The 144,179-nt window shown below is 43.1% G+C and overlaps 3 protein-coding genes, 2 long non-coding RNA genes and 1 other non-coding gene across 22 annotated transcripts in view; 2 read left to right on the top strand and 4 right to left on the bottom strand.

The window, feature by feature from the left end:
• Window positions 1-22,446, bottom strand: part of PHLDB1 (pleckstrin homology like domain family B member 1) — a 44,538-nt gene extending 22,092 nt beyond the window's left edge. Inside the window, exons 1-11 of one of the 11 annotated variants that reach the window (XR_002778159.1) lie at window positions 22,215-22,445; window positions 21,757-21,883; window positions 21,256-21,346; window positions 16,191-16,271; window positions 15,412-15,535; window positions 14,222-14,392; window positions 6,875-7,000; window positions 3,812-5,157; window positions 1,180-1,461; window positions 638-778; window positions 386-523 (exon numbers count right to left, since the gene is read on the bottom strand). Coding sequence is in view for 9 of the 11 variants with exons in the window: in XM_023525859.1 (XP_023381627.1) it covers window positions 386-523; window positions 638-778; window positions 1,180-1,461; window positions 3,812-5,157; window positions 6,875-7,000; window positions 14,222-14,392; window positions 15,412-15,535; window positions 16,191-16,250 (2,388 nt within the window). In the remaining 2 variants the exon portion in view is untranslated. Of the gene's footprint in view, window positions 1-385; window positions 524-637; window positions 779-1,179; window positions 1,462-3,811; window positions 5,158-6,874; window positions 7,001-7,111; window positions 9,558-9,664; window positions 9,865-14,221; window positions 14,393-15,411; window positions 15,536-16,190; window positions 16,272-21,255; window positions 21,347-21,756; window positions 21,884-22,214 lie in introns of those variants that run through there. The other 10 variants (XR_002778158.1, XM_023525859.1, XM_023525853.1 and 7 more) reach the window with 10 other exon arrangements.
• Window positions 22,447-27,157: 4,711 nt separating this feature from the next.
• ARCN1 (archain 1) lies at window positions 27,158-45,028 on the bottom strand. The gene is made up of 10 exons (XM_011384854.2): window positions 44,873-45,028; window positions 37,106-37,369; window positions 36,439-36,618; window positions 36,101-36,306; window positions 35,260-35,424; window positions 33,535-33,700; window positions 32,048-32,195; window positions 31,646-31,754; window positions 28,954-29,158; window positions 27,158-27,500 (listed from the first exon to the last, which is right to left on the bottom strand). The coding sequence occupies exons 1-10, from the start codon at window positions 44,873-44,875 to the stop codon at window positions 27,411-27,413; spliced, it is 1,536 nt and encodes a 511-aa protein (XP_011383156.1). The 5' UTR covers window positions 44,876-45,028; the 3' UTR covers window positions 27,158-27,410.
• Window positions 45,029-47,746: 2,718 nt separating this feature from the next.
• On the bottom strand, window positions 47,747-49,061 carry LOC111733756. Its single transcript, XR_002778156.1, has 3 exons — window positions 48,843-49,061; window positions 48,519-48,612; window positions 47,747-48,203 (listed from the first exon to the last, which is right to left on the bottom strand). It is a non-coding gene; the product is annotated as an uncharacterized LOC111733756 (long non-coding RNA).
• LOC105308876 lies at window positions 48,199-67,381 on the top strand. Of its 7 annotated transcripts, none has more exons than XR_002778149.1 (8): window positions 48,199-48,412; window positions 49,141-49,237; window positions 55,744-55,818; window positions 55,956-56,049; window positions 56,480-56,608; window positions 58,506-58,627; window positions 63,595-63,655; window positions 64,508-67,381. It is a non-coding gene; the product is annotated as an uncharacterized LOC105308876 (transcript). The 7 variants fall into 7 exon arrangements; XR_002778154.1 differs by having other exon boundaries at window positions 63,547-63,655; XR_002778153.1 differs by lacking the exon at window positions 55,956-56,049.
• Window positions 67,382-68,578: 1,197 nt separating this feature from the next.
• On the top strand, window positions 68,579-71,420 carry LOC111733757. The gene is made up of 2 exons (XR_002778157.1): window positions 68,579-68,635; window positions 71,262-71,420. It is a non-coding gene; the product is annotated as an uncharacterized LOC111733757 (long non-coding RNA).
• Window positions 71,421-84,088: 12,668 nt separating this feature from the next.
• TTC36 (tetratricopeptide repeat domain 36) lies at window positions 84,089-87,862 on the bottom strand. The gene is made up of 3 exons (XM_011384853.2): window positions 87,736-87,862; window positions 86,542-86,730; window positions 84,089-84,386 (listed from the first exon to the last, which is right to left on the bottom strand). Exons 1-3 carry the CDS (start codon window positions 87,851-87,853, stop codon window positions 84,124-84,126), a joined length of 570 nt encoding a protein of 189 aa, XP_011383155.1. The 5' UTR covers window positions 87,854-87,862; the 3' UTR covers window positions 84,089-84,123.
• Between the last annotated feature and the right edge of the window lie 56,317 nt (window positions 87,863-144,179).

Here is a 144,179-nt window from a genome sequence, read left to right as displayed (position 1 = left end):
ACCTGAGGCATGCTTGCTTGGAGGGAAATGTTCTCCAGATGGAGGGACACAAACCTAAATCATTCCCCAACACCAGTCCTTCAGGCTGTGCTCACTGCCCAAGAAAGAGCTTTGGTACTTCCTAGAAGAGCCATGAAGGGCCCAGAATGGCAGGCACCCAGGCACCCAGACGCAGCACAGAGACCCCAGACACCAGCCCAGCCCGCAGTGCCTTCCAAGCTGGACCATCCACAGAGGACAAGGCCCCTGTCCCTGAGGGGCACAGAGACCACCCGATCTGCAGGAAGGATGATGAGGAAAGGGGTGAGAGGCCCCAGAGAAAGCATTTCTCCTTCTCTCCCAGGACACTGGCCCCTAGAACTGAGCCAGGCCAGGTATCGGTTACCTTGTCCCTCTCCTTTTGGATGCCTGTCTCCAAAGTCACCAGCTTCTCCTGCAGCTGGTCCACTGCTTTCTGCTCCTTCTGCAACAGTGCCCGCTCTGCCTCCCTCTCCCCCTGCAGCAGCGCCCGCTCCATTTCAGCCTGGGGACAACACCAGGGTCAACATCAAGGCCAGTCAAGGCAGCTGGACTCAGGCCACACTGGGGGCCTTCACTCTGCCTGAGGAAGAGTCCAGCCAGGGCCCTCATGGCTCACCTCTCGAGCTGACTCCTGCAGCTGCTGCTCCAGCTCCTTCACATGGACCTTGAGCTGCTCCACTCGCCCTAGCACCTGAGCCCGTTCATCTTCCAGGGCCAACACTTCTCCCTGGAGCTTGGTGTTAGGTGCATCTTCGTGCTGGAGAGGAGAGAAGCCATCAGCTGGAGAAGCATAGAGCCTTCCAAGATGATGCTAAGAGAATGGATCCCCATTCCTCAGGGTACTTGGAAAGGGCAGCTGAACTGAGCAATGCAGGTTCATTCGAATGGAATAAAGATTTACCACTGAGTGTCAGGCCTGGGTGGAGCCCCAAGGAAACATAAGTCATAAAGCATATTTATAGCTTGGTAAACTCATCAACACCTCCCTCTCTTCCTTGCCTCGTTTCTACACCTCTCATCCCTGATCTCTTCTCAAACTCAATCCTTTAATTACTTCTCCATCACTAGGCCTTGGCATCCACCACATATGCCTGCCTCCCTGCCTCTTAGCAGGTCTGACCCTGGCCCCCTCATCCCACCCAGCCCCCTATATCCCACCTCCTGCTGGGTGCTCTCAGTGCTACTGCACTCCTCCTTGAGATTTTCCTCATCTGAGCGTTCTACACTCTCCCACAGGCGTTGGGTGGCACTTCCAGGCTCCTCATTGTTCCGCCCAGAGGCCCCAGTGGTCCCTGAAAGGCCTCGTGAGGGCCTCCGGCCTGCCAGTGCCAATGCTGCAGTGGCCTCCCCAATGCTGAGCAGCTCTCCGGCCTCAGGTCCCCCATCAGCCCGGCTGTACTCGGCACACAGATTCAGGATGGTCTCCAGGCGCTGGCGTTCCTGGGAAGGGTAGACAGAGCAGGGCATGAGTGGGAGGAGGCAAGGTCCTGGTGGGGCTAAAGCTAGGCACAGTGTCATCAGGAGAGAGAACTAGGATACTTGGGGCTCAAGACTCAGAAGCGAGTCAGGAGAGCCCCAACCCCAAGGTCTGAGGAGGCAGAGAGAAGGAGGATGCCCCAGAAGTAAGCAGGAGGAACCAGGTTGTTGTGCCACCTGCCCATGTGGCTAACCCCTCCCGTCTTCCTGTTTCCTTTCCCTTCTCATTCTATCCTAGGGTGGGCTTCCTTGTGGACACACAAGGACACACTCAGACATACATAAGAACACACACTGGTAAAGAGACTAAAGACCAGATGAGACAAAGATCAACACTCAGGTGTTCATGCTGACACAGATACATGAAAATCCATGACACAAAGGCACACAGAGAGACCCCCACATACCAGCACTGACACACAAGGATACAACCTGTGCCCTGGACTTACATTAACAGACAGGTGCACACAAAGACACCAGCCCTGACATGTACAAAGGCACACTGACACACTCACAAAGATAAACACTGTCTAGCATACAGACAGGTAGGGACTGACACACAGGGCTAGAAAACAGACCCACGGATCCATAGGGACCTGAGGGGCACAGTTTGCACAAAGGTGTGCTCAGCATGTATACAGCCTGCCAGACAGACATGGGCCATAATCCTCCTCATCTTCACCTCAACTCCAATTCACTTTCAGGCAGCCCTCGGCTCCTGGCTCCTTCCTGACAGAGTAAGTGGTCACATGCCCTTAAAAGACCAGGCCCATGAGTATTCCACGGCCCTTCCACTTAATCTGCTCCATCCCCACACACAGCACACCCAGATATTGCCCAGGGGCCTAGGAGGGAAAGTACAATCGTGCTCCAGGTCTGTGTCCCCCTCTCCCATTCATAACGCCCATGACTCTCTGGGGTCCCTCTACCTCAGATGTTTTTCACAATGTACAGTTTGGCCATGAGCCCCCATACACTTACCCAGCTTCCCTCCTGTTGCTTGCCCAGTTCCATGGCAAAAAGAACAAAACAGGAACAGAGCCTCAGCAGCCAGGAGGCTGGGCCAGTGCCCCCGCCCTTACGCCAGGACCCAGATAAGTAGCCTGGGTGAGGTGGGAGGGGCAGGGCAGGCAGCCTCCAAGATTTAAAGTGGCAGGTGGGACAGGTCAGGGCTGGTGGTAAGGTGTGTGCTTATGTGCAAGGGTGAGGAGTCTGAATGGAGGAGTTGGGGGAGGCTAGACCCACTACTCTGCCAGGCTCACTGCCCCCTCTCCAAGATGAGCCCCTAGGGTGGACCAAGCTTTCTCATCTAGACAGTGAAGGGAAGATACAGTAACAGAAGACTGGAGATCCTGCCTCATCTCTCTCTCACCCAACATAAACACTTTCCGACACCCTCACCTTATTCAAAGCTGTCCCTACCTCTTCTGAAAGGGTGTCCAGACAAACCTCAATTCTGATTCTCCTCAAAACAATCCCAGGGTCCCTGGTTCCCCTAGGAACCTGGTTCTTCTGCTCACAAGAAAGAAAGGGCAAAATCCATTCTCCTGTACATATGCTCGAGTGTGTACACACCAGAGTCCCTTGAGCTCCCTGTGCTATCTGGTGAATCCCAGCCCCCATCCAGCTCAGATGCTATCTCTAGGACAGCTGCCCAGAGCCACACCCAGCCCCCAATGCACAACAGTACACACAATCACAATTACACTGGCTGGCCCAGGTCAAGCCAGGGGCTGCCTATCCTATTCTATTCCTCTTCTCTGTTGCCCAAATTCTCAGATGACCCCACCCATTAATAGATGCCAAAGTGAAGCAAGAAAGAAGGACCAGGGGCTTTTCTAAAGAACAAGACTTGGAAAGACAGGAGACTTGGAGTCTAATTCTACCTCTGCCAGAATTTGTTGTGTGACCTTGGACAAACCCATTCTTCTCTCTTGGCCTCAGCCTTCTCATCATTAAGACCTGCTTCTCAAACTGAGAGATGCAAAACCTCAACCATAAATGTGGTATGTTTTCCTAGAGCTTCCCTGAATTCAGGTAAATAATGTGAAACTTAATTTATACATTAAAACCAAAGCTATATTATAGAATAAATGCAAAATTAGCAGGAATTTAAAGCCTTAGAGACTTCAAAAAAAGTTCTTCAGGGCACCAGAACCTTGAGATACTGGTCCCTACTATGTATCTTGGAAGTGGGAAAGCTTGAGAAGCACAGGCCCTGCACATGGGCCCCTCCCACTCTGCCAGCTGGCCTGCCCACACCCTGGCAGAGGCCCTGCCGTGGATGTCCACAGACTCCCCGGCATCTGCTCACCAGCCTCTCCATCTCCTGCTCCCGAAGCCGTTCTTGGCGCTGCCGCCGGTGGTACTCCAGGAGGTCATCCTCATTGTCGCTGATCTCCGTGATGCTATTTTTCCTCTCTCGAGTGACAGGCACCCGTAAGTCCCCGCTGGAGAGTTTCCTCTGGGCACGGGGGCTCTGACGGGGCGAAGCCCCAGTCAAAGAGCCCAAACTGTAAGCTGGGCTCAGCCTGCCACTGAAGCTGCCCTTGCTGGGTGCCAGGGACTCCCCGAGTGTGGGTGAGGGGCTCCGTGTCCTCCGGCCCCGCGACCCCAGTGTCAGGGAGAAGTCCTCTGGTGAAGTCCCATGGGCTGCCCAGCGCCGCGGCCGGGGACTCTCTGCCACTTCCCTAGTTAGTTTGGGATCTGGAGTATTCCGGGAGGGCATGGGGGAGAGAGCTCGTCTGGACAGAGACGGGCTCAAGGGAGGGAGTTCTCGCATACTGTCCAGGCCCCGTCGGCCCAGGCAGGGGCTTTCAGGAGGCTGCAGGGTGCGGGTAGCTGAACCATCTGAAAATGTTCGGCCCACCAGCTGGCGTGAGGGGCTGGTTGTCAATACCCGCTCAGCGCCTGGAAGCTCACGGAAAGGGCTGGGAGGGCGGTCCTGAAGTGTGCCAATCTTGTTTCGGGGAGCAGGGACTGGAGACTGGAACTTGGGGCTGCCAGGAATGCTGGTGGGTTGACTGTGGGCACCGGAAGCCGAGTATTCACTCAGATTGATAGCCACCAGAGGCAGCTGCCCACATAGCCGGGGGCTCTCAGTGGTTCTGCGGGCCTCCGCCAAGACAGTAGATGCAGGGCTGTCTGTCAGCAGACCCCGGAGGCCAGGGCTGGGAGGCCTCTCATGAACCCCTTTCCTGCCCAGCCGGGGGCTCTCAGAGGAGCGGGCACCACTAGGTCGGGACTGTGGGGGCTGCAGGGCCAGATGGTAGCTAGAGGAACGGGCAGGCACTAGTGGGGGTGTGGAAGATGCTGGCTCCTGCCCACTGGGTGAGTGGCTGGCACAGCTTCCACTGCTGGCTGGTGAGGAGAGTGGAGAGAAGGCTGGAGAGGTGTTCTCATAGCTGGAACCCACAGACATGGCACCAGGGCTGGTTGCGGGGGACAGCAGGTAACGACCACCATTAGTCATCGGCGACAGTGGGGAAGTTGTGGCAGGCTTCTTGCCAGCAGCTCCAGGTTCCTCTAGCACCAGTGAATCCATGATTTCTTGCAGGTCCTTCTCAATTGAGCTCACCAGGGAACTGTGGCTGGCACAGGCAGAGGGTCCCCGAGTTGCAGGCTGTGGGGTATGGTTCCCATTCACCAGGCTTTCTGATTCTGCTCAAGGGAAATGCAAAGATGCCTCAGGCCCTGGTCTTCGATTCTGGGGAGCTGCATATGCATAAGAGCATAAGCACTACCCCACCTCCTTCCAGCAAAGTTGGGCTGCAAAGACTTCAGAGAAGAAGCCAGGAGATCTGGGTTCTGGTGCTAGCTCTACCATTGACCTGCTGTGCAACTTTACCCAAGTCACTTTGTCCTCAGTTTCCCCTTCTGTAAAGGAAGAGGATGGGCAAATATCTTCTGCCTCTAACATTTTATAATTTAGTACAGAGTTGGCAATAATGCCAGGTACTTCTAGGCCTAGTTGTTACTGACTCATCCCAAGACTAGGTTCCTCTCTGCCTTAGTTTCTCCAACCTCCTATACCTCTCCTTTAGGAAGAACAAGTAAAGATTCTGCAAAAGGGATGGGGGCAGCTATGAAGCTGGCCAAAAGTTCCAGGGTGGGTTCCAGTCTAATAGGAAATAGGGCCTCCCAACACAGCAACCAAGACCAGGAAAAAACACACACAAAGCCTCCAAGGATGGGCAAGGGGTATATGCTGCACCAGTTTGTACAATCGGAGGCAAAGGAGGGAACTGATAGTTCCTGGAAGCCAGGCGACTAGCACTTAGGTGCAGCTCAGTGCCTCCAATTAGCCTATTAAGCCACACCAGCAAGAGCCAGCCTTTGCCCTGCCCTAGTCCTGGTCAACCAACCAGGAGTCCCTGGAACCACTGCCCTAAAAAACTGAGGGAGTAGCATGGCAAGGCTAGGATGGAGGCAGGATAAAGCTAACCAGGGAGTGGACAGGGAGCCCAGGCTTCTGAGCTCCCAAGAGGCTAGAAAAGACTGAGGGGTGGAGGAGGAGAAGGGAAAGGCTTTGCAAGACTGAGTTTGGGTCCAAAGTTATGGGGACTGTAGAGGACCTCATTCGAAGGGGTTACCATGGATATTGGTGTTTCCAGTGACCACCCATCTTTCCTCAGATCCCTAGACTATTCACTTAAGCCACCAATGCCACTCTGTTAGGTGTACCTGACATGTATGTCCACCTGTCCCAATACTATGTTGACACCTGTCATCCCACAGCCATCCGAATGCCCATGCAAAGTCTCAGAGAGGAAGCTCACTGGCAGCCTCCTGGTCTACAACTGACCCCCTAAGCACTTGGGCTGAGGGAAGCTGTGCCAGTTCCCTGAGACAATCACCAGCTCTCCTCTGGGGATCAATAATTCACACATAAACTGCAGCTGCTCCACTGAGTCATCAGCTGGCATGGCCTGGTATGGCATGGCCTGGGGGTGGGGCAGGGCCCAAGGACAAGATCACCAGCAGGTGGGACCCACCAGAGCTTATAAAGGTTCAGCCTAATGCTTCCTTCTGCCCCTTGGGGTGAGGCTCCCTGGCTGTAACACAAGAGGGTCAGGGTCCCAGGTGCTGAGGTTGTATCTTCCAGAGCAACGGGACACAGGCTGCCAGAGCCCTCCATTTCTCAGGCACATTTCCCAATTTCCCAATTTCCCAATTTCAGCCAAGCAGCACTTCTTGGCTCTCTCATAGTAGCCAGACTGCCTGGCATTCTCCACCACTGGCCCATGGCAGATGGTAGCAAGCCCAGATCATGGGTATTGTCCTGCCCTGACACTACAAGAGTGGCTAGAGTGAGTGAAGAGGAAGAATGTCCAGGGGTTACCACCAACCCAATCTCCTGCCCCAACTGGGTACATACCTGGGCCAGGACTGTACGGAGACCCAGGAGTACGGCCCCCGGCAGGAATCATGCTTTTCATCCACTTGGCTTCAGCCGGGTGGTTAAAGCGGAGGAAGGTAGATTGACCCAGGCACAACATACAGCCTTCAGGGAAAGAAAATGCTTAGAAGGGGAGGCAGGGGTAAGGCAACCCTCACCCCACAGCACTAGCAGGCTCACCCCAGGCTCCAAAGAGCCATCTCCACCTGCACTTACAGTATCCACAAGGTCCACGCCTGACCTCGCCTGTGCTGGAGACAGGCACTGGCAGGGCTCAATAGCACAGGGCAGAGTCCCAAGATCCAAGTACTAGTCCTAAGTCTTCTTCTTACCAGCTCAGAGATCTTCAGGTGAAGTTACTTCACCTCCCTGAGTGTAGTTTTTTCATCAGAAACATGAGGACGATACCACTGACTTCGCAGAGTTAATAAGACAGTGCATGTGAAAATGTTCTGTAAATGGAGAAGCTTCTTCAGAGAACATGGACATGCTCATCTCTTCAACCCAGCCTGCACCCATGACTATCTATCGGTCCCTTGGGTGGAAGGGTAAGTTAGAAAGGTAACAAATTCCAGGATCACAGCAAAGCTCTAGGATGGGGGACAGGGAAAAACCACAGATCACTCAGATGTCCCCACAGGGATCAGAAATTGCTTCCTGGCTCCAACGGTAGGAGTGGCCACCACTCTCTTTCTGACAACACACCCTCTGGCCTGACATCCTTCAACGTCTCCCCATGGAATGTAGCCAAGCCTAGGCCAGTGGGTCTAGGCTCAGCCAAGCACATTCCCAGGCAGCAGACACAAGTCCAGTCCTGTCCTGGAAGTGTGAGTGCATGGAAGGAGGAGGATACGCGGAAGCCGGAAAATGTAGCCAGGGGCACTGGGAGTGTGCACAGCAGCAGGTGTGCCAAAGGCACCTAGGCCTGGCTGGCAGAACTCCTCCTCCTGGCCACACCAGGTGCTAGAGGGCTCCTGAAAAAGATGCTATGTTGGAAGAAACCAGAACCCTCATACTCCCTATATTCCACCCAATATTCCAATTTGTTCACATCCCTGGCCCTTGCCCCCAGCCTCTGGTCTACCCAGTCTGGTGCCATTTGGCACCCCAAACTTCATGCCAATATGAGCTAAGACTGGCAGGGAAGTCTACATTCCTGGACGCTGAGACAGTTCAGCTCAAGCAGGCCACAAGGACATGGGGCATCCCAGGCCACGTGGGTACCTTAGCAGGCCCCACACTGAAAAGCCTGTTGCTGGAACGCAAGGCATTGCTGTTGGCAGGGCAGGCCTAGCAGACTGAGAAGTCCATAGCAGATAACTATAGTGGACAAAGCCACCTACTTCTTTGGCCCATCTCTGGGCCCTCCCAGGCAGGCACCAACAGTTCTAAAGGCTGATGGGTGGTTAGGAGAGGGGGAAGCTTTCCCTGCCAAGTCACCAATCAGAGAAGCTGATCCCAGGGTAATCATAATGGAAATAAATAATAGCCAACCACCAGTCCACCTAATTACAACCACAGCTGTTTCAGAAAAAGCCCCAACGGCCCCTCCTCCTCCTTTCAGCCATTTAATGTGCTAATTAATGATGAGTTCACAGGGTCTAGACAGACCCACTCAATCCTAGGTTGATGCGGGGGAGGGGGATCAGGAGCCTGACCACACAGTCTAGGCTGGGAAAGAGGTGGGGAGTCTGGGTGGATTCCAGCCCATCAGTGCAAGGCCCACTCAAGGAGGCTGTGGGCACCTAGAGACCCTTAGCGTTGCCACTACAGCTATGAGTTCCCTGCCCCCTTCTCTGCTCCTCACACTCCAAACAGGGGGGTGTGGCTATGCTGCCTCTAGGCTATAAATAGGTGATGCTAGGCAGCAAAGTTGGATCTGTATTAATAGAGCAGGCAAGAGGGCAGCAGGACTGAGAGCAGCCCAACTCTTGCCCAAATTAACTTTCTATTTGCACTCAGGGGGCCCCAACTCTGGTCCCATGCCTGCAGGGGCCTGGCCAGCCTATTTCTGGGAAGAAACCTCTCTACCTGCTCCTGCCCCACACCTCCAAAAGTCAGTCCACTCTGGAAACCAAAGAACCCCTTCTCATCCAAGCAAAGTTGTGGTCCGAGCCCCGCCCCCACCTCAATCCCCAAATGGGCTCAGGGCCAAGCAGTGTGCAGGTGGGTGGAGGAGAGGAGCTGCACATCTGGAGGGAAAAAAAAACGGGGGTGGGGATCCATTCTATCTCTGAGAGACAGGGGGGAAACACCACACACACACACACACACACACACACAGAAATATACAGACACAGGCATACGTGCTCACTTACTCACAGAGCACAGTCACTGCCCTCTTGGCCACACAAATAGAATGGACTGGCCAAAGAGAGACTAAGATGAAGGGAAGGCGGAAGTAAGGGCCTTGGCCCTTTCTATCAGAGACACCTCTTAGCCGTAACACAGGGTCCCCTCATCCTAACTAGGACGTTTCATTCAACCCTATCCGGAGGCGGGTCCTATGGAAGAGATTGTCTAGCGTTAGAGAAGATGAAGTTTGCCCCACTGAGGAGTGGCCCCAAGCCCAGGCCTCCCACTCAAAATGTTCAAGGATCACACAATCAAGGCTCACACAATCTAGTCTCACAGCCTCAAGCTCCCAAAGACGAGCCAGAGAACCACCACCCCTGCTCGCGCCCGCCCCCGCCTCAGTCCCCGCCCAGCCAGCGCTTTTCCACGCCTAGCTGCTTGGGGGCTGCGGCAGGCCCCCGGCTGAGGACTCACCGCAGAACCGGGACCTTCGGGCCGCTCGCCCCCACTAGCTCGGACCCTCCATCCAGGTCCCGGCCCGCCCCAGGCCTTTGAGGGGGCGGGCCGACCTCCCGCGCGCCCACTCCAGGTTCCGAGCAGCTAGCAGCGCGGTAGCTAGCAGCCTCCAAAGCCCTGGGAGGGGCGGACCGGCCACCAGCGGCGGGGGAAGGGAGCCAGGGGGAGGGACAAAGGAGAGGAGGAGGGGAAGAGGAAGTGATGGAGGAGCGGTGAGGGGAGCGGGATGGAGAGGGCGGGGCGCGAGGATACGGGGAGGGAGCAGGTTTGGGATTCTGGTGCAAGGGGCCGGAGGAGAAGTCGGGCAGGGTGGAAAGGTTCAAGGGAGATGACAGAAATAAAGGTGAAAGGTAAATATAGAGACCAGAGGGTAAAGAGTCAGGAGGAGAGAGCCAGAAGACAGGAGTGAGGAGAAGCAGGGTCTCACTGAGAGTCCTCTGTGGTAGGAAGTAACCGGAGGTTTGGGATGGGGCCAGCCCAGCCTTGACTGGCTGGTCACCTTGGGCTAGTCATACCCTCTGGCATTATCTACAGAAAGAAGAGGTTAGCTTCAAATATAGCAGGGGTTAAAATCTGACATTCCATGGCTCCATATATCAGAGAGAAGAACGGAACTCGCAGATAGGTCACTAGGTCCAGCTCTCAGTCTGCCACTGTGACAAGGTCCCTCCTGGGCTGCGAGTTCAGGTCAAGGCAGTGCTCTGTGCAGTGTGAGCAACACTGAGCCCAGCTCCTGTCTTCATCCTAAACACCTCCTCTTCTCAGCCCCTTTTCCCCTCTCCGCACTCCCAGCAATGCACTTCACCCTACTACCCAGGCTAGACCAAGGCACTGCTCCTTCTGAGTCAGCCCATTTCCCTGGGGCTCCAGATGCCAACCCTACCTCCTTCCAACCCAATCACCAGTTGTACTAACCCCAGCAAAGAGCTCTCCCGCCTCACTGAGGTATGCTTTCCATCTGGGAAACACAATGCCACCTGCCTCTGAAGCTCCCAGGGGAAGGATGAGGTTCTGGGCCAGGCAAGAACCTACCACCCAGCCTGGGCCCCAGAGAGTTCCTCCTGTTCCAGGGACCTGGTCTCTCAACACCAGAACCTTAAGGAACACACTGTGTTCTCAGACACGTTCAATATGACCAGCACTCACAGCCATCTACATTTTCTCTCAGATACACACCAATACTTGCTCAGTCACACAAACACCTCTGGCTATGCACACTCTGAGTCACACAAACATCTCAGTTAAACATGCCATCTCTCACACACACAACCCCACAGGCACCAACCCACTTCTTAGTTACACACTTACTCAGACATAGATATCCTTTCACTCAGTCCCTGGAGAAACTCTGAAATCAAAAGTCAGGAATAATCAAGTCAGGAATAATCAAGATTTTTCCACCCTTGCTGAACACCTACCCATGCTACCATACTACTCACACACACTCACACACTCACACACTCACACGTGTACATGCATCTTATTTGCCTTCTGAAGGAAAAGGAAGAAATGCAAAATAGGGGGAGCCTTTAAACATTTTTTTCTCGGGAAGAGTGATTCATCCGTCTGGAAACTGCGATGGCCAGCTGGACAGACCCAGACAGAGAGGATACCTGCCAGTGAGAAATTGGGCAGGAGGCAGGCACAAGAATTGGGGAGCTAGGATAGGAGCCTTTGCTTTTTCTCTCCTTCCTTTGAACTTTATTAGTCAAGATATTTATCAGCTTTATAACAAAAGACAGTTGGAAGGCTTCACTCCCATTTTACAGGAGGAATAACTGATAATTGGGTGGGAAAGAAAGGGCTCAGCATCTTGGATCTCAGAGGGAGGCAACTGGATAACCCAGGAACCCTGGCTCCCAGCCATGTCCCAGGGAGCTTCCCCTGCTGGCCCTCACACAAGCCCCTATCCACCAATGAGGGACTTAGGGAGTGGAGGAGACATGGATAAAAGGGCTGACAGCAAATGCTGGGAGTGGATGGGGACCTACATCTAGACAGTGTGGGCCCTGAGTGTGTGGCTTTCTGGGCCCTCCCCTCCTATCCTCTCCCAGATCTTTCATGTGGTCTGGCAACGTGGTCCCAGGGTGGGGCAGCCTAAACCCAGACTAAGATTATTCCTCATTTCCTTGGTCCTATTCCCAGTTCCACCTCTTGCTCTGTAAAGAAGAAGGCAGCAAGGGATGTACCAAGATACCTTGATATGAATCAAGATCTTCCTGGCTCCCTCACTTCAGGTTCCCATGTCCATAGCTCTAATTAAAGGTTGGCATCTGCTTTCTGCCCACCTCCCCCTATCCATGGCCCAGGCATATTCCTGCTAGAAGAGCCTGTCACTGCCATCTCTGTCAGTCATGTTGTGTGCCTCTCCAAGTTGCCTATGGCTGAGCACAGTGCCCAGAATGATGCATCTAAGGCCTGGCCCAGCCAGAGCAGTCTCTTTGTTGTTTCTAGGGTAGCCCTCTGTTTTTCAAAGAGGAATGTCCCCTCTACAAGGTTGGATCAGGGGAACAAGACAGGAAAAATGATCCTCTTGCATGTATGCCCACAGATAGGCATGTGGCCAATGAGTTCTCATAGACACATAGGAGTACCATCAGTCCTGAGTTTACTCCTGCCCCCCACTTGAACACTCTGATCCATAAACACAAGGAAAGACACAAACACAAGAGATACACAAGCCCAGAGTCACAAACACATCCGGAGATACATAAACACACTCCAGACACACAGAGATAGCACATGCACCCTGCCCCACCCCCAGCCACCCAGTTTCCAGGGAAACGCACTCCCAAGAATGTCCGGAGTGGGGCCAGGCAGGGCTGGGCTTGGTGCCTTGCTCCAGAGATGAGACAAGGAAACCCTCAGCTCCTGGAGCCTAGGGGAGGGGGAGCGCTGGGAGAAGAACACCCATTCCTTTGTGCCTCTGCCTACCCCTTGCCAGGCTGCCAAGCTTCTTGGACAGGCAAGTCTAGACAAGAAGGTTATAGGGATGGGAGGGAGAAAAAGGGAAGGGGCTTTAGGGTCAGAAGAGAGTAGGAGGGTACATACTTGGCAGGGTAGACTTTTGGCCAGGGAAGAATTGGGGGTCACTGGGGCCACAGGAAATGCCTAAGAATTCCGTGTTGGCCCAGGCCCTCCCTCTTCTCAGGGAGCTAAGTGATGCACTGGGAAAAGTGGGCAGGAGAGGACTACAGAGCATCGGTTCCTCTATCCTGCTCACAACATAGGGGAATGATGTTCTTGCCCATGAATGTGAGGGATTTGGGGCCAGCGTAGGAAGGGATGGGCTCTTTCTCTAGCCTTCTTTGAACTCTGCCCCAACCTCTCCTTGCTGCTTTCACTTCCATGTGCCCAAATCTTGGGAAAGATACTCTCTTGGAGACTGAAGAGGACTATCAGGAACCAGATGGCATCACAGCCAAAGTCCCAATATATGGGGATTCCTCTTCTCATCCAGGAATCAGAGACTTAGAAGCCCTGGAGGAAACAAGGGCCTGCCTGCTGCTGGTGGTGGGCCTGCCTCCTTGAAGTCAGTTGTCCACCTGACACTCCCAAGGGGAGAAGGAAAGGAGTAGGGCAAGGTTGGGCCTACTGGGTCAGCTGTGAAGGAAGTAGCATTTAAAGAGACTCCAAGGGGTGTGAACAGAAGGAGGGAGGGGAAACAGTGAACCGAGTGGAATTTCTACTGCAAAGGAGCTTCCAACCAGTAAGAGGTAATAGTACCCAGAAAACGATGCCAGGATATCAGTCCTCTGGCTCAGAGCCAGGCTCAGCCCCAAACTCCCATCCTCATGTTAACCCTACCTGTACTCCAGCCCAATTCTCATTCCCCTAATATGATGATTAACCATAGAAATTGATGCCCAGAACAAATTTGACACATTTGTTCTGTCAAAGTGCCACATGGGTCAAAACCTTACCTGCCTGGTCACCATAGTAACTAGAAGCCCAGTTTTTAGAGTTACCTTACACAATAGAATGGCCTTTTGCTTTGGGAAACAGAGTGGTAACCATATTCATGACCCAAAATCTACTGTCAACAGCTTTTTAACAGGAGTTGGCATGTCCTCAGATTTTGCAATCATGTTTTGCCCTTGCCCAATCCCCTTCAGGGGGTTTTGTCCTCCTCTCCCTGACCTGTACAGCTTTTCAGACCACAGCTCCCCATTGTTCTCCTTATTGCTGTTCCAATTGCTCTCCCTTAACAACTGCTAATAACCACTGCACCACTCCCCATGCCTTTTGATAGCAGAAATTGGAACCTCTTCTCTCTCCAGTGGTGTAGGGAAGAAAGATGGGGGTGACCAGAAAGGAAAAGCAGGCTGAAGACAAGTCCGGATGACAAAGGGGTTTGGGGTATTGTTTAGGCACATCAGATGCGCCTGAACACCCCATCCCCAATATGGCCACTCAGGCATTTACCATGGCAACAAACACAGCAGGCTTCCCCTGCACCTATTATGCACAAGCTTTTAAACAGAAGTCCCCTATTTTTGGGGTATCAAACTTTACCCTGAGTGAGCCGGGTGGGCTGTCGAACAGGGAGTCCATCAATAGCACAGGCATTACCACAAGGGTAGAGGGTGAGGGTGCCCCGCAGGTTCTCGATGTAGCAGTGCTCTGGAGCCAGGCCCGGACCCTGCAGTGAGATGTCCTTGGCTGCAGAGCCAATCACTGTCCTCCCTGAAAATAGGAGGCAAACTGAGTCAGAGGGTTGCCAGGCTATGAAGGCAGGAACAGGGCAAGGAGAGCCACAGTAGAAATATATTTCCACCTCTTACTCTAGGGAGAATCACTGCCAACACTGGCCACCCCTTTTGGGCCTCTGAGCCTGGTTCTGACAATAAGTGGTAGAAGTTCTTCTCAGGCAGAGAAAATGCTAGACCAGAAATGGGAAGCCCAAGACCACAATAGTATTCGGACTCCACAGATAGAATAGAGAAGGGGGGTTTCTTTTCTGCAGACCTTTCCTTAGTCCTTCCAACTCTCCCTCCCTAGGTCTTTTGTCTTCTTCATCATACCCGCCCCCTCCACCCCCGCCCCCACTGCTTTTCCTCTAAATCTCCTTCTCTCTCTCTTTATTCTCTCCCTCCCTTCTGCCACCTTCAACCTTTGCCCTCCCTTACTCCCTCTCTTTTTAGTGCAACCCTACCCTCACTGCTTCTGCGTGAACAGACCCTCCCCTGGCAGAGCCCCTGGGACTGGTATTTAGAGAATGTAGGGAATGTAGTATCACCGAGGCAACAAGAGTAACCAGGAGAGAAGAGTAAGGGCAGAAGCTGCAAAGTGAAAGGGCTATGCCAGGGCCTTATTTTGAAAGGTCTGCCCCTACTACTCCCTTCTCTCCATTCTCTACCAGTACCTTCTCTCATGCCAAGCATTGCCCTGAAGTAAGGCCCCCTCTCTTCTTGGCCATACTAGTTGCTAAAAGCAATGTGCTATCCTGTGTCAGTGCTCTCCTCCTTGTTTTTAAACTGATCTTTAATCCTTGTTATGAGCCAGATTATCTACCAAAGAGGGCACGCAGTCTGTGGAGGCAGAGACAAGGGAAGCAAACTGGTGGGGTAGAGTGGCACAGCCTCCCATATAGGGGAGGTTAACACTGTCAACAGATAGCAGAAGGGCCCTAACACATGCCTGGGCCCTAGGACAGGAATGTCTGTAAGAATGGAAGGGTGGCAGAAGGGCACCCCTCAACTTACCTTCTTCCAGCGGCAGAAAGGTGATAGCTGTGCTGAGTCGCCCACTGCCCAGGCTCACCAGATGGGGTTTGTCTGTTTGTACTTTCAGCCCTTTGCCTGTCTCAATCAGGTCCAAGGGTCCTTTCTGCAGGAGTAGGGATGGGGGCTGAGCATCATTAGAGACTCCAGGCTAGTAATTTACCACCCTAGTCCCAGTCACACCAGTACTCTCTCCAGCACTTGCCCTTTCCAAAGGGCTCTGAGGATGTCAAAAGTCTTAACACAAAATCTTGCACAGAGCATTATTCCACTAAATTGTAATTAGATCTGAATTTAGGCCACTAACTCGTCCCACCAGATTTATCTCGAGTCTTGGCTTAACTGACCCTTTTGTCTATTAAGACAGAAACAAGGAGAAAGTAAGGGGAGCAGGGAGGTACTGGATAAGAGGAGAGGGTATTGTAAAGGAGAGCCAATCAAGACTTGTCCTGTAGACTTATCTGTAGCAATCCACTTGGCCAATGCTTGCCCCGGTTAAACTAAATCACAAGAGAGGGCAGGGGCATGAAATACAGCTCAGGGTCAATCTGTAAACTGCTTCTGGACTTTCAAAGGATATTTTCTGGGTAAACCAATTAACTTGATTCAAATAAAGACTTAGCTGTTAATAAGCTTGGGACCTGAGGAAGGGCAGAGAGGAACTGCAGCTGTCATCCATGGGCAGGGACCACAGGTGGATAGAGGAGCCAAACCCATTCTCACCAACAGCCCTCTTACCCAATGGCCCCGACCCCACTCACCTGCACCATTACTTGGGTCTTGCATCCAGGGCCTACCTGGTTCCTATTGAAATTGTCCATGGTCCTGGGTCTCTAGAGCTCCTAGGGAACGGCAAAAAGCTGGTGAGGTGGGGAGGCCAGAGCAGAAAAGAGAAAGGAGTAGGCAGGGCTCTCGGCAGGGGTACCACCAGGCACTGTCATTTCCAGCACATTTATGCCAAAGGAAAAGTGGAGGCAGCTCAGGAGCCTTCTGGGGGAAGGCAGTGCTACATCTTCAGCCACAGCATGGATACCACACCACACGTTAGTCCTGACCCTTAGGCCACTGTAAGCACAGAAAGCCATATAAGGCCCAACCTATATTTCTGTGCTTTCTTGCCTCTGACACCCAAGACTCAGGTCTTGGCAGCTGAGGACCCTCAGACATCTGGAGCTGTAAGCAGGGTGGGGAAAATCTACTTTAGTGGGAGAAGCTGAATCCAAGGAACCCCCTCCAAGGACACTGGTAGCCAGAGGGCCCCCAGGTGGGTGGCAGGACTGAGCTCCCTCCAGTGACTTTTCCCTTTCTTCTCCCTTTGTTTCTTTTACCAGGGGTTTTAATAGGATGTTTTCTTAAAGGAGACATAAGAAAAACTCAGCCATTCTTGCCATTTCTATATTTCTATATGCCTGCACCCTCTTTTCCCCAGAAAGTAATCTCACTCCCACACTACTGGAAACAACGACAACAACTTGGTGGTGACTAATATTGGAAATACAGGGCTCTTGGGGTCTTAACCTGTTTGGTGTTGTAAAGGGTAAATTAGATTTGAGCCAGAACTTGAATTCTTCCAAACCCATCTCTTTCTCCCTGGCTTACATTTTTGGTACCTGAGAAACAGGAGGAAGAACCTTTGTGTGCCTACATGCCCATCCCCTCATTAACTTGCTAAGAACTCATTTGCTGCTGAACCGTTACTGGGGAAAGCTGAGAAGAATGTTGCTGAAAGTAGGGAAGGAGACCCAGAAAGGCAGGATCTCCACCCCCCCACCCCCACTTTCTCTTCTAGTCATCTACAAGGTAACTTGGAGAGGAAGTGGGGGAGAAGCTAGCATTCCAAGAAGTGCCTGACTCTGGCAGTTGGGCCTAAGGGCCTCAGCTATAGAGTTACTAATTTTACCCTCCCAGCTTCCACCCTTCCGGGCTTGGACTGCATCATCTGTTACCATTTCCACCCAAGCTGGCGGAAGAGAGGCGGGAATGGGGCCTGGGGCCCACCCCAAATCTGCCTGGGAAGAGGGAGAGCAAAGACCATTTAACCTATACCAAGGCCCAAGCTGGCCTGGCACTTTCCCTGGAGATCTGGCCACAGGAAAAAGTTTCCAGAGACATAGACTGCTGTATACTGCTTCTTCCGATTCAGGGAAACCCCTCAGCATTCTTTGAGGGAGGAGAGGCAAGCAAGAGACAGTGGGTTGCAAATAGGGAGTTTATATACAAGAGGGAGTGAGAAAAAACAATAAATATTGGTGAAGGTAAGGCAGTATCATTTATTGTCTAACAATACAATTATTATTTACTAGCTGTGAGATCTCGGACAAGTTACTTATCTCTGAGTGTCAGGTCATTAAAAAAAATCATTAGTGCTTGCCTGGAATGAGGAGTGACTAATAAATGGGCACAAGATTTCTTTTTGGCCTGATAGAAATGTTCTAAAACTAAATTGTGATGATAACTGCACAGTTCTGTAAATATACTAAAAATTGAATGTACACTTAAGTGAATTTTATGGTATATACATTATACCTCAATAAAACTTAGCTTGTTTGTGACTGTAGATTCAGGTTTTATATTAAATGATCCTTTATGAAGTATGCCAATTATTAGTTTGAGCTTCATGAACAGTCACCTCACCTTTGTGGGCTTCGGTTTCTTTGCCTGTCAAACGTCACTATCACCCTGTGAGGCAGCTGTGGGTGTGAACATTTATTTACACCAAAGAATTTCAAGTGAAGATAAAAATTGTAAAGGGACTAAGGTTTGGGAAGGGAGTGATTAGAAGAGAGAAGGGAATAAGGAGATGACAGGAGAGGGAGAGATAAGGAGAGAGGTATGGGGAAAGACGGAGAAAACAAAAAACGATGTAGAGATTGGGAGGTGCGAGGCTGTGGCTCCAGGTCAGAAACCTAATCCAGGTGCAGTGGAAAGATACAGCCTAACCAACGCATCTCAGTACTCAAGCTGTGCTTTCACAAAGGGGCTGCGCCGTGGCTCAGAGCCGCCAGCTGGGGGCGCCCTGTCCTCGGACCCCTGGCCTGGATAGTGCAGCCGCTCTACTGCCCGGGCGCGCGCCACAGGCAGACCCGCTTTGGTGGGACCTGGCTGCCCACTACCCGGGACTGTATTTACCTACCCGGCCCGCCCCGCCATGCCGCCTCGGCCTTTCTGGGAAACCCCGCCCCGCTGCCAAAGAAAGCCTCCTGCGGTTGGAGTCCGGCACTCCAGCTAGCGGGCGGGAGGGAAGCGCCGCGGTCAGCGCAGGCTTTCAGTAGCCCTCCGGCACCGCGAGCACAGAAGTCCAAGCACCTCCTTGGCATAGCGTGGCAGAGGCCTGGGTGTCTGGAGTTGACGTACAACCGAGAGGGCCCCGTGTGGGGCGAGGCCGAGGCGCGGGTGACCTCGCTCCCGGCGGGCCCCTCGGCCCCCTCGCCCCGCGGGATCAGCAGCCCCACCCGGTCCCCAGCCCTCTCCGCTGAGTGGGGCGTCCAGAGTCACCGCTCGGGATTCTCGGCACCCCAACGAGGGTGGAGGGAGGCTGGGGAAGGGCCGAAAGGGTGTGGAACCAACAGGTACTGGAGGAGGTCCAGGCTCCAAACCAAGCCGCAGACGAAAGGTCCAAGGCTAGCCCCAGAGAGGAAGGAAGCCTGACCCTCCGCGGAGCCCCTGCTTCGGCGCTCGCCGGAGTCCCGGCGGGGCCGCTCCAGCCCGCGCTTGTGGCCTAGAGGGCGTCGCACGGCTGTGGCCCGAGGCCTGCGCGGCCGAGTGGGGATCCTCTCGGCCCGTCGCCGCCTTTGCCTTCCCGGCGCACATTCGTCTTTGAGGAAGGGCTGCCAACCGAGGAAGGAGTCGGGAGGGAAACTGAGGCTGGGAACCCAGCGGGCTGGTCGCCAGAGCAGGGCGGGGGCCGGGAAGAGGTGTGGAAAGGCCCGGGGCCGAGAGAACAAGTAGACGAGGAATATGAGGGGTCCGCGGAGGAATGAGGCGGGGAAGGGGAGACGAAGGGATCTGGAGAGACAAATGGAGGAGGGAGACCGGGGGATGAAGAAAAATGAGAGCGGGGAAGGGAAGGCGTGGGCAGAGAAGCGGAGAGGAGAGGAAGAAGATATGAAAACAGGATGGTCCGAGAATGTAGAGGCGAAGGGACATAGGGACAGAGGTAGACGAACAGGGAGACCAAGATGGAGATGGAGGAAACTGAAGACAGCGGGGTCTTCGAGGACCGGGGAAGCAATACAAGGTACCAAGGGCAGTGGAGAGGAAACCACGGGGCGGGGAGACGGGGAGTTGAAGGAAGAGGGGGAGACAGGGCAGACGGGGGGCCCTGGAGTGGGGGGAGAGAGCCGGCGGTCCAGGAAGAGAGGACACGAAGCCGGGGAGAGAGGCGTGAGCGTAGCTAGGGTTCGCTTTTTATTTGTGTGTAGGGTGGAGGTGGGGTGTCCGCCAGGTGGGACAAGGCCGCAGTGTTGGGCTGCCAGCCCGGCCGCCCCGCCCGCCGCTGACGCCGGACAAGCAGCCTTTCTTTGGCGGAGCGGGGAGAAGGAGCCGCTTGTTTGCGCGGCTGGTGGAACCCGCAGTCCCACAGACACCAAGTGCTCCGCGCGGGGCAGCTGCTGGAAGGGGAACTGCGTGTGTAGCGGCAGTGTGTGAGAATGGTGCGTGCATGAGCGGGAACTGCGTGAGCGTGGGTGCTACAGGTGTGAATGTGGTTTCATGTGAGGGCTGCGCTGGTGTGCAGGGTGTGTGGAGTGTGTGGAGTTCTGGGTATGTGTAAGGGTTCCGCGCGTTTCAGGCGATGAGAGACTGGAGTGCTGCTTATGTGTGCGTGGGCGATGCAGGCTGGAGCTCTGTGTCTGCCGCGCGGGACATCCGACGTGGTGGGGAGCTGTGTTTGTGTGTGACCGCTGCGATGAGTCAGCCTCCGGGAGCCTCTGGGACGGCTGAGCTAACGGGCCCAGAATGCAGCCCCGCCCCGGCGCCCTGGGTCTCCACAGTGCGGCGCGGTCTCTGGTCCAAACCCCCGCTTGAGCCCGCCTCCGCGGAAGAGCGCGTCGGGCAGCCCTTCCCAGGCCTCCGGTCTCTGCCCACCCCACTGCGCCCCCCGCCCCTCGCCCACCCGCACTTCCCCTTCCCGGAGGAGCCCGGATGACTTAAGCTAAGCTCGCGTTCCGGGGAACTCCGCAAGGGATTCGAATGCGGACCGGGCGTGTCAAAGGCCTGGGGACTCACTGTCCAGGGTGCCCCGATAGACGCGGGGCCTCAGAGGAGGGCCCAGGAAGTCCCAGAGGTGCCTTCCGTCTCCTAAACATACTCCTGCCTCCGAGCCTAACTCCGCACCCCTCATTGTCGGTCGAGGCGGCACGGCAGGGGACAGGAGTGGAGATGCCCCAGGGGCTCCCCCCTCCCGGTGCAGGGCTCTCAGTCCTGCTGTGGGCGGGACAGGGGGAGCTGTGGAGTGCAGGCGATTGTCCGAGGATTTGTCTGGGTGCCGGCAGGGGAGTCTTGATGGGGCTAGGATCAGCGTCCCTCGCGGGCGGGGAAGCGTGCGGGGAGAGCGTGAGGGCCCCCTCTGGTGGCGGTGCGGGCAGCGGCTCGGGAGGGCAAAAAGCAAGGTACTCGCTGGAGAGCAGCGAAGCCAACTCCCCACAAAGCCCCTTTCGTCCCCATGCTCTTACCTGGGGCACTCCCTCCTCCCCCACTAGTTTCTTTCGAGCTCCCTAGCCCAGAACTGATCTGAGCGCTCTTGTCAGGCCCCGGGAGTTCCGCTTATTCAGTTCCAGCCGCACAGCGAACGGGACCCGAAGGCGTAGAGGGAGGGAGGAGTCTTACCTGGAGGGTGAGGGGTACCCCGGTCCCTTCGCCTGGCTCGGCCGCCGCGGCCTTAGGCTGGGGAGGACACTGGCTTTTCCCTGGGAGCCCGCTGAGGAGGAGGAAAATGAGCGGGTCCCGCCCCTCTCCCTGCTAGTCCCCGCCCCCGTCCCCCGTCCGGTCCTCTGGCCAGCGGGAGAAGACGCCCTTGTGGCGCTGGAGCCCAAGGTCCCCCCACCCTTTCCCTTAGCAGCACCCCCCCCCACCCCCGCCTGCACAGCGCCTGCTTTGTTCTCTGCAGCTGGGCTCTCCACACACATACCCCTTCTCCCTCACTCTCCCCTTCGGACTACCCTCTGCCACCCTCCGCCCCTAGGCTTTAAGGCTCTTCTGAGAGGGCGCTTTTGACAGTTACTCTCGCTCTCTTTCCCCTCACCACCCTTTTTAAATCTTAGGTGCCTGAATCCTCCATCGGCTCCCAGTGAACCTCCTATTCACAGCCCTACAACATACTCAACATACCCGGAACATTTGCCGAGGGTACTCAGGTCGGTCCCCGTCACCCCTTCTCCTCACCCTCTTCCAAGCCCCGCCATGAAGAGCTGAAAATGGGGTTAATAACCTTGCACCTCAGGCTTCACAGATTTTTCTAAGGATAAGTATAAGAAGACATGTTAAAGTCCCATGCAAACTGTAAAGGGCAGGGAAGCTGAATGGAATTATTATCTTGCCCCCAAATAACTCTACCCCCCACCCCCACCTGCTGGATTACAATAGGGAGGCAAGCTGTAGATACACATTTGAGTACACCGTCCTATGGCAGTCTGGGTCTCTGTAGGAGTAGGAAGTTAATAAGGAAAAAAAAAGGCAGGGGGAGGCGGGTACTAAAAACCTAAGAGGAGACTAGAAACTGAGCCTGGTTGAAATCATTCTTTATCTCAACCCCCACCTGAAATCAAATGCTGACAGTGGATCCTTACCTTGCAAAGCCAGCTCTTACCCCAGGAGACAGACTGCGGAGGCCCTAGGGAGCTGACCTTAGCTAGACTGAACCTCTTTAACCTGCATTAGAGGGGCTTCTGAGACTCTTCCTCACTGGAGGAGGGAGCAGAAAGCCCCCAAGGCTGGCATAAATTCCAGCTAGGGTGGATAGCAGAAAATAACTTGCCCTCTTTGGGATGGGCAAATCTTGTTCTGATTCAGTGGTTTTAACTTGTGCCTTCTCTCTCTAACTCAGGAACAGCAGGAGGCTGAACTGCAGAAATCTTTGGTCACTCATTGACAGGGCCAGCATAGAAGCCCCCAGGGCTGGAGGCTGGAACTGACTGGAGCCAGGAAATGGACACTAAGGGGGAGGGGAAGGACACTATAGCAGCTACCTGCTATAAGTAACAGGTTGAACAATCAGGCTCCAGTATGTGCTGTACCAAGAAGTTCCAGGATTTGGGGGTGGGGACTCTTATTCTTCCTTTCTTCATACTGTTTGAGGCTCATGAAAGTATTTTGACTCTGACCACCTTGCACGAGGTAGATCACAACAGTAATTTTCAGGCTATTCTGGTAAAAGAAAAACAAAACCAAAACTGTAGTGTCCTGTGTGCCTAAACCTAGCATTTGAGGGAAGGGGCTCAGATTGGGGTACCTCAGAGACTTGTCACTTAAAACCGTTGCACAGCTCCCTGCTCTTCTTTACCATCTTGGTCAAGAGGAATTTCAGGGAATAATCAAGCCAGCCATGGAGGCAGCTGATGCTGAGGCGGGAGCGGGGGTGGGGTGGGGTGGGGTGGGGGAAACAGCATTCAACTTCTGTCCTCCCAGGCCAGGGATCAGCTGACCACATGCTAAAGGCTCTGTGCAATGTGTCCTCACTCCAGCAGTGTCAAGTCCCCATGTTCCCACAGTTAGAGTACTCAGGGACTACAGACCTACCGCCCCCACTATCCACATTCCTCCCCCCCCCCCCCCGCCCCAGCTCCACATCTGGAGCACATCAAAAATCTCAGTGCTCTCAGTTACGCAAGAGGTCGAGCAGCTGGAAGCTCAGGAAAGGGGGAGGAAGAGAAGAAAGCAGAAAACAGCTTTCCAAGCATGCTTCAGACTTTCCGAAGTGGAAGCAGGGGGAGGGCAAAGGCTGGGTGTGGAAGAAGGGTGGATTTTTTTAGGTCCTCTGCACTGGCTATGTCAGCTTTTGTCTAGGCACATTTCCCACCTCTGTCCCTCCTCTCAAATGGTAGCCTCTCCAGCTCCAGAGAGGTGATTATTGCTCATTACAGCAAGTAATTCCTATAGATCCACACCCTATCCCAGAAAACTATTCTGGCCTCTTCGGATCCTGATCTCTGGCATCATTAGTGTAGGTGTGGTGGCAGCAATGTTGCCAAGTAACTCCTTACTGCATCCAACTTGTGGAAAAAGTTCAAACCTTTCTTCAGCAGCTGCAAAGCAGCAGAAACTCTTCTCAGCTTGTCTTTGAAATTGCCCAATCCACACTTCCAAAGTTAAGCTAAATCCAAACTGAGTGGAAATTTGAGTAAGACAGAAGACTGATCTTGTCAACCTCCATGGTTCAGGCCTTCCTATAAGCTGAAATGAACAAGCATTCATTTGGGAAAAAGAATGGGAAACAAGACCTATTTCCAGTTCTGTCTTGAATTTGTAATGCCTTTTTCACATAGCCCCTCTGTTAATCAACCTGATCATACAGTGTAAATGTGGAAACTCTCCAGAATTGAATCAAGCCCTAAATAACCACTTAGCCCCTATGAACAGCAAGGCAAAAACCTATTTTTGATGGGGGTTGGGGGTAGTAAGAAGTGACTCAAGCTTGTAAAAACTGTTTGCTTGACCTCTTGTATTTGAAAGGGGCAACAGCTTCACTTAGAAAGGTAGTCTAATATCATTTTCCTAAAGGCTTACCTGCACATCAATTACTAACTCCCCAGGGTAAAATGAGACTGACACTTGTAGAGATGCCATCTGCCATTGGGTGAGAGCAATGCATAGCAACCAACTTTCTTATGGATCTTCTATTCTTGGAGACTCAAAGCAGCTCTACGGCTGCAATTGTTTACTAAAGCAGGCAAGAAGAGGGAATGGAGGGAGAGAATAGTTGCAACGAGATGCAAAGGGGTCGATTCTGAGGTTTTGATTTTGAGATTCCTTTAAAGCTTACAAGACAGAAGCCACATCTTTACTGAGACCCATGTTATCACTAGTTGTTAACACTTCTCTAACTTTCAAAAAGAGGCTTTGTAAGACGGTACAGCCATTGCTTCTGGTTAGACTTTATAATCTTTTTGATGGGGACTTTTTCTATTTTTCTCCTATCTTTCTCCAATGAGCCCTACCAGATGTTAACTTTTAAGAAAGGTAATCATGGAAATCTCTCAGGTATTACCCAGTGTGAACAATTTTAAATTAATTGGAGGACAAAGTTTCCCGTCAGAGATGCATAGGTAATTTTGGGTTTGAAACAACAGATTTTTTAAAAAAAAGAACTCCTGACCACAGAGGTGTGCTCACTGCCTCCTCTATGTGGAATTAAACCATAGCAGGAACCACAGAATACTTTGTCAGATCTTATTGTTAGTCTCCTTCACAAAAGGCCAACGAAAAGTCCACTCGATGCTATGGAAGGATTAGCTGCCAGAGTGTGTGGCATGGTTTTGGTGTGCATTTCATTGGATTAAGGTTACAGTTTCAGAGAGCCAAGTCACAGTTCAGCAACATTACACCAGCTACTTTCTATTTCTCTTAAGAAAAAAACCCTCAAACACTTGGCTTTCACCATTAAAATACTTAATTCCCAGATGCTTATTCATTAGATTTGCCTTCTAATTTGTTGATGCTCAATAGTTTTCAAGTTAAATAAAAAGTGAGGAAGAAGCCTTTTCTGAGGGAATTAACAACTCCCAAGGTATTCATCACTCATCCCTAGATAGCTTACCACTGTTTATCTAATGGGGAAGCAAATGCTCTAATGTATCACAAACCATTGTTATTTGAAGATGAAGCCTCAGTTTTCTAATTCTACAACTGCCCCTGACAAATTAAGTAGCATTAAATTCAAAAGCTGTCATAAACACGTGTATGTGTATGTTTGAATGTAGAAAAATACAGAAGGAAGCACAATACATGTAATAGGGGAAATGGCAATGAGTACTCGAGATTATTTTCTCTTAAAAAATACATATCATTAATTTTTGAACTGAGATCCCGTTACATTATCCTGAATCAGCAAGGAGACAACAAAGTATGAGACAGTCAAGAGTCTAATAAGCATTCATTTTATAATACTCTTTATTTGATTAAAGAATTTGACTTCTTTGTGTACAGTGGAATGTTATATTCCCTATGTATTTTACAGGGTTACAAAACGTCTCTCATTTTAAATATTACCCCAAAAGTAATTTCAGAAAAAAAAGTTTTTGTGAAACTAGACTTGACTTTTAAAAAATCATATGGACAAGCAACTCTCAAACAAAACTGAATTAATAAGATTTCTTGCCTATTTAACTACATGACAGATTTCTTGTCCCAGTTCCCTTCCTCAAAAAACCTCATGTGGAAACCAAGCTAGAGAGAGATAAAGGTTTTTCCCTGATGCAGTTAAGGGAAAAGGAAAGGCCAGAAATTTCTTTGGCAAACAATTCTATCCATGGCCATTTGTGTGTGACTGCTTTGCTTCAAGTACAGCACACTCTTCATGGGGAAGGCCAATGTTGTTCAGAGTGGGAGTGGTACTCGCACTGAAGTGCAGAATTCATCTACAGTCATCCACCTCTTCCTCCTGCTTTGTGGCTGCAGCCTGGCAGCAACTCCGCCTACCTCACCGAGGCAATACTGGGTTAAAAGCCAATGCTGGGCTGGCTGATATATTCTTCTCCACTGAAAAAGTAACGGAGATGGGGCTAAGAAACAATCACTACACGATGACACTCAATAGAAAAGCCTTAGGGGAGGAAAAGGAAGGATTTCAGAAACAGAGATAGACAGGCTGGTGAAAAAATGCTAGGCAGGCTAGAAAGAAATGGGAGTACATAGCAGCAATCTAACACATCCCAATGTAATTATCTGCCTCTTGAAATGCTAAAAACTTGGTGGTGGAAATGGAGTCTCTCTAATAGCATAGGGCCAATAGGATTGGCACAACAACTCACTGAACCTATAGCCTCCAAAATCATAACCTCGTCTCTGCTAGGAAAAAAAAAAAAAAAGACTGGTGACATAAACAATAGCCAGAAAGAAGGAGGTGGTGAATCAGAGGAACGTGAATGGATTACAGACTGTGAGCTATTATGTTTTAGCTGAAGTACCCCAAATGTGAAGAACTAGAAGCCTGGTAGCACCAGCAGCAGACATGATTACTTGTGAATGAGAAATCCCTAACTGGACATAATCATTCTCCTTCCAGATATCTTTAAGTGAGGGCTGTGCCATTTGAAAGCTATTTCTCAGCTGTCTTTGATATTGACACAAGTGGGATTCATAGTATTGTTCAAAAATGGAGGAGCAGGCCTGAAAGAAAAACAACCTGGCAAAGGACGGAAGAGATGAATGGATATAGGAAAAGGACATGAGACATCCTTATCTTTCAACTCCTAGACCCAATAGAACTTAAGCAGTTCACCTGTATAGTCCAAAAAAGAAAATCAAGAATGGATTAGATCAATTTGTTCTAGAATACCAAACAAATACACCGCTTATATAGAGATGATCCCAGTGCTTGATTAAATGTAAAGAAAGAAAAAAAACTAAAGGTAAAGAAAAGTAGTACGAAAGATTAATATCTTCTGCAGAGAAAACTTTAAAAAAACAAAGTATAAAATATAACTATATTTAGGGATTAAAATAAAGGAACACCGTAGGTGAAGCCAGAGAAGGTGTTTAACTGGGGGCATCATTCTCTAGAGAGCTTGCTTTCCTGCTGGCCAGTAAAATCTGCCAAAGAAATCAGGAACCTTTCCCTTTATGTTTGTGTCATTTCTTTGCCAAAGAATGTCTCTGTGACACTGAAACACTGAGGGTGAGTTGAGGGTCCTTGAGCGCCGAGAATCGTGCATTATATCAGAAATAAAAGGTCTCCAATGGCTTGTAGATTTGGAAAACTCTTCAGCCACTGTGGCTTCTTCTTTATTAATTTGGAAGTTTTCCTTTTCGGTTCCCTGGTCTTGGTATTACAGGATTTCATACTTATCCACTAGGAAAGTGGTCTCTGTGGAAAACCTTACAGGGCTGTTCCCATCTACTTGGGTCACTTTGGTTACCTAGGAAAACAAACAAAGAGTAAGGTAAAGCAAAACGAATCTCTGAGGTGTTGACTAAATTTTCAGTGCATGACAGATCAAAATTCCTAAAAGCAGTATTAAAAAACTCAGAAATGCTAAAAAAAAGTTCAATTCATTATTATAGCTTACAGCATCACTCTTCCCCATGATTAACCAGCTTTCTACATAGAAAAGAAAACTGTTGGGATGAGATGTAGAGTGGTATTAAGTAAAAAGTCCAAATGAGTGGCCACTGCCCAGGCCCTGCCCTATAAAACCGATGAAGTTCACGGACATTCTACCAGGAAAATCAATTAACATTTTGACCCAAAATGCAATATTTTAACTTATCAACGTTATTTGTTTGATTTGCAATCAAAGTCTAAATAAGCTGCTCTATCATACTTATTTTCTAGATATGGCTGGGTCCTTCTAATGAGATCTTATCTTTTTAATAATAAAAAAGTCTAATGAATTACCTGTAACAATGGTACCTGTAATGGTACCAACACCAATACTTGAACCATTAATTCATATTTTCTAATGAGGTTTTGATAGAGCAATTATACTGTCCTACTCCTTGAATAGTCTCAAACAGGAAAATGTACTCATTTCTATCCCATGTCTTGGGTTCAACAATGTGCTCTCAATACTGATGGGGTTATGCCAATAACTGAGAGGGGAGGGAGGGGGAAATCGGATACAAGAACACACTGCTCTTTGGAATCATCCAACTGAGGAAATTATAACTTCCCAAGTGCTTACAGGAGAGACAGAAACCATCTGGGAGGATAAGACAGTGCCAGAGTAATAAGCAAATCAATGAGTCAGAGAAGAAGACAACAATATAAACTGGGTCCTTGTAATGCAATTTCACAAAGTGGAGAAAGAATAAGTTAAAATAATGACCTTAAAGAACAGTTCACAAATTTCTATTGCTTTACGATAGATTTGTCTCATGATTATCTGTATTAATGAAGGGGAGCTGTGACATAAATAATCCCCAAATGGTATCCATCTGTATTAGAATCAGTTTTTTGGGATAGTAATTTTATCTTTCAAATAAAACACTTCCTTTCATTCCTTAGGTTCAAACCAAGTGACATTACAAAAGGCATTACAAAACCATGTGTTCAGTGTTTTGGCATATGGATTTAAAAATATATGAGATTATTAAAAAAACAGGCTACTAAGAGATATAAATCTTGCACAATCTTTAAGTACTTTTATACAAATTCATACTCAATGTCTTTACTTTGTCTGATCTAAAGATGAAAACTAAGGTAAAGAAGGTAAGAAATTTGACCAAGATCATACAACAAGTAGGCAATGCAAATGGGAGGGGGCACTACCTTTTGTTTTTTTTTTTTTGTTCTGACCATGAAGCCATGCTGCCTATCTGGCATCTGTCTTAATGCTTTCCCCATATAGGCTCTCTATTAAAATGAAGTACCTGTATGTTACAGTAATTTTTTTTGGAGATGAAGGAGACTTGAACAGGAAAGAAATCATTGGGCTGCCCAGCAATGCTGAACTCGAGGCTGCCACTCTTATTTTTGGCATCAATCACTGGCAGGCACCACTCCAAAGTATTTCGCCGACTGTCATGTCGATACTCGCCATCGATCTCACCAATCACTGGTGCTCCAACACCAGATCTGTCATGAGAAATATCCATGTCAAGTTAGTTGTACAGAACTGGAAGAACTCTGCCAAGGAAAACCAGCCCCAAGTATGATTATGCTCCTCAAGTTCTGCCCACTTTTATACAGTCTAAGAAAAAATTAGGCTCCCTAATAACTTTAAGGATCAAAATCCTAGCACCTTGGCTAAAGGTCTTATTCATTTCCTTTGTAAACACAGATATATAAACAACCATATGTTAACTGGCAGAAATGCCCATGGGCTGCTCCAACATGTGGACTAGATCTGGAGCTAGGAGGGGACTGAGACTGACAAATGTGTGAAGTGGGATATATTTCTAAAAATCCTGCACCACTGGTTTGTTGCTATGTCAAGAAGGAATTTTAATATAATGTAGCTCTCTCTTTATAGGTGACAGTGGGGGAAAAAGCAAGTTGATAATAGTGTGTGTGTGTGGGAGGGGGGAAACTTTAAACACCATTATGTGGTTATTCAGACTGGAGTAAATTTAGGCCTTTGAGAGGATGTTTTCAAAAGATTTAAGAATGTTTCAAAACTTACTGTAGTTGATGCCAGTGGATTTGACTAACAATCCAGGAAGTGGACTTATGTTTGATAAGTGAAAGCACAATTACTCCCTGACAAAATGTGAACACGATGGAAGAAAGACACACAGACACAGTTGTCCGTAATCTGCTAAAGAACTAGTTAGAATGTACTTTGCGTCCCCACACATGGCTGACAGGCAGTGTTACCTACTCCTACATATTCTAAATTTATCATTGTTTAACTTGCCAGTGACATTCAATGCTTATATTAGGGGCAGGGTAAATAATGGAGACAAAGAAAACTTTTAAGGGTGTTATAACGCAACTAACTCTTCCCTATCAATTTTATGGTCCTAGTGTATATATGTTCTTCTCTTTGCTCTGTTCCAATTCTGATTCTGATTACTAATATGATCAGTTCTAGACAATAGGGTAAAATGTTGCCGAAGGGTCTCTTCTGGAGACTACTGCAAAATTGAACTAAGACACAGGAAGCCACCAAAACCACAATTATAGGGTAGATGGAAAGGCCTAAAAATTGTGGCATACTAAAAATAGTCTAAAAAAATAAATCTTGACAAAATAAAACCTATACCTGTTATCAATGCCCAAGACCTACAACGGTTCAAAGCAGTCATCTACTGTTCTGAAACAATAACCGAGCTGTGAAGAATAAACTGGTTACCCCATTAAAGGAGATACTGGTAATAAAGTATATTTTTAAAAACGGAAATGACTAAAACCAGATCTGCCCATGTGAAGGCCTGAATAATCAAAAAGGGAACAAAACTATAAATTAGTACCATTTTCTCTGCAACAATAACTAAGCAATATAATAATAAAGATATACTAAGAATACACTTAACTAGGTGTTCATGAGTTGGGGTGGGGTGCTGAGAGGCAGAAGAGAGGAGCTGGGATTCACTGGTAAAGTAATAATAGTACACACTCACTGGAAATGCTAGTGAGGAGATAACCTTAAGGTAGAGCATTTCCAGAGGATCTGAGAAAGTAGGCCATTTAACACACAACAAAAAGTTATTTGACCTAAACTTCTGGGGGTGATGGACATTTTTGTTATCTTAACTGTGGTTATGGTTTCAGAGGTATATACATGTCAAAGCAAACTGTACAATTTAAAGGCGAGGCAACCCTTGGTTGACCTCACAGATTGTAAGGACCTTGTCAGCTTACGATCCTTTATTTTTTTATTTTTTATACCTATAGCACCTGGTCTTTCTAGGTGGTCTCCCATCCAAACTGTACAATTTAAATACGTGTAGTGTATTGCATGTTAATCATACCTCAATACATTTACTGAAAGTAATGTAGATATCGTGTTTCAGCAAGAATCCATAGTTCCCTTGAAAACATACTCTCATCTTTAGCTGAAAGTTTTGATAGCAAAATGAAAAAGAAACTCCAGTCTGACAGAATCAATTTCTTTAACAGATGCAAAACAAAACAGAAAGTTTGAGAAGTGGCTCCTCCTTCTGGAAATCTTCATTACTACATGAACAAACTAAGGACCAACATCTGAAAATCGCTCTAGAACTACAACTGGCTGGTTCGGTTTTAAAGTCAGTAAACTTCACTCCTTTTAAAGTGTACAGCTCAATGCATTTTGACAAATGTATGCAATCATGTAAGTACTGTCACAATCAAAGTCACAGAACATTTCCGTTTTCCCCAAAAGTTCCCTTGTGTCCTTCTATAGTCAAATGTCTTCTTCCAGATTTTTGTTCTAAAAGTGTTACCTTTTCAGAATGTCATACAAGTGGAATCACATAGTAATTTAGCCTTTTGTATCTGGCTTCTTTCACAAATGGCCTTTAAAGATGCGAATATCTTAGAATAGATAACCAGCTAAGTGCTGCTTCCAAAACAAGTTCCAAAAGACTAATTCTATAAACCCAATACAGAAAAAATGATTATGTGGGGAACACCACTTACGGGAGTGGGATGGTAATAACCACATCATTCAGTTCTAAATTATCTTCTTGTAGCTCGTATTCTATGTTGACATCACAGCCATTTCCACTCTCTGAGGGCCAGCAATTAACTGAGGAGAAAAGCAAAGCAAGCATACTAGAAAATTAGAAAAAGAGTAAAGTTAAGATGGCAAATCAAAGCTGACAGCTGTGGGCCTTAAACATACTAATGTAAACTATTAAAAACAACAGTTTCAACATTAAAGCTATTAAAAATTAAAACTAATGATTAAAATACACAAAATGCAGTAGGAGCTCATTTTGTCAAGAAGAATTTTGCTATGACAATGAAGAGGGTTTAAGCCAGGTCTATTTCTAGTTCTCAATGCCGACTAGCTTAGTGGGACAGGCCAGAGCCACTTACTTGTCAGTGGAATAAAAGATTCCTCTGTGGTTTGTAGTCTCCACTTTAGCACCCCTACGTCACTGTTGACTGGAAATGACTTCTCTGGATTCTTCAGGCCAATTAGAGATTCTGCAGTGAAAAGTTTTTTATCCACATTTGGATGGGTCTGAAATGAAAGAGAAAGAAAACTTCTAAGGCTGACATGACAAGACAGGAAATAAATTCCCTCTAGTCTTCTAAGGCCCATAATCAAAACATCTCAATCAAGGTACCTACAAAATTCCAATTCTTTTTTATTTTGAAGAAAGATTTCCCTTCTTTAAAGACTTTTAATACTCAAGACATTTAAAAAATAGTAAAAAAAAAAAAGTGATTTCAACTCTAAGCCATTTTGTTCATAACTGAATGAGTTAATTTTGTAATTGAAGAAGTTAAAGACCTTTAACCAAGTTCTTTCCAAAAATACTTCACAGGGAGCAGCAGCATTATGGTCGGGGACAAGCTTGCCAAGCAGAAGACTAGGGTCAGATGGTAGTCCTGGTCTTACACTGAAGAGGCAGGAGGGAAAAGCTCTGTGGAAAGTTTAGTTGCAATTCTGCCCAGAGTGCTAAAGTTGTTCAAACTCAGGCCAAGTAAAATGGACTAATCTCTTAAAAAGAAGTTACATATTAGGAGGAAAAAAGGAAAAGATGTAACTTTTGGATAGTAACATACATACACTTTAAGAGTTAGCAAAGCTGCTGTCAAATAATATAAGCACTGCTTCCTAAGGACAACTTTGTACTGATTATGGGGGGAAAGTTGGAGTAAACAAAAACACAATTTTCCTTGAAAGGGCTTTGTTCTTGTGACGAGAGATATAAAATCAATCATCGAAATAAAATGTAACAAGAACTGTAATAATATAAAGAACCTCTCATACATATCCAGGCAGGTGGGACATACACATTTATTTTGTAAGTATTTTATGCATTTTTCAAATATACCATTAGATATTGCCCTTCAGCTAACAAAACAAGCACTGATAGCTTATACAGTAGCAGAATGAGTAAATTTGGTATCATAACCTGTTTTAATAAAATATCTCCCTATTAAGTTTAAAAACTGTTTTGTAAAAACTGTATTTCAAGCAATATTCTAAATGAGTTATTTTACTCTTTGCATTAACAGTAACAGATAAGCATCTCTTTGCACCTTTGTTAGTGAGTATGGAATAATTTATTAGATTTCCAAATGATCTTTCCTTCAATTCCAATATTAAAAGACCATTTTAACATAGCTGCTATCAATTACTCTCAATTGGGGAAAGAGACTTATCACCTCAAGACATCCACTGTATCCATGTAATAAATTAACTTCTTTCCTATGCATCTAGATTAGCACTAGATATACAACTTTAATAATTTTCTGTGTTCTGTGGTTCACATAAGGAAGTATAGTTGGGAAAGACTATGCTAGGTAGACAAACAAGTCTTAATACTCCCTTATCAAAAGTTTTTACACACCTGTAGCTGCACCCCTTTCTTATCTTCATTTTCAACATGAAGACGAATTCGGCCAAATTTATCATCTGAGATCCTAAGCATGATCATTCCATGCAACTCCATATTCTGTAAACCACCATCTCGTCCACAGGTTAGTGTGATTTTTTCCTCAATCTTCATGTGCACACTGTAGAGAAAAAGTAATAAATTTGTTCAGAAAGGTAGAAACCAGAACTCCCCTTCTTTAAGGTTTAATAGCGACTAGCCATCCACAACTTATTTTAAGGTGCTCCTGCTATATGCATCGAATTTAAAGCATTATACCATCCTTTGATTCTGCAATTCCTTTCATCCTATAGATAAATTCTCACCCATGCAAACAATGTAGTAAGTTATTCACTGAAGAACTGTTTGTAATAGCAAAATTGGATAGCAACTAGGGGAGTGCTTAAACACATAAACGTGCATTTGCTCTTGTGAACTCTTGCTTCACAAGAGTTTTTTTTAGAAAAGAGTCTCAAAATGGAAGCAACCGAAGTGTCCTATGATAGATGATTGGATAAAGAAGCTGTGGTACAAACATACAACGTGGTACATATACAACACATAAGAAGAGATGAAATACTGCCATTTGCAACAACATGGATGGACCTCAAGATAATCATGCTAAGCGAAATAAGCTAGACAGAAAAAGTTGAAAATCACATGATACCACTTATATGGGGGATATAAACCTAAAAGCAAAAAAAATGAACAGGACAAATAGACTAGTGGTGATCAGAGGGAAGGGGGAAGGTAGACAGGGTGAAGGGGGTCAAATATGTGGTGACAAAGAAATCTAACTACGGGAGGTGAACACACAGTGTAAATATATATATGCCTTACTGTTAAAGTGTACAGCTGAAACTTACTGGATTTCATTAACCAAAGTCACCAAAAACAAATTAATTAAAAAAATAAAATTGATCAATAAATTAAAAAAAAAAGAGTCTCAAGCTCTCTCTAATGTGATGGTCTCTAGTATTTTTAAAAAATAGTGTCAAGCCTCTGTTTCAGTCAAAGTCAACCATTAGGAATAGCACAAGAGCTTTAGTCATCTAAGAAATTTATCCCAATGTAACCTTGTTCACTCATACAGAACAGAACATAAAAAATACTCCTTTTATGTACACTTGATAGAGGTATCCTCTTAGATCCATCTTTCATTTGCCCTCAAAACCATCAGCAACAGAAGAAGATAGGGGCTTCAAGACAAGAAATGTGAATCAAGAATATGTGAACTTGATAACTACCACTTAAAAATGTTACCAATTAGCATCACAGTCCTGAGATCAGAGACGAATCAGAATATTCTATACTGGGTTCAAATACTTAAAAGGCAAAAGATAATATGTCAATTTTCTGTTAAAGACTAGTTCTCCTTAAAAGTTTAACTAGAAAAAGACATGCCAGCTCTAGCTCTCTAATTCGAGTCCATTTTAAGAGTCAAGGCACACAATAGACATAAAGACAAGTTATTTTAAATTTAGTCAGCAGAGCTGATAAAAGGTTAAGTTTTAAATCTCATTGAAAATAGATGGCTGAGAACGCCTAATCATAGTTAAAGTAAAAAAGGACTTCATGTTAATAGCCTAGAATATACTCTGTCTTTTAAATCTGGAAAAATTAAAAGACATAAAAAGGATTTATGGTGCAGTGAAATAACATTATGTGTCGTCTCTTCTTACTGAAAAGGTCACTACTTACCTTTCCATGTTAATGAGTGGAGCATGCACTTTGGTTGCTTCAGAAGTACGCTTGCCCATATTGGAGGACATGATAGTTTCACCTTCAGATTTCAATTTGTCCACAAAGTTATCGACTTCCTTTCCTTTGGCTCCAAGTTTCAAAGCTTTGCTTGGGCCTGAAGGCCTAAGCAGAATACACAGTAAGAAAAAATGTACACATGATTAAAAAAGAACCCCACACATTAATTAATAACCCCACATTACTGAAGCTTTCTCTGAAGCTGTTCTTTAAGAGGATTGTGAAGACCTCAAGGGAAAAACCCAAGTGCCTTAGCATTTGGTGGACGACTAGACTATTCCTTGCTCAAACTGGCAGCTGGGTCACTATTAACATGTAAGCTTCAAGTACCCAAAGACCAAAGGTATACTTTTATAAGCATGAGTGATCTGATGACAACTTTGTATCTTCCATCTGGATAAATATACCTGTCTACAAACATTTACATATAATTTCAGGTAGTCATAAATTCTCCCTGAAATTCATTCATGAACACCAAGATTAAAAATCCATGTTCCTTGAACAGTTAAACATCCTCTTCACACCTAAAATAAGGTAACTCTCATAGGAAGTTGAGGTCATGGTATAATTTATAAAAGAACTCTTTTACACACACACAAAAATACCACATTCAGATTTCTCTTTTATCCCCATATTAAGGAGCCAAATTCAATATTACATTTTACTTCATCAAGTAATTCATTATCTACAACTTGCCTAAAAATCAGTTATCACTCCAAAGATATACACATACAGCCTTCATCTGCCATTCTAGGGCTACTGGTGATATGCTGAATTATACCTGGTTGGTGCAGGTGCCACTTTGGGTTTATCAGTTTCAATGATGGTCTCTGTGATCATGGCAGCTGTGCTGCCCCCAGAGACTGTGGAACTTCCAAATCCCCCAAATCCTGGTGCTTTTTTGCCCTGTCTCTCTGCATCTCTTCGGGCTTGTTGTAATTCCTTTGCTTTACGCCGCATCTCAGCCTTGGCTTCGCGTTCTTGAGTCTATTAAAAAAAAACATATATGAATGTGGCTTTGAGTATAGTCTATACCAGAAAAAAAAAACAGGAAAATCAGACAGTGAAAACTAAAAGAAAGACATACAAATTCGCAGTCCCAGAGAGGAAATTATTTACCTCTCTTACTGCTCTGAACACCTTCTCCTCATGAGAATCCATTTCTGTGAAGGTTCTGATCTGTGCCAGATTAACATTCTCCCGGTATCCCAGAGCGACAATTTCATCAAAAGCGAAAATCAAATCAAAACAGTGCTCAGATATTTCATTCTCCTCTAAGGCTCGGCAATATTCAGGGATCTAATCATGAACAGCAATGGAAAAAAAAGATTTATCAGCAGTTAATGTTTTTCAAGTCTTATCCTTTAAAGAACACAAATTTCTATAAACCCAAATTCCTTTCTTAGCTCCTTCTACACTATTTTAAGCAAGACTTTACCTTGTGTGTATGTCTATATCAATAAGTCTTATCTAAAGTGTATTATATAATAATTCAGCCAAACAAGTGTCAGAACCACAAAAGCAGATTAATGTAACTGCTTAAGAACTAGGAAACAAAAAGGCAGTTCCAATATTCTCTTCTGAGATACTTACGACCTAAGAGGACATCCAGTAAATGTTTGCTGAATGAATAAAGAGCTGTGGCAATAAACTGCTGGGGTGGGGATGGCGGTGGGGAGAACATGGAACATGCAAACTGATAAGCATCAGCTGCTTTAAGTAAAAATAGTTTCACACAGAAATTTTAAAGCAAACAAACTTTAACCTATTACAGAAGGAGTCTTACCACTCTTGAGAAGAGCCTTAGGGTCTCTAGATCTTCTAAGATGTTGCTGTTTTTGGTAGTGATCAGTACCATGTACAGTTTCTCCATAGGCTGGTAGACGTATCTTACACTCTCTGTTTCAACAAATGTATGTTGCTTTCCAGTATTCATGAGCTTTGGAAAAGCTGCTAACAAACCCTCAATCCGAGTTCGGGTCATCTCCACAAACTGTCGAGAAACAATAGCCTTTCCTGCTTTTGTGCAGACCGCTGCTGCCAACAGCACCTACCAGGAACATATGTATAAATAAGTACTAATCAATTATTTCTTCACATCTGTTTTCTCAACATTCTCAGATCTTCCACTGAATGACATACTCAGTTATTCAGTGACATGACTATTAGAATGACTTTTAAACTCTACTTCATTTTTCTTTTATAGTATGTAATTCATAAGATAAAACTAGAGGAAAATGAAGGCATTTATTCCTATTTTTCAATAAATTATCTAAAGAAAAAGTTAGTAAATAGATGTTTTTTCCAAGTCTACATATATATTATTGATGTATCTCAGAACTAGGTTGCTCTCTGCATTGACAGGCTGATAAAGAATAAACTTTTTCGAAAAACAGAAATTTCTACAGCTAAAACAGAGGTCTTATCAGAAGATTAAAGGTTTGTAAGAAGACCCTGACTTTTGCTTTCATATTTACCTAGAACATGGAACCAATCTAGTGAGTTTAAATGTATCTCCTGTTCTTTGATTAACTTTCCCATCCCACACTATCCAGATATGTAAACAATTTGTAAAATGAAAAACTAATGACTCAGTGTTTCACAAAGGTTTTGACACTGGGCAACGATCAAGACCAACGGCTTTTTTTCAGAGTCTGGCATTTCATTTATGAGAAGACCACAAATGCCATTAGTAGGGGAGTAAGAAAATTATGTACAGTCTTAACAATCTTTTCAGAGAAGGAACCCAAGAATTCACAAATATAAGTAACAAAAACACTATGCCTTTTAGATGAAGCCTCAATGCTAGGATACAACCACTGAAATATTCTACTGGTCAGGCTTCTCAGCTTTACAGAAATCTGTCCTACACAAATAAGCAGCCTGAAGAAAAACTAGTTAGTTAATTCAGATATTCTTATAGTTTCAATATATCAATATAGTTTTATAATAATCAAAGGAGAACACAATGTTCTTGTCCGTCAAGAATTAGAGTAATTAGGGTATTTGGGAGATAATTACCATCATGTTTATTTCCAAACAGCTAGGTAAAAACAACTTACATTGGAAAAGTGTTTGATCTGTATCTTGCACAAATAATTTCCCTCTGCTGAACAGATTTTCATTTTACCCACTGATTTACCTCCAGTGAACACGGGACAGATTTTCTCATGTGAACTCTTAAGAGATAATGCTATCAATTGCTCTACTTCCCAAGCAACAACTGCAAGCTGAGAAAGAAGTAGATTTAAGGGAGCAATACAATTCTGTTTGTGTTTCTGATTCTATCCACTCTACATTGAAACTTACTTTAATTATCCCAGCTTAGAATTATTTATGTTGTACAGAATTAAAAACAGCTAAAAATAGAATAGTCCTAAAACATAAGTAAATACGCTTAGGGAGAATTTAGTTTTGTAAATTAGTTCCTTTAAAAAAGATCAGAAAGTATTTTAGACATACAGAGAAGTATAAAGCATAAAAGTTACCAGTTGATTAAGAATGGCAAGTAAGCTAGCTTAAAAGTCCAAAAAGTCACTTTCCCCCAAATATTTATAATCTTTAAAAACTAGTTTTATACTTAAGATATGTATCTTTACCATCACCAACTACTTGGGAGGTTTTTGTCATCACCTAGGTATGAGGCAAGCAAGATTTACTGAGGGTAGTAAAAGATCCCGGAAAAAGAAAAATGCAAAATAGTTATGATCCTTATCTCTCAAAAGATATCCTTCATTCCATGTCTTTAACTTTTTTTTTGTTAGCTATAGAATTTTATTTCTTTAATTCAGTTCTATTAAGGTATAACTGACATAAAATTCTAAGACATTTAAAGTGTACATTGCGATGATTCCATGTTTTTAACTTTAAATTAATGGTGTGAGGAAAAAAAAAAAAGATTTCTTCAAATAAGGACAAGGTAATACCTAATCCCTAAAGAGAAGAAACTGACCCAAAATTATCACCAGGCAAGAGTATCTGTTTAGAAAACTAAAACCAAATGTACTTAAGAAATTTGATTTCACATTAATTTTTATTATGTAAGGGGTTCACATTTCAACCATGTACATATTTCTGGCCAAAAAAAAAAAAAAAAAAGACAAAGAAAAATGTAGTTGCTGTTTCAGCTTACCAATGACAAGCAGCTAAGTCTCTGTACTGGTTCACTAAAGGTTTATATGCCACATATGATAATTTTTTTTGCCCCCAAATTAGCCCTCAGAAAGCTCTGCCACATAAAAACTTGCACATGAATGTTCATAGCAGCCTTATTCATAATAGCTAATAAGTGAAAACCCAAATGTCCATCAACTGATTAATAGATAAAGAAAATGTGATATAGCCTTAAAATGGAATATTATTCAGCCATAAAAAGTAAAGGACATGCTACAACATGAAAGTTGAAAATATTATGCTAAGTGAAAGAAACCTTACATCTTATATGACTCTATTTGTATGAAATATCCAGAATAGGCACATTCACAGAGACAGAAGGCAGAGAGGGGAAGAAGGGAGTGGTTACTAACGAGTATGGGGTTTCTTTTGGGGTTATGAAAATGTTCTAAGTCTAGATAGTGGTAATGGTTGCACAACTTTGTGAATATACTAAAAAAGTTACTAAATTGTATATTTTAAAAGGCTAAATTTTATGGCTAAATTTTAAAAAAGGAATGGAGGGGGCAAGCCCATAGATTAAGAGATAATATAATGTCAACCAATTACAATGTATAATCGTACTTGAATTCTGATTCAAACAATTATAAAAAACATTTTAAGACAGCTGGGAAAATCTGAACAGTGAATAGTTAATGATATTAAGGAATTATTGATTATTTTTAAAGTGTGATATAATATCGATTAAAAATATTTTTTAAATAAGGAATACTTACCTTAGAAAGAGTTGTACAGATTCAAATCCTGCTAGGTCTTGCATATTAAAGGCGATCTCTCAATTTCTTTATGTTGAATATCTAAATGAGTTGTGTGGAGTAGACACTATCCTCAATGTCAAACTGTGCTACTTTTGCATGTAATAATAAAGGGTCATTCAATATATTAATTATCCCAAGGATCAAAAGTCACGTTTCATGTGCTGAATGTCAGTTATATATATCTTTTTTAAAATCAACCATCCTAATGTTATACAAATGACTTTTATGACTTGAGACAAAATTTCGAAAAGTATTAATATTATATATGGATTCGAAAAGTGTTAAACAACAAAAAACTAAATTTTTAATTGAAAAATTGCTTTCCATTCTTATATTCATGAAACAACATCCAAATTCTTATCATCATCACTAGGTTCACTAGTTTTCTAGAACTTTCATATAAAACATATATATATATATAACTAAATCTTATAATTTATTATCATTTTCCTATATATATATTGAATCATTATATTGTACACCTGAAACTAATATTATGTGTCAGTTATACCTCAGTGAAAAAAAAAAAGCCTAATAGGGGTAAGACACAAACATAAATAACTATAATACTAGGTAAGTGTTAAGTAATGTGCTATGGGAATTCAGAGAAGAGATTACTCGTAGCTGGTAAGATCAGGGATGACTTGATGGAAGAAACAGTATTTAAATTGAGCTGTGATGGATCCAGGGATGCAAATATGTAAAGATGAAGAAACAGTAGGTCCCAAGCAGGAAAACTCAGACTCTAATAATTCATTCCATTACCCAGATACAAGCAAAACAAGGCTTTAATTCGGTAGTACCAAAGCGCCCCACACTAAGTATGACTTTTAAGGTTTGAAACACCCAAGACACCACACAACACAATCATTGGGTCTGCGAAGGTAACACAGGTTTCAATTCACTGTGTTATTCATGTTAATGAACACACAGTTATTAACATGGCTGGCATGTATGGTTACCTCTAAACAAGATAAATTTAATCTATTCTAAATAATATTCATTTTCTTCAATGCTTTAAAGAATAAAACTTTTCACATCAATGTTTACTGATGTTAAACAATTATTAAAATATAGTACACACTATAAAAATATACATAGTACACACTAAAAGTTCATTTTTCCTCCTGTAATTTGATCTGATTTTCTTTGGGGAAGACTAAATGCGTATGATTCTCATGAAGTTGTTTTATTTATTTATTGTTTATATTTTTAGAAAAGAACATTTACACTTATAAGGAACTTTCAGGAGCCTTTGATTGTTTTACCGATATAACCACCTAGGGCCCAGGAGTTAGATGATCTCCCCAGGACTGTTTAAAAAAGAAAGAAAGAAAGAAAGAAAAATCCATTAAGTTAAGCTTTGTCAAACAACTTTTCTTCGCTAATAGGACTTACAATGATTTGAGTATACTGTTCTTTGTTTTTGAATTAAATAACGACTCTCTCCTACCCAGATTTAACTACATGGATCAGAAAGTTCCACAAGTAAAAGAAACCTGAAGATTAGGTTTCTGTTCTTCCTCTGCCACTAATTATATAACCCTGAATAAGTCACTTAACTGCTTCTTAATATATCCAGAAATTAGAGGTTAGTTTATATGAAATCTAAAGTGCCTTTGCATCTTTAAGATTCTATAAGTCTAAGCATTTGAAAACTTTACAGCACCTGAAAATGTATACTACCTCCATTTTACACCCACCGCTCCAGTAGTAACTATTTTGGAACTACATTTTACATTAATATTAAGCTGCTAGAAGGTGAAATGCCTAACCAAAACAAATCATGTGTGTAAATTAAAATATGTGTGTGAGATAGAGAGCTGCCTATCATCCTTTCATTCCCACCCATGATAGAGGTCCAAGAATAACATATTCAGTATAAATATGTACAATTTCCTCAAGAAAAAAGTCAAGGGCATCCTCCAACCCCTAAGTGCTTCAGTATTTCTCACTTCCAGGATTAAGTAATCACTTTCTCCTTTATAATTCATGATATTAAGCTAGTTTCTACACCTGGCATAGAAGACCATTTTGTCTTTCTTGTTTGCATGAATTACAGATAAAATCAGAAGGAAGATTAAAATAAAATCCAGACTATATACAAAACCTAAAACTTGAAGTTACTCAGTGAGAGTTTTAAGCTCATCACAAGTTCCTGCTCTAAGACAAAAGCTTGTACAGAATAAAACTAAAAGGACATCAGTCTCAGTTTCTGCAGTCAACTTCCTATTTGGAGAATAGATGGCAAATCAATGGAAACTCAAGAAAATAATTTTCATTCTTTGCTATCCTCTCGAACAACAATCAAAAAGATATATCAAGCTTATTCAAATGGAAGTTAAGAAAAAAACTGACTATAATACTTGACTGTTAAGAAACAAAGTCATCATAAGCCATTTGTTCATTTATTTCCCTACTAGGACTTCGAAGAGTAGGTTTTTTTGTACTAACTTCAGTAACAAAAGCCACGGGAAATTTATTTTTCATAAATCAACATTTATGGACTGATATCTGCAACTTACTCTGAAGTGCATTAAAAAAAGATGTATAGAGGAATGGATGAATGATTAAACATGTGATAAAACAAATATAGTGAAAAGTTAATTATAGAATCTAGCTGGCGGTTATATGGGTGTTCTTTCAACTTTTCTAGATGTTTGAAATTTTAAAATAAAATGTTGAGAAAAAAATCAACTTTCAGAAGTTTTGAAACAACTTTTAGATCCAAAAATCTTACAAAATGTCACCCTATTTGGACATTTTTAATGTCCAGGGATATCTTTGTAAAAGAATAGGACCCAAACGCATTACACAGAATACTTAATGTCTTAAACATGAGAGCAGAATGTATTTAACGGGTTCTCCAGAATACACAAATCTGTATCTGGATCATGCCAAGTCCCAAGTAATTCAGAAATATTTGCATATTTAAACATGACACAACTGTATGTTTATACGTGTCCAAATAACATGCAAAAATTTGTATTTTATGTTTATCACTCAACACCTGGAACTTTACCAACCCTTGGTTATCAATGAATTAAAAATATATCAAGTCCTCAATAACATCGTTTCACCCAAGATCATGTCACTATAAGGTTGATGAGATACCATGAGAACCGTTGTTTACATCAATTAATTAGCTTAGGTAAAACTGGTTTCTTTATGTCACTTTGCTTTAAGTCACAGACCCTATTGATGGCATTGAGGACTTACTGTACTAAGCTCCAAGACTTTTCACATCTTTTTGTAAAGATTATCTATATTTGAGTTATATAATTTTGCTATTAAAATTATAATATGTTCTAAAATGCACTAAAAATACAACCAGGATGTAAAAGTGAAAGAAGTTTAAAAATCACTATCCAAATACTAAAACTCCTAGTAAAACTGAAAAAAAGTGGTTTTTGGAAATTTTCTCTCCAACATTAAAGTTTTATGAGACAAACCTGCTTGATACAGTTTATATACCTGAAGCTGGGGGAGGGGGCGGGGCGGCGGGGAACCTTTCGGTGTTTAAAAAGCCCAAGCATAAATCTCCCACTATGCAAGTTCTCATGTAAAAGTTTTGTCAACAGAACTTAATATGATCAACACCAGATTACACTGTCATCTCTCAAGAGTGTAGGAAGATGCTTTAAATCAAATAATTAATCTACTAACAAAAAGTGGATAAAAAAAGAGAAAAAAAACTTCCTTCAAAAGACTGAAAAGCAAAGTGCACTAAAAAATAAATTATTTGCTCGTTTAGAACCAAAGAATTTCTCCTACTTCACAAATATCCACAAACGGTGGTGATAAAGCAAGATGTAGTGGAGTAAGCACTGTTTTGTCCCATCCTAATCTACATTAATTTTTCCCAAATCTACAACAGATGAGAATACAAATAGATCTAAAAGCAAGTTAACAGGTCCCAGAGGATAATCCCTTCTTATTATCATACGCCACATACATATTTTACTTCACCGGAACCGTAAGTTTCTCGAAGACAGAAAGCCTGTGTTCTTTACAACTCATTTTCTCAATGCTCTATACACTGCGTATACTCAAAGAGACACAAGTAAGTTCAGGGACACTAGGGCCTACAAATTAGTGTTAGAAGTTACTCCTTCCTGTTCTATACTTCCTTTAAAACAAACAAAAGAAGTCCTGAACGCCAATGGATTTGGATATCGAACATTAATGGCCTACCGAACTGGGGATGGGAAGCAAGCTGATAACAGAGAGGTAAGAACCCTAGGAGAGAAGTCCAGCCTGCTGAGCCTAGGCGCCCATAAACAAGCTGGACTTCTGCGTCGAGGACATCAGCGTGGGGTCCAAGTGACACCACTACGAGGTTCTTTCAGAGCAAAAACACGACCCGTTCCGGGGCCTGGGTCTCAGCAGAGGAGGGTGCCCGTTGGGGGATAAGGGGAAAGGGTGTGGGCGCGACGACAGAGGAACTGGAGTCAGGCCCCTTGGATCTCCCGAGAGGTCGGGCACAGGATGTTCTCCCAGCCCCGAGGGAAGCGCCGGGCTCCAGGCCCTCGGGGAGGTATTTCTCTGGCCCCAACACCAGGCCCACCGGCCGGGAGAACGGACCAGCGAAGCCGAACCCGGGAGTTCGGCTCGGATCTTACCATGGCGAGGGCAGTAGTGGGGCGCACCCGCGCTCGGCTCCACTGGGGCTAGGGTGGGGTCAGGGAAAGGGAAGTACCAGGAGCTCTGGACCTGCTGCCCCCCTGACAGGAGCCGCTGCCGCTTTGCCTCTGGCCAAGATGGCGGCCCTGAGCCACGTCTCCAACCGGAAACTACGCGGGTCAAAGGGCGGAGGGCGGGGCCCCGTGGAGTGGTGAAATTGTGCATGCAAGGATTGGAAGGAGGCTTGGATCAGCAGGCATGCGGCTTCCCTCTAGCTGCGGAATTCCGTGCTCTGTCCCTTCACATTTTGTCAGCGCCCTCCTTTAATTTGTGACACCTCTTGCAGTTTATAAAGCTCCCACAGCCACTATATCATTTAATATACGAAATAATCCTGTGTGCATAAGGAACTAATATCCAGAATATATAAAGAAGTCTTACGACTCAATAATAGACAATCCAATTTTAAAATGAGCAAAATAGACGTTTCTCCAGAGAATATACAAATGACTAACAATATACAAATGACTAATAAGATGCTCAACATCCTTAGTCTTTAGAGAAATGTAAATCAAAATCACTAGATACCACTTCACACCCACTAGGATGGCTGTAGTAGCAATGTTGGTAAGAATGTAGGGAAATTAGAACCCTCATACACTGCTGGTAGGAATGTAAAATAGTGCAGCTACTTAGGAAAATAACTTGGGAAAATAGTTTGGTAATTCCTCAATAAGTTAAAGTTGCCTATGATCCAACAATTCCACTCACTGGTATATACCCAGGAAAATTAAAAACATGTTCACACAAAAAAGTGTACACTAATGTTCATAAAAGCATTATTTTAATAGCCAAAAAGTAGAAACAATCTGAATGTCTGTAATAACTGAATGGATGACAAAATGTGGTGCATCTATACAATGGAGTATTACTCAGTTATAAAAAAGAAAAAGGATAAAGTCCTGATACATTATCATGGATGAACCTTGAAAATATTATGTTAAGTGAAAGAGGCTAGTCACAAAAGACCACATCTTACATGATTCCATTCATACAAAATGCCTAAAATATGCAAATCCATACAGATAGATTATAGGGCTGTAAGGAGGTGGGAGAGGAGAGGAATGGGAAGTGATGTTTGTTTTTCAGAGTGATGAAAATATTCTGGAATCATATAGACGTGGTGGCTACATAACTCTATGAACAAACTTAAAAACTGCTGAATTGTTCGCTTTGAACAGGTGAATTTTTATGGCTTGCGAATTATGTCTTTTTAAAAATGTGTACAGGAATTGGGGCAGTTGCTGTGTTTGTGTTTATTTTGTAGGTGAAGAAAATTATGACAAGTTTAAAAAATTTACCCAAAGTTCTAGGCCAGTATATAATGGAAACAAGAATCAAATCCAGTCTTGTAATTCTATAGGTATTTCTTCCATGCCAAATGTCAGACTTAGGGCATACATGAATCAGCAGTTCTTCCCTATATCATTTTATCTCATTCATGGGCTTAACTATAAGTATTCTTCCACTGCTGCAATAATGGATAAACAGCAAACTTTTAGTGAGTGATTATTTTATGACAGGCACTTTACACGTTATCTTTAATCCCTTACTACAATCCAGATAGGAACGTTGAGGATCAAAGAAGTTAAGTACTTGCCCAGATTCACACAGCCAGTAAGGGATAGAGCCAGGATTCGAACCCAGCTTTTCTCATTATGATACACCTGCCTGCCTATATTTCTTGTGTATTCTTTAATGTTCCTCACAAGAATTCTCTGAGATAGGAACCATTATCATCTTTACTTTACTGGTGGGGAAACCAAAGTACAAAGAGGAAAACTTTCTACCTCAGGTCTCAAGGCTAGAAAGTAGCAAAGCTAGGATTAGAACAAAGGCTGCTCAACTTCAGAACCTGCACCCATAAGCACTGCTCTATAGAATTCTCACTCCTACTCACTTCAAATCTATTTCCAGTGGCTTTTTAGTAGAATCATTACAAAGCTTCCATATTTTAAAACTTTGCATGTCTGGAAGGATATATGTCAAGCTGTATTTTTTTTTTTGTTATAAAAACTACATGTATTTTTAAAAAGATGAACAAATTCCTAATTGAAAAAATATAAAAATCATGCCTGGAATTACTGCTTTATTGTGGCAGCTTCCAGGGGCCTTCAGTGTGGACCACCAAAGTTCTCAAAGACTAGCTGATGCTGATTCTTTGGAAACATGGCATTAGCTGAATTAAATTGCATTAAAAAAGTACCCCTACAAGCATGCTTTTTGATGACTGCCTTAGAGGCAGTATGTCATAATGGTTAAAAGCAGAGACTTGGGATTTAGACTGACCTACGTTTGACTCCAATATTCAGCACTTACAAGCTGAGTGACTTCAGGCAAGTTACTGTAATTCTCCTAAGCCTCAATTATCTTATCGGTAAATTGCCAGTAACACCTATCTCCTAAGGTTGTGGTGGTAGATGATACAGTAAACTATATAACCTAAGTGCTCCTGCATAAGTAAGTACTCAACAATACATATCCATTGTTATTAGCAATAACAGATGGCTAAAGTTTCTTTTTTAATGTTGTGGAATTCCATTTTTAACCAAGAGTCTCAGAAGAGGTATCTCTCATTTTCCTTTTTGAAGCCACTTTCCCGCTTTCCTCAGGCAGGTGTTCAAGGTCAAATTTCCAAAATTCTTTTATTTGTTTCTTTCTCTCTGACTCCCCAAATTAACTATGTCTATAGTTTTGAAATATTTGTTCCTTTCATTTGCTCATTCATCTACCCAAATGAGCATTTTTAAAGCACTTAATTTATGCAACGCACTGACGCTATGAAGATCTTAAAAATTAATTAGACAAAGATCTTGGCCTAAAGAAGCTAAGTTTTTTTTTTTTCCAGGTAAAAATAAGACAGCAGGTTACATTGGAATCTCACATAAATAACGAATAATTCTTAGTATACTTAAGTCCCCTGAAATGGGACATCGGGGAGGGGAGGGATTATAATGCAGTATAAATGCTAAAAAAGACATACAAAGTGTTGTAGGACTATTCATTAGAGATATTGCCTAATTATATTGATTAGACTGGTTTAGGAAGAACTGCATGATAATGGTACTTGTTCTACAGGGCAAAATACACACAGAATTTCCAGAAAGAATGGCTAACTATACGAATCAAAATTCATCAGCCGGCTTTGCCTCCCGTGGCCGCTGGATGCCGCCATAGACGCATTTGCTGAAACCATAGACAAAGTGGCGTCCTGATCGCCTAGACAGGCTTTTCCCCCCGAGCCGCTCTTGCTCCTCTTTGGATCATCCCCTGGAAGAGACGTAACGCGCGAATGAGTGGAGAAAGTCTCACGAGAATGAAAGGAAGTCTCGCGATTTTAAAATCTTATTTATTTTTACCTAGCAACTGAAAACAGGTTGGTTACTCCAAGAAGAATCTCTAACTGAGATTGGAGTGAGACCCCAGCCCTAGGCTGGGGTTTATTCCATACAGAAGAGACGGATTCAGAGGGGCTACGGGTAATTCGTACTCACCCTAGCGGAAAGAGAACTTCCTTTCTGCCTCCCGAGAGGAATTTAAGAGGACTCCCCTTCCCTCCTTTCCATCCCTCCAATCTCTTCTTACCTCTCTAACAACTGTTTCTTCTCCCCTTCCTTCACGCTTCCACTTGCTTTTCTTTTCTTTTTTTACTCCCCAAGAGACTTAAGGGGGATCTGACCTGCAAGACAGGGGTGGAGGTGGAGATAGGGGTGATACTTTCGGGATTATTGGATTTGACTGAGACGAGTTTACCCTCTCTTCCATAAACGTGGTAACCCCAGAGATAGAACTCTTTCTAGAACCTTTACGTCTCCCCTGAGAAACTCCGACAGCCTTGGGAAAACCGATGGAACCTAAGGAGAGAGACGCCATCTACAGACGAATACTGTTCTGCCGGCGCGCGTGTACCTTAACAGCTTTGGGGAGTTGGTTCAGAAGTTGGCTGTTGTTTACCTCCACGATTCCCTTCCCTCCTTCCTCAGCCAGCCTGTCAGCAATTCCTAAATGAGAGCTGCAGCAGAATGACTCGACTGCTTGACCTCGGGCCAAGAAGCCTTAAAGGGAAATTTGAATGGGGAGAAGTTTTTGTGTAACACTGGTGTCTTGGGTGAGGAAGAGGACCAATGCTGGTTTGGAATCGCACCTCTCCATAGAGTGCTTAATGTTTTATGATATGAGCTATGTAATGTTATGTCCTTTTGCTTAGACCAAGATTATTGAAAACCAGACATACGATGAGCGTCTAGAGGTTAACGATCCCGAAGAAATTGCAAGTATTTATACTCCAACCCCAAGACACAGAGGTAAGAGAGAAATGAAGAGGAAAGCCGAAAAATGGTTCTTAGAAAAAAGATCAGGATGGATTCATGATTGTAATAGCAAATGTTCACAGTCTTCCAGGGGTTCATGTTTTTGTTTTTTGTTTTTTGTTTTTTTTTAACTTATCAAAACTGTTCTGCTCAGTTTTGAAAATGCTTTTGAATGCACACTATGTGTCAGCCTTATGCTTGGCACTATGTGTACAATATTAAAAGAGATATTGATCCTGCCATCATGATGCTTGTAATCATGAGAGACAGATAACAGATGAATAAACAGACATAATTACAAATGCGGTAAGTGCATTGATAGAGGTCAAGAGTTTGATGCTATGGAGAATGATGGTGAGAGTGGGGTCTTCTTTTGGTAGGGTGGTCAGGAGGTGACATCTGAGATTGAAAGATGAGAAGGATCCAGACATAGAGGAAAAGTAGGCCAGAAAAAGGGAATAGCAAGTGAAATGTGGAGGGGCCCTAAAGCCAGAAAGAAGTTGAGTTAATTTGAGGACTTGAAAGAGATTAGTATATGATATGGAGTGGTATTGGAGTAAGTAGGCAGGAGGTAGGCAGGCAGAGGTAAGCAGGCAGAGGTAAGCAGGAGGCATAACAAGCAGAGCTTTAAAGGCTGTGCTGCTATATGTGGAATGAATTGAAAGATCCAAAGGTGAAAGTAGGAAACCAGTTGCAAGGACTTGCAGTGGCTGAGCTGAGGTAATAGTGGCTTGGATATGGTGAGGAAGTTGAGGCTAGAGAGAAGAATCACTAAGACTTGCTAATGAGTTGGATATGGCTATTGAGTTAGGAATCAAGGATAATGTCCAGATTTGTTTGTTGTGGTAGATATATTTAACAAACAATTTACTTTTTAAGTGTACAATTCAGTGGCATTAAATAAAGTCATATTGTTGTGTAACTATCTCTACTATTTCCAGAACTTTTTCATCCTCCTGAACAGAAATTGCACCCATTAAATAACTCCTCATTCCCCTCAAACCCCAGCCCATATTCTATTCTATTTCATTCTATTCTAGTCTATTATGTTGTATTGTGTTCTGTTCTGTTCTATTCTATTCTATTCTATTCTATTCTATTCTATTCTATTCTATTCTATTCTATTCTATTCTATTCTATTCTATTCTACTTTGTCTCTGTGAATTTACCTATTCTAGGTATTGTATAAGTGGAATCATACAATATTTGCTGTTTTGTATCTGGCCTATTTTACTTAGTATAATGTTTTCAAGGTTCATTCTTCCTTTTCATGGCTGAATAATATTCCACTGTATATATAACCACATTTTATTTATCCATTCGTCTGTTGATAGATACTTCAGAATTTCTACCTTTGGCTGTTGTGAATATGCTGCTATGAACAAGTATCTGACTGACTCTCAATATTTTGGAGGTGTGTGTGTGTGTGTGTGTGTGTGTGTGTGTGTTATGTCTAGACACCCAGGTTTTTGACTCAGCATGTTTTTAATCTTGCCAGCTATGGACATGATAATTTGTTTTCAGTTTGGGCAATTTAGTAGGCTGAAAAATGGGGTTTAATTGGCATTTATTTGATTTAGAAATCATGCCAGTTAATATCTTACCCCTGGTTATGCTTTTGGAATACTTCTGGTTAATTGTTCAGAATATTTTTATTGCTCTTATCTTACGGGCACTGATTCAGACATATATATGGGACTATAATTTGCCAGGAGCTGGGTCAGTTACTTCCAGCTAAGGTTTTTTCATTTGATCCTTACAACAGTCCTGAGTGAGAAATACTACTGAACTCATTTAGAGGTGGGAATACTGAGACTCAGAGAGGTTAAGTCATTATGTCCAAGAGGTACAGTTGTTTTTCAAACTCAGCCTTCTGACTATAAATCCAGCACTCTTTTTCACTTTACTAATTACTAACCTCATTTTACCATAGCATAAACTAAGGGAAGATTTTATGCTATTTATGTAATGGCAGATAATCAATTAATATAATGTCCAAACTAATACCTTAGGTATAGTAATGCTTAGTAAATATATGTTGTATTGAATTGACAGAGCCATGATATTCACATAAACCCTGTTCCATAAAACATAAAACATAAGCTAAAAATATTTGTCTTTAAGAATCATTTTAACAATAACCCAAAGGGAAAACTTTTCTTCTAAGGACTTATTCATTCTGCCCATCCTCCTAACAAGACTATGCTGATAACAGCAATGATGAGTATGAAGAGGAAAATAATAAGGTGTAGTATAACCCACAGCTTCTTGTGGAATTTTTGCTTTGATTTTTTAGTAGTTATTTTGAGATGATACCAGTTTAGTAGTAAACAGTTCTTAAATATTCACCTCTAGTGGTTGGGTACCTTTGAGCTTATGGAGGACAATCAGGAAGAAAGAGCCTTAAGATTTTGACTCTTCCTTCAGGAATAAAGCCTACTATTACAGCCAACTTTTTGGTGAGGAATTTTATACAATGTAGGCCAGTGTTTTGCAAATTTTACTGGTCATAAGAATCAACTGGGGGTCCTTAATTTTGAAAATTGAAGATTCCTAGTCCCCACCCAGAACTACTGAATCAGAGTTTTGGAAGTAAAAGCCTGGAAATTTATATTTTTGGCAAGCACTCAAAGTAAGTCTCATAATAAAGCAAGTCTGGGATTGTTTAGGCATTTGTTCATTGTCAATACTTGTGGTACTGCCAACATTTTGTGAAAGGGACTTTAATTTTGAAGTCTGAAGACCCAGATGTCATTTTGTTGTTATTTTATGAACCTAGAGAATCACCCTGTTTCAGAAAGAAAGGTGGAAAGATGCCTACAGCTCTAGTCAGACAGGAACTTGAAGTTGCACATGTGCTCTGCTTAGCAGCCATTATGTTCAGCCGTAGCACATTGTCCAGTGGTTACATTTTAGTTATCCTTCACTAACAAGTTTTGAAAACTCAGGTGAAGAAGAATATTTGAAGTAATGCAGAAAGCTGTAGTGATACAGGCTGTCATAAAAAGCATAAAAGGTAATGTTTCAAGGTAGCCCCACTTTATGACTACTGTACTGTTTTAACATCTTATGCACAAACTAAATTTTTAGGCATTTGTCTGTGGTATATAAAGTCCTCTGCCTTTAGATCAGGGATTTTGCAAAGCACAACTTTGAAGAAGCAGACAAAAGAAAAGTAAACAATTTTCCTAAATCGAGCTCCTGATTTTGTATATTTACCCTAAATTTTTCTAGACTTCATCATCTTGTGGTAAATATTCAAGGCTCATTTATGTTTCCAATTTAGTATGCAACCAGAATCAGCAGATAGAATCCATTTTTGAATAATCTTTAAATTGACAATCAATATTCTTAAAAACCTCCCTTTGTCAAACTGCTTCCCTGTGAACAAGGGTAATTTTGGCAAGTTTTGAATTTGGAAAGAACACTATAGAAGGTTTTTATCAATTATATACCAGTAAGGCTTAGTTACTGAGTAAATTCTGCAACTGTATGTCATATGTCACATATATTACAGATTAGTTAAAATACATTTTTTACTATGTATATATAATAAATTTGTGTTATGCATAGAGGAAAATGTGACTGAAAGCAGTTTTTGATATCCTGCAATGTGTCACAGTTTTATGTGCCAATAGCTGCTTTACTGTAAAAGAAACATTAAATAATTTTAAAAACTAGAATCAACTATCTGTTAACCTCAATCTAAGCCATATAGCATATGGAAGCCAAGCTTTCAAAACCTACCTTTAAAGGGGGCCAATTGGTCATCCTTCAGGTCCTAAGCGAGGGCATGCCACAGGCTCTAGGCCACAGAGGCAAAGACATGGACCCTGTCCCAACTGCCCCTGCAAGCCCCAAGCATCACCAGACTCCTTCTCATGGACTTGAGAGAATGGAATAGTACATAGAGAATCAGAATCTCAGAAAGGTAGGTTGTAATGCCAATAATAGAAGACTCTCTCATCTTGAGATACAATGTATACTCACTGCATTTAAAAACCTATGGAGGAGGGGAAATATGGATTGGTCAGATACTCACTGAAAAGAATGGAAATAGAAAACCCATAGTTTCTATTTCTATTCTTTTCAGTGAGTATCTGACCAATCCATATTTCCCCTCCTCCATAGGTGGTTAGAATTCAGGTATGGAGCTGATTATGAACTTTCTTCCTTTGCTAGTACAAGTAGCTTACTCTGGGCAGTCTTGCAAATTAGAAACTAAATTTCTTCCGTGTGACCTTTGTGAGTATTAAGATCCCTTAAAGCTTGTCTTCCCTACTTCATCTTCCTGTATTTCCTCCCAAAATAACTATTTAGAGTTGCCTTTCTCCAAAAGTCCCTCCGTTTTAGAGTTGAAGCTGACTGGATAGTTTATGCAGAGTTCTCAGGATCTCCTAAGTAATAGGTAAAATAGATATATATTGAATAAAATTTATATCCGGATTTCAAGTTGAGAAATAGAATATTGTTATAGAAAGTGGGGACCCAGTTTGTAGCTAATCAGGAGCAGAAAAAGGTTCTCAAGGCCCTTCAGGGGAGTGCTACCTTCTCTTTCTAGTGATGTGGTGCCAGGTGGGAGAGTATTGGTTAGAGCACTAGGAGAGTACTGGGCATAGGTATACTAAATTTCTCTTTATATGGGCCTTTCTGTGCCTACCTTGCTCTATCGCAGGAGAAGAAGACCTCACAGGTGACACCTCAACAGGGCTTTAGTGAAAATGATGATGATGATGATGATGATGACTCATCTGAAACTGATTTCGATGAAGATTATGATGAAGCACATGGAACCCCTCTGGAAGGGTGAGAAAAGCCCCCCTGACAAGAAGGAAAGCACCTTCAAAACACTGGACAGGGAAGAGAGCTGTTAAAAGTGAAATCCCAGCATCTCTTTTGATCACCTCTATTTAGGATTTTCAGATGTCTCAGAAACCCAACATAGTGAGTTTTCATTCTTTTCTCGTTCCACTGCCTCATTGAATCCTATGATGTCACTTGCACTACCTGGAACATTTGTGGGCTCAGGGATTTCACAAGGATTTTCTGAGTAAATCTAAAAGATGGCCCCCGACTTCAGGGAGTTCACATTCTGAGAAAAAGAAAATAAATTTATATACATACCAAAGAATTTTTATTTAGCAAGGAAAACATACATGCACAGGAGCATTTCTATTTTAAGCTCAGATCCTTTTTGCACAAGCAGAGAAAAGGCACTTCAGGAGCCCCACATTGAGACAAAATGTTCCTGAATGATGCTTAAGTAAAAATTCTCCTCACCCTGTTCTGGGCCCTGGTATTAGATTAATCATGTCCCACCCCTATAGGTTTTAAACAAAGTAGATTCTAAGGTGCCATTTAAAATACAATTACTGGTTAAATAAATGATGGTGTAACCAATCAGAATTCTATCTAGCCATTGAAAAGAATGAGGCAGCACTGAGCACTGGTAAAGAACAACCTCCAAGAGATAATCGTTAAATTTTTAAAAGGTATGAAAGAGTTTATGCTTTGCTCCCATGGGTATAAAGCAAATATTTCATAGACCATCTCTAGGATGCACTAGAAAATAATAATAGTGATTACTTTTGGGAGGGGAACTTGGTGGCAAGGGGACGGGTGGACGGGAGACAGGACTTTTCAGTGTATACATTTTGTACCTTTTATTTTGTATCTCTACGTTCCTCATTTATTAAATAAACTAATAAAAATAAAAATAGTCACCTTTGGATTATCTCCCTGCTGGTAGACACTAAGTAAATTAGGCAAATGTTGAATACCAGACTGACTTTTCATGCTTCCCTATTTACTTCATGATCATATCATGCTTCCATAAATTATAATCAGGGGAAATATAAACTTTCAGTCATCAATCTGTTTCATTCTTTGTTAAACAACTCTCCCTAGAACAACCTTATTAATAATTTTCCAAGTCACTTATACACTTTGCCAATGTTCATTACATTTTACTTAATTATAATTAATGTGCCTTTTTTACTGTAGGCATTTCATGTATCAGCACAAGTATTTTTTTACTAACTATGCAATATTCAACTCAACATACCTGACCATCACTCAGATGTTGGATATTTTGTTTCTAACTTTTTACTTTTGTAAATAACAGCAAAAAACATCGTTGTGAAAATTCCTGTTTTCCTTGAGGCAGACTGTTTTCATGCCATAAATTAAAACCTCATTCCATCTTTTCTTTTTATCCCTTTCATTCAAAAAAAGGGAAAACAATTTCTGCTATATTCTAAAAACTTAAAAATTATGTTTCGATTTTCTGCAGTGCTGTTCTTTATTGTCAGAGATAACTGAGAGCAAATTATAATTTTAAAGTTACCTTGCAAACCACCCAGGAAAGGCAGATGTGGGTGGAGCAGAAGCTAGGTAACAGAGTCACATGCCCTGTGGTCAGAGTAACACACAGGCTGAAGCAGGGCTCAGTGACAGCCACTCTTCTCTTGTCACCCGGAGTCACATTTTTCTTTGCCCAGGGCCTATGATCCTGCAGATTATGAGCATTTGCCAGTTTCTGCCGAGATTAAGGAACTCTTCCAGTATATCAGCCGGTAAGTGTTAGGACTTCCCACCATAAGCCTGAGACCCTACCTTGCCCTTTCCTACCTCTAGTCCAAAACAGGGCCATTCTCCTTAGATTTTAAAGTAAATTTCTCTGTCTCCACCTTCCCTTGGCAATATCTCCTAGGTATACACCTCAGGTGATTGACCTGGACCACAAACTGAAACCTTTTATTCCTGATTTTATCCCAGCTGTTGGGGATATTGATGCATTCTTAAAGGTACAGTCAGAATATCCTAAAAATGACTCCTTAGGTGTTTTCTTCTGACTCCTCTGTTACTCAAGCAGTTCCAATCATTACCTTGACTAGCATTGGCTAACTTGATATATATTCTTCATTTCATTAGAGTCCTTAACCTTGGTCTCTACTCCATATTATATTCATTGCTATTAGATAATACTTGATTATCTCATTATAGGTTAAAAATTTGTCATATATGTGCCTCCTAATTATCCATAACTTCAGCTTTATATTTAAGGTCCCATAGATCATGTATGTTTTTCTAAATAGGATTTTAGTACAATATTAATACTAGTAATAATGATGAACCAGAAGAGTTCTTCCTCTTCAGCTCATTGGAAATAAGATATGTGGCCTTTTTATGTCCCTGTCATTTTTTTCTCTGTTTTCTTACTTTTCTCGTAACCAGGTCCCACGTCCTGATGGAAAGGCTGACAGCCTTGGCCTGTTGGTATTGGACGAACCCTCTACCAAGCAGTGAGATCCTACAGTGCTTTCATTCTGGTTAACAGAGAATTCCAAACAGCACAGCATCACAGTAAGACACTAGCCTTGTATAAGGCCCCAGCTAGAGAGGGCCAGAGCAGGGGTCTTGCTGGTATTTGCACAGTTGACTTACTGTCTATTAAAAGGGGTGGCTTTGGTTTCAGGACAGCCTGATCTTTTAAATAATCATTTTATTAAGATATAATTTACCTACCATAAAAGTTGCTGTTTAACTGTGGCAAGTAGCTTTCTGCTGTAGACTTAAGAGGTGAATACCCTGTAAACCCCATCCTGTGCTCTTGTTCTGTGGTTTTGGTCTCTGTTAAATTGCACACAAGTAATACTACTGGGTAACCAGGTGTGAATGTGTTGAGATTTTTACTGTTTAGTGTGAAAGGAAAATTGTGAAAGAACGTATATAAAAGATACAGTGGCATAAAAGAAATGCAGAGTTGAAAGCTGAATTTCAAGGGCTGTTAGACTTGGCATGTTGTGAGTGTGTTTGATAAGCTTCTCATCCCTGCATAGATGCAGTGTTTTTAGCCTTAGTGTAAAACCTTGGTTTATTAGTTTCAGCCTAGTGTGGCAAATAGATCTTACAGGACAAAGCAGTATGTTGGTAGCTGGTAATGGAACAGTGCTAGTCTACCTTTGTCTTTATAAATAAGAGAAATGGGCTTAGCCATGGAGGTTAAAACTATCTTGTTATTCCTATATTAACGCGAGCTGGTACTTGGATACACATGGTTTTATTTGATATTTAATGATCTCCCAGACTTTCCAGTCCAGGAACTTTTTGACAAACCTTTGTCCTTGTTTGACGGGTTTTGCTTTTGGGTTTTCATGTTTGTTTTTGTGGGTATTTGCCTCATTCCATTCCTGAGCTTTGCAGGTAGACGGATATGGTTCAAAACTATGTTCTAAGGTGTTTCTTGTAGTGGAGTCATTGGTTTGCAGTAATAAGTCACTTTTTCCCACTAAAGTGTGACTAAAGTGAGACACGTTATTAGAAGAATTTTTTAATTGGACGTTTTAGCTTTGCATTTCATTGCTCTATTTCCTGAAAATAACTTGGAGTTGCTCCTAAGTTGTCCATCTACTGCTTTGATTCCTTAGATCTCACCCATTCTTTCACTTTAAGAGAAAACAAGAAACAAGTAATTGTTACAGAGCTCTCTCTATTTTGCAGCTACTTTTTTTTTAAGAAGCATTTTTCCGAAATAAAACAATAAAAAAACCTAAATTTTACAATTCAGTGATTTTTTAGTATATTCACAGAGTTGTGCAACCATCACCATCTAAGAACATTTTCATCATTCCAAAAAGAAACTCCATACCCATTAGTAGTCATTCCTCATTCTCCTCGCTCCTAGACCCTGTTAACTACTTCACTTCTTTTTTGTAGGTGAATAATATTCCACTGTATGGATACACCACATTTTGTTTATCCATTCACCATTTGTTTCTGCTTTTATTAGTTATGTTGCCATGAACATGTACAAATTTTTGCATGGACATATATTGTTATTTCTCTTGGATATATATGTAGGAATGGAATTGCTGAGCTATGTGGTAACAGTTTAACATTTTGAGGAACTGCCAAACTGTTTTCTCAAGTGGCTGAACCATTTACAGTCCCACTGGTAAATGAATGAGAGTTTCAATTTCCCCAAATCCTCATCAGCCCTTATTATTGTCTTTTTAATTCTAGCCATCCTAGTAGGTATGAAATGGTATCTCATTGTGGTCAGTTCTATATTGTTGATCTGCCCCTTTCCCATGGCTCTGGAAAATTATATCAGGATTTCCTATAATCTTCATGTGGCTGCTGTCAAGCTTCCCTTTTTGTCAACTACCTTGTATATGAAATAGCAGCATATGATGAGTCTCTGTAGAAATAAGAGAGCTACTTCAGTACTATCAGCCAGGCTTTCCCCTTGTTTTTCTAGCAACATCTGAAAGTAAAGAGCCTGGAAGATGCAGAAAAGAATCCAAAAGCCATTGACACATGGATTGAGAGCATCTCTGAGTTACATCGTTCTAAGCCTCCTGCGACTGTGCACTATACCAGGTAAGATATACCACATTCTTCACCACAGTAACCCATGGTAACCTTCACGACCTGTGAACCCATTGCTTCTGAGGGCCCAAAGGCTGGAGACATACTTGATCAACCTGAGGTCCTGTGGATCCCAGCAGCTACTGGCTAAGATTGCAGACATAAAGATTGTACTTTATCTGCTATTACTTAGCCAGACCCTGGATAAGTTTGGGCTGCCGTCTGTGTTCTTCTGAAATCCTCATGTGTCAGACTGAGATCCTTCCTTCATCCCAAATATCCTGATCCAGAGGTTGCTGATGTTACTTGCCCATGTTTTTTGTTTATATTTACTTCTATATTTTTATGCCCATGCCTGATATTGACACACTGATGCAGGAATGGTCCCCTGAGTTTGAAGAGGTTTTGGGCAAGGTGAGTGGAAGGTAGTAGGAGCTAAATAAGTATGGCTTTTGCTCTAAGGCCCAGTGTTTTCTCTTTTCCTATATTATTATCATTATTAACTTATTAATTGAAGTATAAAACACAATCATAAATGTATACATGTTGATTAATTTTCACTAGCTGTTTAAGTCAACACATTAGATCAGAAAACAACATTGCTGACATCCAAGAAGCCCCCTCAAGCTCTCACCTCCCAACATAACTTCTATCCTGGTTTCTAACATCATAGGTTAGGTTTGCCTATTTTGTATTTTATCGAAATGTAATTGTACTCTCTTTTGTCTTCTTTCTTTTGCTCATCTATATTGTTCATCCATATGGATATTTATCCATATTGTTTCGTATATTGTGGTTGTATGTTTGTTCTCATTACTATATGGTGTTCCATTGTTTGAATATGTGACTATTTATCCATTCTATGGTGGCCATTTGGGTTCCAGTTTGGCGTTAATACAAATTACTACGTATTATTACTATAATATTTCTATGAACATTTTAACACATGACTTTGGTGAACATGTGTACTTCCTATATTACTTTAGACTCCACCTTTTCCACCAAGATATTTATGCTAGTCTGAGAAGCTGATGTCCTATTCATAATTACTGCAAATTAAAAAAAAAAAGAATAAGTTTAATAGGGAATTGGTAAGATATTTTTGTAAAACAAATTATAAATCTTTAATGAAGGGGAAACACAAGATCTGAATGAATGAGGAGTCAAGCCATGTTTCTAGGTGGGAACATTCAATCTCATAGCACTGTTAGTCCTCTTCAATTTACTGTGTAAGTGTAATGCCATTTTAATTAGGATTTTAACTGCATTTTTTTTTCGAATTTGAAAATTTGGTAATAAAGTTTATCTGAATCAACTTTTAAGACTAATCATGAAAATTTTCAGGGAAAATAATGGCGGCTATACCCTCTCAGATATAAGAAACACATTATAAAGCAATAGTAAATAAAAAAATAATACATTGGCATAGGAATAGAAATAGAAATAGATCAGCAGCACATAACAATACAAAAATGAACCCATATATACGTGGGATTTGATGTATAAGAAAGGTACTATTTTAAATGATTGAATTGTGATGAGATGATTGACTAGCCATTTGAAAAAATTTAAATTAAGTCTATGCCTCAACTATATGCATTTGTAAATTTCAAATGAATTAAAGAGTTAACGTAAAAATAAACCTATATAGTTCTATTTGGAGTTCCATTCAAGATGGTGGAGTACGTTAATGTACTTGCCTCCTCTCACGACCACATCGGAATTACGTCTAAACAACAGAACAACCATCATTGGGAGTCTCCTGAAGTCTAGCTGAACAGAACTCCTACAACTGGGGACATACAGAAGAGACCACCTTGAGACTGGTAGGAGGGACAGATGTGTAATGGGCTGGTGCTCATACCCGCCCATGGCAGTTGAGAATTGGGGGAGATATCTCAGCTGCGGAGGTCTCCCTGGAGGAGTGAGGGGTCTTGGTCTCACACTGGGTTCCCAAGTACCAGGAAGAGAAGTTGCCACAATTTCTGGCCGTGGAAACTAGTGGAGATTGTAGTTGAGTAAGATGGAGGGCAGCTGAAGTTGCAGACATTCCTCTTAAGGGGCCTGTGCACAAACTTACTTGCTGATGGACTCACTTGCTCTGAGCTCTAGTGCTTGGGCAGCTGCTCAAAGAGTGCCAGGGATATACAAGGAGGAACTGAATTGTCTGGCTTCAGGGTGAGGACTGGAGGGACAGCTTTCTCCCAGACAGAAGTGCTGGCAGAATCCATTCTTTGCTTTGTTGAGCCCTCCCCCATCCCAGAGTGCAGATGCAGGTGTCACCATATCTGAGTGTCCGTCAACCTGGCTTACACTGGTTGCCCTGCCCTGGTGATTCCCTGAGATCTTGCCTCACCCACCTTGCAGGGCTCACTCAAGCTGCCTCCAGTGGCTTCTCCATACAAATGGCCTGTCTTGGCTCATGCCGCGGACTTTGCTAAAATCTCTCAAAGGTTCACAAAACTCAAACAAGCAACATCTGGCTTCAGTATGCCCTGTACCTCTTGCTGGGCAGCCCCATGCCTGGCACTACTGACAGCTGGCCTCAGTTTGCAGCTTGGCTTCTCAAGGCACCTCTAAGCCCAGCACCTGGTGGCCATCTGTGGATTGCTTGCTGACTCTTTCCAGGTGGCCTCAGGCAGGACACAGGCTGCCACTGAACCTGACCCTGGCCCTGGCCCTGGGGCCGGTATACCTAGTAGCCAGCTTCTGACCAAGCTGGGGCTGCTTCTGAGGACAACATACCTAAAGGGCAGACTGGGCAGGCACCAGAGCCCAGCTAAGTGAATCTTGTTCTATAGGGTAAGCTCTTTACTGGCCAGTCCTCACACCCATTAGACCAAGGGTAGTCCCTCCCATTGATGTGCACATAGCAATCAAGTCTCAACTACAGTAGGAGGGCACACACAGCACAACCAGGGACAGACCTGGAGCACTCCGCTTAAGTGACCAGGGATGACTGCACCACTAGGCCCCATAGGATACCTACATAAGGCCACTCTCCTAAGACTGGGAGACATAGCAGCCCTACCTAATACATAGAAATAAACATAAGGAGGCAGCCAAAATGGGACAAAGAAACATGTCCCAAATGAAAGAATAGAGCAGAGCTCCAGAAAAAGAACTAAACAAAATGGAGACAAGCAATCTACCAGATGCAGAGTTCAAAACACTGGCTATAAGGATGCTCAATGAATTTAGGAGAAGAGTAGATGAACTCATTACTTCAACAGAGGAAACATAAAATGGAGATAGAAAACATAAAAAAAGAATGAGTCAGAAATGAAGAATACAATACTGGCCAGTCCTCACACCCATTAGACCAAGGCCAGTCCTCACACCCATTAGACCAAGGGTAGAAAGAATCAAGAGTAGATTAGATGAAACAGAGGATTGAATCAGCGATTTAATAGATAAGGTCACAGAAAACACCCAATCAGAACGGCAACAAGAAAAAAGAATTTAAAAAGTGAGCATAGTTTAAGAGGCCTGTGGGACAACATCAAGTGAACCACCATTCTGTTATAGGGGTACCAGAAGGAGAAGAAAGAGTGTAAGGAATTGAAAACCTATATCAAGAAATAATGATGGAAAACTTTCCTAACTTGGTAAAGAAAGTAGACATACAAGCCCAGGAAGTGCAGAAAGTCCCAAACAGGATGAACCCAAAGAAGCCCACACCAAGACACATCCTAATTAAAATGCCAAAGGTTAAAGACAAAGAATCTTAAAAGCACCAAGAGAAAAAGCAATTAGTTACCTTCAAGGGAACTCTCATAAGACTGTTAGCTGATTTCTCAACAGAGACTTTCAGGCCAGAAGGGATTGGCAGAAAATAGTCAAAGTGGTGAAGAGCAAGGACCTACAACTAAGATTACTCTTCACTGCAAAGCTACCATTTAGGATCAAAGGACAGATAAAGATCTTCTCAGACAAGAAAAAGCTAATGGAGTTTGTCACCACCAAACCAGTATTATAGGAAATGTTAGAGGGGCTTCTTTAAGAAAAAAGAAAAAGAAAACAAAGATGAAAAAATATGAATAATAAAATGGCAATAACATATTTATCAACAGTCACTTCAAATGAAAAAGGATTAAGTGCTCCAATCAAAAGATATAGGGTGGCTGAATGGATAAGAAAACAAGACTCTTACATATGCTACTTACAAGAGACTCACTTCAGATCAAAAGACACATACAGACTGAAAGTAAAGGAATAGAAAAAGATAGTTCATGAAAGTGGAAATGAAAAGTAAATATCTGGAGGAGCAATACTTATACCAGACAAAACAGATTTTAAAACAAAGGCTATAACAGGAGACAATGAAGGACTTAGTAATTTCACTTCTGGGTATTTGAAGAAACTCAAGGTACTACTTTGAAGGGACATGTGCATCTATATGGCCATTGCTGCATTATTTATAATAGCCAAGCTACAGTGGCAACCTAGGTGTCCATGAATGGATGAATGGATAAAGAAAAGGTGGTACATATATGCAATAGAATATTACTCAGCCATAAACAAAGAATGACATCTTGCCATCTGCAACAACATGAACCTAGAGGGTGTTGTGCTGAGTGGAGTTAAGTCAGATGGAGAAAGACACTTCTGGAAACTAGAATTCTGAGATCAAGTTGTTAGCAGAGTTGATTTTTTCTAGAACCGCTCTTCTTGGCTGTCTTCTTGTGTCTTCACATGGTCTTCCCTATGTATGTGTCTGTGTCTGTGTCTTAATTTCCTCTTTTTATAAGGATACCAGTCATACTAGATTAGGGTCCACCCTAATGACTTCATTTTAACTTAATTATCTCCTTTAAGACCTTATCTCCAAATACACATTCTGAGGGTTAGAACTTCAACATATGGATTTTGACGGAACACCACTTAGCAGATAGTACATATGTGTTATACTGAGAGCTCTTTTTCTTCAGAGAGAGAGTTCAGCCTTTTGACCTTGGTCCATCCCATGCCCCTCCTAGATGAGCCTGCCTACGGCAGAGATTGATTGCAGCCTGGCAGAGTATATTGACATGATCTGCGGTAAGCTCTTCCACCCCTTTTTTTCCCTGTCTCTTAATAAACACACTGTGGGCTTTTGAAAAGTCTTGTTTACCCTGGGTAGCATCTTGAGTTACAGGCTACACTTTAAGCCAGTTGTACTGCTGACAACAGTCAAGGGTGGTGTTTGGGCTTATGTGACTACTTGCCAGGTATTTAATCCTCAAAGCCATGGTAACACATCCCATCTAGGAGGGGATTGGCTCTCCTAAGCAGAAAAGCCCATGAGTTCTGGATTTTTGTTTGGTTTTGCTTATGGGAATTCTTGATTTCAGCCATCCTAGACATCCCTATCTACAAAAATCAGATTCAGTCCCTCTACCTGCTCTTTTCCCTCTACTTGTAATTCAAGAACTCACAAGTAAGTATAGCATTAGAGATTGACTTAAGTTGTAGTGAGAATTGCTGCAGTCTCCACTGCGGTCGGCTGTGATTGTGTCCCATGACGATGAAGGATGTCTCTGCTGGGAGTTACCATTACCCTTCTCCATAATAAGAGAGCTGCAAAACAGTTAGGGGTGGGGCTTTTAAAGGAAGGGGAAGTAGAGGAGATGTGAGCCTTAGATGAGGTTAGGTAAGGATCTACAGAGGACACTAATTCTGTAGGAGAACCAAGTGGCCTAAGGAATGGAAGCAGGAAGAAAGAGGGGGTTCATTTTTGAAGGAGGTAGGGTAAATTTCTAGCTGTTTCTCAAGACAACACTAAGGAATTGTTTTGGAAGTAGGATTGGGAGAAAACTGGAACTTAAGGATTGTAAAGAGGTTAGTTCTTGCTGAAATGTAGCAACAAGCATATCCCAAATACTCCATGTTCCCTCTCCTCTTTCCTCACAGCATTTTAAAGCTCTAGCTGAAAGCAAGAAAGCATTCACCCCTCCATCCAACTCCACCTCCCAAGCTGGAGATGCAGAGACATTAACCTTCAGCTGAGACACCCCCCAGGTCACTCTCTTTGAAGGCTGAGCTGGCCTCTCTACCCAGCTGAGAAGGAGAGATGGTTATCAGCCACCTGACATCCTTGCCTTGACTCAGCGACAGTGCATATCCTATCCTCTCTGCCAGAAAGTACTTCACATGTTCATTAAATGGTTTCTGCTTGGCTCATATTTCCCTCCCATGGGAATTATGCATTCTACCCAATGGAGATTTGAGGTAGAAGAATTGGAATTTTTGGGATCCCAGGATGCTTGAGTTAGGAGGAAAGTTTAGAAGATGGTCTTTTTGAGCTAGCAATGGAATTGTTTTCATTCATTCTTAAAGTTACTTGGCAAAGATTTTAAATAAAATGCTCTTATCTTTCAGGTTATCCTGCTGTTCTATAACATGAAAGAGGAAAAAGCAGACTGAGCATAAGGCAGAGAGAAGGAACTTGGCCTAAGAATAGATCTTAAGTGATTAGCAGTTTAAACAAATCAACTTTTTGAAATAAAATCAAACACCAGTCCTCCAAGTTTGGCAGTAGAGGGAATCATTTTTCACCTGGAACTTATTTTTTCTGGAGGTCTCTCACCAACCAATGCTTCCTGCCATACAGGCTACCTGCCTTTCTAGCTTTAGGCCTTCCTGGTTGTGGCCAGGGAGTCTAGCTATTGCAGTAATCCAGGTGAGAGATAATTGTGCCTTGGATTAGGGTGGGAGTGGTGGTAGTAGTAGACATGGGCAGATTTGGGAAATATTTTGTAGGTTATATAAGCCAAGCTCTAGTCAGGAAATCAGAAACCAGGTTAGTTACTTGTAACAAAAGGAGTTAATGGGAAATTGGTTATAAAAGAGTTGGAAGGGCTGAAGAAATGAAAGGGAGAGTGGAGGGTGCTGAAGGAATGGAGGGTTAAAGGCGTGGTATCCACTGCGGGTGCGGGAAGCAGAAGAGGTACTACGGTGGTCTTGCATGGCCGAGGAGGTGCCACACAGGCTCTATGCAGACCCTCACCCCCACTACTACAGCACTGAGAGCCATGGCCGCTGCTTCCTTTCACCCACCTTCTCATATCTTGCTGGTGCCTCCCATCGGCAGAAATTAACAGCTGACAAGAGAATCTGGAAAATCCAGTAGGATAACACAGTTTATAGAAGGGAGGGTGTGGGGCTGAGAGACCACAGATAAGTAACCACTACAGGTAGAACCAACAAAACTTGGTGATAGATTGGACGTTGGGGTTAGAAAGAAAAAGATCAAGGATTACTCCCAGGTTTTTAGCTTGAAGGACTGAATGGATAATGGAGCTAAGTACTGATATGGAGTGAAAGTGGGGCAAGAATTGATTGGAGGGAAACATTACATTAAAATGCTATACTGTCAGTCTAATATATACATGATAAACACATACATGAGAAGGGAATCATTTCTTACAGACTCTTAAACCAACTATAATGTTCATATTATGCTTGAACTTGAGGAACAGGAACATTTGAGCCTTACTCTGACATCATATTGGGACTAGATGCTCTACTCTCAAATGGATTCCATTAATGCTCCCATTTAACTCACAGGGGAAAAAGAGGCCAAATGTGATACAAACTCAAATTCTCCATTAGGTTTCCAGGGAACAGTCAGACTGACTTCTATGGCTAGAGCTGAGACTCAGCACTAATAAATACAGTAGATTCTGGTTACTCATAGTAGTTATGTTCTATAAAGTCAGCATGAACACTGAATTAGCAAATCCTGAACCACTGCTCCTAGGGGAAATACAAGGTTAGGTTCTTATGTGCCTCTGGTCATAACATTTTAATCAATCAGCCATTGGTTCATTGAACTCACAGCCACCGGCACTATACATCATTCCACAGTGAGGCTTATCTAACGCACTTTCTGAATAAGGGACATCATAGCCATTACACTTAGGAACACTAGGCAGCACCTCAGCACTATGCTTGGGAGCCATTTTATACAGTGAAAGCACCACCAACAAGCAAAACCCATGACATTAAATAGATCCTGAAAAGGGCAGTTGTTTACAGTGTGAGAACTGAAGCCAGAGGCAGAATGTCACCTTATTCAGCCTCGGTTGGGTAGCTGTTCGGTAACTCTAATTTTCATTGCTCTGAGTTTGTTTGCAAATGATTATGAAAGCATTAAAATAAATTTTAGTAAGTGAATTCACAATTAGGGAATCTTCAAATAATGAGGATCAGCTGCATTTCCTGTCTAAGTTATTGGTCAATGCGTGGGCCTTTTAGCTTTTCCCTCTACTTAAGCACGTCTACCATAGCTCTCCAGTGATCGTCTTCAGACACTGTTTTCATTATGGGCTTCTCTCTCCAATAATCTGTAGTTATTCTCTTTTGGCTACTTGTTCTGTGGCCCTAGAAAAAATCAGTTACCTTCTACACTTCAGTTAATCTAGCTATGAATCTGTTATAATAAACAGTAACTTAACTCTTAGGCTTGTCCTGTGGGTAAAAAATATGTGAAACCATTAAGTGCCACAAAATGTAAGATATAATAATTATATTATTAAATATAAATGTTCAACTTTGGGTTTTAGACTTTCCATTTGGCTACTTTCTCTCTACCCCAAAGTCCTCATTTTCCATAATTCCCCACTGTAAACTGCAGAAACAATCTGCTTGCCATGCTGTACATGACTCATGGGTTCCTTCTGCTAACTAAACCTTTATGCAGTCTCTTTCCCTTGCCCGAAGTGTCCCTCACCTCACCTGATACTACGTTCTCAACACTTCTAAATAAACAAATATTAAACACAAGTATGTACATCTTCATTCCTTCCTTTAACCTTATTTACTAAAGTGATAGTATAGGAATAAAAAAATGATATAGACCAGCAAGGACAGATAGTAAGAAAGCCAATGACTGTAGACTAGATAGCAGTAGAACTTTGGAAGATGGCCAAGTAGCAACTGATTCAGTCAGGGGAAGTGGGGAAAAGCCTGCAATTTGACTGCTCGTGGAGGCGAGGAATAGAGAAACTGAAAAGAAGTAAGCCATTTGACACTGCAGAACCATGGAAAGGATGAGGAATTAAAAGTGCCAGATATTTCTAATGGCATGTGTGCAGGGTGGGGCTAAAAACAGGCAGATTGGTTGACAGTTTGTAGAAAGATTGAAACTTCTCTACTTGCGCTGCCCACCTCCTTACTCCAACAGAAGAGAGTCACCTTTGAATCAAGGAGGCTCTGGACATGAGAACATCAAGCAGCTATGAGGACAGGAATAAGGGGCCATATTTAAAATAGGATGAAATAAAGGAATGAGCAGTGAGATCCTCAGCCCTCTTATAGGCTTATACCTCTGAAACAGAATAGTGGAAGAGCCTTCTCTTGGAGAACTGATCCACCAGAGAAAAGACTTAACGGATACTGACAACCTTTAAGCAAATATCCAGCTTCCTTCTTGTGTGTGTGCGTGCACACATGTTTGCAACTCTCATTCTTTGGTATGAATGTATAGTCAAGAGATCAGCAGAAATTTGAAGAAAGCCCGAAAAATAGAGACTAAAACCAATAGGACAAAAGAAATCAGAGAAATAAAACAGTAATTACGATTTAACTATTTTATATTATATTATATTGTATTATAGAAATATAATACAATATAATATAATATTTACATGTAACAATATAATAATGTTATATAATTATTAAATATGTAATATAAACACATTTACATTATAGTATAACTATAATATTCATTGACCAGCAGTTGTCACACTTGTTTGTACATTAGAATCAACTGGGGATTTTATAATTCCCATCCTGGCCACACCGTCCACTTTGGTAACAACCATCACCTGGTTCTCTATATCTATGGGTCTTTTTCTGTTTTGATTTATTTTGTTGTTGTTGTCTTTTTTTTTTTTTTAATTCCACATATAACTGCTGTCGTACAGTATTTATCTTTCTCTGACTTATTTCACTTATAATACTTTCTAGGTACATCCATGTTGTCACAAGTGGCAAGATTTCATTTCTCTTTTATGGCTGAGTAATATTCCATTGTAGGTATGTACCATCTCTTCTTTATCCATTTATCTGTTGATAGGCATCTAGGTTCCTTCCATAGCTTGGCTATTACTAGTAATGCTGCAGTGAACATGGGAGTGCAGATATCTTTTTGAATTAGTGTTTTTGTTTTCTTTGGATAAATACCCAGAAGTGTAATTGTGGGATCACATGGCAGCTCTATTGTTAATTTTTGAGGGGAATCTCCATACTGTTTTCCATAGTGGCTACACTAATTTACAGTCCCATTAACAGTGTATAAGTTCCCTTTTCTCCACATCAGCACTTGTTTGTTGATTTATTGATGGTAGCCATTCTGACAGCTGTGTGGTGACATCTCATTGTGGTTTTAATTTGCATTTTCCTGATTAGTGATGTTGAGTACCTTTTTCTGTCTGTTGGCCATCAGTATGTCCTCTATGGAGAAATGTCTATTCAGGTCCTCTGCCCATTTTTTAATTGAATTGTTTGGGGGTTTTTTTTTGGTATTAAGTTGTATTAGTTCTTTATGTATTTTGGATAGTAACCCTTTTTTCAGATGTATCCTGTGCAAAGATCTTCTCCCATTCAGTAGGTTATCTTTTCATTTTGATGATGATTCAACTGATTAATTAATTAAATTACAATTTCTGGAGGTAGGATACAGGAAGTTGTAATTTTTAAAACTCTTCGGATTATTTCAATATATAGACAAATTTGTTACAGAGAGATAAGATTCCACATTCAGGATATAAGATTAGGAAACTTACAAAAAGAACATGAAATATAGCAAGAAGATATAACAATTATAAACATTTACACACCTAATAACAGACCTTCACAAAATACGAAGCAAAAGTTGACAGAATTGAAGGGAGAAATAGACACAGTTCTACAATAAGAGCTGGACACTTCAGTACCCCACTCTCAATAATGGATAGAACAACCAGACACAAGTAAGGAAATAGAGGACTTGAACAACACAATAAACAACTACATCTAACGACATATACAAAACACTCCACCCAACAACAGTAGGATACACATTCTTCTCAAGTGTACGTAGGACATTTTACAGGATAAAACACCTTAGGTTGCAAATTGTCTCTGTAGATTTAAATAGATATTATACAAAGTATCTTCTCAGACCACAATGAATGAAGTTAGAAATTAACAGAAGAAAAACTTAAAAATCCACAAATTTGTGGAAATTAAACAATACACTCTTAATTAATGGGTCAAAGAAGAAATCACAAGAGAAATTAGAAAATATTTAGATATAAATAAAAACAAAACCACAACATACCAAAACTTATGGGATGCAGCAAAAGCAGTGCTCAGAGGGAAATTTATAGCTATAAATGGTTACATTAAGAAAAATAATTCTCAAACAATCTAACTTTACAATCCTAAGACCTAGAACAGGAAGAATAAACTAAATCCAAAGCTAGCAGAAAAATGGAAATAATAAAGCTTAAGACAGATGTAAATAAAATAGGTGACAGAAAAACAATAGAGAAAATTGACAAAATCAAAAGTTGGTTCTTCAAAAAGATGAACAAAATTGAAAAGCCTTTAGCCAAATTGTCTAAGAAATAAAGAGAAGACTCAGATAACTAAAATCAGAAATAAAAGTGGGGATATTACTATCAATTCTACAGAAATAAAAAGAATTAGGGAGTACTATGAATAACTGTAGACAACTTGGATAATGTAGATGAAAAGGACCTACCACAACTGATGAAGTAGAACATTTAAAAGACCTGTAACTAGTAAGAAGATGAAATCAGTAATCAAAATTTAAAAATCAGAGTAAAATATACATAAAATTACATTCACCATTTAACCACTTTTAACATACACTTCAGTGGCGTTAAGTCCACTCACATGATTGTGCAAGCATCACCACCATCACCACTATTTAGCTTCAGAACGAACCTTTTCGTCATCCCAAACTGAAACTGTACCCATTAAACAATAACTCCTGCCTCTCCCTCCCCCTCCACCCAGCTTCTAGTAACTTCTGTCTCCTGTCTATGAATTTGCCCATTCCAGGTACCATGTAAGTGGAATCAAACAGAATTTGTCCTTTTGTATTTGGCCTATTTTTCCTAGCATGTTTTCAGAGGGCATCCATGTTGTAGTGTGTGACAGAATTTCCTTCCCTTTTAAAAGGCTGAGTAATATTCCAGTGTATACATGTACTATATTATCTTTATCCATACATCTTTTAATGGACATTTGGGTTATTTCTACCTTATGGCTATTGCAAATAATGCTGCTATTAATATTGATGTACAAATAACTGTTTGAGTCCCTGTTTTCAGTTCTTTTGGGAATTGCTGGATCATTAGCTTTAACTTTTGGAGAAGCTGCAATACTGTATTCCACAGTGGCTGCACATACCCACCAGCAATGCGCTAAGCTGAACATTAATATTTACAAGTTCATATTAAAGTCTGTTGTGTCTGGAGGAATTCGGTAAAACATAGTCTAGGAGGGAAAATACAACTAGAGCTATGTCTACCCAAATGTCGGACAGCTGTACATCCCAGCTCAAGGTAACAAGCAACCTGCCTTTCATCAGAGGATAAAGATTAAAGATTTACTAAACTGAAGTATATTAAAAATTGGTGTTCTTTCCCAGGAAAAAGAGAACTGTCGTGTCAGGAGCATTAGTAGTGCTGAAAATTCCACGATCCTCAGAAAGACCAAAAAGCTTTCAGAATATCAGAGGAACTAGATCAGGGATCCCTTCTCAATACTTTACTATGAAAATTGTCAAATAAAAAGATTTTGGAAGAAATGTACAATGAATCCTTACATACCCACCACCTAAATCCTACAGTTAACATTCTGCTACATTTGCTTTATCTCCTATCCACACCTCTGTCTATTCATCAATCCATTTTGGTTTTTGATACATTTCAAAATAAGTTGCAGAGATCAGTGTACTTTACCCCTAAATACTAGAATGCATATAATTAACTAGAATTCAGTATTTATTTATGATTCTTTTGTCAAGTGAAATTCATACATAGTGAAATGTACAAATCAAATTATCATTTGAATTTTTAAACTAAAACTTTGAGATAGAATTCACGTCATAAAGTTCACCCTTGCAAAATGTACAATTCAGTGGTTTTTGGTCTATTTGCAAAGCTGAGCATTGTTCATCATTAATTCTAGAACATTTTCATCACCCCCAATAGAAACCCCATCTTCGTTAGAAGTCACTCTATTCTGCCTTCCCTCCAGTCCCTGGAAATCACTAATCCACTGTTTCTGGATGTTCCTATTCTGGGTATTTCATATAAATGGAGTCACAGAATATGCGGTCTTTAGGATTTGGTTTCTTTCATTTAGTATAGTGTTTTCAAGGTTCATCGTGTTGTAATTTGATGGGCTTCGACCTGCATAATCAAGTTTTTTTAATCTGCATTTTTCCAGGAGAAAAAGTTAACTTTTGTCAAATTCTCCAATGAGTTTGTGACTCAATAAAGGTAAAAGGAATCTCTGATCTAAGGGACATATATGGAGACTTGGGACACTAATTAAAAGTCCACTCCTAACCAAACATTAGCAAGGATGGGAGATTTGCCAGAAGAGCAAACCTTTCTGCTAAAGTAAGACCTTCAGTGCAGCTAAGAGGAAAGCACACAAGGCTCCTAGCCAAAGAACCATCAAGGAAGCGGCTCTAGGGCTTCCCAAAGGGAGCAGTGGATGAGAAGGTCAACAGAATTGACAGCAGGGCACCCTGGTTCTTAAAGGTTCTGGCGCCATGAAGGAGCTTACAAGCAAAATCAGTAGAGGCTGGAACGACATTCCTCTCAGGAGGCTGGGGCAGCCTTAGCCACTCTCATGGAGGAAAATACTGAAGAGGAGAGGCAGGGGAAAGTTGTGGCTGGAAAACCCACAGCTAAGCAAGCTAAGCCAAGCTGTCACTAAAAAAGGTATAATTATGCCTTTGTGATCCCCTAGAAAAATTTTTTCTTGAAAATCGCAGCCATCTGTACTCCCAGTCAGGGCAAAGAGGGCTCAGTGTGGCTCCCAGTCAGGGCAAAGGGGCTCAGTGTGGCTTCACCACAGTCTGGAATGGGGAGAGTCTGCCAAGTGACATTGACCAAGGTAGACTCAGTAGCTAGTTATATCTATGATTGCCACCAGGCACTCCCAAAGTAGAAAACACCATCCCTGCCACTGGGAGGAGTATAATTAAATAATTTTATTTATTTTTAAAGCTAAAAGATCTGAAGCAAAATGTTGACTCAACATGTTGAGTGGTGGGTGTTTGCTGTATTTTCTCTACTGTGTGATCTAAAAATTTCATTAAGAAATGTATTTGAAAGACTGAAACACATGTAACATTCACTCAGTCAAGTTTATTGAACTTACTGTGTGCTCAGCACTGCCCTAGGCAGTAATATGAGAAAAATCACAAAACAAGATAACAAGAGAAAAATATACTCCACACTCTTACTAATTTGCAGTCATTTTCATGTTGCTTTGTTAAGTGTTCTTAGGTCTTTGGGGGTATGTGGTCTTCCCCTTTCCCCATGCCCCCTAAAGCTTCTGGCACTGTTGAATTATGTGCCAATATGACCATCCTCTGAGGAACAGAGCGTGGGACAGGAAGAGTGGCTTCCTGTTGATGATGCAGTCAAGGGTTGGCCAGGGCTAGGGTGCCATGGCAGGGGAGACATGCTGAAGAGGAACCCATCACCCTGGAGGGCTCAGGTCACTCAGTTAATCCCAGGAAGGCCAGACTTGGGGAAGCCACAGAGAGGGCCTTAGAGGATGTGCTCAAAGCATTAACACTAAGAAAATGAAGCACAGCTACATGCGCTCCTGGATACCACCAGACTTCTCACCTCCCTCTTTTCTTCCTGATCTTTGCTAACACCAGGCACTAGCACCACCAGCGGCCAGGCCAAGGGGAAATCTGGTGCCCAGTGAAGAAGTGGAGAAGGTCCAGCATATAACCCATGATGCCCAAAAGAAGGCAGGACAGAGGCAGCAGAGAAAGGGCAGAGGTATGCAGCAGAAGGGGCTACTTTGTGCTTAGTCAAAGACCCTGGGACAGGGGTTGGTTTCTGTGCAAAGGGTAGTTTGGTTCTATACAGCTAGCAGGGTCCCCCAGGGAATGAAGCTGCACAGCATGGGAAGGAAATCCAAGCCATGCAGGGACCGCCTTGGCCCCATACCAGGCATGCCCCCAGGCTTACTGTGCCACATGCTGTGGAGTACTGGCATGGGGCACAGAGCAGGCCCAAGCCAACAGGGCTGTGACACGCTTAGATGCCAGATGAACTCTGAACACACTGGGCAAAGAGCTCTTTCTGTCTGGATATGGGCATTACATACAGGCCTCCAACCTGAGTTAGAATAAGCGCTTAGGTCCAGCTGGCAGCCTTGCCAAGGACATTTGTGCCCCTGAGGGTCAGATCCCAATGAAACCATCATGGGGATGACAGAAAGGGCACCTCAGCTAGGGGGAAAGCAAAAATGGCAGTGCTATGGCCTCTTCTCACTGGCAACATGGCCAGGTAAAAGAAAGAAGCCTTGGAGGAGTAGGAGGGTGCCCAGTGGCCACAGCACCCTCTGTCTCACCCTCAGCTCAGAGCCAGATCTCATCACTGCTCACACTGGACACTCGATAGCTGTAGCCCAGCACTAGGAGGCAGGTGAAACCTGCAAGGTCAGAGATGCCCATTCTTGGAAGTTGGGAGACCACTCTGCCCCTGGGAACTCAGAGGCACAAGCACCAGGACTAAGGAGCAGAGGAGGAGGGTACCTCAGCTGGTGAGGAGTCTGCTGGACTCTGGGTCCAGAAGTTCTGGCTGGTTCTGGTCTGCTGGTTTCTCTGTTGGGTGGCAAAGGGGATGGTGCCCAGGACAAGGAGTGTGCCTGATGAAGCAAGGTGTCGCTTTTTATTAAAGGCACCTTTATAGACAATGCAGGGGCAAACAGAAGGTCCTAGAAGTACCTCGGGAATCTGGAGCGAGGTCTTTGAAGCTGAAGGTTGGACAGGAGTGACATGTTCTCTTGTGACAGATACACGCTGTTGAGCTTAAGGTTGTTGGAGTCACTACGGGGCGGACAAAACCTGGGACACGCCCTGGCTCCAGCAGGCAGGTTTCTGTTTTCGGGCCTATTCTAGAGCAACTGCAGATTCCCACCTGTTCCCGTGCTGCATCTCCATTCAGCCCATCCACTCAACCCCAGAAAGAGTTACCTAGAGATCAGAGATGGGTACTGGGACAGGCTCAAGGAGAAAGAAATCATGCCACTGTTCTCAGTGTGCCCACTCACTCTGGGCTCTGCCCCACCTTGAGAGACCCCTTGCCTCTCAAGTGCTCAGCACTAGCTCTGGGACCGGGGTGCTGTTCCTGGTGCCCAATCTGCCATCTGGGATGGCCACACCTTGGGGTACTTGCTCTGCCCAGCCCTCCTTACTGCCCTGCTGCTCATCCTGACCTCATCTCAACTCCCCCAGCCACCCTCTGCCCCCGCTGTTTTGGCCCTACCTTTGGTCTTCTCATTCCTGAAGAACAGGTAGGCCACCAAGGTGCTGAACGCTACCAGGGTACCCAGGGCAAGCCTTCCAGCCACAATGATGCCCAGCAGTGGCACTTCCATCCAGGTGGTCAGGAGTCCTGCAGGTCATCCTTTGGTTAGATTCCAAGTGGGCAGGGACCCCAGCTCTGAGATGAAATACTCAGTTTGCACTACTCTGTCCTCCCTGCTCAAGGTGGCTGGGACAGCTCATTCGCAAGGGCAACAAATCCTCCCATTTCTGTACTGAGATTCCACACTCACTGGAGGCTTTGCTGGGCCACTTGCTGGCTGTGCTCACCTGGGGTCGTAAGCGAGGCACTGGTGACACCCATATCATTGGTAGCTACCATGGACAGGTTGTGTGCCAGGCTGTGGAGCTGCAGCTACACGGTGTGGTTGGTGAGCCAGGGGTAGTTCTGGGCATTCAGTACCAGGAATTTGGAGTTGTTGACAGTCACTGGCCCATCCTGGTCCATCCCGGTGACATTGACAGGTGGGTTGGCAAGGACCAAGGCAAAAAGGACAACCAGGAGGCCCTGACCCTGAGCTTGCTGGTACTTGGCCCCGACCTGGACAATCTCCAGCTTAACTGGTGCAAAGCAGAGGCCAATATGCTCTCACCACAGCCCCTCATACTCCTTGCCCTTTATTCCCAAACCCAGAAGGGACCTATTTGGATGGTTGAGTCTACCTTATGTGCAGCATTTCGTAGTGATCAGGAGTATAAACTCTAGAGCCAAATGTCCAGATCTGAATCCTGGCTCTGCTACCCACCAGCCGTATAACCTCTGCCAGATTGCTTAACTTCTATGTGCCTGTTTTCTCATTTGTAGTATGAGGATAACACTAGTAATTACCTCATAAGATTATTGTGAGGATTAAAGTGAGTTAATAGTTGCAAAGTGCTTAAGTGTTGGTGAAATGTCCTATTAGACCACCTGCCAGGTGGCTGCTGGGGGTCCCTGGGCAGAGACCCTCTCTTCCTGCCTACTTCAGGGACACTCACATTGCACACTGAGGATGGCGGAGACGTTAGCTGACCTGCCACTGCCTGGGTCCTGCAGAGAGCGCTTGCGCTCATGCTAGGCCAACTGGGCAGTAACAATGAAGGTTCTGGTGCCCCAGAGAAGGCCTCTCTACCCACACTCAGCAGTCCTGAGGTGCTGGCCTCCTGCAGCTGTCTATCCAGGTACAAAGTGTCAGCACCAAGCTGATCAAGAAGGGAAGGCTTTGGTGGTGAGACACCAGTTGAAAGATTGCATGAGGAGCCAACATGAGAATGAAACAGCAGGCACCAACTTTATTGCGGGGAACGCACACTTCTGCACTAGGGGACCGCATGGGCTCTATACATGTCAGAGACAATAGTGGCATTCTGCCACACATGCATAATAAACAATAAGCTGAGTCATACTTGCATAATTTAGGCTCAGGTGCCTTACTACATTAATGTAACATTTTAAATCCGGAGTCCTATCCCTAGCTGCAAGCCTGGATCACAGCCAGACCTGGGACCCACATTCCACCCCTACAGGGTTGTGGCGTGGGATCTGGCCCAGAGGGCACTACCCTGGGCCCACAATCCACAACAACACTATAAAGAACAACAAAATACTACGAGGCTACAGGCTACAAGGGCTAGGATGGCTACTGTCCACCGCCAGGAAAACTCCAAGGAATTCCACCAAGTTGTCAAGGGGTCTTCTCCCAGGGCATGGATGGCTTGGACTTCAGTATCCAAGCTACCTGGAGAGCTACCTGTGCCTGTTCGGCATGATCAGGAATGTAGACACAGCATTCTACATGGAGTAGGGCACAGGTGCCACCCTGGGCAGTGGTTAGAAGGTCAAGGGCCATGCGGTTTTGCAGAACTACTTTCTGCATTTGTATGGTTTCATCCATTAAAAGGGTTACAACCTGACGTCTAGCATTCAATGCCTGTGCGGTGTGCTGGGCTAAAGCTTTTACCTGTAATTCTACATCTATGGATCCCACCCCTGGAATGAATAACGCCAGTGGGTAGAACCACCAAGCTGCCCGTTTCTGCTGGTGCCAGTGGTGATATATGGGATCCTAATTATGAGACAAGGTAGATAATATGCATCCAGCTAAATAGGGACATCCACATGTACAACGACCAGTCTAATCAGCGGGCAAATAGGGCCAGCCATAGTGCCTGCAGACCCAGAGATACCCTGCAGGTAGCCAGTCGGAGGGCTTGTACCAACATAACATTTCCCATCCCACCAGACCTTGGAAATATTAGCAAGAGTGGCGTTAGCACACAGCTCGGTGGTAGCCATTTCATGATACAGTTGGGCGCAGATCTTACTTCCTCTATTCAGTGAGGGGCCTGCTCCTGCAATTCCACATGTTCTCCCGCCAGCCATCCCCACCCATTGAAAATGGCATAGCCTATGAGGGGCGGGGAGTTGCGATGATTGCAGCAGAGCAGTTCTTCCATGGCCTGCCATAGCTGGTTTCATTCAGGTGTGGTCCAGGTGGGCAGCCACGTCCAGTTCTCAGCCATAGCTGGAGTAATGTGCCACGGCAGTCCCTCAGCCGCTTCCATTGGCAGTTCAGTACACATCCAGCAGCGGGAAACATTGTGTACAGCAGCAAACACATGAGCCTAGGACATGACACTGTTCCTTGTTGGATAGGATAGGATAGAGCAGACAAAGGGACCATTAGGGGCAAGTCCCGTCCTTCCAGGAGGACGCAGGCCACCTGCCCATCTTGAGATAGAAGGGTGGCTGGGAGAAGAGCTGCCCCTGGCCTGTGATACCAGATAGTTTCTCCAAGGGTAGCAGGCCAGGGGGTCTCCACTGGTGTCACAGTATAGAGAAGAATGGGCCAGAGGCTAAGGACAAAACTCCCTATTAACAATGAACCCTCTGCCGTCATTGGGAGTGACACTCGCAAGAGCGTGTGCCAAATGCAAATCCAGGTTTCTACTCGCAACCCATTGCATAAGCCCTGTTCCCAGGGCTCCACCCACAGCTCTTGTGTTACCTGTATAATTCAGGGCCACAACCAGGTGGTCTGTTTACCTGCTGCTAAAGGTTCTGGGGCTGGTAAGAGCAAAGCACCTTGGTAGGCTCGGGGCAAGAACTGTTTAGCAGTGGTGCCCGGACAAGCCTGCTACAACCCTGTCAAGGGGAGACAACCCTGTTCAATGGGGCTGCTCATTCAGAAGGCATATAGCCTGTGGGAGGTTAGTATACCAATGGCGCCAGCCAGGGCCCAAGGTGCGCAGTTTATCCATCAGTAAGCCGTTGAATCGCTCCACCATTCCAGCTGCCTGTGGGCGATAAGGAATATGTAACTGCCACCGCACATCATTGGCGTGGGCCCAGGTCTGCACCTCCTGTCCAGTAAAATGAGTGCCTCTATCACTGGAGATTAATAAGGCTGGCCATAGGCCACCGCAAGGTGCTCCAAAGGTGTCACAGTATGGCATTAATCAGCTGCTACCGGCCATGCAAGCCCTAGACCGGTAGCTGTGTCCACACCTGTGAACACATAATGGTGTTCCCAGTCTGTGGGCAAAGGCCCTTTGTAGTCTACTTGTCATTCCTGGAGTGGCTTAGCCCCATGGGGCACTACCCCCAGGGTACTCTTTACTCGCCATCTCTCTGGGTGCTGCTCAGCACACCAGCGGCATTGTGACACGGCAACTTGTGCTTGTGCCCGGGTCAATGATAGCCCCCATCACTTCGCTACCTGTTGCATGGTACAGGCCCCTATATGCCCCAGTTTTCAGTAGAGCCAGGGGCCAATATCTGCTGGAACCGGTGGTATACAGGCAGAGCAGACTTGTGCCAGCACATCAGCTACATCATTGCCTGGGGCCTGTAATGGCCAGTGGCTGGGGACATGATATATAGTGGCCCCCTGTTGCAGACCCTGCTTCCAGAGGTCTTCCCGCAACCCCCAGCCCCATAGGGGACGGTGGCCTATCATCCACTCCTGGGCAGCCCACTGGGGTAGCCACAGATTTAGACCTCAATACACAGCTCAGCTGTCAGTGCAGATACACACTGCTCCAGTTTCATTCATGAGGACCAATCACGCAGCGTGAAGCTCTGCCCATTGGCTGGATTGGCTGGCACTGGTCTCATACCAAAAGGTTTCTGTGGATGGCTATAACGCCATGGCAGCCCATGTTGGGGGCTGCCCGTGGCATGAGACATATACCAGGCATCTTCAGGGATGGGAGCCCGACCCTCTACATAGGGACTTGGTATGTCCCTGTCTCAGCAGGCTCCACCAGGAGCCTGCACCGGTTCCAATAGGGAGTGCAGTTGGCCTGACAGGGCTCGCAGAGAACTGCGCCCACTGCTCCAGGTATGCCCCCTACTTATTCAGTGTAGGGGTTTGTGCAATTCCCATATGGGGAGTGGTCACCCAAAATTGCAGCCACCCCTCCACGAATACGTGGATTGCGCGGTTACGGGATTGGGGCCAGTGATGGCCTCACTGGCCAGATAGGCTACATATATGGCAGGCAGTTGCTTCTCTATCAGAGAATACTGCGCTTCTGCACCTTTCCTATTGGCTCCTATCGGCACCTTCCAGGAACCATGCTTCTGCCACAAGCCCCATCCAAACCCTGTATCATCCACCTGCACTGTAAGCAGGAATAGGAGGGCTGGATCTACTACATGTAGTTTGGTCTTGTGCTACAACTTGCTTTGTAGTCTTAAAGGCCTCTTCTATCTGGGGGGTCCAATCCCACTGGGCACCCCGTTGCACTAGATGGTGCAGGGGTCACATCAAGGAGGCTAAATGAGAAATGAACACTCTCCAAAACCCCAGCTGTCCCAGATAGGTTTGGAGCTGCTTCATGGTTTCAGGTTGAGGATGCACCTGTATCTTATCAATCACCAGCTCTGGCATTACTTTTGTCTTACCCGACCAGGGAACACCCAAGAATTTGACAGAGAACCCAGGTCCCTGGACCTTGTCCTCATTGTATGCCCAACCCCAGTTGGCGAGAGCTTCTCGCAGGCTGGTCACTGCTACTTCTAGTTCTGTAAGAGAATCAGAGGTTAGCATTATATCATCAATATAATGATACAAGTACACTGCAGGCAGTCGTTTCCACATGGCTAAATCTTGAGCCATGAGACCATGGCACAAGGCAGGACTGTGCAGATAGCTCTGGGGAAGGACGAGGAATGTCCACTGTTGCCCTTTCTAGGTGAAGGCAAACTGTTTTGGACTTTCTGGGGCTATGGCAATAGAGAAAAAGGAAGCTGCCAAGTCCACCACATAATGGTATCGTCCAAGTTCATGTGACAACTGGTCCATGATGTCCATGACATTCGGTATGGCAGCATGCAGGGGTGGCGTAACCTTATTCAGCTTCTGATAGTTGACTGTCATGTGCCACCATCTTCACTGGCCACACGGGGGAGTTGTATGGGCTATGAGTAGGATGAATGACACCGGCTTCTTCCAGCTTTAGAATGGTGCATCCTATTTCCTCATGGTTGCCTGGCAGGCAGTACTGCTTTGTATTCACCACCTGGGTAGCCTGGGGCAACACCAATGGGGCATGGCGTGGACATTCCTGGATAATAGTTTTCACCACCTGGATACAAAGACGAAATTCACCAGCAGTGGTATTTACAGTCAAGTCTCACAGAACATCAATCCCTAAATATATTCCTGTATGGAGGATATGTACGCTTGGTATGTCCGAGGAGACAATCTGCCAATACCTAATGTCATAGGGACCTGCTGCATGTGAATGATTCGACCCCCATAGCCTTCTATGGTTGCAGTGGGCCTGGAAAACTTGTCCAGATTCCCATAGAGCAGGGTGTTGTCAGCACCAGTGTCCACGAGGGCTAATACTCTCTGCACATTGCGGGGGGACCAATGTATAGTCAGTTCTACACACACGGCCTCTGGTCAACCGGCTCCGCTGCCAACCGGGTGTCGCGGCCGAATTCCTAATCAGGGAGATAATCGGCCAGCTGCACCTCACGGGTTGTGGCTTTCCCAGGAATAGGAGTGAACTGCTGGTCAGGGCCAGCTGATTCCACAGCGCCAGCAGCACTTCATTAGGATGCTGCTCGATCTTTTCTGCAGCGACCCCTGCTGCGAGGAGATCAAACCACATTTACCTGCGGCTCACTTTCACGGCTGATTGAGCTGGGCGCTGCCCCGCCCCCCACTTTGGCTACACCTTTGTCCATGCACTAATTGGTTTGGGAGTGCAGCATGCGCTTGAGTGGAATGCTCCTTGCATTTCACTTCCACATCCCCAAACCTTGCCATGGCAGATGTTACCTCATGGATCCGCCTATCCACATAAGTGGCCAGCAGTGCTGCCATGGTGCCAAAGGTACCACCCCGGCCAGAGGTCAAGATCAAGTCCTTCATACAGGTTGTAAATACCTCCTCATTGGGGCTAGTGTTCTGGGCGTGAAACATCATCTCTCACATGCCCATTTCCTGAATTATCTGGACCAGATCTAAGTATGTGGTCCATCTGTTCACTGTCTCTGGCAGCTCCCCAGGGTCAGCCCACACTGTCTGTGCAGCGGACATGAGCCAGTTAATGAGGGCGTGGTTGCCTGTACCCCACGCCATACGTGCCACATTCTGGAGGTGCTGCCTGAGGGACGGTATCACAGAGGCCAGCTGAGCCATCATTCTGGAGATAATTCAGGCCCTTCAGCCTCGTCATCCCACAGCTGCAGCAGACACCCCGGCACCATCTTCTCGGCTCTCTGCCGTACCTGTTTTGTCGGGTCTCGGAGTTCAGTGGGAATGTACTGGATCAAGGTGGTATGCTTTTTAGCTTGGCGGGGGGGCGTGGGGGGGCGTGGAGAGGCGCCACCAGCTTGCCTCCCTGGGGCCAGCGGCTGCTCTACTTCAACCTGCTGTCGTATCACCAGCTGCACCTGTCGCGGTATTGCTGGCGGGCTTCCAGACCAGGACGATGGCAGTGACCCGTCAGGGCCCTTCAGCATGTGTTCCACTGCTGCCAGCCACCTTTCCAGTGCTTCTTCCTTACGTTGTAATTGTTGCACCCGCTGAGCCTGTTCCTGAACCTCCAGACTGGCCTGCTGCAGCACCACTAGGAACATCCAGGCCGCCCGACCCGCTGCCTCCTGATGAGTGATCGGGACATTTGGCTTCAGCAACTCCAGGGCTTTCCGGAGGTCCTCTGGACACAGCCTCACCCCATCCCAATCTTCCAGGGACGTCCATGTAGCCAGATATGTGGCCATAGGATACCACTGGAAGGTGGGGGGGCCACATGTCCTCCACCTGGGTACGGTTCAGAGTGCTGGGGGCTGTACTCATCTCATCCTGCCGGCTACGCCACATGTCAGTGCCAAACTGATCAAGAAGAGAAGGCTTCAGTGGTGAGATGCCCAGCTGAAAGAATGCACGAGGAGCCATCATGAGAATGAAATGGCAGGCACCAACTTTATTGCGAGGAGCACGCGCTTCTGGGCTAGGGGACCACATGACCATATACGTCAGAGAACAACAGTGGCATTCTGCCACACCTGCATAATAAACAATAAGCTGAGTCATACTTGCATAAGTTAGGTGCAGGTGCCTTACTATATTAATGTAACATTTTAAATCCGGAGTCCTATCCCTAGCCGTGAGCCTGGATCACAGCCAGATCTGAGACCTACACAAAGCCAACTGGGGGTGCCAGGCCCCCCTGCCATTTGGCAGGTGAAGACATGATGGCATTCATTCTCCCGAAGTGCCCGCTCAGCACCAGGCCTGGCCATTGATTTGTGGCACCAACTTCCCACAACCTGGAAGCAACAGGGGATTGTGGGGTAGGGTTGGTCCTGTTCTGTAAGGAAGATGAGGTCCAGTTACAGAGAGGCTGTAGGCAGAGAGATTGGAGTACCTGGGTTCTCTCACCAGGGACTGGCTGGATCTTGGGTAGGTGGGTGAGGGGAACCCAATTCTGATGACTGCAGCCTGAAGTGGGTATCCAAGCCAAAGGCGCAGACAAGGAAGGGAATTGACCCCAGAAGTGCTTGGTCAAGAGATGCAGAAGGGTGTACCTGAGCTTAAAGGCTGGCAGGAGCCCCAGTGTTGTGTGTGGGAAGGTAGCTGGACGTGGAGGCAGCGCCATGGTGGCCCTGGCCTGGGATCCACGTTGCTGAGAGAAGGGGGTGGGTCTTGACATCAATCAGGTAAGATCAGGCAAGCTTAGTAATTCCTCCAGGAATTAACTCCAGAAACAAAAATGCAGACCGACCCACAGGGGCGAAGGCAAAGACGCGAACATCCAAGCCCAAAAGCCCAAACCCACGCAGCACATAACTTGTACCTGCGGGCGCAGAACTGAGCTCTGACTCTAGTGGACAAACAGGCGCATTCCCACAGACACACACAAACGAGCAACCGTTCAGCCCGTCTGAGGCCCAGATGCACACAGATACTAGGGCTACATGTGCTCCTCCCCCAAAGGGACCCTCCGTCTCTGCCCCATCTTCCCCAGACCCCATCTTTCGCCCTACGATTCCTTTCCCATCTTCTGGTTGCTCTGGCGGATGCGGGCTGAGGCGGAGGTGATCCAGAAGGAAGGGGTCACCAAGCATTCTCGCCCCGCCTTCAGGGAGGCTTACCTGGGTCCCACCCCGAGCTAAGCCAGAGCAACTGCTCAGGTCTGATGAGCACTGCAAAGCGCTGCAGAGCGCTGCAGAACACTGCAGGGGCCCGGCTGCGCCAGGCCGGGCCGGTCAATGCCGGGCCGGTCAATGCCGGACCACGCAGACCTGCCCCGCAGCCGGGACCAGGTAGGCCGCAGCTCCCTCGCCGCCACCCCATGAGGCCCATGACGCGCAGGCCTCCCTGCGCTGGCGGGAGCGGCGGCTGGACCAAGACACAGGCGGGAGTCTGGGCGAGCCGCAGCTTTATTGGTTCAGGGCCTGCCCCTGGTCCCGCGGGCCGGCTCAGCACCCGTCGCGGGGGCGGTGCAGCTGTCCCATCACGTCGGCCAGCATGCGGTTGCACAGTGCTGCGTACGGGTTGAGCAGCACCAGCTGGCGCCGCGCGAAGGGGCTGCCCAGCCGCGCCGCCCGCTCGAAGTCCTTGCGGGCATCGTCGTCCCGGCCCTGCAGCCGCGCCAGGAGCCCGCGCTGCACGAAGCCCTGGCGGGCGGCGCGGCCCCGGCCGCCGCTCAGCGCCAGGGCGAGCTCCAGGTCTTCCAGGGCTCCTGTGGGAGGAACGAGCACAGAATCCGGGCTCAGAATTGGGGCCCTGGGGCTCGACCATTCACAGCCCGCCCGCCCTTTATCCTACAAGTAGTTATTGTTATTCCCATTATGCAGACGAAGACTGGAAGAGTTGGTAAGATATACCCTAGCTGCATAGCCCGTTAGTAGCAGAGCTGGGACTGAAGTCCAGGTCTCCCCTTGTCCCACACCAGAACGTGAAGGTTGCTGGGAGAATTTTGAATGGTCACCATGTTCATGAATCTGGCCCGTTGCTGGCGTGTAGCTTGCAGTTTATTCCACGCGTATGTATGTTATTAACCATCCACCTTATACCAGGTGACTAACTGAATCCCGGAGTCCTAGACAGTTATTAACTGACAACTGTTTCTTACAGATAGAGTCCATTTCTCTTTCTTTTCCTTCTGAAGGCTTTTCCATTGTGATTTAAAACAGCTCTCACTTGTTTTCTCCACTGACTGCCTGCCTTTCCTCATTCTTAATTTCCATAATCTTCATTATTTTGTATCAGATATTCTTTGTAGGAGGTCTTGGAGCCAGAGCTGGCTTGCCTCATTTTTAATTTTTATTTCCCTCATAAAATACTGGAGTTAGGCTTCTGAACTCAACTGCAGGCAGCCGACTTGTATCTACTATAGCAGGGGTCCCCAAACCCTGGGCCTGTTATGCTCTGGGCTGCCCAGCAGGAGGTGAGCGGAGAGTAAGCTAGTGAAGCTTCATCTGTATTTTCAGCTGCTCCCCAGCGCTAGCATTACCACCTCAGCTCCAACTCAGATGGTCAGGCATTAGATTTCTCATAGGAGAACGGTTCCCTGGTGCCAAAAAGGTTGGGGACTGCTGTCCTATAAGATCCACTGAGCTGCGTTTCTTCTGGGCTCTGTTTCATTTCATGCATGTTCTCTTGTCTAAAGAGCCTGTCAGGGTGCTTGGGAGCTTTATTGTCATCCTGGAGCAAGACAGATCTTCCTTTTTCTGTCTTTTACTTCCCAGAACCTAGGAAGGGCTCTGCTCCCTGCTGCATCTGCACCTGGACCTTTGAGAAGCTCTCTGATGACAGCATGTCTCGGTCGCCCTCAGAGGAATTAAAAGCCTCCTCCAGGCGAATCGCTTCTAATCCCCTCTTGGGTTTTGGTCTACAGGTTGTTCCTAGTGACCTTTACAGCCCTGGCCTGGCATTCCTGGTCCTGGGAGCACCTCTACCACCATGAGTCTTAACAGTCTAGTAGTTCCATACTAGGCTTTTGTGATTTATATCACTTATTGGCCTGCTCTTTAGTTTCTAGCATGGCTAACTTTGTCGCATTGTCTCTACTCCAGCTAGAGTAACCAGAATGCAGCAGATTTGATCCACTCACTCCCAGTTAAAACCCTTTATTGCTTCCTGTTTACCTCTAGGTTCTTCTTCATCCTTCCACCACTCCCTGTTCCTGCCAGCCTGGAGATTGGAAGTTCCCTTTGCATGCCTTCTGGACCTCTAAAAGCTGTGCCTTCTCCACTTCCTCCCCTCCATTCAGCTTACTGCTACTCGTCCTTCAAAACTCACCCTTCAGGAACAAATCCCTCTCAACTTCTTATGGCGGTATAATTACGTGTCTGTCCTACCCCTAGACTGTGAGCTTGAGAAGCGGTATCATGTGGGGACTAAGAGCATACACTCTGGAGCCCTACTACCTGGTTCAAATCCCAGCTCTGCCACTTCTTAGCTGTATGAGAGTAGCAAACTACTTAACCTCCACACTTCAGTTTTTTCATCTATAAAGGGAGATAACAACAGTGCATACCTTTCAGGGTCTTTGTGAGGATTAAATGAATTACTACATCTTACATGTAAAGTGCTTAGTGCCTGGTCCATAGTAGTTGCTATAAAGTAGTATACCTTTTATCTTTGTGTCCTCAAGCACCTGGCCCTCTGCTACAATAGTTGACTCATTAAAAGTTTGTTAAATAAATAATTGGAACACATCTATTCTGACTTCTGACTTTCACAATAGCCCCAAGACTTTAGCAGGTAAGAATGCAGATTCCAGAGGTGTTTAATGACTCCCCACCCCCATTCCCTGGCCCCACAGCCACTTCGTCTCTTGTCTGTGCACTTCAGGGCTGCTTCTGCAGTGGTTCCAGGGTATCTCCCCTCACCTGTCACATCTCCCTGAAGACGTCGGGCCTGGGCTCGGTTGTTGTAGGCTGAGGCCCTCTCAGGCAGCAGGTTGATGGCTTGGCCAAACCTCTCCAAGGCTGTGCTGAGGTCACCAGCCTCTGCTGCTGTCACCCCCTGCAGCTCCAGGGCCTTGGACTGCTCTAGCTGTTCTCGAGGGAAAACGCCATCTGTGTCAGGGAGGTAGCCGGGAGGGGACAGGTATGTGGTTGGGAGCAAGAATCAAAGGCCATCTCAGGCTTTGGAAACCTGGCACCTGAGCCAGAGCGAACTGGGCTGAGATGTGGGTCACAGCAGTTGTCAGATGCAGTATTTGGGGCAGAGGGAGCTGAGGTCACCAAGGCTGAGAGCTAGCAATGCCTGAGTCCCAAAGGACCATGGTTGACTCCCTGTTGTCAGGAGAATAAAGCTCAAACTCTTTAGCCTGTAGTTAAAAGACTTGTTCAAGGTCACACAGCCTATGAGTTGCACAGCTTGGATTTGAATCCAGGACTTCCTGGCTCCTTAGCCTGTCCTCACATTGCCTCCAACAGAAAGATCACCATGATATATTCCCAAGTCATGAAAATCACTTCTCATGTATCCCTCAGCTTTTCAGCCTGAAGTCTCAGTAAGGCTTAGGTCTTACTCCTTTAGAAACAAAGGGCACCAAAAACTTCTGGTGGGGACATCAGTCTCTGTTCTCCATTAGCACCCGATGGAAAAGCCAAGGAGTGCACTCACTGTGAAAGGATCAGCTCAGTGCTTGGCATGTATGGTATGTAACACCGAATGCTTGCTTAGATTGGAACTATTCAGCTGAGCTGTGCTTTGCTCTGTTCCTGCCCTCCATTCTCTGTGGAGTGATAAACTCTGTTATGACAAAGATATAAAAGTTTAATATTACCCTCCTCCTGCAACAGTTAAGCTTGGAGTATGGGGAGATTTAAGTGATTAAGTTCAGAGGTGTGAAGGCTGAGGACTGAGAAAAACTCTGACTTTCTCCACTCGGTGTGACTTTGCCAACCTTCTGTCATTGCACTAAGGATCAGCCAACCCCTCTGATTCCAGTCTCAATCATCACCCAACGGTCATGGAACAAACAAGGGACCTTGTAAAACCACCTCCCTCTGTCACCCCAGGGAGATCTGCAGACCAGCAGTGTGGAGAGCTGTACTTCAAGGTCAAATACTTACTTTCATCTACTTGTCCCTTCTCAGCTTCCTCTTCCAGGTCCAACCCAACAACATCTCCAAAAGGGGTGTCAGGGTTGAATATGGCTTGTAACACTGCCCGATCATTTAGAGTCCCCATGGTGCTCAACTCAGGATGAGAGAGGGAGAAAGAAGAGGGTGGAGGCTTAGCCTCACAGTCAGTTGATCTAGAGGGAGGTTCTGTTTGAGGACTGTCCCCCATGTGGAGTGTTTTGTTCTTTTGGCTGTAGTGTAAACTCAACCTCCCTTTGGCCTGGGGTTAGTGATCCTGGCTTGCAGAACATTTACAGGCATTTCTTAACTGCCTCTCCACCCCACCCCAGGCCTATGAGAAACAGTAAATAAATCCAATTTCAGCCTTAAGGTGGAGTGAAGAGAGGGTGCTTTTCAGGTTCTCCCTGAAATGCTTTTATTTTATTATATTCATAGATTGGAAGAAAATCACTAGAAGCCACTACTTTCAACACCTACGGATGAAGGAGGGGGGATACGAAGGTGATAAAGGAACTCTTCCTTTGCTTTCTTGACACCTTCCTCATACCCAGAATTAATTAGGTCCTGAACGAAGTTATTGATGTGTAAGGGAAGAAAATATGGTTAAGACAGCCAGGATGGAGTAGCCCCTGAAAGAAGGCAAGGAGGAATGATTCAATGATTCCACCTTAAAATAAAGGACTGTGGAAGGTACTTTCTAATTGGATTATAGGCCATACTTCACCTCCATTTCTCACCCCAGCCAGTCAAAAGAAAGCTCCACCATGTGCAGCAATGATCTTGACATGTTTATTAATTAAACTATCACTTAAAAATGCATATACAGTAAACATGTTCAAAAACGTCATTTTTTATAATTTTTAATAAAATTTTAATTAGTTTCAAGTATACAGTACATTGGTTAGACATCTATATAGTTCCTAAAATGATCCCTCCAATTGCTCCCTCCCTCCCCTGACCCTCCACCTAGCCAATGTATTAATGCTAACTGCATTCCCTATGTTGTGCTCCCCATCCCTGTGACCACCCATCAGCTACTAATTTGTACTTCTTTAATCCTTCACCCCATTCTCCCAGCCCCCCAAGCCCTCCTCCCCTCTATCTGACACCAAATTGTCCACTATATTCATGAATCTTTTTTTGATTAGTTTGTTCTTTTGATTCCTTAAATTCCACATATAAGTGAAATCATATAGTGTTTATCTTTCTCGGTCTGACTTAAATACCTTCTAGGTCCATCAAAGCAATATCTTTTTCCATCCCCTTCCTTTTTATATGTAGGAGTCTTGTTCTCTTATTCTTTCAGCCACTCTACCTTTTGGTTGGCACACTTAATTCTTTTCCATTTAAAGTACTTATTGATAGGAATGTAGTTTTTACCATTCTTTATTCCTGTTTTTGATACATTTTTTTTTTCCTTAAAGAAGTCCCTTTAACATTTCCTGTAATACTGGTGTAGTGGTGATAAATTCCTTTAGCTTATTTTTGTCTGGGAAGCTCTTTATCTGTTCTTCAATTCTAAATGATAGCTTTGCTGGATAAATTATTCTTGTTTGTAGATCCTAGGTCTTCATCCTATCAAATATTTTTTGCCAAGCCCTTCTGTCCTGCATAGTTTCATTTGAGAAATCAGCTGCCAGTCTTAGGAGTGTTCCTCTATAATAATTACTTATGTTTCCCTTGCTGCTTTTAATATTTTCTTTGTATTTAACCTTTGGCATTTTAATTATGATGTGTCTTGGTGTGGGCCTCTTTGGATCTCGGATTTTTGGAATACTCTGAGCTTCCTGGAGTTTTATGTCCATTTCCTTCACCAGGTTAGGGAAGTTTTCCATCATTATTTCTTCAAACAGCTGTTCAACATCTTGATTTTCTTCTGTTACACCAATCAGATGAATATGTGGAGCCTTAATAGTATCCCATATCCTCCTTAAATTATTTTTATAGTCTTGGCATCTTTTTTTTTTGCCATTCTGATTGAGTGTCCTGATTGACTTTCCTGTCCTCTAGATAGGGCATTTGATCCTCTTCTTTATTCACTTTGTTTATTCCATTTAATATACTTCTCATCTCAGATAATGTGTTCTCCATTTCAGACTAGTTCCCCCTTATAATCTCCATCTCTATTTCTATCTCTTTGTTGGAGTTCTCTACACTTCCCAAAAGTTCATTGAGCATCTTTATAACTGGTGTTTTGAACTCTGCATCTGTTAGATTACTTGACTCCATTTTATATGGATCTCTGCTCTGTTCTGTCATATGGTTTCTGCTTCTTTGTCTTCCCATTTGGGCTGCCTTTCCGTGTCTGTTTCTATGTACTAAGCAAAGCTCCTAAGTCTCCCAATCTTATTAGTGTGGATTTGTGAAGTAGGCATCCAGTGACACAGTCCTGAGAGGGGTTCAGCAGCAGGCCAAATTTAGCCCAAGCCTCTACCCCTTTGGGGCCACCTGTTAAGATTCAGCAAGCAATCTACAGATGTTGTGCTTATAGTTGCTTCAAAAGACCACACCAGAAACTGAGGCCAGCTACCTCCTCCAGTGTGAGTCTCAGCAAGAAGCACCTGACTTGCTGAGTATATACATGGATGTGGCTTGGGTAGGGCCCAAGTTGGAGTAGGCGGGATTTCAGGGAATCCTCTGGGCAGAGGCACCTCTGTTATCCAGTTTGATGATGTCCTAGGTATGGTGGCGCTGTGTTCATTGCACTGGGAGAGGGGAGGGCTCAACAGGGAACAATGGATGCCGCTGGCACTTCTGTACCAAGTAAGTCTTGCCTGGGCCCTTACTTGGGCAATGTCTCCCTGTAAGTCCCTGATGCACCCTGTGCACAGTTGATTGGGCACTGGTGCTCAGAGTGAGCAGGTCCATCACCAGGAAAAATCTCATTGCAGAGGTGGCTCCTTTAAGAGGCGTCTGCCCCTGGGGACCAGGCAGCCCTGCGTCTTCATCCTGTCCTACCTTCTGCCTACCTTCTGCCTACCTTCTGCCATTGCAGGGTGATTTCTTGTATTTCTCTGTAGTTGTATGGCTTATTCATCTAGATCCCAGGCGATTTTTCCTTGCTGCTGCTCGTTTCCATCACAACTTTGATTTGGTTGCCAGAGGAAGAAACAGAGCCTCTATCGTCCACACCACTTTTTTCCCTCTCCCTAAAAACTCCATTTTTTTTTTGCAACTATGTACACATTTTTCTTTTTACATTTAATCTTTCATAGAGAGCTTTCAGTATTATTATTGTTTGAATTAAAGTATTTTCATTCATCTCTGTCACAGAGAGTTAACACTGATGGACTTTAGACACATAGTTTTCCTTTTTTTTTCCCTCTCTTTTTTTCTAACCCGGGTGAGACAGAGTCCTGAAACCCGTCATTCTTCTCGCTCCCACGCCCAAAGGAGGACAGGGGCGCATCACCTGTCTCTCCTACTCCTGCTGGAACCGAGCGCGTCAGGGCTGGAGCTGCCCGGTTGCGGTAGCTTCTAGTTGCGAGAGACGGGGTCGCTCCTTCCATTCCCCCACCCGTGGGGGAAAAGGGACCAGAGCCCACCGCTGCTACCATTCCCGCGCCCGTGGAAGGGACAGAGGGCTTCTTCCATTTGCCAGCCGATGGAGTTCTGGTCCCGGTGTCCGCGGTTCCTGCCATTCCCTCCTCTTAGGAAGGACATATCCAATTCTCATTGCTCCTTCCATTCCCCTGCCGTGGAATTACCCGGGCCCGGTGCCCCTGCTCTTTCTGTTCCCGCGTCCGTGGAAGGACGGGGGCCCGGTGTCCCCTGCTCCTTCCATTTCTGTGCCCATGGAGTTATTCACCCGGTACCCGCTGCTGTTTTCTTTCCCGCGCCCGTGGAGAAACTCGGCGCAGGTCCCCCCACCCCTGGCTGCCACAAGTTCAGTGCTGGAGGCAACCCGTGGAAGCCCGAGCGTCGAAGCAAGCCCTGTTTCCGGTTGTCTCTGCATCCGCACCTTCCGATGCCCGGGAGTCACTGTGGGCGCGTGGCTAGCCATCATAGCCCTCCCACTGGGTCCTCCTGCAGGCAGGCGGTCCGGAAGACCTAGACAACCTAAGTCTCAGCCTGAACTCACGCTGAGAAGGCTGAGTGGCATTTTCTTCTCCGCGGCGCCGGGGGAAGGGGCACATAGGTTCTGCTTTAGGTGCAACCTCAGCCCGAGCCCAGGAAGTCTGGGTGTGGGCGGGAGCCCTTGTGAATGTATTATGACCCGGGTCAAAATTCTGTACTCTCAGTGGAGGGTGGATTTCACCAGAGAACTTGTTAAAAACTCAGATTTCTGAGCCACACCCTGAAACTCTGAGGTGCTGACATTCGTTTGGGCTCCAATAAGAGCATTTTAAGTATTTCTGGGGATTTGACTGGCCCATTGTTGCTCTGAAATTTGTGTTTTGACTCTTGAAGTAGCACCTTATGAAACAGGAGAGACCTCAAACTTGAGAGAAATAATGAAACAGTAGAATTTTTAAATTATTAAAATTATTTAAATGTCTCAAAAATTTAAATAGAATTACCATATGAACCAGCAATTTCACTGCCTAGTGTATATCCAAGACAACTTAAAACATCTGTCTACACCAGCAACTATACATAGATATTCATGGTACCTTTATTCCTAATTGCTAAACAGAGGAAACAACACATATGTTCATTGATTATTAGATAAACAAAGTGTTATAGCCATGCAATGGGGGAGTGTTGAGCCATATAAAAGAATGGAATAGTAATGCCTTTCAACAACACAGATGAATCTTGAAAACGTGCTATGTGACAGAAGGCAATCACAAGTATTATACATTTCATGATTCCATGTATAGGAAATGTACAAACTAGCAAATTCATAGAGCCAGAACTGAGATTATTGGTTGCCAGGGCTGGAGGTATTAGAGATAATAGGGTTGATGGCTCACGGGTACCTGTCTTCTTTAGGGGTTGATGAAACGGTCCTGGAATAGGTAGTGATGTTGGTCGCAGAGCTTTATGAATATACTAAAAATCACAACATTTACATTTAAATAGATGAAATTTATGGTATATTAATTTTCCTCTCTAAATGAATAAATAATGTCCCTTGGATCTTAATTGGCCTTGTTTCAAAAAGTACCTCTGTTATTTCGACTTCAACTAGAAAGTTACACTTTATTCCTGGTCATCTGAGATTATCTCTTAGGTGCTTTAGACTCCGCTAAGACTTGCCTGGCCAGGAGCCCACAGTTCCCTGTGTGTAACTTTCATGACATAGTCTCAGCATTGCTTCATATATTTGTTCGTTGCAAATACCAGAGGCTGGCTCTGATAAGAGAGGAGGCATCTGAGAAATGCAAAGGGAAGGACTTACAAAAATGACCGACTCAGCTGATTATAGATTAACTACATCCTATAGATCTCTGAATGGCCTTCTGGAAACTTTTGTCACACCTACAAGAAAAACAATCAGTAAATAGATAGGACTGGTGGTCTGGGAATTCCCTCCTCCTTGCAGCTCCCACCTGAAACTCCCTCTCCCCATCCTGAGTCAGGAGGTGCATGTAGAACCTGAGACAAAAGAATCACATGCCCCTTGCATGGACACCACAGAGGTATATAAGCTATAAGAACTTTATCCAAGGGGAGCTTGTGCTTTAGTGCTGTTAAGCCCCACGCATTCCGCTGGCAATAAAATCTCCTTACTCTAACAAAGTTGTCTGAGCATCCAATTCCCTTCGTCGGGTGTTGCTTCCTGCAACAGATTTCTGGTGCATTGGCTGGGAAGCGTAGAGGAATGGCATCCACATTTGGCAGACTTCGGGTACCCCACTGAGAAAACCCCAACCCTCCCTGCAGACACTCTGGCTGAGTGCGCACCAAGGATTACCCCATGTGGACGCCTCACAGGACGGAAGGGGAAACCCCATCTGCCAGTCCCTGCAAGAATCAGACAACAGAGGAATGAGAAAACTAGGACATGTCAGGGCCACAGTAAGGAAAAACACGGCAAAGGATAGCTAGCTCAGGTAGCTACCCATAAGGCAGAAGGCGAGACTGATCATCTCTTGAGGTCACCCAAGTACTCTACATTTGTTAGGGGAAACTGTGACCTCACAGGTACACAGAGCAGAGGCCGGAATGTGTTTGGTTAACATTGGGCAAAAGGAAAGCCTGATCCCCCTCCAGAGAGTAATCGAGAGTCTTCCACAGGTTAAGAGGAGCAATTGCTTACTCTCCACAGGACAGGTTAAGGCATGGTGGGAGATCATATGAGAGTGAGTGCTGAGTGACTGAGACGTAGCCTTGCCATGAAGCGAGAGTTGAGCCCCTATTCGTGGTTCTGTGATGAATCTCATATGGCTAGAGTGGTGTCACTGGATCTCCGTGATCCAGTGATCCAGGTCGGGGGTTTATAATGGCCCACCAGTTGCTAAGAGGAGTCTGGGAGAACCCCGTGATGGAAAAGGACAGATACAGGCGAAGCGAATGATGTCCCCTCCAAAGTTTCCCCGACCTTATCCCCCAACCTTCCACGTGGCATGATTATTGTCTGTCGTGGGAGGCATGGGGGGTACACAGAGAAAGCCTACTCCCCTGGCCATGATGGTCAAAAACTTCAAGAAAGGGTTATTCAGGAGGTTATGGAGTTAAACTCACCCCACAGAAACTCTGCACCCTTTGTGAGATAAACTGGCCCTTTTTTGGTATTGGATGTCTGGTAGAGGGAGCTCCTAGCCTTCAGTTAGAAGACACAGGTCAGAGTCTTCCCAGTGGGGGAAGACATCAGGGTCTCCTGGGGAGGGGGGCAAGGAAGACAAAGGTCATGGCCTTCCACAAATGGGGGAGAACGGGAGGCCCTACTCTAGGAATCTACACAACAGAAGGCCTTTGAAAAAAAAAATCAAATGGGCACTCACTAACACCTTGGAGAGAACTCACAGACCCATGCCGCCACCCGCTGTCCCCCTTCCGCCTTTCCAGGCGGCACCAGCACCATGCCACAAGGCACAAGCGCAATCCTCTCGAGGTAGGTAACATACTTTCTGATTCAGACACAGCTAGGACTGTGGTCTAGTGGTTAGGATTCGGCACTAGTGGTTAGAACCGTGGCCCAGGTTCGATTCCCAGTTAGGGAAGATTATTCTTTCCTCCTTCCTCACCAGCAGCAGGAGCACTTCCCAACTTGTACCATGTAGAGAAGGAAAGCAGGAAACGCAGCCACAGGCCCAACTATCCGTGAAATACAGCGGCAGTGAGGACCCATGTGGGACCTTCCTCTTTCCAAACTAACGATAGGAGAACTAATGATAGGAAAGGGATCAAAGAGTTTGGACTGTAAACGGTTCACTAAACTACAATACTACCCTCCAGATAGGACCCTGACCCTCCTTGCACATCAAGAAACTGGAAAATAGGAGGAAGTCCCCTACTTACAAGCTTCTATGCTCCTTTACCAAGACCTAGACTTATTAGATGGTCCAGTGACAAGAGCACCTTCTGGTAAAAGCACCTTCCTGGAAATCTCAAAATTATCAGGAGTTTCCTCCACCCCCTTCACCCTTCACCCATGGACTCTGAGGGGATCAGAGTTCTCTGGGGACACCATTTATTTCATTACTCCCTGAGGAAACTAGATAAGCACCCCCAGGGAAGTTACAAATACTGATGATGGGGAAATATGAGTATGTGCATAACCACTGATCTGTATCTGTCGATGTTATATGTAATATGGTGGTTGAGTTAAGAATTCTAATTATAATGGAAAGAAAAACATATGTTTTTGGTAGCAGAAGGTATAAAGTATGGAGATTTATTTTGAAGGAAATTAAAGGAAAGGTGTTTGTCTTAAAGTTACTTATTTCTGATAAGTAAGAAAAGGCAAACTGAAGGAATGAGGAAAGTACTAGAAGGTTTGTGAAGAAAAATCCTGAGAAGAAATTTTATGTGATTAAGCTAAACAAGATTGGAAATTTAAATGCCAAAAGTAAGCTAATGCAAAATTAAAATTGTGTTTTAATGTTTCTTAAACTATTGGTCTGCTACTAATGTTATGAAATAATTTTCTGAGTAGAAAACAAGAATTCTATACTTCATAAAAATAATTTCTGTGTTTTATGTTGCCTCAACCAGTTTTCTGAGGCTTTTAGAGAATATACTAACATTAGCCCAAAGTCTGAGGGCCATACATTCCTAGTTATATATTTTACAACTTGGTCTGTGCCCAATATTCAACGGAAGCTCCAAAAGTTAGGGCCTAGACCCCAACCCCCCAGGCTGCCTTGGTGTCAGAGGTCTTTAAGGTGTCCAATAACTGGGACTGGGCAGAGAAGGAAACAGAGTACAAAAAGGGTACAAATTTTAGCTGCCATAATACAGGGACCATCTCGAAATGACCCTAGGCAATAAAAACCTTGCAGGCTGGACCTTGATCTTGATTGGCCATGAGTGGCATTGTCGGGACTGAGGCATAATCAATGCACAAACTGCAGAAGGAAGGGCACTGGAAGGGCGAGTGTCCATCCAGCCCTGGGAAGCCAGAGAGGGGTAGACCTCATAAGCTCTCGCTCCACATGGCAAACCTCTCATGAAGGGGCTGCTCTCTCTTCCAACAATGGAGGCCCAAGTGCTTGCAAGCTCTAGTCCTAGAAAAATCCACTACGATCACAACAGTGGAACCTCAGGTCACCCTTGACGTGGCAAGAAGGAAAAACTGAATTTTTACTAGATACTAGAGCTACCTACTCTGTCCTGACCCATCCCATGGGCCTCTCTCCAATGCAAACTGTGCAGTGATAGGAATAAATAGTCAGCCTAACGTGATTTACTTTTCCCATTGTGAGACTGGGACTAAGAATGAAGTTCTCTGCCATACATCAGGACCAAGGTCCAATGTGGAGAGGATCTCATCTAGAAAACTGGGACACAGCCAAAAATGAGGGCAGCCCCCTTGCCCACCACACAGAGCACATTTGTAGGGAACCTAAAGCTAAACCATTCATAGACAACCTGCCTCTATGTCAGGGTTTCCTATTAGCAGAGCAACTATCTCCCTGCAATCTGTTTAAAATCAACCCTCAAGGCAAACAGAAAGGGCCTAGGTTTTGTTAAGTTCCCAACTGCTGTCAAATTACAAAGAATCAACAGCTAGGTACATTTAACTCAAATTAAACTAGTTTCTTATGAGTCCTCACAGGTTCCTCCAGAAAATAAACCAGAAAGTGCAACCTATTCCTGTGAACCCATAGAAGATCTTAAGCTCTTGTTCCGGAAACTCGATAAGTCCACATGTTCCAGGGAATCAGGGAACTTTTGTGTACCTTGAATTAACGAACTGCTATGAAAAAGTAACTTCATTGTCAATTACCTCTACTATTAATTTTGACTTGTCTTTTCTATCTTTTTGCTAAGTTTATATCTTCTAGGTTGCAAGGCTTTCTACCACTTCTATATGCTCGAACGACCTCATGTTGTTTGCCTCTGGGGCCCTTAGAATAGGCTTCCCAAGATTTTTATTCCCAGTAGGCAGGGACTACAGCCCTGTCTCAGTTTTGAAGAAATTAAAGAAGACAGACCTTCCTACCTCAACACCCCCTTAAGATTAAGGGAATAAAAATCTCTGAGGGAGAATAATGTAGGGAGGAGATAGGAAAATTGAGGTGTTGATTGGGTCGCATTCGAAGAATGCAGTGTGCTGATCAGCCCTGCGGCCAGGGCAGGAGGACACCTATAGAACAAAGAAGGTTAGCTTAAGGAATAGCTTACTCCCTGAATATCACTTCCTGCTATGTATATGGGGGGACTCTGATGGGGAATAGGTAGCTGTGGGAAGCTACAGAACTAGTTCTCACCAAGATAATGCCAAATATAATGGCCCCATGCACCTCTGATGATAGTCAATAGGTTTTAAAACATACTATTTATTATAAGACAATACTGTCTGTCTAAAGGTAGAGGAAATCTCATGGAGTTGGTCGGAAACTTAATTTGCCTTGGCCAACGGTATTATATGCCACCTCCAAACAAAGTGTGTAAGAAATCTAACCAAGGGGAGCTCGTGCTTTGGTAATGTTAAGCCTCATGCCCTCTGCCGGCAATAAATTCTCCTTCCTCTGACACTGAGTCAGCTACTTTCAGGGTCCTTGCCATGCTTGCTAGTCCTGGTGAAAGCCAAGTAAATATCTTTTGGGTTCAACCTGGGAATTTCACATGTCTGCTATTTGTGCTAGAAACACTCTGCGGGGTCCATCCATTTTCAGGAAATATCCTGCGCTTGGGTGGTATTGTTAATATTAACATTATCCAGTGAACTCAGCATTGAAACAAAAAATCCTAAAAAGATCAAGTCCTCTATGAAATATAAAATATAAATGTGTGCCAACTGAACAGTGGATAAATTGAACTGGCTGAAACTCTTGGAAACCTTGATTCCTGGCCAGTAACACACAGATCTTTCTGTTCATCCAGGCATCAGAAATTTGTATCTGACCTGTAGAGATGGTCAGCATGGCTCAATGTGAGTTTCATAGGTCAGGAGCACAAGTGACATTTGTGGATCAAGACTAGTAAAATAATGTTCTCTCCCAGGGAGAAGGTGTCGTCTAACAGTAAATAGAAAAAGGGTTCTGGATCTTGATTAGTCTGGGTTTGAATTCTGGCTCTGGGCAAGAAACTCAATTTTTCTAAACTCAGGTTTCTGACTGCAATATGGGAATGATAACCCCTTCCTTGCAGGGGAACTGCAGAGGTGTTAGGAAGATAATGTGTACCATGCAAACAGTGCCTGGATAAGCACTCATGGAAGAGTAGTTGAAACGTAAAATACATGTATAAGATTTTCCGGTATCAAGCTGCTTGGGTGGGTTGGGGGCTACTGGCCTGTGGGGCTAATTAGGTGAGACATGCCAGGGGACCTGGGGCTCTTCAGCTGCTGGCCATGGACAAGTGCTGGATGAAAGGTCTAATGCATGCTCTGACTGCAGCTGGGGCAGCCTGTTAGGATGCCGTCTGGAACCAACCTGGCTACTGGAATCCCAGGCAGTTAAAGTGCAATGTTCAAGGCTACTCACACAGACCATAGCTACAGTGACTTTCAGCTTTAAAAAAAACCCTCCTAAGGTTTCACATAAGGCCATTGACTTTGCTGCAGTGCTGTTTTCCTTTGGAGTCTATGTCATTATCACAAGCTCCCTCAGGCTGGCCCTTAACATTGGGGGAGTGGGAATGGGAGGATGGGCAGATGGGTGGGTTCCTGCTCCCACCTCTGGATTTTACCACCTGGGCATCCTCTACTATTCATTAAAGGCTACTGGAGTTACTCTTGACATTCCAGACTTTGATGACTTGCACTCACCTTAGCCCTAGGAGAGGAGTCACAGATGGGACAGTTCAGCTAAGACAGTATGCAGAAACAATGGCTACTGGCTAAGGAATTCCACATATTACATATGTTTAACATATTATGGTCAGATTGTATGAGGCCTGTCTTAGCTAACTATAAGCTAAATTAACACTTCAGAAGGGACTGAACTTAATGGTTAGCTAAGTAACACGTGCCCTACTTTCCAACTTTTAGCAAAAGCTACTTCCTGGCCCTGGAGAATACTCCTGATAGGATTTTCCACTTGAATATATATCATGGAAGAGTAGCATGGTTAAAGCTAGAGGGTATGCTATAGGTGAAATGTTGCTGCCACCATCCTTTTCAGAACTGAGCATTTCTTTTAAATAGTCCTCATTGTCAGTTTGTTTTTGTAGCAAATGGAAGAATGCAGTATGTCAAATTCTTTTATTACTAAGTAATTTATGTTGAAAAAACAGTATCCTATAGCTGACACTCATCTCTAACTTTGTGGTCTAGTGAAAGAATGACAAAATGAAATATCAGTGTGGATGCTTCTGAAATATTTTTTGCTTGCTTTCTTCTTGACAGTAACCAGGAATTTTTTAATCCTGAGAGCAAATTTTCAAAAATAAAACCCTTTCTCTGTTCACCAATACTATCGATTGATTGATTGATTGAATGAAGAAACGATTTAAATTACTTTTCCCTCATCTACCTTCCCACTCTCCCCTCCCCCTTACCTTCTGCTAATCACTAGTCCATTGTCCATATCCATGAGTCTCTGTTTATTTGTCCTGTTCATTTGTTGCTTTTAGGTTTATATTCCACATATAAGTGATATCATGTGATTTTCAACTTTTTATGTCTGACTTATTTTGCTTAATGATTATCTCGAGGTCCATCCATGTTGCTGCAAATGGCAGTATTTCATCTCTTCTTATGGCTGAATAATATACCATTGTATATATGTACCACAGCTTCTTTGGCCAATCATCTATTGTAGGACACTTCAGTTGCTTCCATGTCCTGCCCACTATGAATAATGCTGATATGAACATCGGTGTGCAAATATCTTTTTGGATATGAATTTTCAAGTCTTTGGGATAAATAACCAGTAGAAGGATTGCTGGATCATATGGTAGATCAATTCTTAGTTTTTTGAAAAGCTCCATACTGTTTTCCATAGTTTACCAATTTGCACTGTTTACCAATTTGCAGTTCCACCAGCAGTGTATGAGGGTTCCTTTTTCTCTGCATCCTCTCCAACATTTATTACTTGTCCTGTTGATTATAGCTATTCTAACAGGTGTGAGATGGTATCTCACTGTGGTTTTGATTTGCATTTCCCTAATAGCTAGCGATGTTGAGCATCTTTTCATATATCTGTTGGCCATTTGTATGTCCTCTAGGGAGAAGTGTCTGTTCAGGTCCTCTGCCGGTTTTTGATTGGATCATTTGTTTGTTGTTGTTGTTGTTGTTATTGAGTTGTATGAGTTCTTTCTATATTTTGGGTATTAGGCCCTTATCAGAGGCATTTGCTAGCAAATATATTTTCCCGTTCAGATGGTTGTCTCTTTACCTTGTTGACGGTTTCTTTTGCTAAGCAGAAGCTTTTTAGTTTGATATAATCCCATTCATTTATTTTAGTTTTTATTCCCCTTGCCTTTTTGGTTAAATTCATAAAATCCTCTTTAAGTCCAAGGTCCTTGAGTTCAGTTCCTGTGTTTTCTTCTATGCATTTTATTGTTTCGGGTCTTATATTCAGGTCCTTAATCTATTTTGAGTTAATTTTGGTGTGTGGTGGTAGACAACAGTTTAGTTTCTTTCTTTTGCAAGTGGCTTTCCTGTTTTCCCAGCACCATTTATTGAAGAGGTTTTCCTTTCTCCACTGTATGCTTTTGGCTTTTTTGTCAAAAATCATTTGCCCATATAATATGGGTTTACTTTTGGACTCTCGATTACTGTTCCACTGGTCTGTGTGTTTGTTTTTCTGCTAATACCATGCCGTTTGGATTACTGTTGCTTTGTAGTATAATTTGAAGTTGGATAAAGTGATACCTCCAGCCTCGTTCTTTTTTCTCAGGATGGCTTTGGCGATTCTGGGTCTTTTGTGCTTCCATACAAATCTGATGATTTTTTGTTCTATTTCTTTAAAAAATGCCAATAGGATATTGATGGGGATTGCATTACATCTGTATAATGCTTTAGGTAATATGGTCATTTTAACTATATTGATTCTTCCAATCCAAGCACATGAAATATCTTTCCATTTCTTTGTATCTTCTTCGATTTCTTTTAATAGTCTTATAGTTTTCATTATATAGGTCCTTCACATATTTCATTAATTTATTCCTAGGTATTTTATTCTTTTTGTTGCAATTGCAAAAGAAATTTTTTTTTCACTTATTTTTCTGACGCTTCATTATTAGAATATAGGAATGCCATGGATTTTTGAACGTTGATTTTGTATCCAGAAACTTAACTGTATTTGCTTATTGTTTCTAGTAGTGTTCTTGTGGAGTCTTTAGGGTTTTCTATATGGAGAATCATGACATCTTCATAGAGTGACAGTTTGACTTCTTCATTTTTTACTTGTATGCCTTTTATATCTTTCTTTTGTGTGTTTGTACTTCCTAGCACCTCCAATGTTATATTGAATAAGAGTGGCAATAGTGGACAGCCTTGCCTTGTTCCTAATCTTAGGGGGAAGGTTTTTAGTTTTTCGTCATTAAGTGTAATGTTGGCTGAGGACTTGTCATAGATTGCCTTTATTATGTCAAGGTATTTTCCTTCTATATTGATTTTGTTAAGTGTTTTGATCATAAATATATGCTGTATCTTGTTGAAGGCTTTTTCTGCATCTATTGATACGATCATATGATTTTTATTTTTTAATTTGTTTGTGTAGTGTGTCACTTTAATTGATTTGTGTATGTTGAACCATCCCTGTGCCTTTGGGATGAAGCCCACTTGATCGCAGTGTATAATCTTTTTAATTTGTTGCTGTATTCAGTTCGCTAGTATCTTATTTAGGATTTTTACACCTGTGTTCATGAGAGATATTGATCTTCAGTTTTCTTCTTTTGTGTTATCTTTATCAGGTTTTGGTATTAGGGTGATATTGGCCTCATAAAATGAATTGGGAAGTATTGCCTCCTGTTTGATTTTTTGAAAGAGTTGAAGGAGAATAGGTATTAAATCTTTGTATTAAATCCTCTTTGAATGTTTGGTAGAATTCACTGGTGAAGCCATCTGGTCCTGGACTTTTACTTTTTGGTAGGTTTTTGTTGATTGTTTCAATTTCCATACTGCTGATTGGTTTATTTAGATTTTCCAGTTCTTCTAGATTCATTCTAGGAAGATTGTATTTTTCTAAGTACTGGTCCATTTCTTCTAGGTTATTAAATTTGGTGTTATATACTTTTTCATAGTATTCTTGTATGATCCTTTGTATTTCTGCAGTGTCTGTCATAATTTCCCCTCTTTTATCCTTGATTTTGTTTATTTGTTTGCTTTCTCTTTTTTCTTTAGTGAGTCTAGCCAGGGGTTTGTCAATTTTATTAACTTTCTCAAAGAACCAGCTCTTTGTTGCATTTATTTTTTTTTATTTTTAATTTTTTTTCCAGTTTCATTTATTTCTGCTCTAATTTTGATGATTTCTTTCCTTTTGCTGACTTTAGGCTTCATTTGTTTTTCCTTTTCTAGTTTTTTAAGATGAAGTATTAGGTTGTTTATTTGGGCTCATTCTTGTTTTTGGAAATAGGCCTGTAGTGATATGAACTTTCCTCTTATGACTGCTTTTGCCATATCCCAAAAGTTTTGATATGTTGTACTAAGATTATCATTAGTTTCTATGCATTTCTTGATCTCTCTTTTTATTTCTTCTCTGACTCAGTTATTCTTCAGTAGTATGTTGTTTAAATTCCTTATATTTGTGTGTCTTTCCACTTTATTTTTACAGTTGACCTTTAGTTTCAAAGCATTATATCAGAGAATATGGTTGGTATGATTTGAATCCTCTTATATTTGTTGAGGCTATCTCTGTGTCCCAGTATGTGGTCATTCCTTGAAAATGTTCCATGTGCACTAGAGAAGAATGTATAAGCAGCTGTTTTGGATGGAAGGCTCTGTAAATGTCAATTATGTCTAATTGGTCTAATGTGTCATTTAAGGATGTTATTTCTTTATTGATTTTCTGTTTAGATGATCTGTCCAAATCCAATAGTGGGGTATTTAGGCCCCCTACTATGATAGCGTTTTGGTCTGTTTTTCCATTTAGTTCTGTTAGTAATTGCTTCATATATTTTGGGGCTCTCTGATTGAGAGCATAGATATTAATAAGTGTTATGTCTTCTTGATGCACGATTCCCTTTATCATTATGAAGTATCCTTCAGTATCTTTCTTTATCTTTTTTATTTTGAAGTCTGTTTCATCTGATATTAGTACTGCTACTTCCACTTTTCTCTGAATGCCACTTGCTTGAAATATCATTTTCCACCCTTCACTTAGAGTTTATATTTGTCTTTGGAACTGAGATGTGTCTCTTGGAGGCAGCATATGGTTGGGTCTTGTTTTTTGATCCAATCTGCAACTCTGTACCTTTTTATTGGTGAGTTCAGTCTATTTACATTGAGGGCGATTATTAAATTATGATATCTTCTTATAGCCATTTTATCTTTTGCTTTCTGGTAGCTCGATGTTTCCATTGCTTCCTTGTCCTTGTGATTCTGTTTTCTTTATTTTGGTTGGCTTTTGTAAGTTTTCCCTCTGGTCCTTCTTGTTTTATGTTATATACTTCGGTTCTGAATCTGTGGCACGTGATTACCATTATGAATATGCAAAGGATAGTTATATATATCTATACTTGTCCCTTTCCTTCTGCACGTGCCTTTCTCCATTCTCTTTTGCGAATTTGGATGTTTTAATCCTCCCCTTTTCAGTCATTGTTGTTTCAGTTTGTCCCTCTGTATGCTGAACTATCTTGCTATAGCAAATCTCTTCTTTTTAAGCTTATAATGTCCTGGTCCTAGTAAGAGTTGCACTCCTCTGCTTCTATCAGCCTGCTAGTCACTTTACTCCTAATTATTTATTTTTTTTGTCATTTTGTTTTAGGTGAGTGGACCCCTTTTTGTTTCACTCTATTTCTTAAGCTTGTTATTTTATTTTTCAACTTTTGCAGTGTGTTCTTTATCTCCAGAAGGTCTATTTGGTTCTTTTTGAGGGTTTCAGTCTCTTTACTGAAGAACTCATTCTGTTCATCTAGTTGTTTTTTCAATTCCTGAAATTGTTGCTATATTCATTTTGGATCTCATTGAATTTTTTTTCAGAAGTATCATCCTGAAATCTCTGTCATTTAAGTCACATGTTTCTATATCTGTAAGTTTATTTTCTGGAGATTTTTCCTTTTCTTTCTGAGATGCCTTGTCACCTTGGCGTTCTTGGTGTTTAATGGACTATTTCTTTGCCTGGGCATGAATGGAACTGTATTCTAATTTTTTTTCCAGAAAGAAGATTTATTATATAATGGTCCCTAGCCTATGGCAAAGAAAGTGTTTTTCTTTTGGTTTCCAGTATGTGGTGTCTCAGCCTCTTGGATCTCTGCTTTATAGAAAGTCTTAATAATGTCTTTTTTTCCTTATAGATTTTTTAATCACGGTTGCTACCCTCAGTATCCGTTCCTGTCTGCATTAGGGACAGTTTCGGTAGTATTTGCTCAGATTCCCCTGGGGCTCCGTGGCGTTCTGTCTGGGAAGGTATAGCGGGAATGGCCCTCTGGATTGGGTGATTGGAGCTGTTTCTCAGCTTCAATTTTGCAACCGCAGCTGGTAAAAATCAACCGCTGTTTCTCTGCCGTTCTCACTTTTCTGCCTTCCCTGTTTCTCTGCCTTCTGCCCTGATGACTGGGAACTACCAGCGGCCGTATGGAGCTTACAGTTCTTCCTGGCAAGCTGTTCAGAGGAGAAGTGGCACCTTCTCCTCTCCCCCTTCTCCTACAGGGAGCTCTGGCAGCTGCGAGAGGCAACTTCTTTGTTTCTCCCAGTCCACTGCATGACACTTGGGGTTCTGACCTATGATAGCTCTTATGCGCAGATCTCATGCTCAGGTGTGCTGGTTTGCAGTTTTTTGTTGTTGTTGTTGTTATTGTTGAATTTTATATGTTCAGCTTTTTGTTGTTTCAACGGGAGAGATCTGGGGACATCTCTCATTCTGCCAAGTTTCTGATGTCACTCTGTTCACCAATGCTTGTCCAGCTCTGATCTGGTTTTCATTAATTAGTTGGTTAGCATTTATTTTGTGTCATTCTGTCTTCTGTAGATCAAGATGTTCTGTGTACCATGTACCATGCCTTTAGTGCCTAGACTTTTGGGTGTATCTTGAGGAAAATGTAGAAAAGAGTTTATTCAAAGATTATAAGGGTATCATTAGCAGCCTGTATTATGATGTCACTTGGCTGAAGATGGCGAGACTTGGCTTGGTCTCTAGAGGACTAGACTGCTGCAGTTTGATTCTGTGTCCTAGCTTGCTAACAGTGCCTTCTATTCAAAAGTAATTAAATGGTCAAAATCTAAACAAACAAACAAACAAACAAACAAAGCATCCCACAACATCTCTAAGCTGAAGAGTTCATGACAAGTACAGAAAATTTAAACCATGATGAGCAAATAATGCCAACTAACCGATGGAGGAGAAAAAGTCCTCCTTAAAATCATTACTATTTTTAACCACCCTTATAATAATTTATTTAGGATAAAGGTATCTATGGATGCTAAAATCATTGGGTAAAAGTTTGTAGAAAAATATGATATTTTCACACTCTCATATAATTTGTTATAGAGGAAATTGTCTATCAATTACCATGGAGAAATCATGAGACACTTTGATATTTAACTTCACTCAATAAAGAAAAAGCAGAAAAATTGAATTTAGAGGCATTCTACTTGGAATTACTTTTTTAAAAATTACTATTTTGTAAGGGAAAAACTAGACAAGTTTGGATGTGTTCTAGATGAAGTTATACTACGATGACCTCATAAGCCAGTGTATTGTATAATCTTTGATTAGAAACAAGGTACAAAGATGATATTGGGACAGTTGGGGGGTGTTTTGGACTGACAGAGCAACTGTAACTATAAAAAAGTATGCCTGTGTAAGCGTGACTGGAAGAGAGAGACAGTGACAGGATCAAATATAGTAAAGTTGAAATGATTGCTTAATCTAGGCAAATGGTATATAGGTTTTTTTTGTATTATTATCTCAGCTCTTCTGTAGGTTTGAAAGCTTTAAAACATAAAAGTTGGAGGAAAAATCAGGGTATGCAGGAAGCAGATGCAGGTAACTGAGAAGTGAGCTCACTCTGCATACAACTTCCTGTTGTATGGGGCTCCACAGTGGGCTGTGAGCTCCGGATGATGATTCATGACCTTTTCAAAATTGTGTCTCTGCATTTGGTACAGTTTCCAGAGTATGTGTCAGGTAAATATGTGTGGAATACAGCCTCATTTCCAGAGGCAAAGTTAGAGTCAGCTCTGGGGATAAACAAACCAAGTGGTATCCCCAAGCATTGTCTCAAGTGCTTGGGATTTCTGGAAGAAACAGATGACTGAAACTGCATCAACACAGATGCCAATGTGGAGCTTGGGTGTGTTTGGCTGATGATTGTCCCCTGGCAATGCCCTTTGAGTATCACCTGCCTTTTTTGGCAGGGAAGGGCAGAACTTGCAGAGCTGTCTTGGCTGCCCTTTTTTCTCTTGATATTGCCCCAAGAGGGTCCACAAAATCCCAAGTGTCTCCACTAACAGGGCTGATGCTCTTCCCGGGAGCCTTTAGCGTGGGATCAGGTTTTCTGTTTCCATCCTTTATCCTTGATGTGACAGATTACATTAATCAATCTTCAGATGTTGAACCAGACTTGCATACTTGATTTATGTTTTTGGCATCTATGAGGCAAGAAATTTCCAGAGATCTTTACCTTGTTGTCAGCAGCCTTGGATAAGGACTTTTTGTTGCTGCTGTTGGCTGTATCAGATGGCCAGATCACTGGCAATGGCCAAAGGATCTGTAATAATTTTCAGATTCGAGGAATTATTGGCAAGGGGCTCCAGGACTAAGACAACTGCCTGAGATTCAATCAATTGTGTAGATCCTTGAGTTCCATGCCTTTTAGAAACTTCTTGGTCAAACTCCATGTATGATGGTGATGATAAGCTATATAAACTCCCTTTACTTTTCAATCAGTTGATCCCAAGGCCTTCCCATTAAGTCAAGGATTTCTGGAGAGGGATGACCAACTTCAGCATTATGACATCTGTCAAAAAATGTGAGAGAAGAGAAAACCACCCTCTCCTGTAGGCAGGGTGTGCTGGAGGGGCCAGATTTGGCTCTGTCATGCAGTAAGGAGATCTTGGTGTCTGTGCCAAGCTTGTGGGGTGCTTCTTCCATGATCTAAGGCAGAATTGGTAGCTGGGGATGGGAAGTAACAGGCTCAGGGCTTATTTCCAGGGGAGTCTAGTAAGTGGCCAATGATTGCCACTCTTATAGCATATGGCATGGGGCCCACTGCTTGCTTTGGAAGATCATGGGTGACTTATGGCTGTTATAGGTAGCCTAGAGATTCTCGAGATTATGAAAGAAGATTTCTAAAGCTTATATAGTGAAAGCGTCTCTGGGAGTGGGGGCTAATAAGAGTGCCTGTTGTATTGCAATTTGGACAAACTCCAGGGTCATGTGTCAGAGGAGCCCCCATTCAAAGTGGGCTCATTTGAAAGTATCAGCATAAATGGTTTAAGTATAATTTTTAAATGAGGAATATGTTGTCTCTAGAACTCAAAAATGACAAAAATATGTTGAAGTTTTTTTTTTTTTTTAATGTGGGTGCTGACAGATTCAGTCAATAGCTGTGTCAGAGTCAGGAGTGATGTGACTACAGAAGCAGAGGTTGGAGTAATGGGAACTATAAACCAGTGAATGTGGGAAGCCTATGGAAGTTAAGAAAGGAAGAGAATGGATTCTTAAAGTGCCAAAAGGAACACAGTCCTACCAACTCATTTTAGACTTCTGACTTTCAAAACTATAATACATTTGTTTTATTTTAAGCTGCTATGTTTGTGGCGATTCATTACAGCAGTAATAGAAAACCCATACAGGGAAATTAATGAGTGGCCCTTGGCATCAATAGTGAAGAACTCTACCATGAAGAATCATTCATTTTTTCCAAGTTTAAGACCAGGTCATATTAGATTGTTAAGACAGAATGGGAATAACGAACACTTTTATCAATAGATCACGCATACTAGGTTTCGATTCTCAAAAGCCTTGTTTTAATTTATATCGGGCATTAACTATTTCAGGGTGGGGAGAGGGGAGTTCCATGGAGTCCCATTTCATTAAGTGAGTGCCAAAGACTTAATTTTAATTTTTTACTTAGTGGGTTAGAATGTCCATGCTCACTTGGAATATTTCAAGTCAGTGGGCACTATGGCTATGGAAAATTTAGGCAAGACAAAAGCTCCAATGTTTAAGGTGTGCTATACTTAAGTATACTTGTGAAGAGAAAGAAAGATGGCTGCAGTCAGGCTCCCTCCCGACACCCTTAGCAACTTCCGAGTGGAAGTGAGTCAGCACTTCTCCCCTTATGTAATTATGTGCCCAGTATGCATGTGTGGGCTTCTGTTATCTGCCAGTGTGCAACTATTTTTTAACCTGCATATATAAAGACACCGCTGCCTTGCGAGGCTGGCTGTGCCGTTGCTGGAATAAAGAGCTATGTCCCAGTTGCCTACAGTTCCCCACATTTTCATCCAACTTCCCAAGCCTCATATCCCTTACCTCAGTACCTCAGATCTGCAGCAATACACTTGGCATAGCTGGCAGGATTCCCAGGTAAGAAAGCCATCTGCCTCACCGGAGGGCAGGAGGGACATGTGGCCCCCACAGAGCATGTCCCGTGGCGGTGGTATTGATAACTTGGACTCCACCTGAGCCTTGGGAGGCAGTTGATGGGTTCCTGATAAGTACTGAGATACTGTTGGCCTCCAGATACTCCCTGGAGGAGCAGCTGCTGGAAAAAGCACGGACTGCGGCCAGCCGAGTGGGCTGGGTGCTTTTAATGGCTTTGAAGCAGAACATGGACGAAGCTCTAGCAGAGGTCGCACAGGTACTTCGGTGAAAGGCGGATGCCTTGGATGCGAGGGTGCAACAATTGGAAGCCGAGTTCTAAAAAAGTCCACCCTCGGAGTTGCCCTCAGAGTTAGGGAAAGACATCACAGAAGAAGTCCACCTGCAAGTACGGCCCATAATACTCCAAAAGGTAAAACATGAACAACCCCTGGGTCTAGGCAGGGTACAACCTGGCGGCCTCACAGTAACAGAATTCACCATATACACCCTGTATACACCAGTGGAATTGCGGGATTTGGGGAAACAATGTCGGCAGCAACCTGGTGAACCGTTGCCGGCCTGGTTGCTGTACCTTTGGATCAAGGGGGCCAACAATACCTCATGTTCCCCTGATGAGATGGAGAAATTGGCATCCATAACCATACAGCCCTCATTACAGCAGCTTCTATAGAACAGTTGCTGCTTGGCTCAAGGTCAGGGGAACCACACCCTGATGGAATGGCTTACTGTCGCTGTGTGGACAGTTTAGAATGACACCAGAAAACTCCCAGAACATATGAATAAATGGCAAATGTATGCTGAATTAGTTCAGATCATTCATGAACTGGGCATGCGACAAGCTATGTTTAATCTGCATATGCGGGGACCAGATGATGAACGGTTTATGACTGGTATGCAGGATCTAGTGTTAGGGAACCCCTTCCCCCCTTACAACTTTTGGCTCATTAGTTGCTATCCCGGCCCCTTATGTGGGGAAATGTATACATGAAGTGACTACAGCAATGGCTGCTCTGGGGGGATGTAGAGGGGAAACGCCATGAGGGCGGGAGCAGAAGTGTCCGTTTGATAACGCCCAGATCCCCGAGGGCAGAGAAGAAAAAGAAAGGCCCTATGCAGGGTCCTGTTTGGGTTACCCGAATGCAAATATGGATTGATTTGCTAGCTGTAAGAGGCAATCAAGACGAGATAGACCGTCAGCCTAATGCAGTGTTATTAGAATTGCGGTGGCAGTTGAAACCGAAACAACAATTTAGGCATTTTTGAACCCCCAGGACTCTCTGTTGACTCTATATGACTAGGGAGAAGGATGAGGTGCCCATTTGGAGGGGATAGGTGGGGACCAGAGGCCGCACGTGGAATTGGCAAACCACTGATCCCCCCAATATGTGCAAAGAATCTTAGTACCGGTGTATACTGGGGCCAACTGCAGTCTCATCTATGGAAATCCAGACAGATTACCTGGACCAGCTGCCTATATAGACGGCTCTGGGGGTGAGACTAATAAGACCAAAGCTGTGACTTTGCCTCTTATAATAGGACATTTGCCCCCATGTCCTTATAAAATGTTTGTTTCTCTGGTGCCAGAATATATCCTAGGGGATGGATGTATTGTCAGGGCTCAATCTGTGGAATTCTGCTGGTGAATTCCGTTTATGAGTCCAGGTGAGGATGACTGTAGACTCATCACCCGCCACAGAAAGTGCCAGAACTGAGGTGCATTGTCAATGTTAAGCAATATCGCTTGCCTGGTGGACATGATGAGATTGGGGCTATAATTCAGGAATTGGAGAAAGCTCAGATGTGTGCCCCTAATAGTCCTTATAATGGCCCTGTGTGACCAGTAAAGAAGGCTGATGGCTCATGGAGAATGACTGTGGACTATCGGGAATTGAATAAGGTGACTCCTCAATACATGCAGCAGTACCATCCACCCATGATCTAATGGATCAACTGACTAGAAGGCTGGGAACATATCACTATGTCTTGGATTTGGCCAACACTTTTTTTCTCCATAAATTTGGCTCCTGAAAGTCAAGACCAATTTGTCTTCACATGGGAAGGAGGACAATGGACTTTTGTGGTGTTACTCCAAGGCTACCAACAATTTGCCCAGGATTTGGCAACCTGGACCTGACTGGCAACAGTGGAATTGTTTCATTATATTGATGATATCATGTTGACCTCTGCTAGAGCAAGAGGTGCCAGTGCCGTTGCAGCACCTGAAAACATGTGGCTGGGTGGTAAATGCAACCAAGTTTCAGGGACCTGGCTCATGTCGAATTCTTTGGTGTTGTCTGATAGGGTAAGACAAAAGTTATCCCTGATGTTACAATGGATAAGATACAAGTATACCCATGACCCACTACAGTTAAAGAGTTGCAGAGTTATATGGGCCTTTTGGGATACTGGAGAGTGTTTGTGCCCCATTAGGCACAGCTGTTATACGGTCTGATCAAGAAGGGAGCTATTTGGGACTGGGATGAAACAGTAGAGAAGGTGTTTACCGCCACCAAGCAGATGGTGCAACAAGCCCAAGCCCTACAGGTAACAGATACAGGTAAACTCTTTGAATTTGACATTCATGTCACAGCAGAAGGATATGGCTGGGACCTTTGGCAATGTTCAGAACAAACTAGGACCCCGGTGGATTTTTGGTCCTAACTCTGGAAAAGCGCAGAGAGCTGGTACTCCCTAAAAGAAAAGCAATTAGCAGCTGTATATGCAGCCTTGTAGGCCACTGAGGCAGTGACTGGCAAAGCCAAAGTGCAAGTGCACATGACTTACTGTATACAAGGTTGGTTATGCACATGGATACAGGCCCCCAAAATTGGGTGGCCCAAACCTTATCCTGATGAAATGGGATGCTTTTCTGGAACAATGGAGTACCATAGCTGCTAGCCTTCTGGCCATGGAATTACAGACAGTTTTAGGCCCAGTTGAGTTTACCACTGACTATGTACTGGATGCTGCAGTTCCTCCAGATTTTGCAGTGTCCTCTACAAAGAATGGAAGCCATCCATACTTGCAGATGCATGGATGGGTCCGGTAAGGGGCAGGGAGTCAAGTGGGTAGCTATAGGGATGCAACCACCTACTGACCACTTTTGGTATGATATAAGTACAAGCAAAAGCAGCCAATGGGCTGAGCTACAGGCTGTATGGATAGTTATAGCCCATGAAGATGGCCCATTGACTAGTTGTACTGACAGCTGGACGATGTTCAAAGACCTAACATAGTTGCCTACGTGAAAATGGCAAAACTGGCTAGTGGGTCAGAGACCCTTGTGGGGACAAGCCATGTGGCAAGACCTATGGAAGAAAAGACAGGAAAAGGATGTAACTGTCTATCATGTTACAGGTTATGTCCCTTAGTAACTCCAGGAAATGATGAGGTAGATGTGCTCTTGTGTGTGCAATGACTAGAAAAGGCTCCTGCCACTGACGTGGTGTACTGGCTCCACAGACAATTGCAGCACGTGGGTGCCAAAACTATATGGACAGTGAAGCAACAGTGGAACCTTCCCTTGGAGTGGGAAGATGTCACAGATGCCTGTGCCAAGTGTCCAATATGCAGCCGGAATATGCTGCATCCTCACCACATGAAGCAGGAGCATGCGCAAATAACAAGGGGGAGGGTTCTATTAACTATGTGGCAGAAAGATTTCATAGGACCTCTTCTAAAAGCACAAGGGGCATCTTATGCCTTTATGGCAGTAGACACAGCTACCAGGTTATTGTTTGCATGGCCCTGTGCAGCCACAGACCAAAAATATACTATCCAAGCTCTCAAATGCATATATGCCTTTTGCAGTAGACCGTTAGTGGTAGAAAGTGACCAAGGAACTCATTTTACTGGGCATGAGGTCCAAATGTGGTCCAAGCAAATTGACATTCTGTGGAAATTACAGGCCCCGTATAATCCCCAGGCAGCGGGCATGATTGAGCGGTACAACAGGCTGCTGAAACAGCGCCTACGAGTAACCATCAATCCCCCAGGACTATGAGATTGAGTATCCTGCCTGTGGGACGTGTTGCGGGGCCTGAACAAGTGACTTTGAGATAGAGGTCTCTCTCTGGTAAAGCTGCTCTTTATTGGACTGCGGCCCCAATTCAGGTACAGGTAACTATCACTGAAATTCTGTTGAAACTTGGTCATGGACTCAATGGTAACATACTCTTACCTGCCCTTACTTGTCTGAAAAGGGGAGAAAGAGTGCAATGGACTTGGCCATTAAAAATAAAGGCCCGACACTGTCAGTGGGTAGGCCCATGGGGCAAGGGGCTAGAGGTGAACTTACAGGTCATTCCTTGGGTAACGGCCGACTGTCTACCACAAATAACTCTGAGATATCCCACAGGAGAGACAGATGAAGAAGAAAGTACCATCCTAGGGGAAATCTTTGCATTGTCACTGTGGCCTATCATGAGTTCTCCCACATTGTGTCATGTTGACATGGTAGGATCAATGCCTCAAGGGGAATGGGTATGGTACCAACAGCTAGGCTGCCCCCCTCTCATTGATGGCAATGATTGCTTTACTAGATTTTAGGATTCTGGGCTTAAGGCATGTTTGAATGACTTGATTGTGCCACAGGGATACAATGAGTGTTTTCCCCTAATAACCTTGAGGATCAGGAACTCTGTTGCAACAGAAGTATAGGCAGCAGCAATAACAAAGGCATTGTAGATAGAGGCTGAAGTCTGGTATGTTTGTGGGCTATGGAATCTCATGGTCCTGTACCTGACTTGGGGTAATGACTCTCTGAGTACCATAAGTACCACCAGCAGCAGTACTTCTAGCCTAGATGCCCAGACTTATACCTAACTGTGTCCCAGGCAGACTTTAGGATCTCCAGTCCCAATGAGAACTGGGATTCAGCTCATACATGGCTGCAAGGGTAGTTGTCCTAGCTCTCTGGGAATATGGCGTGTGCTGAATCATTCCAACTGAGGTTCTCAACAGCAGATGTTGGGAGAATTTTCGGGGATACAAATGGAATGTTTTCTCTTGTGTGAACACAAGTAGTTGCATAGCCAATGACCTCACAAACACCTAAGGGAGGAAGTGTTGCTGTCATCCCCACTTTAAGAAGGCGGAACCTGTAGATCTGAGAGGTTAAAAGACTTGCCCAAGGTCACACAGAACTGGAATCGGAAAACAGGCAGCCTGTCTCTTGAGCTTGTGCTCCTAACCACTTCAGCAGCATCATTTTACTCATATGGGAAAATGCTAGTTCTCATAGCTTTTTCCCATCTGGGTTGGAGTTTATTAAGTCAATTCTCTTTGTAAATAGCACATAAAGATGCTACATTACCTAGGTGTATCTGAGTGTTTTACCCAGACCATGGGAGTTATTTTAAGCAGCCACATTTCCTACAGAAATCACAGTTGGTCTGGAAGAGAGAGCAAAGGAGAAAAAAACTCCCTTTCGCCTTATCCCACTGCCTTTCTCTAAGTCCCAGGGCCTGATTGCTTAAGCACCAAGAGGAATCACTGGGACTCACAATGGTTCTTAGAACTTTGTGACTGTACTTCATGGCAAGATCTGAACACTGATCACCAGCATCTAGGTTACTTCTGGTTCAGGGCTGAACATAGTGAGTGACTGAGCATTGGTAGAAGAGGGGACAGAGATCACATATATGAATTGCTTATTTCTGAAATTTTCCATTTAATATTTTCAGACTGTAGTTGACCAAAGGTAACTGAAACCTCTGAAAGCCAAATCACAGATTAGGGGGAGACTACTGTATCACCTCATTTAATCCTTACAAACTCCTAAGGGTAGAGTTACTATTGTTATACCTACTTTACAAAGAGGATCAAAGTTTAAGGAATTTACCCAAAGTCACACAAAACTGGGGCTGGAAATCAGACCACCTGTCTCTTCAGCTTGTGTTTTCACTAATTTGGACAAATGACAGTCTTTACCCTGACATTGCACATCAGAGTTAGAGTTCATCAGCTCAATCAATTTATTGATGGCAGATAAAGATGCCACATTATCTTGGTGTATCTGGATGTTTTATCTCTCAGACTACTGAGCAGCCACGATTCCTGCAAGAGTGGCAATTGATATAGAAGGGAAGGTAAGGAGAGAGAGAAGTTCCCTCTCTCCTCCTCCCATTCTTTCCCTGAGTCCCAGGGCCTGATTGATTAGGCACCAAGAGATGTCATCACACTCACAATGACCTTTAAAAACTAATAACCACACCTGTTTACAAGAGCCAAGTGCTGGCCACAACCACCTGGGTTACTTCGTGATCAGGGAGGAATATGGTAAGTGAGAGGTGCTGACAAGAAAGAAGATATTATCTATGTTTGGGTACCATCTGCTTCTCTGTTCCCTGGACACTCAGCTATCTTGGCCTTAGCACTATTCCTTGGCTTGAGCAAAATCTCTCCACTTAAAACTTCTCCTGTGGGAGGAGTTACCAAAATGTCCTAATGTTCACTGTGTTTCAGCAGGTCCCTGGGCAGTGGTCAGCAATTCTGGTTTCAAGTTCTGATCACTCAGAGAGAGTTGCAACGGAACTCAGTCTCAGGTAGGATTTTCTACTCTTTCTCAATCTCTGGATTTAACCTTGGCCATGACACTTAAATCACTGCTTTTTAAAAATGCCAATTCATATAAATTGGGTATTCACTTGTAGAAAATAGGGCTGTGAGTAGTCACAATTCTCAAGCCACATTACCTTGCAAGTCTCTGATATGGTGAAGAGGAAATTTCAGAAATTTCTCACTCAAATGATTAACTTTGTAATCAGCTCTTTGTTTTGCTTCTGTAAACATGCTTGCTCCATAGGCCAAAAGGCAAGGTGGTTTCAAAATCAACTGAAAACTCACCCTCCCCTTGGATTGTTCTGTCTAGATAACAGATATGTTGCCTAAGTTTCTGTTTAAACTTCTTGTAGCCCATAGCAACTCCTGACATTTGTGATGGTTCGAATTCAAACTGACCAATCAGTTTGTGCAAAATCTTTGCATATAAGGAATGCTGCCATTGAGCACACAGCCCAGATCTTCAGAGTGCTAGCTCCTCTAGGGCTGCGCGTAGTAAATCTGAATTCTCTTTTTCTCCGAGTTACTGCTTGGTTTTTCACTGGATTGGTTTTGGGATTTTTCCACAATAACAGAACAACAATATAGTTAGCATTAAAATGTGACCCATGCGGGTATTGCCTAGCGATAGGACATGGAGTTTTACAGGATGTGAGAGGACTAATGGTGCGGACAGAGATTGTGTCTTTTATAGTGCTCTTCTCCAATATTTAGTGTATTGTGCTGCCAAAGTGAGCACAGTAGTGCTCTTCTCTGAGGAACAAAAATAACTAATATAAGGAGATATGACTTGCTCCCATACTGGCTCCTCCATTTGGTCTCACATAACAACTGTGGAAATTGAGGCACAGATGCCTGTAAGAGGGATTTGGGCCATATTTATTTGTCTTTAGTGGCAGGAAGGGCTCAGTCATCCAAGTTTCATCCCATCTCATGTAGAAGCACATGAAAACCAAAACAAACAGAAGGCCAAGAATCGTTTTCTTGTCTTCCACAGGGATCAAGAGGAGGCACACCGAAGGGATGGGAGGCTGAGATTCTAAAGCCAGACAAATGGATTCACATCCTGGTTCTGCCACATACTAGCTATGTGACCTTGGGCCAGTTACATACCTTTCCTATGCCTGCCTCAGTTCTCTGCCCTGGATAAATGGGCATGGCAGTGGCACCCACCAAAGCTATTAAGGTTACATGAGCTACTGTTTGTAAAATCCTTGGAGAATTGCCTGGAAGGCAGACACCCTGAACAGAGATCTGTGTTGCTGGTGTTGTGATTCTCATGACTGTATTCCTGGTAAAACACAGAGGTCTAGGGAGCCTAAGAGACTGGAGAACGGGAGCCATCAAGAATCTCTTCTTTCTCTGTTGAATGAGAACCTCTTAAAGGCCAGACAGGGTAGAGAATCTTCCCTGGCTAAGTCTGCTGTCTTGCATGGAGGTCCAGTTCCAGGATGGCTCACTCTTTGTTTGGTTTTGGGTTTGCATGCCTTTCTTCTGAGCTCCAGTGTCCTTCTCTTGGGGGAAACAGGCTGAACAAATAAGTGAGGGGCAACTTGCCTTGGCGTTTGTGTCTCTCTGTGTCCCAAATCTATGCTTCTGAGGACTCCCGTTTTATTTAAAGAATTTTATAAAATTGACTTACACACATTTTTACATTCTTGTTATAGAAAATACAATTTTGAATTACATCATCCTAAACCTCTACACCAGAAGAAATAGTTTACTGTAAAGTTTTCAGATATTATTCTTTGTATTTACTTTGATCTATATGGATGACTCAGTGATGAAAGACAAATGGAGTGATGAGATACCTATTGATTTTTAAGGTTCTTTCTTCAATTACCATTTCTTGGAGATCCTTTCCATATGAGTACATAGAGGACCCCTTCATCCTTTTCACTAGCTGCATTTTATTTCATATTATTAATATACTATAATTATTTACATATGGAAATTGGAAAGCTGCCTATGTCTTCTTAACTGAATGTCTTTTTAGAATAATCAAGTCAATCACAAGATATTTTACAAAAAGTAAGACTGGATACAACTTAAACACACAGAAGAAGATGTTATATACTCATCTAAGAATAAGATATGAAATAACGGAAATAGTATAGCCAGTTCGCCCTGGCCAGAAAACACATGTGAATACCATTTTTAAAAATGGAGATATGCATGGAACTTTTTATGTGTTTCGTTTTGACATTAAAAATAGCATTTCTTGTTAGATAGGAAAATTGATTATTGTTATCCTCTCAGTTCTTCCCAAGATAAATCTGTGTATTCAGTGCAAACATAGTTATGAACTTTACTCGACAAGATTTTACCATGAATGAGCTGATTATTCAGTACACGGAAGAGAACACATGTGGGAGTACCCATGATAGTGATCTTTCCCTACAATATATGAGAATTTACACTATAGATTTAACAATTAAAACAGGGATTAAAAATATGTCAATGGAAAAGAACAGATTCTAGACACAGACTCATGTCCATGACAAAGTCAAAGAAATGTTAAGGTTGGCATTTCAAGTCAGATGATGCCCCAAAGCAATCTCTTGTGATTACTGCTGGAAACAAGTGTTTGTGTGGCGGGGAGGAGGCAGGCGAAAGAGGACCCTGGGTCTATTGGATTAACTGGATTTCATCATTTTTTTTCAAGTTTTCTAGGTTGTGCTCTCTTCTGGAGCTATCTGTGGTGGATAAAGGGCACTCTGAAGTCACTTCCAGCATGCCCTCATTGAAGATCAGGAGGAAGGCAAATGGATACCTAAAATCTACCCAGTTTTCTAAAAACGTGGTGAACTTTTTACTCAGTAGGCAACTGGCGATGCAGAGAAATGATGTGGATACATCAAAGTGGCTGTGGATGCTGACATAAGCCACACCAGGGTGGAGTTGGCCGTTGCCAAAAAATCATGTGACTTACCTGCTTATGCCTCCTTGTAACTTTGGAAAATGCAAAAAAAATAAAAAAAAAGAAAAGGTTTAGAATCAGGAACTTTTGTTTCAGCTGTTAAAATAAAACTTCATATCACTCTTTTTGGTTTGAGATGTTTTTATGCTGATACAGCTTTCTCAGTTAGACTGGAGGGGAGTCTATTCATTTTCACATTCTATGCAGGAGCTCTCAGACACTGGGGAATGGTGAGATGACACCACATGCCAGAATTCTTCCACCTTCAATGTGAAAAAAGTAAGGGAATAGTGATGTAGTACTAGGTCACTCCTGGACGCAAGACTCCTCTCCTTCTGCATCTTGGGGAGCCATCCACTGTGTTCCTCTCTCAAACTCAGTTGCTTACCCTGATGAGAAGACAATATTTAGAAACAGGCCCTGGGCTGGGTGGGAAGTTTAGGATACACTTTCTGTATTACTCTGATGCTCACGAGTACATCATTTAGAAACTACAGCTTTGTGTCTTTGTTGGTTCTACTTAATATTAAAAAATGAGAACACAAAGCATTTTAATATGGGAATGTCATATATTTGGGGCCTTCCAAAGGTAATCGCTCTCCTCATTGTCCCCAAAGGAATGGAATCCCTAGTTCCCTTTATTTATGCCATGTAAAATAAACCTATTGAGGCCACAGCTGACAGAAGAGAATTCATTTGACTGAAATGAATGAAATCTTGTAGGTCACCAAGACTAGTGCAAGAACTTCCAGGGAAAAAGCTCTCCAAAGGAATGTGCTGGGAAAGTCAGATATTCAGAGAAATTGGAAATGAGAATTAAGTGAGTAATTGGACATTCAGAAGTGAGAGCTAAGCTGAAGGGAGGATAGGGAGAATTAAAAAAAATAGAAATAGTGGGGGATACAGGCAAGCGGAAATGACCAATAAGATCACGTTAACATAGAGAGGAAAACTCCAAACTCATTCCAAATGAAGAGGAATTTTCAACTCAAAAGGCTAACCTTATAATCAGCTCTATGTTCTGCTTCTGTAGATATACTTGCCACATAGGCCAAAAAGCAGGGCGACCTCAAGATTAACCGAAGACTCATCCTCCCTTTTTGCTTGTTGTGTCTAGATAACAGATGTGTTACCTGAGTTTCTGTCTGAAAATCTTGTGTTCTGTGACTGCCTGTAATCCACAGCAAGTCCCGCATGTACCTGTAACCCATAGCAGCTCCTGCAATCTCTTGAGGACGAATTAACCAAGCAGCCCATGCCAACTGTCCAAATGTAATTGCGCGGATAAGCCCTATAAAAGCAAGGTTGCATCTGAGCCCGGGGCCCAGATCTTCAGAGCGCTAGCTCTTCTAGGACTGTGGGTGTAATAAATCCGAGTTCTCCAACTCTCTGAGTGGTGCTTGGTTTCTCGCAGGTCTGAATTTTTTTGCTACACAAGCACAACTCTTCTCCTGTAAAGTAAGAACCAAAAGTAAACTCCAAGTAGCCTTTCTCTTACTGTCTCTATTCTGTCTTCCACTGCCTGTGTGGTCACAACTTGTAAATCATTTCTACAGCACCTTTCCTATCTTTCTTCACCTATAGCTCAGGGGCTGTCATTGTCTCTCCTTAGCCCAGTATTTCCCAGCTCTTTCTCTTGCAGATGATATAACCCCTGCATGTCCTTTGCACCCTCCTCCCTGTTCCTGTCCTCTTAGCTGTGCTGCGCATGCTCTGATTTGTCATTGTCAGAATACGGCTGATGTAGAACAAGGCAAATTTTTCTGAGTTGGTCGGGGGAGACCAAGCCCTGCACCAAGAGGAGAAGAGGTTCCTTTGGTGGAGAGTGTAGAAAGAATTCAACACACATGCAAAGTTAGAGTCAAAAGGAAAGTTTCTTAGAAAAGGGATAACACTTCACAGACAGAGTGTGGTCTTCTCTTACAGGTAGAGAGTGAGAGGGACCCGGAAAGGCAGTGAGTAGGAGGTTGAGTGATCAGGGAATTCAGTTTATATGTCATTCTTTGGTTCCCATTTCCTTTGATATGGACATACAGTGAGGAAGGGGAAGGGGAGTAGTCTGTAGCTTGAAAAGGTAAGAATATGTAGAGTGAAAGACCTGATGGCAGTTCCCAGCCTTTAATCCATAGATTCCCCATGGTTTTAGACATAGGGAATGACTGTCAATTCCTATTTTCCCTTCACAGGCGTGGGGAATGGGTGTTAGCAATCCCAGTAGAGATCTTCCTTTGTTCTGAAGGTGTCCTCCTGGCCTGGCTGCAGGGCTGATCAGCATACTGCAGTCTCTGAATGTACCATGATTAACATTTTTATTTCTCTTGCCTCCTTCCTACATTACTCCCCCTCAGAGATTTTATTCCTTTATTCTTAAGGGGATATTGAGGGATGAAGGTCTGTCTTCTGTAACTTCTTCAAAGCTGAGATAGGGCTGTAATCCCTGCTCACCAGGAATAAAAATCTCTGGAGGTCTATTCTAAGGACCCTAGGGGCAGAAAACATGAGGTTGTTTCAGCATGTAGAAGTGGTGGAAGCCTTGAAGCCTAGAAGATATAAATTTAGCAAAAAGATAGAAAAGACAAAAGTCAAAATTAATAGTAGAGATAATTGACAATGAAATTATTTTTTCATGGCAGTTTGTTAATTAAAGGTAAAGATATCTAGTGAAAGGAAATTGAATTATTTCGAAGAGAGCAGTGGCATAGACACTGGGCTAATAGAATAATTATTCAAAAAAGCCCCTTGATTCCCTGGGACCTGTGTACTTACCTTGTTTCTGGAAGAACAGCTTAAGATCTTCCACAGGTTCACAGGTATAGACAGATTGCACTTCCCAGTTCATTTTCTGGTGGAACCTGTGGAGACTCATAAGAAACTGGTTTAATTCAAGACAAATGTATCCAGCTGTCGATTCCTTGTCATTTGACAGCAGTTGTGGTACTTAACAAAACTTGGTAGAGCCCTTTCCATTTGGGCTGAAGTTGGGTCTCTGGGAACCCTTCCTTCCAAGTTTTTAGTAAGACATTATCTCTTGGTTGTATTGGACAGTGACTGAGTTTGAGAAGGGCTAGATAGAATGTTATTACCATATTCCTGAAGCGCCTTTTGGACTTGACCTAGAATAATATGAGATAACATCTGTTGCATTTCTTCATTAAAATATAAGTCTGAAGTTAAGAAAGGCTTCCCATAAACCATTTCAAAAGGGCTTAGCCTCAGGGTGTCCTTGGGAGCTATCCAGACTCTTAGCAGTACAATAAACAAAGGAGTTACCAGTGTTTCAGAGGTTTCTTGGCAAAGTTTGGCTAGCATTTCCTTAAGGACATGGTTAGCTTTTTCTACTTTTCTTGAGGACTGGGGCCTCCAGGAAGAATGAAGGTGATACCTAGTCCCTAAGGCAGATGCTACTTGCTGGGTTATTGTAGCAGTGAAAGAGGCCCATTGTCACTTTGTAGGCTCCTAGGTAGCCCAAATCTAGGGATGATTTCCTTAAGTAAGAATTTGGAAACTTCTAAAGCTTCTTCTGTCCAGTGGGGAAATACTAGTAAGTATTTCAACCCTTCGCAAGATGGCATTTGAGTAAAATCTATTTGCCAATCCTCCCCAGGGAATGATCCCTACGCTTTAACAAAGGAAGGGGGATGGGCTCCCTGTGTCATTGTGATTGTAAAGTTCGCAAGCTCTGGTTACTTTAGTGGTTTGAAATAATCTCTTTCCAATGAAGATGTGGGAAACTAGTTTATATAAGTGAGAAGATTCATGTAAATGTTTAATAACCTTCCATTATTCAGCTTTTGGGAGGAATAATTGCTCCTTGTCTGTGAACCATCCTGATGAGTTAAGAATGAAGTTTCTCTGTTTTGCCCACGTGGCTTCTTCAAAAGTATAACTAGGTATGTAGTTGGGGTTTGGGGCCTCTGGTATGAGGGCCGCTTAGATAGGGGGATTAATTTTTGCTGCATTTTTGGTTGTTTTATCTGTTAGATTGTTTCCCTTGATTACATTTGAATCCCCCTTTTGGTGCCTGCTACAGTGAATGACTGCTATTTCTGAGATTCGTTCATTGCTTCTAAGAGTTGTAAAATTTCAGCTTGGTGTTGGATCGGGGAGCTCCATGAAGTAAGGAGGCCTTGTTCTTTTCAAACAGCAGCATGTGCATGAAGCACCATAAATCCATACTTTGAGTCAGTATAAATATTTAGTCTGAATTCCTCTCCCAGTTGTAATCCCCTAATTAGGGCTATAAGTTCTGCATTTTGAGCAGAGGTATTAGCTGGTAAAGCATGAGCCTCAATGATGTCTGATAAGCTTACAATAGCATATCCAGCCTTCCTGAGCCCTTTATCTATAAAACTGCTTCCATCTGTGAACCACTTTAGCATCTGGATTGAGTAAGGGTTCATCTTTCAGATCACATCTGCTTGAATAAGTTTGTTCGATGGTGTCAATGCAGTGGTAGAGAGGGGTCTCTAAATCAGGAGCAGGCATCAGAGTGGCGGCAGCGGGGGGGGCGGGGGTGGGGGTGGGGGGGTGGAATTTAGCATTTGACAGAATTTGAGAATGACATTTGGAGTATCTAATAATAGGGCCTGATATTTTAATAGGCACCCTCCAGTTAACCATTGATGGCCCTTAGTCTCTCATGCACTTTGTACTTGATGGGAGTTTAACACCTCAAGATTCTGTCCTAGGTAAATTTGGAAGCTTTGAGTAACAGAAAGTCGCTGCCACAACCGTTAAGTAGCTTGGCCGACCTTAAGTTGTTGGTTCTAATTGTTTTGAAAAATAGGCAATTGGTCTTGTAATGTCCCCCAGCTTGAGTTAGCAGTCCTAAAGCCATTCCTTGTTTTTTGGCTATATAAAGAGTAAATGACTTTTCTAACTTTGGAAGGCCTAATGCAAGAGCCGCCCCCAACTTTTCTTTTAGGATATTGAAAGTGGCTTCACATGACCCGTTCCAAAGAAGGGGATCAGTATCAGGACCTTTTATGGCTTCATATAAAGGCTTAGCTATTATCCTAAAATTGGGTATTCATATTCTACAAAACCCTGTTTCTTTGTCTGGGGAGATTTTATTGCTAATATAGAGTCTTCATTCAGGATACAAAGCCCAGGCTCCCAGTGTTGAAACATACTCCAGGTACTTAACATTCTGGAGGGAAATTCGTGCCTTTTGCAGAGACACCTGGTATCCCTGTTTTTGTAAGAAATTTAAAACTAGGATAGTGTTAGCTTCACAACTTTCTTTTGTTGGGCTGGTTATTAGCATATCATTCACATATTGAATAAGAGAACCATCTGTTAATTTTAAACTCCTGAGTTCCAGGGCCAGAGCATTCCCAAGCAAATGGGGGCTATCCCAGAAGCCTTGGGGTAGGACTGTCCAAGTGTATTGAGAGGTTTTATGTGTGTGGGGATCAGTCCAATCAAATGCAAATAAATATGGTCTATCAGAATATAGAGGGATGCAGGAAAAAAACATCTTTAAGATCTAAAACTGTAAACTAATGGGCATTGTCTGGAATCTGAGTCAGAAGGGTATAGGGATTGGGGACTACAACTTCATTTATTGCCCTTATATCTTGGACAAACCCGTATTCCCCATTAGGCTTTTTTATTGGTAGGATAGAGGTATTACAAGGTGACTGGCAAGGCTTTAGCAGTCCATATTTAAAAAAATTTTCCACCACTGCTGTATAACCCCATTGTGCCTCAGTCTTGAGTGGATACTGTTTTTTATGTGGATAATTAGTATTAGGTTTTAGTTGTATTTTAATAGTAGTAACATTAATAGCTCTTCCATGGACTTCTGTGACCCAAACTCTAGGATTAACCTGTGAGCTAATACTTGGGGGTATCAATTGTACAGGATCTCGTAAGTGAAATAAGGATCCTGAAAAATGAGCTAATAAATTTGTTTGTGGAGTGCCAAAGTGAGCAGTGGCATGCATCAGTTGCAGTAAATCACATCCTAATAGAGGGATTGAACATGCCGACATAAGTAAAAATTAGTGGGTAAACACAAGGTCTCCTAGTAGGCAATTTATGAGTATTGGAAACCTTTTGACTTTGGGGCAGCCATCAACTCCAGTAATCAAACATGTTTGTGAGGACAATGGCCCAGAAAATTGGGTTAGAACAGAGTAAGTGACTTCTGTATCAAGTAAGAATTCAATATTCTCACCTGCCACATCAAGGGTCACCCAAGGCTCATCTGTGGAGATGGAGAGTTGTTCCAAACAGGAGCCAGTGTGGGCCTTGAGCTCTGTCAGTTGCTTCCTTTTTCTGCCTTTATTGGCTTGGGAGTCCTCCGGTCTTGTCCTGCTGCCAGTGGCCCTCCTGTTTGCACAGGGGGCAAGGCCCAGGGGGTCCTCTCTGGTGTCATAGCAGAGTGCAGTCCTATCTCCAGTGCCATTCTAACCCACACTGGGTGCAGCAGTTATTATCATGAGACTTATGAGTGAGGAATGCTGATTATCCCTTGACGTTATAATTGGATGCTATATATATCCAAAGTAAGGGTTTCCTGACGTGGCAAGGGGCTCATAGCTTCAGCTATCATATGAGCCTTTTTGTCTATTTCTTTGGGTCTTTTCCATTTCTTCTGCTCTATCCTGATTATTATAGATAGTAAAGGCTATGTCCAAAAGTTGGTTCATAGGCATCTAGGGCCCTAGAGCAGTCTTTTGTAATTTTCTCCTTAAATCAGGAACTGACTGGAAGATAAAATGAGTTCCTGGTAACATCTGTCCATCTCATGATGCTGGATCTGCATTGGTATATTTCCTAAGCACTTCTATTAGATGGCTTTTAAATAAGGCAGGGTTTTCCTCTCTCCCTTGGGTGATCGCTCTCATTTTGTCATAATTAACGGGCTTAATAATACATTTTTTCATTTCTTCTATGAGGCATGTTATCACATGGTTTCTGCATTCTAGGTCTTGATCCCCGCACTGGGAATTCCACTGGGGGTCCTGGTCTGAGACTTCATTTCTTCCTACTTGGTAGATATTGTGACCCTCACTGCATGCAGCAATGCTGTCAGCGTGACCCCTAGCTGCTCCAATAATTCTGTTTCTCTTCTACAGTACAACATATGGCTAATAACATGTTTAAATCTTGCCAGGTTGTCATAAGTTATAGTAAGTTTTTCAAATTCATCAGTAAATTTGATAAGATTTTTAGAGAATCTACCAAATTTTTCTTTACATGAAGCTAAGTCTGGTATAGAAAATGGAACATGTACTCTCGTTACTCTCCCATCAGCATTTATGACTTCCCTGAGGGGGCTTAGCTTATCATGGGTAGACTAATATGGGGCACTACTTCAAGTTGTGGTAGCAGGAGTTTCTTCAGGGAGTGGTGGAGTAGATGGAGTCTCTGAAGAACTCGATCTTCCTGCCCCCAGAGTGCGAGGATGAAATAGTAGTAGTTGATTCCTGGTTTTGGGGTTTCTAAGGAGGAGATCCTATTATTGGATCATCCAAAATGTCTGGATCTTGAAGGACTCCCTGTGATTTAGTCTTAATATGGGCCAAACACAGTCTACAACTGTCTTGGAGGTCTAGGTCTTGGTAAAGAAGTCTAAAAGCCAGTACATAGGGCTTTTCCTGCCAGTACATTCCTGCTTTTCCTGTTTCCTACAAAGAAGATCTAATAGGAGAAGAGTATTGTAGTTTAGCAACCATTTATAGGCCAAACTTCTTGATCCCTCTCCCATCATTACTTTGGGAGGAGTCAGGGCCCCTATGGGTCCTTGCTGCAAGCCGCATATTTTGCCAACAGCTGGTCTGTGGGGCTGTAGGAATTGAACTGGGGCACACTGGGTGGAAGCACTGACCTTAACCTCTAAGTACCAGAGAACACACTTGGCTGACACTCCTGAACAAATGGTACCAAGGACTACACATCCCACAGCGGGTTGCCTACCATCCATTGAAGACAGGTAATGGAGGCAATCACACTCAGATCATGTGAACTCTGACAACTCACCCATGAGAGGATGTCAACCACCTTGGGAGATTGTGGGTATGGAAGACAAGAGAAGCCGTCTTCTCAGAGGCTCAGTGGAGTGCTGAGTTTATAGGAGGAAAATAATTTCACTTATGTGTAGAATGAGTTCTCCAAGTTTCCACTTGGAGAACTCGATCTGTCTTTCCTGAAGTCAGAATCACAAATAGATATTCAAAAGGCAACCAGCTGGCAGAGAGAGAGAGGGAGAGGGAGAGGGAGAGAGAGAGAGAGAGAGAGAGAGAGAGAGAGAGAGAGAGAGAAAGAGAAGAGGGAATGAGACAGAGAGTGGAGGTAGGGAGAGGGAGAGGGAGAGAGAGAGAGAGAGAGAGAGAGAGAGAGAGAGAGAGAGAGAGAGAGAGAGAGAGAGAGAGAGAGAGAAAGAGAAGAGGGAATGAGACAGAGAGTGGAGGTGGAGGTCAGGATGAGAGGAGATTTGGCTGGGATTCTCTCAAAGGATTTTTTTTTAAGAGATGGTTGTGGAGGCTATGTTTTGGTTAAACAGGGAAAATATGGATACAAGTGAGTCTCAGGGACTGGAGGCTGATTGGAGAGTGCCTCACACTGTGTCTCAGATATACTCTCCTTCTGCTTTTTAATTTCTGTCTGTTTCCTCTCATTGGCCAAATCCATCTGCTAGCCAGGGAACAAGGAAGTCACAATAATGCAGTCTAGGGGGTGTCAGATTCCTGGGACACAGAGCATTGGAGAGAAGGAAATAGGATATATATAGTTGGACAAACTGAGAATAAATAATACAATCCACCATTATTTTCACAGTCAGCAACCACTGTTGCTTTGCTTGATGAAGAAACGCTCTACCCAACACAGGGTAACATAATGTTGTCAGCCACTTTCTCACCAAAAGATGAAACCCATTTGATCATATTCCTACCTGGAACCTAAATGATAACCTTACTGGTCACAAGAAAAATTTCCACATACTGTTATGGAATGGATGAGGAAAGAGTCATATTACCTCTCTTCCTATAAAATCAACTCTTTACACTTTACCTGCAGCTTTAAATGTTGGAACTTCACTTGGTGGGAACTTCACTCAGTCATTGACAGAGGATCTGAATTCTTGAGGTGATACCATTCCTGAGTTGCATCTGCTTACCACTGAGCATTGGAACTGTGCATGGGAGTACCAGGAGGTACCCAGTGAATCCCTTCAGTTCCAGACGTAATCTTTCCCCCACCGTGAAGCAGCAGCCCAAATTTTCCTTGATGAGTTCCCTTGAATCATTTACCTATTCATTATGGTGACTGCCTTCTCAGCTATCAGTTTTGTTGCACAAGGGTCTGAAATGGGCAGGGGACAAATGGGTCGATATCGGTTTCCAATATAATAGAACCATAGCTATGTTCCGTGGGAGAGACATTCTTGTTTTGAGTACTTTAACCTCCAACCCACCCCAACCCCAAACCCACCTTTGTGAGGAAGGAAAGGAAAAAATCTGTAAAAGGTTTTCCTTTGGGATAGAAGAGTGGGAAGAGTCACTCTCTACCTTATCCTGGTCTGGGGGATGGCACCATATGTTGCTTGAGGGTCCAGAGCTTGATCTACATCCTCTAGGACAGTCCTGCTGTCTCACAGGCTTCTCTCTCCCACATAATGCTGTAATCGAGAGTTCAACATGACATTCTAACATGGTATAAGACCAGATGCTTCTGGATGATAGTAAGACTGGTGGATTACTAGCTCATACACAAATTCAGTTGCTATAAAAGAGTTACTAGGCAAAAGCAATGTTTTGGGGAAACCATGGTGTTGGAAAAGTTGTTCATGATTTCGAGAACTGTGGCTCTTACAGATGAATAAGAACGAGGAAGGAAAGTCTATATCCTGAATATATGTCTACCTTTTTGTGGAAAACTTAAACAACTCTCCATGAATTAATGCTAGACACACAATACATGTTTATTAAGAACTTAAGGAGTTACTAACAGCCCTCATTTTCAGAACTTTAGAAATGTGATTCTCTAGAAAAATGAGTGGAGATAGTCTTCATAGTCTTCAGAAACAACTGATTTCTAATGTTTTATGAAGCCAGGGGCTCTCTGGACAGCTGAATGATATATTGAGTTCGGCACCATTGCACAAGGTACAAAGTGATAGTCACAGCATGTTCTGATCACCTCCTATTCATCCTCTTGGTGAAGGAGGGTTTCCTTACCCTAAATAGTATGATATGCCTGAACATATGATGACCAGTACTGAATACATGAGATTGGCAGCAGTTTATTAGTCACATATACTCACAGCCCAGGGAAGAAGGACGTGGCACATCATGCAGGACCACACAGGAGTTGCAGTCAGAAGCAGAGTGAATCAGCAGGAGCTGGGGGAGGTAGGTTTCATAGTAACAAGAATATAGATTACCCCTTCATTTATATGGGAGAATGTCATTAGTTTGAATAATTCTGGTTGGGACCAGATGGAATGCAGCTGGTCTGGCTGATATGGGGACTATCTGGCGGTGCAATTTTTTCCATTGGTTAGGGAGCATATCTGGTAAAAGCAGGGGAAATCATGGCTAGGCTTTTGGGACCCTATGAGGCTCAAAGATGTCAAGGCAGCACCTGAAATTGCTGAGGAGAGAAAGAACTGAGAAGAAGAGTGAGTCAAAGAACTCTGAGGAAGGCTGATATTTTAAGGGTGCACTCAGCAATCAATGGTTATAAGACAGTCAGTAAGAATGAGAGATAGGCGTAGAAGCTAAGATACACTGGAACATGGCTTGGATTTTTGGTGTACCTACAGTGCAAGGAATTTTAGAGCTCTCGGTGCTGTAGATTTTAGTTCTCAGCTTGAAATTAGATTATCGAAATTCGTGAACATTCATTAAAACCATTTGTAACTTTGTGTCCATTTATTAATTCATGTGATAAAGCTAATAGTTGTCACCATCCACAGACCAGGGAGTACTTAGGGCTGGTTTACCCTGCCACCCTAACTCTCCCAGAAGACTTTAAGTGACAATGAGAGGCTCCTGCTCTGGATGGAGAAGGGCAAACAAAGCCTGGGGAAAGAGACATTACAGGAGGGCAAGGTGTGTTAAACTCCCTCAAGACAGAAGTAGGACCTGTGGGCAAGAACAGAAAGGTAACTGTGTGAGATTTGGGGAGTACTTCTTGCATATGTTCTCAACACAGTTTCAACAAGTATAAATAAATATATGGGCAGGTTGCATGCTTGTTTATAGAGATGACATGAACCAGAGGCAAGAGTTTATGCAAAAGCCAGAATAGCAGAGCTGAGCACTGAGGGATGAGTATAATATTCATGGCCATGGAGAATTTAGGCCAGACCAAAAAAAAAATGGTTTAGATGAGGCATACCTGTCCTCTATTTTATAGTCAGTAACTTCCCTAAGATCATAGGGAATACCTTGTTTAAATTTAATAGGATCTCCAGGTATTATTGCAATTTGAATCTAGTGTTCATTAAGACCATGAAGGTTTGCCAATTTGTAATTACACTAATGTGAAATTTAATTCAGCGCCATCTTGTAGACACACAAAAGCCAAGCAGCACCCTTTTATCTCTTTCTTTCATTCTTTTTTCCCCACTGGATATACTTTAGGGGGTTCTCTTTACCTTGCTTATATTTATATTTTTTTTCCTTCAGAGAGTCTCAAATCCTTATTATTAGGGTTAGGGGCCTCCCTGACGACATTGGTTGAATTAACCTCTGTTTTGTGTGACAGGTGTTTCTGCTTATAGCTTTGAGGAGCAGGATCTACTTAATGACAGAAGCATCACATGGGCAGTGGCAACAGCAACAGCATAGGTCAGGAGTGTGCATGTAATGATGAAAAAATTATATTCACCATTCCTTTTTTCTCTGTTTTCTTTTCTCTTTTTCTATTTATTTCCTCTCTCAGTCACCCCTCTCTCTCTCTCTTCCTCCTCCTCCCAGACTGCTCTTTTATGAGCAACCACCAGATGCACCTGTCTCAGGGTGTAGCTATGTTCACAGCCTGCAAAGTGCTACTGCCAGACCACAGGAAACCTGCAGAACAAAGGAAGATTCCTGCTGGGATTACTAACAAACCATGTACCAAATTGTGAAGGGAAAACAAAGTCTTGAAGTCATACCCTGCATTCATTCCCTCCAACCAAAACCATGGGAAATCTATGGAACAAAGACTAGCACACCTTTCGAGCTACATACCCTTATCTTTCACACTGTATACGCATACCTTCAAAGGAAATGTGTGGAGAGCGGTTTGTAGTTGTGGAGAGAGGTTTGTAAGCTGACAAGGTCCTTGCAAACTGCGAAGGCAACCAAAGGTTACTTTGCCTCCACAAATCCTCCACAGATTTCTCTTGAGAACAAGATAGGTACAAACATAGCCACCTGCAGTTAGATGAGCTGAAGGCCATAAGATAATGTGGTCTTACAGAAAGCAGAAGAAACAATGTTGCTATGAAACTGCATTAGCCAGGAATTGTTTGTTATTGCATAAAAGCAGCTTGCAAAAAATAAACAGGGTCATTGTCTACCATCAGTGGGCAGTGAACGTCCTGATCCCTGCGTTCTGTCTTCTTTCTTTTCTCAATCTCCCACTGTTCCCACTCAGGTTTATTTTCCAGGGCCATGCTGGATGTGGCAGGATTTGCCACTTGTTGGACGTGACAGAAATGGGTAAACAAAGTCTTTAAACTGTGATTCAGAATGATATATAAACTGAATTCCCCAAACACTCAGGGTCTTTGTGGTTGGTCTTTTTCTGTCTATCTTTCAGTCTATCTCATTTCTCCCAGTCTTTTCTCTGTCTCTCTGCCCCTCTCAGCTCTCATTCTTTGTCTGAGAGAAGACCACACTTTGTCTATGGAGCAATATAATTTCTCTAACAAATTTCCCTTTTGACTCTAACCCCGTTGTGCACTTGAACTCTCTCCTGCACTCCAACAAGAACCCTCTCTTAGTGCAAGACTTGAATCTCCATTCACGGGGATTTGCCCTGTCCTGCATCAAAAGCAAGGGAAGACAGACCCAGGGTGGAGGTGTAAACATCTAGACATCCTGTTCATAGGGCCAATCATTATAGTCTTCTGGGGAGGAAGATGGATGCCCTGCCCAAGGTTTGGTTTGAATGTCAAGACTGATACAGCACACATACACCCCAAATAGGTATGAAAAGTTATTATTTACATAATTGAGATTTCTAGGGAGAGCAGGTCAGGCCTCTTAAGCAAATCCTAAATGGCTCTGGACAACAAGGAAAGGAGACTGACCTGGGGTTTAATTGTGTTTAGAGGGTGTGGCCAGACTGAAAGTTCCTGTAAGCATTCAGCATTCACCAGTGCCAGAGGAAGGACCACGCAGGCTTACCAACTGGCTTGCCCAGATATGGGTCACAAGGGCGGTGAGGAGTTGAGGCATAAAAGCCCTCAGCTGCCAAATGTCAAAAAATGGAGTCAGATTCCTAATTACAGCAATATACTTAATAAGATTTATTTGGTTAATTTTCAGAATCAGTTCTCTTCACTGGTTGTCCTAAAAAGATAAAAAAATATTTCCTCTCATTTTCACCTTGAAAATAAGGAAACAAATAGTCTCGTTTTCTTATGGCTTGTTCATTGATCACGTGAATCACCTTTAGTCACCCTTTGCCGCTGTTTTGCTTTTTAATATATTTATGTATTAAATATTATTTTATTCAACTAAGCAACGTCCTGAAACAAATCCCCAGAAGGCTTTTTGTGTTTTATTTTACGATATAATGGTGCAGTTTTTTAAAATGACCTTTCTTTGAATTTTGTTTAATTTTGATCTTGGTTGTGTTTATTCTTGTTGCTCTCAATTGAATTTTGGTCCTTGGGTTCTTTCTAATTTTATTTTGAAAGGTTTTGGGTCAATTTCAATTTAAAGAGGAGGATTGAGGAGGATTGATTGAGTGACATGTTTTATAATAAAATTATGTATTTGATATACTTTATTTGTTTAGATTCATAAATTTTCTCAAAAACAATTTGGAATATTCTCAATTTACAAATGTAGAACTTAATCATACAGGCTGTCACTTCATACAGGCTGCATGACCCAGGTGTCCTGAGTCAACAACTATTTTTAGGAACTCCACTGCATAAAGAAAAGGGATGTTTGTCCCAGCCACCCACCTAAATGAGTTTTCAAGTTAAGTAACTTTCCTGCAGTGGTGCTAAGCTGTCTACCCACAGGCAAGTCGCTTTGCAGATTTATATGATCACTACCTCCTTCAGGACCTGTGATGGAAAAGTCCAGTACTGGTCAGTCTGTAGTCTGTCATGTAAACAAAAAAGAACAAGAACCAATAGTCAGAACTAGCCAGATGAATAAATGCCTCTTCATGCAGTGTGAAGTGAGGGGGTTTGGGCAGAGGGCAGCCCCCATCCATTGTCCCCTGGTGGCATCCTCAAAGATGGTATTGAAACCTCTTCCTTGGGTCTCTAAGAGACAGGGACTACCAGCAGTGGCTGGGTCATTCCTGGGCATTGCTGACTAGCTCTATGATAGAGACCTTGTTTCTACAACCTGTTCCTTTAATTAAGCAGGGCAACTTTTTTTTTTTTTTACCATTTGCATTTGTGTTTGCCTATACACTGTGGGTACTGCTATTTCAGAGACATTGACCGTTTCAGATGGTTCTGATTTAAAGTAAAATCAAAATGTTAATATTTCTCTAACCACTACACTATACACCTGAAACTAATATAAAATAATATTGAATGTCAACTTTAATTGAAAAATAAAAATAAGAAAGAGGCCAGAAAAAAATGTTGGTATTTCTTTTTTCTTTTTTTCTTTTTTTTGGTCTTTCATTTTATACTATTTGAAGAGCTTTGCAGTAGCACCGAGAGCAGTTTGGATAGGAACGCGTTATAGAAAACAAAAATCAAGAGACTAAGGACAGTGAGAGTGCTGCTCAGGAGCCTTTGTTTCAGGGGTGAGAATCTGAATCTAATGGTAATTTTGAAGCCAGTTCTATTTGCAAAAAAGTTGCAAGATGGCACTCATAGACCAAGATGGGGCATGGGGTGGTAGAATGCTTACCATGGTGAGGAGGACATTTATTTAGTAGGGATTCTGAAGGCTTAGGCCAATGAATAAAATAATACATAGGTCGATACTCCTCTAAACCTTTACCTTTCCATGCATCTTTGGCTATGTCCTTGCTTTGCAAACATTGCTGGAACACACACTGGAAGCTGTACTTCTGTAAGTTTGCTGTGAAGCAAGATGGATCCCAAGAAGATGGGCTTTTCTTTGTTCTGAGCTGGTTCTGTTCTAGACAACTTAGGTGGCCTGTATCAAGGGTGTAGTGTCTAAGTGGCAATCAGAAATTTCTACGACTTGTCAAGCTATGCAGATTGGAGGATGTCTATTAACAGATGGTGCTAGAAAGATCTCCGCTCTTTCATAGTCGATAGAAAATCATTCCATTTCAGAGTGGTGATTAATTCATTGATGATCAGGTGTAGATATCTGACAACTGAAGGAGTGGGAGAAAGTGTTAACTATAAATATGAACTAGTATAAATAGTTTTCATAGAGACTTCCAAACTTTAGGCTCAATAGGTACTTCTGGTTCTTCCAATTCTCTATATGCACAAGTATATACAGAATAATGTCACCAAACCTGAAGTTCACTCACCCAAGTTAATTACTCACTTCACATTTCTTTTTGTATAGGAACTAAAGAGTCAAGAGTGCTTTTAGCAAAAAATAGCAGAGTAGTGATATTTCTTTTGAGAATTATGCTTGGGGAAAATATAACTCTCAAAACTCAAATACCACATTTTCTGAGAAAGTAGCCCAACATAATTTCTTTCAAGATATTTGCTTTATTCACATTCTTCTGATTTTGTCTAATGGAGATTCCCTGTTTGATGGATAAAAACATCAAGACAATGCAGCTTCCATGGTGACCAAAATCATATTTTTGTTATTTAAATTTTTAATTTTTTCTTTCAACATATTTTCATGTTTGTGTGAAACAATTCTTCTGAATAGAATTATTTCTTTCATATTAAACCCATAGTGTATACAGTGATGCTTTATATTATAATTATAAATAATCAAACTTTTTGTTGTGGAAAAGCTTTTTAAAAATTATTTGCTTGGATGAGCACAGGAGGCTCTGTGGAGTCGCATGCACCTTTTCACTTTTGTGTTACCACAGAAATGAAGTAGTATTGGAGGTCCATGTCATTTTCAACAAACAGTATTTTTAAATTTATTTGTAACATTGTTTGACAAATATAGTTTAACTCTACTCTTTGGAATTTTGGTTTTCTTTTTAGTTATATGTCTAAGTTCCTGTGTTGCTGCTTGATAGTAGTGAACGGTTTCACGACTTTGTATTAGTGTGCCCATGGGCTGAAATATTAGATTTCATTCTCTTCCAGCCCATTCCTGTCACTGATTTTATCTTCCCACAGCAAACTGCATCTTAATCTCTGTCCTTGCTTCTGTCATTTTTATCTTTGTCACTTTAAGCTTAAGTCATTCTTCAATTGTGGCAATTTGAAAATCTCCAAATTTAGAATCGTAACCCTTTATTATTTACACCTAGGTTATTATTTTTAAAACAACAGGACATTTCTCTTGATATTTGACTAATGCTAAATATTCTTCACAATGCGGTGTAGGGAGGAATAAGACTGGTAATTCAACCATGTGTTCATTTACTGTTCTAAACTCAAAGCTCCAGATTTTAACACTGCTGTAGCAAAATAGCTCTCATGATATTACTTTATACACTACTGAAAACAGCAAATAGGATGAGGATTCTCATATTAAATTGAAGAAAATAAATTTTGTTACTTTAGATTTCAAAGTAATTTGATATAAATGATCCCTTATTTCTTTATGATGATAGACTTATAGCTTCTTCTTATCAAATGCTATAGTATCACCTGTTTTGCAGAATAAAATACCTGTTTCTGCATAAAACTGTAGCACATGAGTGAGTTATCTACAGTATTGTGAAAATATGTAAATATCAATATCTTATTTTATGGTATTCAAAAATTGACTGGTTTTTTTAAATGTGATATTAAGATATGAAAGAATGTAGAATGTGATTCTGTTTTTAGATACTAATTGTTATTTGAATACTAGAAAAATTCTTTAAAATATATTTTGTAATTAAAATAAAATCTTTTTTATTAAATTTATTGGGGTGACATTGGTTAATAAAATTATATAGGTTTCAAGTGTACAATTCAATAATACGTCATATGTATATTCCATTGTGTGTTCACTGCCCAAAGTTAAATCTCCTTCCGTCATCAAATATTTGACCTCCTTGCACTTATCTACCCCCTTCCTTCCCTCTGGTAACCACTGAACTGTTGTCTGTGTCCATAAGTCTTTGTTTGTTTGTCTTGTTCATTTGTTGCTTTCAGTTTTATATACCCCATATAAGTGAAATCATATGGTTCTCAACTTTTTCTATATGTCTTATTTCACTTAGCATGATAACGCAAGATCCATCAATGTTGTTGCAAATGGCAGTACTTCATCTCTTCTTATGGCTTAGTACTATTCCATTGTATATATGTACCACATTATCTTTATCTAATCATCTATCGAAGGACACTTTGGTTGTTTCCATGCCTTGACCACTGTGAATAATGCTGCTATGAACATTGGGTACATATATCTATGTGGATAAACGTTTTCAAATTTTTTGGGTAAATTCCCAGAGGAGGGATTGCTGAATCATATGGTAATTCTATTTTTAGTTTTTTGAAGAACCTCCATACTATTTTCCGTAGTGATTATACCAATTTACTTTCCTACCAGCAGTGTACGAGGGCTCCTTTTCCCCCACAACCTCTCCAATAGTTATTATTTGTCCTGTTGATGATAGCTATTTTAACAGGTGAGAGGTGGTATGTCATTGTGATTTTGATTTGCATTTCCCTAAAAGCTAGTGAAGTTGAGCATTGTTTCATATGTCTGTTGGCTGTTTGTATGTCTTCTTGGGAGAAATGTCCATTCAGGTTCTCTGCCCATGTTTTAACTGGATTGTTTTTGTTGTTGTTGTTGTTGTTGAGTTGAGAGGCATTGTTTGCAAATACCTTCTCCCATTCAGTTGGTTCCTTCTTTGTTTTGTTAATGGTTTCTTTTGCTCTGCAGTAGCATTTTAGTTTGATATAGTCCCATTAATTTATTTTTGCTTTTACTTCCTTGCTTTTTGATTATTTTTGGTATAAAACAGAAATTTTTAAGATAGTTCATTCTTGGTAATGGCTATGTAATAGTCCACTGTAATCCTGGATGTACCATAATTTAAAGCATCTTCTTTTTATAAACATTTGGGTTATTTCCAGTTTTTCTCTATGATAAACGGTGCTGAAACTAACATCTCTCCACATACATTTCCACAACTCTAGTAAATACCTCAGTATTAACTCTTGGAATCAAAGTTGGGGAAAAGGTATTGTTTAACTTTTGAAAGATATTGTCAAGTTATGTTCCAAAAATGCCTTGCAGATTAATACTCTTAGTGTGGTCATAGATTTCTCTACCTCTTTCATTCTTACATAAAGTATTTAGAACCTTAACTGAAGGCCAATACATAAGTAAAACACTTAAATACAACTTTTAGACATGAAAGATAAGATGTAACTAGCATTCCCTAAATATAGCTCATTCATTCTGTTTCTTTTTTCTTTTTGGTGCTCCTGGCTTGACTTCATGATGTCTCTACCTCATCTTCAGTCACCCTAATTTGAAGTGCTTGTACTATGAAATGATAGGCCTATTGTTTAATTATCTGAGCTGCGTGCTGGGCATAGGAATAGCTAACAGCAGATCCTGCTGCTTGTGGGGGTTTGGCAGCAAAGTTGTTCCCACTGTGTTTCATTAGATTTGGGGAAGTTTCTATTTTAAAGTTGTTAACGTCTCTGGCACCATACATGAGTTGCCCAGATACATCGTGATCAATGGCAGCTGGATCATTTCGAATGAAACCTACTATGGGCAGGGGCTGATATTGTTGGCAAAGTTTAGGAAGTCAGTTGCACTAGTTTTTGGCTCATTGGTGTTTTTCATCACCTGGATTAATGGCCCAAGCCCAGAATTCCGCCAATTATGTTACAACAACTCTGCCTCCATTCTTTTCCTCAGCTGTAGTCGTACCCTGCTTACAGTGATCTGGGATTTTACTGTGGAATTTTAGGGCCAAACTACCCTTGACTTTCCACCTAACTTTCCTATTGGAAGAGAAACAGTAAAACAGAAATGCATGTCCAACGTGTTCCCAATAAGTATCACAACTGCCATCTTTTCACTGATAAATGCCATTGTGTTCTCCTGAGATATATGTTTAGCCAGACAGTGGGTTCAAGTGATACCTATGCCTGTGGCCACATTTTCAAAACTAAAAGTCTGAACGAAGGGCATACTCTTTGGAATGGCTGGCAATAGTTTTTTTGAAGAAATTTCTTACATACACATCACATTGTTGCAACCATTTAAAATAAAACATATTTAGTGTGTCTGAAGCTTATATTCTCCTCTTCTGCTCTGTTCTGCAACGTATTCCTTTCTTTCAAGATTTAAGCTTCCTTAAATCTGTAGGCAAACATATTCTGTATGTACTCTGTCAAAACTCGAAGGAAAGGGAAAATGCTGGCATAATGAATGCAAGCACACAGGTACAGTGTCGATGAACACAACCAACTCTTAACTGAATCCGAGGTTCACTGAAAATGAGCTCATGTATGCACACAGGAAAAGAATCATATTCAGAGCTTAGAGGTCTTTAAGATGTGCTAACTAGTTAGGTTAGGGCCAGTTTTCTAGACTTTAGCTCTGTTGATATTTTAGGCCAGGCTGGTTGTGAGTGGAGATTAGGGGACATGCTGTACACTGTAGGATATTTAGCACCATTTGTGGCCTTTACTCACTAGATGCCAGGAGTTCTCCTTTTCTTTTAATAGAGACTAAAAAGTATCTCCAGACATTTCCCAGTGTCCTCTGGGAAAAGATGGCTCCCCATCAAGACCCACTGGATTAGAGGGAGTCCATGACCCTGGCTAATGGGCCACGTGGTGTGGAGAGAGGACTTTGAGGAAGACTACTTATCAAATAAAACAGCACAGGCTTAATACAACTCAGTATCCATTTGCCTGGGTCTTTAGCTACCATTAACTCAAAGGTCTACTGGAGTGATTTTGCTTCCCTCTCCCAGGGACTTTTGGCAATATTAATGAAAAGCGTAACTTTTGCAGTATAAAACTAGTATAGTTATCTAGTAGATAACTAGATCGATATGGCTGATAAGAGAACTGGGAATCTTGGAGGATAAATCTGAAGAGATTGCCTGAAACACACAGTGAAAGATAAAAAAATTGAAAATGTGATAGAATACTTAAGAGGCATAGAGGATAGAGTGAGAAGGCTCAATAATATGTTTCAAGGCATTTCAGTAGAATAAAAATAGATTGTGAAAATAGCAAGATTTATGAAGATGAAATTTTTCTGGAATTAGTGAAAGATATGAATATTCAAATTGAGAAAATACTTTTAAAAAATTTTTATATTTTAATTTTTTTCAGTTATAGTTGACATATGATATTATATTAGTTTCAGGTGTACAACACAGTGATTAGACATTTATACAACTTAGGAGATGATCACTCTGACAAATCCAGGACCCATCTGACACCATACATAATTATTACAATACTACTGACTATATTCCCCATGCTATACTCTACATCCCCATGACTATTTTGTAATTACTAATTTATACTCCTTAATCCCCTCCCTCTTCACCCATACCCCACCCTCCAATTTGACAACCATCAACCATCTGACAACCTCTGTGTCTATGAGCTTGTTTCTGTTGTTTGTTTATCCTGTTCTCTAGATTCCACATATGACATTTGTCCTCTGTCTGACTTACTCCACTAAGCATAATATCCTCTAGGTCCATCCATGTTTTTGCAGATGGCAAGATTTCGTTCTGTTTTATGTCTAGGTAATATTCTATTGTCTATATGTACCACCTCTTCTTTATCTATTTATCTACTGATGGACACCCAGGTTGCCTTCATATCCTGGCTACCGTAAACAATGCTGCAATGAACATATGGGTGCACAGGTCCCTTCGAAGTAGTGTTTTGTGTTTCTTTGGGCAAATACCCAAAAGTGGGATCACTGGATCCTTCTTTGTCTCTTGTTATAGACATTATTTTAAAGTCTATTTTGTCTGGTATAGGTATTGCTACCCCAGGTTTTTTAATTTTCATTTTTATGAAATATTTTTTTCATCCTTTTACTTTCAGTCTGTGTGTGTCTTTTGATTTGATGTAAGTCTCTTTTAGGGAGCATATGTAAGGATTTTATTTTCTTATCCATTCAGCCACACTTTCTTTTAATTAGAGCATTTAATCCATTTACATTAAAGTTATTATTGCTAGATATGTAGTTATTGCCAATTTATTATTCATATTTTGATTTTTAAAAATTTCTTTTTCTTCTTAAAGAAGTTCCTCTAACATTTCCTGCAATGCTGGATTGATGATAATGAACTCCTTTAGCTTCTTCTTCTGAGAAAGTCTTCATCTGTCCTTCGATTCTAAATAGTAGCTTTGCTTGGTAGAGTAATCTTGGTTGTAGGTCCTTACTTTTGATCACTTGAAGTATTTCCTGCCAATTCCTTTTGGTCTGCAAAATTTCTGTTGAGAAATTGTCTGATAATCTTATGGGAGCTCCCTTGTAGGTAACTAGTTGCTTTTCTCTTGCTGCTTTTAAGATTCTCTCTTTGTCTTTAAACTTTGGCATTTTATTTATAATGTGCCTTGGTGTGGGCCTCTTTAAGTTCATCTTGTTTGGAATTCTCTGTGCTTTCTGGGCTTATATGCCTATTTTCTTCACCAGGTTAGGAAAGTTGTCAGTCATTATTTCTTGAAATAAGTTTTCAATTCCTTGTTCTCTCTCTTCTCTGTCTGATTTTTCTATGATGCAAACGTTGGTATGCTTGATGTTGTCTCAAAGGCCCTTATTTAAAATTTCTTTTTTCTTGTTGCTGCTCTGTTTAGGTGTTTTCTGTTACTTTATCTTCTAAGTAACTGATTTGATCCTCTGCTTTATTTAATCTATTAATGCCTCCTCAGGTTTTCTTCATTTCAGTTATTGTATTCTTCATTTCTGACTGTTTTTTTTATGTTTTCTATCTCCACTTCTTTGTTTTATCTTGTTAAAGTTTTCACTGAGTTCCTCTACTCTTCCCCTAAGTTCATTGATCATCCTTATGACAAGTGTTTTGAACCCTGCACCTGCCAGATTGCTTGTCTCCATTTTGTTGAGTTTTCTGGAGCTTTTGTTCTGTTCTTTCGTTTGGGACATGTTTCTTTGTTTTCCCATTTTGACTTCCTACTTGTGCTTGTTTCTATGTATTAGGTAGGGCTGCTATGTCTCCTGGTCTTAGTAACATGGCCTTATATAGTAGGTGTGCTATGGGTCCCAGAGGCACAGTCTTCCCTGGTCACCTAAGTCAGGTGCTCCAGGTATGTCCTTTATGTGGGTTGCAAGTGCCCTCCTGTTATAGTTGAGCCTTGGTTGCTCTTTGCTCATCAATGGGAGGAATTGAACCTCGGGCTGATTGGTTATGATGACTGGCCATGACCAGTGGAGGAGCTGTTGTGTAGGGGCTGACCCTACATAGCAGGATTCACTTTAGCAGGGCATGGTGCCTGCCCTGTCTGCCCTTTTGGTGTGTCATCCTCAGATGTGATCCTGAGTTTTGCTCATGCTCAGATTGAAGCTGGCCACTGGGCATGCTGGCTGGTGCCTCCTGGGAGGAGCCCTGCTGCAGGTCAAGTTCAGCTGTAGCCTGTGCCCTGCCCAGGGCCACCTGGCACAAGCCACCTAGCAATCCACAGATGGCCGCCACCCACACTGGGCTTGGAAGTGTCTCGAGAGGCCAAGCCACAAAATGAGGCTGGCTGCTGCTAGTGCTGAGTTTAGGGTAGCTCAACAAGATGTATGAGACACACTGAGGCCAGAAGCTGCTCATTTAGGTTTTGTAAACCTTTGAGAGATTTTAGGAAAGTCTGCAGCATGAGCCGAGACAGGCCGTTTGTATGGAAAATCCACTGGAATGGCTTAGGTGGGCCTGCATGTTGGGAGGGGCAGGGTCTTAAGAAAGTACATTAAGTATTGTGTAGGATAAATAAAAAATAGACTTACACATAGACATACCATGGTAAAAATGTAGAAACTTCAGATATAAAGAAAAATTCTTAAAAGAAACCAGATAAAAAACAAATTAATAATAAAGAGTCTATAATTAGACCAACAGACCCTAGACTTTTCAACAAAGAGCAAAAATAGTAAAATAACCTTCCAAATGCTGAAAGAAAGTAATGGTCAACCAGCAATTCTACATCTACTAATCCATCACTCAAGAATGAGGATGAAATGAAAATATTCTTGGATAAAGAATGTATGAAGAAAAATACTTCTGTAACAATGTAATTGGCCCCAGAATGAAGGAGCTGGATCCAGGAGCAATGATGAACAAGATATTGGTGAACACATGGGTAAATTTCAACTGGCACTAATTATGAGTTTTGAATGTCTGTATTACAGAGTTCACATATAACATATGTGAATAATTAGGGCTAAAGCTTTTTAATGTCCTTTTTTATTCTGAGTTACTGATTAGATTTTCAGTGAGTATATATGTTAAAATTTTAAGGGTAAACACTAAACAGACAGAGGATAGAAAGAAGTTAAAGGTGGAAGGACTGGAAAGGAAGAAACAAAACTATAGCTTTTCAGAGGCAACATGATTATGTAGCAAATCAAGAGAGGACCACAAAGTCATGATTCCATTTATAGGAATTTTCTAGAAAAGACAGCACTATAGAGACAGAAACAGAGCAATGGTTCCTTGGTGCTTGGAGTGGGCGTGGGGAATGACAGCAAATGAGCACTACGGAACATTTTGCCCTGACAGGCTTGTTCTAAAACTGGATTCTGGTTATAGTCCTACGATGATATAAATTTACTAAATTCTTCAAACTGTACATCTTAAATGAGGGCATTTTAGGTAATACATATTATATCTTAACAAAGATGTTTAAAATTAAAACCCAATTGCATTCTTACACACAAGTGACAACTTTTTTTTTTTAAAAAAAAGATAATATTTACAATGGGAAGAAAAAAAACAGTCGTCCAAGAAGTGAATTTAAAAGTAGAGGAGCAAGACTTTTATTGGGAATAAATGAACCTTATTAAAAGTCACAAAAGGCAAGTTAATCAATAAAGATAATCTCTCTCATATATGGAATCTTAAAAATATCTAAATAAATACATAAAACTAAAACCCCAAGCTCATAGGTATAGCGAACAGATTGGTGGTTGCCAGAGGCAGGGTGGTGGTGATTGGGGGTGGGTGGAAGAAATGGGTGAAGGTTTTTGTTCTTTTTTGTTAGACTATGTTTATGAATGAGAGGACTCAATGTTGTAAATTGGCAATTCTCCTCCATTTAATATAATTCCAACCAAAACCCCACAAGAATTTTGTGTTCATTTGGGAAGCATTCGTCACTGTGATAAAAGATAAAACAGCGATTTAACACAATTCAGGTTTATTTCTTCCTTATATTGTGTTCTTCAAGCTGTGACTCAAGGATTCTGACTCCCTCTACCTTGTAGACATTTATCCTTAGTAGGTAGAAGGCAAGTTCTCTGGGCCTGTCTATATCCAGACAGAAGTGAAAGGAGGATGGAGCATGACTCATGGGTTGCCTCATAGGCTGGCCTGGAAGTGTTGTGTAGTATTCCTGCTTACTTGACGGTGACTCATACCAGCCATATGGCCAGCAAATTTCATCCAGCTATGTGCCCAGAAGAAAAGAAGAATATTATGGGGAACACACAGTGGTGTCTGCTGCAGCTCTTCCTGAAGCCTGCTGAGCTGTTCTGCCCAGGCTCCTCCTGAGCTGTGCACCACAGATTTCTCCCTGCGATGTTCATCTCATGTAAAACTCAGAGTGCCTGGGAGGGAAACTTCTACTTCAGAAGCTAGAGAAATCATTCAGGGTGCATTGCCATAGTTTGGGATAGAAAATGAAAATCACATTTTAATGTTACAAACAAAGTATTTCAGAGCCATCGTTACGTAAACCTTACAGGTTTTTCCGGGGGCACAAAATCCTCAGGCAACCAGCGTGGCACTGCCACCACACCCTGGGCCGGGTCTACTTTGTTTCCCACTGGCAGGTGTGTGAGATGGAAAGGGCAGCAGAGCCAACACAATGTGAAACTCGCCACTGGCAACAGCCACTGACAGTCTGACTTTTGCTACTTGTTTACCTTGGTCTCTTGGTTTCCCCATGTGTAATACTGGAGTAGTGATTGCTTTGTGTTCCTACGTGACTACTGTGAGACTAAAAGCAAGAGTACAAGTCAGGCTCTTCCACATTCTTTGGCAGTATTAAGAACTCAACGCATATTAGCCAAATACTCAATACATGTAGCCACCACTGCTGCTTTGTTACCATAATTCATATCCCAATCCCCTACTGATAGATATTTGGTTGTTTTACTTGTTCTCTGAAGGTCATGACATGGGCATCCACAGCTGCAACACTGACTGCAGACTCTACTGGTTGTGGACGGAAGCTGCCACTGTAAGTCTTCCCATTTCTGGACTAGTTTTCCATTTCAGAGCAGCAGTCCTTTTCCTCCTTGAGAACCATGACCCTT

Source organism: Pteropus vampyrus, unplaced genomic scaffold, assembly GCF_000151845.1.
Source record: "Pteropus vampyrus isolate Shadow unplaced genomic scaffold, Pvam_2.0 Scaffold633, whole genome shotgun sequence".
NCBI classification, from domain to species: Eukaryota; Metazoa; Chordata; class Mammalia; order Chiroptera; family Pteropodidae; genus Pteropus; species Pteropus vampyrus.
This window is presented reverse-complemented; position numbering and strand designations above follow the sequence as displayed.

What these genes read in the sequence shown, in the direction of transcription:
- ARCN1 (XM_011384854.2), bottom strand. An exon ending in ATCTTTTATTCCACTGACAA is followed by an intron (nt 31,755 to 32,047) that starts GTAAGTGGCTCT and finishes TTTTCTCCTCAG; the next exon opens with TTAATTGCTGGCCCTCAGAG. An exon ending in GTTATTACCATCCCACTCCC is followed by an intron (nt 29,159 to 31,645) that starts GTAAGTGGTGTT and finishes TTCTCATGACAG; the next exon opens with ATCTGGTGTTGGAGCACCAG.
- TTC36 (XM_011384853.2), bottom strand. Translation starts at nt 87,853, where the DNA reads ATGGGGACTCTAAATGATCGGGCAGTGTTACAAGCCATATTCAACCCT. An exon ending in GAAGGGACAAGTAGATGAAA is followed by an intron (nt 86,731 to 87,735) that starts GTAAGTATTTGA and finishes TCCCTGACACAG; the next exon opens with ATGGCGTTTTCCCTCGAGAA. An exon ending in TCTTCAGGGAGATGTGACAG is followed by an intron (nt 84,387 to 86,541) that starts GTGAGGGGAGAT and finishes TTCCTCCCACAG; the next exon opens with GAGCCCTGGAAGACCTGGAG.